At 37.3% G+C, this 144,179-nt stretch overlaps 2 protein-coding genes and 1 long non-coding RNA gene across 3 annotated transcripts; all 3 read right to left on the reverse strand.

Annotated features, from left to right (window-relative positions):
* Positions 1–13,082: 13,082 nt before the first annotated feature.
* Positions 13,083–20,801, reverse strand: LOC123393881. The gene is made up of 4 exons (XR_006608689.1): positions 19,840–20,801; positions 19,544–19,722; positions 14,561–14,648; positions 13,083–13,202 (listed from the first exon to the last, which is right to left on the reverse strand). It is a non-coding gene; the product is annotated as an uncharacterized LOC123393881 (long non-coding RNA).
* Positions 20,802–26,884: 6,083 nt separating this feature from the next.
* Positions 26,885–69,289, reverse strand: WDR36 (WD repeat domain 36). Its single transcript, XM_004761314.3, has 23 exons — positions 68,977–69,289; positions 67,016–67,043; positions 64,965–65,065; positions 63,382–63,499; positions 61,012–61,144; positions 59,505–59,559; positions 57,996–58,128; positions 57,505–57,680; positions 56,963–57,083; positions 56,406–56,471; positions 53,499–53,585; positions 52,209–52,354; positions 46,532–46,646; positions 45,888–46,053; positions 45,550–45,658; positions 43,329–43,408; positions 36,430–36,537; positions 34,688–34,785; positions 34,173–34,318; positions 30,890–31,009; positions 30,626–30,707; positions 29,027–29,214; positions 26,885–27,868 (listed from the first exon to the last, which is right to left on the reverse strand). Exons 1-23 carry the CDS (start codon positions 69,136–69,138, stop codon positions 27,719–27,721), a joined length of 2,688 nt encoding a protein of 895 aa, XP_004761371.1. The 5' UTR covers positions 69,139–69,289; the 3' UTR covers positions 26,885–27,718.
* Positions 69,290–78,285: 8,996 nt separating this feature from the next.
* On the reverse strand, positions 78,286–82,969 carry LOC101677509 (thymic stromal lymphopoietin). Its single transcript, XM_045087102.1, is given in 6 exon segments — positions 78,286–79,064; positions 80,937–81,071; positions 81,714–81,758; positions 82,646–82,791; positions 82,794–82,878; positions 82,931–82,969. Coding segments are annotated over 6 exon segments (567 nt in total). The 3' UTR covers positions 78,286–78,947.
* Positions 82,970–144,179: the final 61,210 nt, after the last annotated feature.

Here is a 144,179-nt window from a genome sequence, read left to right on the forward strand (position 1 = left end):
ATTCAATGTCCACCAAAATCCATTACCTTTTCTTCTAATAGGTACAGAATTTTAGCTTGGCACAGAGCTTCCCAGACATAGAAAATCTCCTAGCTTTTCTTGAAGTTAGTTGTGACAACATTCAAACAATGTGAACAGATGTAATGTATGCCACTTTCAGCTCTGAGACTTATGATGTCCAGATCTGTTTCCTCCGTATTTCGTTTTCTCTTCCCTTTGCAACAGATGGAACCTGTGGCAACCCCACCTCAACCACGTATATGATGACAAGGCTTTGAGGGATCAGGAAGGAGACAAACCATAAGAGACTCTTAATCTCATGAAACAAACTAAGGGTTGCTGGGGGTGAGGAGGGTAGGGATACGGTGGTTGGGTTATGGACATTGGGGAGGGTATGTACTAAGGTGAGTGCTGTGAAATGTGTAAGCCTGATGATTCACAGACCTGTATGCATGGGGCAAATAATACATTGTATGTTAATAAAAAAAATAAAAAATAAAATAAAGTAAAAAGAAACAACCTAGGAACCTGGGTCATTGACAAGCAGAGGTGCCCACCAACCAGGAATGCAGAACTCGTACTAATATATGAGAGACAAATAAAGGTACATCTTTGTAAACACCAGAATGATTACTGTCTTCTCTTTTAGCTTCTTAGCCTTATGCTAACTAATACACACATACACATGTGTATATGCACACACACTCACAAGCTCACCAGTTCTTCTAATGAAATCGGTATCTATCCAAGTACCAATGTTAAAAATCTTTGGGTTGGCCTAGACTCCTCCTCCTCTCTTACTCCTCAAATGCAATAGATCACTAAGTCCTATTTTCTATTCTTCATTTGTCTATCTCTTTCTCTAAACCCAAAGCTGCTACCTCAGTCTGGGTTCTCATGTTTTCTCTCCTGATGTGAGTTCATTGTTATATTAGTCTGCTCAGGCTACTCCAACAAAGTACCACATAATGAGTGGCTTAAACAACAGAATTTGATTTTCTCACAGCTCTGGGGGCTAGAAGTCCCACTTGATTCTTCCCCTTGATTCTTGGCCCAAAACTCTGAAACTAGGGACCATACAAGTTCCAGTAGAAACCATGACTTTTAAATCAGAACAACTCCATTTCCTTCAAGACAGTTTTCCAAATACTGAAGCCAATCCCCAGGGAAAATGTTGATGGAGAGATAATTACAGAATCCGAAAGCATCAGGCTTCCTGTCCTGATTATAACAAAGAGATCTGTGGGCTTGCCCTGAGACAGCCACTCCTAGAAATTGTATTGTAATTGGGATACATGGCAAGAGGAAAATAAAATTCAGATCAATTCCCCTGGGTTCTCTGCCCTTATACTTTAAATTTTTCACATGTCCAGACTTTAGTACACTATTCTAAGATACACTGTCTCCTTGCTTTTGGTATACAAGTTTAAAGACTCTGACCTAGCACACAGAAACAAGAGAAAATCCTCTTATTTTTCTTCTGGTTGGGTGGGATCATCTACGTAAACAGTATGTAGCCTCTGATCCTGCAGCTTTATCACTATTGATCATGGCTGAATTTTTACCATGGAGATCATGTCAGTTACCAAATTATAATTATGGAAAATAACAATACTGATCCAACAGTCTCATTAAATTGTCAATCTCTGATCTTTTTTATTTATAAAAATAGCAATTTCATAGGCTTTCATTTATAGAAAACTGAAGTCTCTAACAAATTGAGCAACTTTCCCACAGTCACCCTACTTAGTTGGACAGTGGCAGGGCTGATAAGTTCAGAATACAGTGTTCCAAGTCATTTAAGTTCAGGAGCTATTGATTCCTTACCTATAGAATGTGAATAATAAATCTGGATTTATAAACAGGCTGTGTGTGAAGCATCTAGCTTACAGTAGGTTCTACATACATGTGAATTACATTTACAAAATCAAAGTTCTATGTTTTCTATTTTTCCAACAATGTAATGGCCAATTTTTAATCAAGTATTTTCAGAGTAAAGGATAAGAAGCTTCAAAAGTTCTGACTTCTCCTTTCTCCTCCTTTCCAAAATGAACAGAAACACACAAGCACGCACACACACATCCCTTCCCCTGAAAAACTTATGAAGCAACTCAACGTCACTTTTCTAGCACAGATACAATTATTCATGTAGAGTCTGTGTGTAGGTTGGGTGGGCTGCTACAGATGTATTCTTTGGCATTCCAGGAGGAAATCTCCAAAATATACCTTTAAGCACCCTTCACTCTACAACTTCTACCAACTTTTTAGGCCCCCGTTTGGTTACTTTGGGAGAAGCAAAGCACTGTATATTGAGATCTCTTGTTAAAACTTCCCTACCTAGAGGGGTGTTGCATTTGTCCCTGTGTTTAGTTTAGCTCATTGCATCAACAGGCTATCGTCTCACTCAGAAAGTTAACCCAATTCTACTGGAGTCTTGAAGAGAAAATGAGAGATCTATATAGACACAATGACCTTAAACAGTGCCTCAAATGCGGGCTTTCTGGTCAGGAATCTTCAAGTGTTAGATGGTGTTGCCACCTAATGGCAAAGTTTGATATTGCAGCTCAGTCCTTGGATCAGGAGGGGACTCTACCACAGAGAAGTAATGCAGAGTAAGAATGCCTCCTCTCAGAAGATAATCACGATTTACTTGTGGGAAGACATTTTGTTTTTTTGGCTCCAAGCACATATATTCATCCACCCTTCAGGCAGTCTTGGTTCTTTTAAGCAGAGATTAGTACTAGGAACTAAAAATCCAATGCTAGGCCTAAATCTGAAAGTTGGTGGTAGATCAAACTATACACAAAAATGTTTATAAGGTTATTTACAGAAAAAACAATACAGTATTTCTGTGGATTAAATCAATACATCAAAAGCTACATATACAGAATATGTTATATAATAGGAGCCCCTCCTGAATTTTTTTAAATGGATTATGTTTTGGGTGTTATTATCAGCCTGTCTGGAGGGGCACCATAACAAACATGGAGAGTTGCCTTCTCCACATCCATTTGCCACTTCTTCCTCACTAACAGAATTCCAATTTTGTTTCATTCAAAATTATCCCAAGCCACAAAACTCAATGTGTATTACTACTCCACCCCTCAGTTAGGGGTCTCTTACAATTCCCAGCAATGGGATATAAGTAAAACTCTTGCTTTATAATAAACATACAACCCTTTTTCATCCATCTGCCAGTGAGGTAAGCAGATGTGAAGTATGCATCTTGTGACCATTGGAACAGAAGTCACAAGCTAAGGTAGGGAAACAGATGGAGGCTAAGGCAGTGGTGACATCATGGATCTATGATACCAGTCCTTAAATCCTTTCCTCTAGAATTTTATAGGAAAATAAAAGGGGGGTGACCCCTAACTATGGACCAAATCCACATGTTGTTGAAGCCCTAATTCCCAGTGGGACAGTATTTGGGAATGGGGCTTTTAAGAGATAATTAAGACTAAATGAGGTAATAAGGGTGGGGCCCTAACCAGATAGGATTAGCGACTTTAGGGGAGAAAGAGAGATCTTTCTCTGTGCATCAAATCAAATGTTTAATTGAACTTACAAAGAGAGAGAAAGATATCTCCCTAGCCTCTATGTGAAGACATAGCGAGAAGGCAGCCATCAACAAGCCAGGAAGAGAACTCTTCAGGGAAACCTCATCAACCAGCACCTTAATCTCAGACTTTCCAGCCTCTAGAACTATGAGAAAAAAAAATTTCTGTTGTTTAAGTCACTCAGTCTATGGTAATTTTGCTATGACAGTCTGAGCCTACTAATACAAACACCGATCTGATTAGGCCATTTTATTACGTTTTCTGTTACTTTCATATGCATTCTTCACTGATGCAAAGTGCAGGACCTAGAGGTGGAATCTTGCACACAGAAGAAACAAAAAATGTGAGTTTTCCAAGTAAAGAAAGTAGAGAGAAAGATAACTAGGTCCCTCCTATTTCAATCTGGAAATGTGATGATCTTTCTTATGTGGTGATTAAACATTTGATCTCATGCACAGACTTTGAGTTTACTGCAGCTCCAGTATCAGAGGAGGTGATAGGAAAATGCAAAATGTGTGTGTTATTTATAGATGATTTTTGCAAAGTCCTACCTGAAAAAGATTAATTCAGACAAGAACTGTTTAGTAGGGGCCAGCTAAGAGAGCAGGTCTCTGCCTGCAGCCTGCAGTCTTAAGTTGTCTGAGAAGCCTATGATGTGAGTCTTCCAGTTGTGAGAGGAACAAGTACTACTTTTCTACCAGAGTTGAAGCAGCCGTCTTACCAGCGGCTGGTACTGGATTCTCAGTTTTGTTTATGTTCTCTGCTAGACAAAGGAAGTAAACCTGCTCCTTTAAAAAGGGACAAAAGGCATTTCTTTGCCTCCAAATTTATTTCACATTGCTAATGGCAATTAAGTTAAAAGGAGAGGAAAACTCCCTCTGCTACTCCCCCTGCTTGTGCTATTTCACTGTGTCTCTCTCTGTGTCAAATAAATAAATAAGAGAAAGAAAGAAAGAGAAAGAGAGAGAAAGAAAGAAAGAAAAGAGAAGAGGAGAGTAAGGAAGGAAAGGGAAGAATGGAGAAAGGAAGGGAAGATACATAGAAAACAAAGATCTGTCACTAGGAACCGATATTTCAGGCCTTAGCATTATAACTCATAAAATCTTTGGCAGTGGGTGTTCACAAACAGAATTAACTGGAAGAGACTGAAAGTCCTAATAAGTTTTAGAGGGAACTGTATTTCTAAAGAAACATCACATACTGCATGGCTAATTAACTTGGGAAGGGGCTGGGAAGGTATTCAATTTACAGGAGGAAGGGTGTACAGGAATGTTACAAAGCCAAGGGGGTAGCATATGGTAGAAACTTCTAGCTTTCTACCCAGTGACCTTTTTTTCTTTACTAATAGCATCCATTTTGTTCAAACCAGCATCATGTCCCAGAGTTGGACAATGCCGTGACTGATCAATTTCTCCTTTCACATGAAATTCCAGAAGGTTTAGAACCAAGTCTGTGGCTCATCTTGGACAAAGAAGACTCTGTGGTATGCAGTATTTCTAGTTTCATGCTGTATCTCCACCTGAGACTTTTATGTTTCCTTTTCGCCTATTTGCCTAAGTTCTATTTTGCTGCACTTATGTATCCCATTAAACAACCTTAAGAAATCTCTAAAATAAACCACGTAGAAGCAGCAGCAAGGAGGTCAAAAGAGAAGAAGAAGAGAGGAAAATGAGAGAGTGGCAGGGAGAGAGGGGAAAAAAGAGAAGGAAAGAAGGGAAGAAGGAAGGAAGGAAGAAAGAGGGTGCAGAGAGGAGAAGGGATGGAGGCAGGGAAAAGGGACATAGAACCTACAGTTAGGTGATGGGGAGCCTTGCAAATGCAAAACTATGAAGGGGATTATAAATGCCATTACCATCAGTGACTCACTATAAGCATTAGTAATGTGGCTTATTGGAAAAGAATGATAAAAGGAGAAACTATAAAGGGATACAAACATAAAACTCATTGCCTGAGGTATATGAAAACAGTTCCAACATTTTGAAATATCCTTACTCTCAATTCCTGATGTCACACAGGGAATTACCTTGATGCAGTGGTTGCCTGTAAGTAGACTACCAGGCAAGCTGTACTAGGGACAAATGCCTGCGGCCACAGTGTAACTTACCAACTGCCAATACGAGGAAAACTCACATACACCTGGCATCTTTCACTTTGACAATGTTCCTTTCTACAGTCTTACATAGGAAAAGGGAAATGTCAAGCTTTGAATTTAGCTTGATGCACTCCAGTAAAATAAGTATATAAAACAATTTTAACCCAAGCCAAGCACACAGGCTATATATTAATATCTATATATATATCTTAAGTTGGCTTCTAGACATATTCCATTATCCAGTCATTCTCCTATTTTCCAAAGGGCATCATTGAATCTCTTTAGGTATTTTCTTGTAAATCCATACCAATTTTATACACACTATAATAGTCCAACTTTTGCAACTGAGTATTCTATGAAAGGTACAAAAAGATATCAGACAAAATATCATATTATTGAACTATTATAATTTAATAAATTGCAAAGAATTAGGACTTTCTTCACATTTTGAATCATAACACAATTTCTGATTATATTCCTGATATCAATTCCTGATACTATAAAAAGAAACAATCAAAGAGCCAAACTATTTCATCTTTAAATAGATACCAGGCTATTACTGCTCCCTCAGAATCTTTTTCCTAAAAATAATTGTGATTCTCTGAGTTACTAGGAATAGGCAGTTGACAGAACAAGTTCCATTACAAAATGGTATAAAATGGTTTTATGTCCCAGTTCCACATATCTTTAGTCAAAATAACTAGATACATTTTTAGAGGAATAGCTCCATGGCCTCTGGCCATGGCTAAGAGGTAGACAAAAGCTCTGTTCTATGTTTATGGCAGAGAAACACAGTGTAGTTTCAAAAAGAAACAGGAACTTTCTGGTCAATTTTTGTTAGAAGATCTAATTATTAATGATTGACAATAAAGCCATAATTTATATTAGATACTTCTTAGTATTCACATGGACCATAACCGCAGAGCCTAACACCTACATAAACACATGCTATGGTCCAGTCAGTAAATAACTCCATAAAACAGGTCAATCAATTTAACAATCTGAAGGCACATTTTGCAACATACTTATCTAAAAGGTAAAGATTTCTGTCCAAAATCAATCACGATACACACGCTGTCTTTGTTGATTCAGGCTGCTATAAGAGAATACCATAGACTGGGTGGCTTAAACAACAGACATTTATTTCTCATAGTTCGCAAGTGGAGGAAGTTCAAGACCTAGGCAGCAGTAGATCTGGTATTTGGTGAAGGACCTCTTTGTATTTTGCAAATGGCTGTTATCTTTCATCCTCACCTGGCAGAGAGCAGAGAAAGGGGAAGCAAGCTTTCATGTCTTTCTAATAAGGACATTGATGTCATCATAAGGGATCCACTTATCCCAATTATCTCCCAAAGACTCCACTTCCTAATACCATCACACTGGGGGCTGTGATTTTAACATATGAATTCAGGGGGACACAAACATTCAGTCCATAACAGATGCTGCCGAATATGGGTTAGTTTAAGTAGTGTTTGTGGTAGTTAAGTTGCCCACTTAGTGACAGCTGCCTTCAATTGGCCACATTCCAGGCCAGGGTGTTTTCTTCAACTTTTTATTGAAAGAATCCTGTCTTTTAGGATTTGTGGTATCCTGATAAGGAATAACAGTTAAGTATCTGCAAACCAATCAATGTGATAAAATACATTAGTAAAAGAAAGAACAAGAACCATGTGATACTCTCAATAGATGCAGAAAAAGTACAACATACTTTCTTGACAAAGAAACAACAGGCTTTCTTGATCAAAACTCTTCACAGTGTAGCTATAGAGGGTACATACCTCAACAGCGTACAAGCCATCTATGAAAAACTCACAGTGAATATCATTCTCAATGGGGAAAGCTCAGGAACACAGGAGGGCTGTCCACTATCACCATTGCTATTCAACATGGTACTAGAAGTCCCAGCCTCAGCAATCAGAGAACAAAAAGAAATTAAAGGCATCCAAACCAGCAAAGAATATGCAGATGATATGATACTTTATGTGGAAAACCCAAAGACTCCACTCCAAAACTGCTAGAACTCATACAGGAATTCAGTAAAGTGTCAGGATATAAAATCGATGCACAAAAATCAGTTGCATCTCTATACACCAAAAACAAGACAAAAGAAAGAGAAATTAAGGAGTTGATCCCATTTACAATTGCACCCAAAACCATAAAATACCTAGGAATAAACCTAACCAAAGAGGCAAAGAATCTGTACTCAGAAAAGTATAGAATATTCATGAAAAACATTGAGGAAAACACAAAGAAATGAAAAAACATTCCACGCTTGTGGATTAGAAGAACAAATATTGCGAAAATGTCTAGAGCATTTAGCATTACTAAATGTTTAAATTCAGACATTAGAAAATGTGTAGAGCAATCTACACATTTAATGCAAGCCCTATCAAAATACCACCAACTTTTCTCAAAGAAATGGAACAAATAATCCTAAAATTTAATGGAAGCAGAAAAGACCCTGAATAGGCAGAGGATTGTTGAAAAAGAAAACCAAAGTTGGTGGCATCACAATTCCAGACTTCTTAGCTCTACTACAAAGCTGTTATCATCAAAACAGTATGGTACTGGCACTAAAAACAGATACATAGATCAATGAAACAGAACAGAGAATCCATCCAAATCCTTGAGGAGAACACAGGCAGCAACCTCTTCAACCACAGCCACAGGAACTTCTTCCTAGAAACATAACCAAAGGCAAGGGAAGTAAGGGCAAAAATGAATTACTGGGATTTCATCAAGATCAATGTTAGGTCACTGTATCCACAGCTCAGCATATCTGATTATCCTACCCTTGGGTGTACATGGAGTGACCTTCCAGTCTGAAGAAAAGACAAGTTAGGTTTTTGCCATACTAAATGTAATGACTGCTATCTATATGTTTATTATCTTAAGTGTATACCAAGCAATAACATGAAATAATTTTATACTGTGCCCTCACAAGTGGCCTCAATAAATTTATATAATGTCAAAAAAAGTACATTTTATTCAACCCTAACCTCTATCAAAACTCAGAGGCAGTACTCAAACATGTGTTAAATGAACAAATGGCTGAACCCAAGAATTAAGTACAGGAAGCAATTTCAGCATATTAGGGTAAGGAAGTTGAAGTTTTTGTACAATAAAGTAGAGAATTTAATCAGAGAGCCTAGCATGTCTCTGTACTAAGGCAGCTAATGGAGCAGTTTCTTAAAAGAATAGTGTAAAAATAACATCTGGAGTATACTGATTTGGTCCCTTCTTTTGCCTCTGAATTTCATCTAAATTATCCCAAATCGATCAGAATGAGTATCATTTAAGATCCTTCAGTAAGGACGCCTGGGTGGCTCAATCATTAAGTGGCTGCCTTTGGCTCAGGTCATGATCCCAGGGTCCTGGGATCGAGTCCAGCATTGGGCTCCCTGCTCAGCATGGAGTCTATTTCTCCCTCTCCCTCTGCCTGCCACTCTGCCTACTTGTGTTCTCTATCTCTCTGTCAAACAAATAAATAAATCTTAAAAGAGAGAGAGAGATGCCACATGTTCTCTTGAAAAAGAATTCCATGTCCCTTAAAGCTTACAGTTGACTTTTCCGGGAGGCTGTTTGAAATCCTCTTTGGTCCAAAACGAACCCAATCCTATTTTTTGTTCAGAAAAGAAATGAATCTTTGTTAAGGAGGTTGTTAAACATCCTCTTTGCAAAATATATGCTCTCCATTCACAATTTTACATGAAGTCCACTTCAGTTAAAGAATCTGAACCTTTTTAAAAAGATTTTGCTTATTTAAGAGAGAGACAGAGAAAGAGAGAGAACAAGCAAGTAGAGGGGCAGAGGGAGAAGTAAACTCCCCACTGGGAAGGGAGCCCAATGTGGGGTGAGATCCTAGACCCCTGAGATCATGACTTGAGCCAAAGGCAGACAATTAACTAACTGGGCTACTCAGAAGCCCCAAGAATCTGAATCTCTTTAAAAAGGAAATTTAAGGGGCACCTGGGTGGCTCAGTTGTTAACCGCCTGCCTTTGGCTCAGGTCATGATCTCAAGATTCTTAGAATCAAGCCCCACATCAGGCTCCCTGCTCGGCAAGAGGCCTGCTTCTCCCTCTCCCATTTCCCCTGCCTGTGTTCCTTTTCTCATTGCATCTCTCTGTCTAAATAAATAACATCTAAAAAAATAAAAAGGAAATTTAAACAATCCAAAACTAGAAACAACCAAAATGTCTATAAACAGAGAAATAAATTGTAGTAGATTCATATAAAGGAATGCTAAATAGCAATGAAAAATTGTGTGATATACACAAAAACATGGATGAATCTCAAGACATTATGTTGAGTGAAAGACATATACTTCCCAAACAGGTCTAGAGGGCAATTGGATGTGAACTTTTCACAGCTATTCCTATCAAGGTACTAGATCAGTGAGAAGATTCTCCAGTTGATAAGAAAAAATTAATAGGTCACCTTATATTTATTTGTACAGGTACAGATCAATCCCCAAGGCAGAGAAAAGGAGCTTTCCAGTAACTAATTAATCCCAGCCAGGATACCCCAGAATTTATGGGATGTACAAAAATACTCCTGTTCAATATTAATGAGACTGTGCCAGTTTCTTTAAGAAAAATAGGCTTTGGAGACAAAAAGACTATCTACCATCAACTAAAGAGTATGCTTCGCCAAACTTCCTCAAATGACTTCACTTCTTGAAGGTAAAAGGAAAATTAAGTAAGACGATTTATTTGGGATAGTCAAGGGATGTCAACAGGTAAAAATCCTGAGATGAGATTCTCTCTCAGATATCTGCATGCCCAACACATATGCAGAAAAATGACTTTGATTTCGTTTTGAAGAAAACACTTTCTCAGACACATAACTGAGTCTTCAGTAAGCTATTCCACCATTCTATCAGGCTATTTACTTCTGTGGTATCCTAATTACCATAGAAAATGACAAAATCTTTATAAGCATTAGGAAAGAAAGCCAATCATTTGGATGATTCTTAATTACTTAGAATTTCTTTCCTTTCCCTTTAACTTTAGAACTTTATGACTCTTGATTGAATGGCAGCATTGATAGGTGGCCCTTTTGAAGTATGGAAGGGGAGAAGCATAGGGTTGGAGTGGAGAGAGGTGGGGTTGCTTACCTAGTGTGTCCTTGGTGCTACAGCAAGGGCAGAGAAATGTATTAGGTGACTGTCAGAAGAGAAAATGGGACATGTTAGCAGACTTGAGACACTGTTAAAATGATAGATTCCTAGTCTGAATTATCTACCAGCTCCTGTATTAGCTTTTTACATGTAAGAGCTTGAGGTCTCTGAATGTGATGACCCTCCACTCTGATATCAAAGCCATGCACATTATGTATGCATCTGGATGAATTAAATAGCTAAAGAAATGTTCATGGGCTATTGCATCTACACCAAGGCAGAAACTCCCCTGGGGCTTAATCTATTTTGGCTAATGAGTATGCTGGGCATTTTATCTAGAAGACATACATGAATTTTGATTAGTTTCACAACTCAAGAGCAATGATTCTCAGAATGGATAAAGATGGAAGTATCTGTGTCATTAATCAAGGACTCATGAGTATCACTAAAAAGCATCCATGGCAGGAAGCTTTCACTAACCAAATGGACAAGAAGACACCTTCTGTGGATGTCAGTCAGCCTCTCTCCTCAGTCACACTGGTGCTTCTTTAAGTGCCCCTGTGCAAAAGGGTCACGGTAGCAGGGATAGAGGCAATACATAGGCTTAAAAAAATACCCAGGCTGATCTACTGTTACTGCTGAGTGCTTTGCTTGCACACAGCAAAGACTACTGCTGAGCTTCCATATGCCAGGTAGACAACCTGATTGATGACAGATTGATTGTCAAATCAAATCAAGGAAAGCCACATTGGAAAATTTCAAGTAAGCAGTGTTAAGTGCCTAAAGATTACCATGTATTCAGGAAAGGAATGGGCTGAGTGTGGTTGTATTGTGGAATGCAAAGGAATACGCCCAGTATTGTGTTGTATTCTGGACTTGCATGGCAGAATGGGGCAGTACTCAATCCACTGGCAACCAAGAGACTGGAATGTGGACAAGACAGAGCCACTGGACCTCTTTTATCACAGGGGGGACAGCATTTTGTTTTCTGAAGGATAGACTCATATTCTGGATATGCATTTGTGTTCCTTGCCTTTAATACTTCTGTCAGCATTACCACGTGTAAACTTACGGAGTGCCTTATTCACCACCATGGTATTCACCATTCATCATTCATGGTATTCACCACAATATCACTGTGAATCAAGAAACTCATGTTATGACAAAGTATATTAATGGGCTTATGCTTATGGAATTCACTGGTCGTACATGACCCTGAAACTACAAAACAAAAAACAAACAAAAAACAAAAACACCCCCCCCCAAAAAAAACCCTATAGAAAAAAAAAGGACCCTGAAACAGACTTGATAGTCTGGTGGAACAGCTTACTGAAGTCTCAATTATGATGCTAGTTAAGAAACAACATGCTGAAAGGATGAGTATTATCTTATGGAAGGTAGTATATGTTTTGATTAAACAGCCAATAAATGGTGCTGTTTCTCCCATAACCAGAATGTCTTAATCTGAAAATTAAGTGGTAGAAGGGGGTGTGGCTAATCTATCACATTAAATAATTCTTTCTCAGAGTTCCTGCTTCCCTTCTCTAGTTTGAACTATTCTTTTTTGCAAGTCTTGGTTCCTAAAGGAGAAATAATACCTTCACCAGAGAACAAATCAAGTTTCCATGGACTTGGAAGTTGAGACTCTACTTATCTTTTAGGTTCCTTGTGCCACTGAACAAATAGACAAAAGGAGAGGAAGAAGATGCTCTAATATCTGGGTCATTTCTCCTGATTACCACAGGGAAACTGTGTGCTACTTCCCTGGGGGTGGGAAGACTGGGATTCTCTTCAGTGTCTTGTCAGACTTCACTGGTAAGAGGCTGCAAGAGAGAGACTGCAAAGCTAGTGCGGGAAGACAACATTACTTTACTTGTTTGTTTCCTGTTCTAGACAGCAGCCCTCCAGCTGCACTTCTTTAATCTAGACCAGTGATTCATTCCATAAGCAATGGTTGGTTCTTGTTTGCATATATTCCAGACTAGGACCTCATAGCATTCACTCAGAGGCACCAGCACTAATTGGCCAATGCTGCCAACGACTGATATGAGATTTAATTCTACCTCAGTGTGGCAATGCTCCAAGTTCCTGAGGCACATGTACCAGCCAGGTAGCACCACTGTGCTCAGAGCTCTGAATTCCAGATCCATGGGGGCTATGGCAGGATGGGATGCTAGACAGGATGCTTGCTTCTCTTCCTTGTGGGATAACCACTGTGCTTTCATAAGCTCTGGGCTTATATTCATTTAAATCCATGATGTCAAAGTTGAGGGAGGCCCATCTATGGCAGAAGAAAATGAGGTGAACAGGATGCTTGCTTCTCTTCCTTGCTTCTTGGGATAACATGTTTTTTCCCTTTTACTTTCATAATTTCTTCTGGGCTTATATTCATTTAAATAAATATTGATGTCAAAGTTGAGTACGGAGGCCCATCTAAAGAAAAGAAGAAAATGAGGTGAAGGAGAAGGCATTGCTTCTGGAGTGAGCCTAACACCAGGATCCTTGCAGCTTTGCAATGAGGGGTCTGATTTGATTTGGTGATTCACTTTCCTCTCTTTTTCATTCAATTCAACTGGCTGAAGCAGATACCTACTGAGGAGGTATTCAAGCCATCATACACATCAATACTATAAATGAGTAACAGCCCAGCTTTGTCTGTCCCCAAGTGACATGGCAGGGACATGCTTCTCACATGCAAGACAACAGGAGATAAGACATGTGCAAGGAACCAACTGTGAAGTGTTTTTTAATGTCTGTCACACAGTGGCAAACAGAAAGTGCTGATATATGTGCATGCACTCAGGTATAGTGACAGGTCCACTTAAAGCTGGCGACAACCTGCCTAGGAGCACTCCAGATCTCAACACATACCTGGAGACCATTTACTGAATTACCAGTGGGTCCTGGCACACATCAACTGAAAAGCTGTGCATTATTTTACATGAAAACAAACACGTATATTATGAAGTGTAAAAAAGAAGTTTCCAAAAAAGTTGCCAAATTATTTCAAACCTATGACCCCCAGACACAGACTGATTCTTAACCATGAGGTTACTTCAGCAGAACACCATCTAAGAATGGGGGTCAAACAAACCCCCTCAGACATACAGCACAGGGAGGTGCCCAAGAGACATGCAATCCCACATGGGTGATAAAAAAGGGCTTTGTTGTGGATATGGCATTTTCCAAGAGCTCCGGTGAACACTGCATTTTTAAAACCAACACTTCAAAGCTGAAAAGATTCCAAAGCTTCCATCAGTACTGCTGTCAGGTGAGGCTTAATCTAGAAGCAATGTTTTCTCCTTTATACTTGGATATTGACAGAGAGGGCATCAAGAACATGGGAATAGGAAAGCCACATTGGAAAATTTCAAGTAAGCAGTGTTAAGTGCCTAAAGATTACCATGTATTCAGGAAAGGAATGGGCTGAGTGTGGTTGTATTGTGGAATGCAAAGGAATACGCCCAGTATTGTGTTGTATTCTGGACTTGCATGGCAGAATGGGGCAGTACTCAATCCACTGGCAACCAAGAGACTGGAATGTGGACAAGACAGAGCCAGGGATTACAGATACACTCAGACCCGAGAGGTGAGGGTATGCAGCCAGAGCAGTGAGAGGAGAACCTCTCAAATTCCTGTCTTTTTCTCCATAGTCTTCCTGTTTTCCTGATATCCGTTCACTTCATCACTTTAGATACACCTTATAAATGGTCAAAGAGATTATAGTTAAGGAGATAAGGTATGAAATAGTTTAAAGCCACTCATTCCACTAATTCCTGTATAGTACAAACCTTTGGCTTGAGAAAAGTCGGGAGTACAGACATCTTACAGGATTCTTACTGGTGATTCAGTTTTCCACAGCCAATAACTTTCTGGTCACTGAAAAGGTGCCAAACAATACGGGTTTTTAAGGAGTTTGGTGATTATTATTTTTGAAGAAGGGAGAAGGAAGAGATATATTTTTAAGTTGCTATAAGTTTAATGAGAAAAAACAAAGTACTCTACATTCTCTGTTATTTACATTTGATTTCTTCATGATTCACTTAAAAATGCAACATTATGGGGCACCTGGGTGGCTCAGTGGGTTAAAGCCTCTGCCTTTGGTTCAGGTCATGGTTCCAGGGTCCTGGGATCGAGCCCCACATCGGGCTCTCTGTTCGGCAGGGAGCCTGCTTCCCTTCTTTGTTCTCTGCCTGCCTCTCTGCTTACTTGTGATCTCTGTCTGCCAAATAAATAAATAAGTAAATAAATAAAGTCTTAAAAAAAAAAGCAACATTAATTATTCCCAGAAAGTGAGGTAACATATCTTCTCTCCTTCAAATATGGCATTTCCTTTTCTGTCACTTCTTAATGTAAAGTAAAATTTATACATATGCCTTTAGTTTTAAAAGTAACTGTTCTTTTTTCTGAATGTAGATATTTTCATGTAGATGATAACTTGAGATAGTTTTTAATTCAATATAAAACCCTTGAAAATATTCTAGCCTTCCCTAACACATTTCTTCTAATATTAGGGCTTACTGCTGTGCTTTCCATCTGTTGATTGAAACATTCTTTGAATCCTTAACTTCACAGGGTGTTGCTACTGACAGATAAAGTATTGAAAAGGACTCATCAGCACTTTGCCCACACATCCTAGACTACATCTGAGTGACTTTATTTCCTCATTCTGAATTAGCAGGGTGCTCCAGGAATCAACAGAGGGCACTCTGCCCAGCCATGGTTGTGGCAATGCTATCATGGGTATTAAGGCAGGTGTCCAAACTCATCAAGATATATAGATAGAGAGAGAGAGAGAGAGAGAGAGAGATACAGATATTACATGTATGCAATTATACCTTAATAAAGCTTTTAAAAGCTCCAATTATCCAATTAACTACTATGCTCATAATGACTTAGTCAGTTGAATGAGGACCTGAGGGGAACACGGTAGGCGAGAGCAATGAGACCATGTGGTACCAGCCCTTAAAATGGAGAAAGCCTGCAATTTAAGAGGCTATTAAAAAAGCAAGTTTATAGGGGAAGCTGGGTGGCTCAGTTAGTTAAGCATCTGACTTTTGATCTCAGCTCAGGTCTTCATCTCAGAGTAATGACTTCTAGCCTAGCATTGGGCTCCATGCTAGGCATGAAGCCTACTTTAAAAAAAAGAAGGCAAATTTATGTAGGACAGCAGGGTCACATTCATAGATTTTTGCCACAAATGTCATCTATGGCTTTAAACCTATTTTCCAGATTCTTTTCTAAGAGCCAATTCAAAAAGTGTTGTGTTCATCACTCAGAGCTACTCAGAGATAGTGAACCAGGCTCATAAGGCAGAAAAAAATTGGACTATTTGGACAATTTTAATTCCTTAACATAGTTGGGCACCTGGGTGTCTTAAGCCTCTGCCTTCAGCTCAGGTCATGATTCCAGGATCCTGGATCCAGGCTCTCTGCTCAGCAGGGAGCCTGCTTCCCCTTCTTTCTCTGCCTAATTGTGATCTCTCTCTCTTTGTCAAATAAATAAAATTTTCAAAAAAATAATCAATAGTTTAAGAAGAGGGTTTTTTTGGTATTATGAACCAAAAGACAATGTCCGCTGCTAGTGTAACAGCAATGCCTGCCATTTCTTTCCTTCTAACAGCATCCCAGTTTCATGTTTAGATAGTATCCATTGCTTTCTTTCCACAGCCTTAGGGGCTAAACCATGTCCGGTCTAAGTTAATCTTTCCTCTTTATCAGTGACTAGCCAACTGGTAGCAATGTGAGCCAGGTCCTTGGCTGGTAGTTGGAAGTTTTTCCAATTAAAAGAACAAAGCTTCATATGAAATAATAATTTTGCCTCTCTCCAGCTTTTCCTGTTTGGGAAGTTTTGATGAGGTCTGATGTCTACAGTTGTTGGTAGCCATCTTGAGACCACAAACTAAGACATGAGGAACTTTCTTTCATTTCATAATTTTTATAAAATTTCATAAAAATGAAATAAAGAAAGCAGGGAATAAACACTACATCCTTTATAGTATTACTGAATAATTCTTGATGTATAAAAAAGATAAGGCCCCCCCCCATTTGTTAAAATCATGGTTAACTGTGATTTTCTGTTACTTAATCCTGAAATTGTTTTTAACTGATAAATTGTTTCTCCTTTCAGGGAAGAGGGTAAGTGTGCTTTTATGCGTATGGAGGTAAATATTGTATTATTATTGCTACTGTTATTTTTGCTGGGAATTTAACATGTGGAATAAGGGTATGTGTTGAGCAGCCAAGCAGAAAACTATGGGAAGACCAACTATTGACACCAAATACCTTGTATACACTCTTTCTATGCTTGGAGGATTTTCCACTTAAAATCCCTGCAACCTTAACATAGAACTGAGAAACTTTCTCTCTCAGCTTCCTTTGTGACTTGGGTATGGGTGTGAGCCTTAGATTGTTCCCAACTGGATGTGCCCTCGTGACAATATGAATTTTAAGTCTTTGCTATGGAGGAGGTGCTGTATGTAATCTGTTCCAGTGAGGTGATAGCCAAGAACCCCCGCCTTCAGAGGCACCAGGGACACCCAGCATCCAGGGCCAGTGTTGGCCACACAAGTGCTTTGGGATGATGGACATTATTCTCAGCCACAAAAGCCATAAAAAATTTGGAAAGATTCCTAATGTTCTTTAATAAATTTATCTTCTGGGCGCCTGGGTGGCTCAGTGGGTTAGGCTGCTGCCTTCGGCTCAGGTCATGATCTCAGGGTCCTGGAATCGAGTCCCGCATCGGGCTCTCTGCTCAGCAGGGAGCCTACTTCCTTCTCTCTCTCTTTTTCTGCCTGCCTCTCCATCTACTTGTGATCTCTCTGTCAAATAAATAAATAGAATCTTTAAAAAAATAAATTAATTAATCTTCTGCTGAAAATAGGTGAAACTGATTCTAAACACCCACAGTGATACATTTCATTATATTACCAATTTAAATGTTCTTGATTTATCATTTCATTGTCTTAGCCCAAAGTTAGCCATCTACCTAGCACTAAATGAACTCAACAGATCACTGATCCCAACTAACCTGCAGTTGAATAGGATCCCAAAACCTGAGAGTTGCTCTGGCCCCACTGGCCTTCTGAGAGGATCTGAGAGTAGTAATAACTCATATTCCATATTTGGAACATCAGGTTTTGAGGCATTCTCAGAGATGGGCATTGGGTATTGCATACATTATACTACATAGTAGCACCTTTTGGTGAAGTTATGTGTTTTGTTTACCAATCAATTAGGGCAGTAATTCTCAATATTTTTGGTGTCAGCACTCCTTCACTCTTAAAAATTACTGAGGACTTCACCAAGTTTTGGTTATACACATTATGTCTACTGATATTTTCTGTATTTGAAATACTGAGATCAAAAAGAGTCAAATAATTTTAGTATTATTATGAAATGTTTTTTCATAATACTTTGCTATTCCTCTGAAAGGATTTCGGGAACCCTCAGGGAACACTGGCCCACTCTATGAAAACCACAGAATTGGATATTTATTGAGCACCTGTTGTTTGCCCAACATTGAAATGGACTTTGTAGCAGATTTGGAAGTTCATCGGAGGGCACAAGCAAAGGCAGAGCCACAAGAATGTAACTGCTATATTGGCAAAAGAGGAGGAAACCAGCCACTTGGAAGATGAAGAAAAAAACAGGTATTTTCCTGTATGACTTAAATTTATCCTAAGTGCCTCCAGACAGTGCTATTTGTCTCGGGGTTTTGCTACATAAGAACTATTTAAAAAACAAAACAAAACAAAAAAAAGAACTTTTGTTTCCAAAAAAAAAAAAAAAAAGAATAATTTTTCTTACAAATTAGTATTTTTTTAAGGCTGAAATTGGTTTCAGGCATACAAGGTGTGGTATATTTGTTAAGTGATTGTCATTTCCCAGCAGGAAGGGGAATGGGTAATTTCCTTCTTTGAGCTCTGGTAAAGGGTAAAGAGATAAGCTAATTGGGAATATGTCTCTCTTTGACATTTAGTTCATCTGGAATCAAGTAGATTATTTCTGTTTATTGCTGAAGGAAAGTGAAACTCTCCACCCCGGTATTCCTCATGCTTTCTGGGAAACCCCAAACCATTCAGGTGAGGATTTCTTCTGCCAAGTGCTGCCCTTCCCACGACTTCCTGGAGGAGCTCCAGGCTAAGCCGAGCACGAGATGAGTCAGTGCCATTTCCACGGGTCTCCTACTCCAGCTCACGTCAGCCATGTGAGAAGAGAAGATAGGACCTGGAGACTATCTGCTCCCCTCAAAAAGCCAATGCAAGGGACCCACATCCCAGTAAGTGTGATCAGGTCAAGTGGTACCTGGAGGTTTGTGGAAAGGTCAAACTTTGTTCAGGCAGCAAATACAACTGTAGCTTCCAGGGGTCACTTTCCAGAAGGAAGTGAAATTCTTGCCAGATACATAGGATATATGTACGTAACAGTATGTACGCATGGATGGATGGAAGGATGGTAAGATATTTGTAAATTTTATTTGAAAAATTAAATGAAGAGAATAAATAGAGTAAAAAAAGAAACTACCAAGAGTACTGAAATCTATGTATAACAAAACTCAGAATCAACAGTTGTTAACATTTTATCCTGTTTTGTCTAATTATAAATAAAACACAGGATAGAACGCAGAAAAAGTTCAAGGGCCAAGCTTCCACACATCCCCAAAGGTAATAACTAGCATGCATTTAGTCACCCCTGATTTTCCACTGCCTTTTTCATTTCCCCTTGGTCTCTGAATTTTGTCTCTCTCTGCACCACCACCCGCCTACCACTCACCTTTCTTTCAAGATCCATGGCAGTTGTCCTCTTCTCCATGCAGCCTCCCCTAACTCCAGAAAGGCAGATGCTGTGCAGCCTTTCCTCCTCCATGGCTCATCTCCGGGAGTTGGGGGTCAAGAACCTCGTCTCATTTGCAATGGTATCTCCAACATCTCGCTGAACTCCACACAGAATTACTGGATGAAACAGTGAGGAGAGGGAGTGAGATGTTTGAGAGAGAAACACATACATCTACTTCCTCACTCCTTATAGTCCTGGCTTGTGCAGTGCCCAGTGCCCTTTACCTTACCTACCTCATCTCCTTGTTCTTGTAGCAATAGACATGAGCAACTCATTCTGTCCCCTGCCTCCACATTCCCATCGGGTCAGACTGTGTCCAGTTTGCCAAGAGAGAACACTGGCATTCAGCCCATTGGGGAACTGCTCTTGGATCCATGACCGGTGGTTAACAAGCAGGGCAAGACTGAGTCCTACTCTTCGTTTCCTTGATTCTGGCCAACTAGTACCAAACAATTTCCTCCACAATAAAGAGGCAATGTCTTCCAAGAAAAAAGGTGGGTTTTTTCCCTCCCTAATTATTTTATCTCTTCATATCCATTGTTTTGCGAAGTTACAAAAACTTTAAAACGAGAACGGCATCAAAAAGAATGCTGGCGTCCTGTCATAGGGTACTTCCTCCCCGCCATGCAAGCATACAGGGACGTGCCGAAGCACCTGAGAGCTTCGGTCCGCATGCGCCCTCGTTGTGCACATGCGCAAGCGCACGCATGCACGCACGCGCACACACGGAAGCACACACACGCACGCTCCTCACTTTGAAACAGGAACTCCTGGCAACCCGTTTTGCAGGTTGATGGCGTAGAAACAGTTTCTCTTTCATCTTTGCTCTAAAAGAGAGCAGAGGCAAAAGGACTTGCAAAATAATGTAAACAAATGAGCTAAAATTAAGGACCAGGGTCCTTGTGTGTTTTGTTTTAAGCATTTCAAGAGCATAAGATAGCACCTGAGCTAGAGTATGTGCTAAGTATCTGATGAGACAGAAGGAATAAATTAATGAAGGCAGGAGTGCAACATTGTTCTGGATAGGGAAGCCGTCACCTTTTGGTAAAATATACTTTTTTTTTAACAAGTACTGAAATTATTTTATTGATTTTTAAAATAAAGTTTTTTGCATAATAAAAATGCTACTGCTAGTAATCACTTCTCCCTTTGTAATGTACATTGGCTAACTTTTTTTTTTAAGTTATTTTCAGCATAACAGTATTCATTGTTTTTGTACCACACGCAGTGCTCCATGTAATCCGTGCTCCCTCTATAATACCCACCACCTGATACCCCGACCTCTCCCCTCCCCCCTTCAAAACCCTCAGATTGGGGTTTTAAGGAAATTCAGGCTGGGCAACCACTCGCCTGCCACTCATTCGCCCAGTGGGCTTGCACAATATTTACGCTGGAGAGCAGGGTGTGACCAGGAGTGAGGAAACTTGGGCCAAAATTCTAAGACAAGATGTCAGATTTGTAAAGTTCAGATGGAGACAAAGAGCCAAAATAAATGAGTTGTAAATACTGGAATTGAGTCAGAGATAATGGAAAAAACTTAAATGGTAGCAAAACAAAACAAAAAACAACTAACCAAACAAAACAACCCTAATTTGAAATACCCATTTCTGGCCCTAAGGCAAATAAATGATATTCCTAAAAATTATTTGTCTAGTATTTATGCTACTTATTTTTTCCCCAGTGAACATTATATCGTTGTTATCTACATATCTTGCTGCCAAATAAATCCTTTTTAAAAATGGAGATGAAAACTAAGTATTGAGCATTGAGTGTATCACTTCACAGGCATTTAGTAGAATTCAGTTGGATAATTGGAACTGGGAAATTCAGCATACAGTACAGACACTGAAAAAATCCCACAGAATTCTTTACATAACATTAAATTATCATCCATAAGCCTTCATACTACTGGACTTGGAGAAGGGGTGGAAGGTACAAAATTACCAAATAACAAGTCTCTATCTCTTCCACATTATTTTAGGCTTTTCTGAATAGTGAAATTTTAAGTTCAAATTTTGTTTCCTCTCAGTACTTCAGCCCAAGGTGACATGTGGGTAGAGGGAAAGCCATCTATGTTGCCAGATCCTCCCCTCCACTTCCCTCCTCCCACCATCCTTACCCTACTTAGCCTGTGCCCTCAATCTCAGCCAGCCTTCCAAGTGTGCCCTCAGCTAGGATGGTGCTGCTATACTCTGCTCGGGGTCACAGCTCACTCTGCCACAGTGACTCTATAGCCAGCCAGTTGGCACCCTACTCTCAACTCTGTGCCTTATTTCCCCTCAGAAAGCAGATGGAAACTTCCAGACTGTACAGAACTCACCCAGTCATGGAAACCTGTATGAGCTTTCACAGACCTCTCCCCTAGCCTAACTATGTCACTATACAGTCACCCCTGGACTATGGTTCAAAGTTTAAATGGGCTCATGTATCAGGATTTATATAATCACTTCCTAATTAGTTTAAGGGGAAAACATGTAAATTCAGAGCTGATTTACCTCAAGTTTTGATCACTTAAATTCCTAGCACAAATAAAATTCTAGCACAGTAAGTATCTGATGAATCAGGGGGATGAGTAGAGATCTTGACTATACAGTTAGACAATAATGACAACAAAACAGAGCTCTAGAGACTGGCAGTTCTTAAGAAATCCGTGGATCTGGGAGTAGGTAAAGCCAGTATTATCCCTGGACTTTGTAGAGTCCTATGTATGAGTTGGATCTCTGTCACTTGCAACCAAACAATGAATAAAAAGGCATAACCCTGTGGAGAGGGTGGTTGCGCTATGGACATTGGGCAGGGTATGTGATATGGTGAGTGCTGTGAGTGTGTAAGCCTGACAATTCACAGACCTGTACCCCTGGGGCAAATAATACATTATATGTTAATAAAAAAAGCATAACCCTTATATAGCTTACACTAATAAATTTCAAAATCAAGATTAAAGTCATGATTTGTAAGGAAAATATAATTTACCAATACTGGCTTGAGGAGAGACGAATTAGTTTAGTAACCACAGAAGAAAACTAAATAGGAAAAATCTCAATAAAGACTTTTTTTCCCCTTTGGTTAAGCAAGTATTTGTTTTTTTTTTTTTTAAGATTTTATTTATTTGTGTGTGTGTGTGAGAGAGAGAGCACAAGTAGGGGAAGCAGCAGGCAGAGGAAAAAGCAGGCTCTTCGCTAAGCAAGGCGCCCAATGCAGCACTTGATCCCAGGACCCCAGGATCATGACCTGAGCTGAAGACAAATGCTTAACTGACTGAGCCACCCAGCCATCCCTGATTAAACAAGTTTTAAAAATATATCAAGGATAGGGGCACCTGCCTGGCTCAGTCAGTAGAGCATGTGACTTGATCTCAGGGTCATAAGTTTGAGACCGATGGGTGTAAAGATTAAAAAAAAAAACCAACCAAACAAAAAAAATACCCAAAAAACAAAACACAAGGATCAATAACTCTATGAAACAGAAAAAAAATGCATCAGTTTCATCTTACTTATAAACAGTTCTATCCCAAGAATAAAAATAACTTAATGTGGGGCGCCTGGGTGGCTCAGTGGGTTAAAGCCTCTGCCTTTGGCTCAGGTCATGATCCCAGAGTCCTGGGATCGAGCCCCACATCGGGCTCTCTGCTCAGCAGGGAGCCTGCTTCCTCCTCTCTCTCGGCCTGCTTCTCTGCCTACTTGTGATCTCTGTCTGTCAAATAAATAAATAAACAAAATCTTTAAAAAAAAATAAAAAAATAACTTAATGTTAGAAATCTTTGAACAAAATTCAAATTATACCCATTAAAGCACATCCTGATCCTCCAATATATGCTGAAAAATCACTTGATAAAATTTTATACTTACTAATTTTTTAAGTAGAAAATTAATAAAATAGAATTTAACAAAGGATATCTACCAGAAATTCAGAGCATATATTATCCTTAACGGTGGAACATTAAAAGCATTTTCACTAAAATGTGTAACAAAGCAAATATTTGTTACACATCGCTAGTATTCAACCTTCTGGGCCAGACCATAGCTAAACCAATCCTAAAAACAATCAAATAAAACATGAATATTGTATAGGAAATAAAAGACTCACCAACTGCCAAAGATGGACTTCTTTTGGATTTTTTAGGTAAGGATATGTCAACAAACTTTTAAGAGTTCGACTGCATTAACAGATTAGCATATAAAAATCAAATTGCTTTTACTGTGACAGCAATGACCAATTATAAAATACATTAGAAAAAAGGTATATTTTACTATAGCAACAAAAACTAAATGTCCAGAAATAAATTGCAAAAAATGTATGATGATATAAAGATATCTTATGAAACCAAGCCTACAAAAGCTTTAGCGTAATGAAGACCTAGCTTGTTCTTAAAGAGAAATACCATTGTAAATTTCTCCAAATCCTGTGAATTTAGCACAACCAAAAACATAACTTCAAGATATGTTCACCAACAGTCAAGAAATTTTTGGGAAAAACATTAGGATGGTGTTACCTCTACCAAACCTGATCCAAACACCACAAAACTAGAATCAAATGAATATTATTTATTAGGGATATCAAATACCTCAATTAAAGAATTTAGCACATAATAAAACAGCATTTCAAAACAGTGAGAAGAGTAGACTTCAATAAATGGCTTCCGAACTTCTAAATAAAAGTAGCTCTAGACCTTACTCTTCACAAAAATCAATTCTTTTTATTCTTTAAAGATTTTATTTATTTGACAGAGATCACAAGCAGGCAGAGAGAGAGGAGGAAGCAGGCTGCCTGCTGAGCTGAGAGCCCGATGTGGCTGGGATCGTGACCTGAGCCGAAGCCAGAGTATTTCACCTACTGAGCCAGCCAGTAGCCCCACAAAAATCAATTCTTGATGAAGATCTCGCTGGACGCATACATAATAAATGTCTTAGAATACTTCATATTTTGGAATAAGTCATAAAAATTTATCAATTTGAATATATAGAAATATAAAACATTTATTAAGAAGAGATACCATGTATGTCAAATACAAGTGACTGAGTAAACACTGGTAACAGATATAAAAGACTAATACCTGTACTATATGAAAAACTAACAAAAATTAATAAAGACAAATCATTCAACAGAAAAATGAGCCATACTGGGAAAAAGCAATTCAAAAATATAAAAAAAAGATCTAAAATAAACATATGAAAAGATGCCAATTATTACTAGTGCCAGAGTTTTTAATTAAAACAAAAAAATATTTTATTCATTAAAAAATTTTAAAAATCTAGTATCAAATGTCCTTAATGATATGGGGAACCGGTATTCATTCATTGCTGAGAAACTGTAAGTTGGTAATAGCCATTTTGGAAGCCAACTGAAGTATCTTTTTAAAACTGCCTAACTCTGGTCCAGAATTCAAAACCTAAGTTTGTACTACAGAGAAATCCTTTTATGCAGATAGTCACACAGGATGATGTTCTTTAGCATTATTTGTAATTAGGGAGTGGGGAAGGAAACTCTCTTAAGTGTCCATTTTAGGATAAATAGATTATGGAATGATTTTTTTTTTTTTTTTACAAAAGTACAGAGATTAGGTGTGATTATACTGAAATAAGCCAAATAGAAAAGTTGTGGAATGATATGCATATATGTAAAAATTAAAACTATACATTTTATTTTCTATGTTTATATACGCCATGTATATACATGCATAGACAAAGGTCTAGGTGAAAGTTAACAATTGGTACTTATAGGGAGGATATTAGCATTGAAGGTGACTGCCAAAAATATTTATTTCTGATGTAGTCAAATTACAAATAATAAATTTGTAATTTCAAATGTAAAGAAAAAGCAGTATGCAGAAAATGATACATTTTGGGGTGCCTGGCTGGCTCAGATGGTTAAGCGTCTGCCTTCAGTTCAGGTCATGATCCCAGGGACCTGGGATCAAGCCCCACACTGGGCATCCCACTCAGTGGGAGGCCTGCCTCTCCCTCTCCCACTCTCCTGGCTTATGTTCCCTCTCTCGCTGTGTCTCTCTCTGTCTAAGAAATAAATAAAATCTTTAAAAAAAAAAAAAAAAAGAAAGATAATGATACATTTTAAGAAAAAATATACACTCAAAATTATTCTTTGTATTTCTTTCTTTCTTCCTTCTTTCCTTGATGTAAACATAAAGGAGAGGTTCTGGAAGACTACCTGCCAAAATGATGCTACTACTATACAAAGATACCTCCAACAGAAACAATACATTCAAGTCCTATATTCTCATTTAAAAGAGGTAAATTCAGTTCAAGATTTGTAAAAGCAATACAATGATCAGTTTAGAGTTCTTATTATTTTGTTTAGTTATTTATTAACATTCACATGGTACATGAGTATATACTAAAATTTTGCCATATCTTTAGAATTTAGTATTTGGGGCAGAGAGGAATATAATTTTTAAAGTTAGACTTAAGGCATTAACATTTCAGTCAATAGTTAAGGTTATACACTTTCTTTAAAAAAAGATTATTTATTTGAGAAAGAATGTGAGAGAGAAAGAATGTAAGAGAGAGAGAGCATGAGACGTGGGAGGGCCAGAGGGAGAAGCAGACTCCCCACTGAGCAGGGAGCCCAATGTGGGACTCCGACACGGGTCTCCGGGATCATGACCCAAGCTGAAGACAGTTGCCCAACCAACTAAGCCACCCAGGCACCTTAAAGTTATCAATGATCAACTCCTTGTAAGGACTGTTTTTTCTGGAGATTATGCAGTAAAAGCTTAATTCTAATGAAAATGATATTGGCATCCATATACAATCAGTTACATTTTATGAATAACATTACTTTTGAACGTATAAACTAAAAATTGTTTTTAGAGGTCTGTTCTTAGAATTACTTTTTATAATGTAGATTAAACTTTAAAAATATTACCACATCCATTATCAATTTGGCTTCCAATTATTATATAAATTGCCTGTAGCAGTATGGTTTCTCTCACCTCTACAAGAACAGAGCAAAGAGAACACCAAAGCAGTCATATTGCATTGTATCTTAAAGACCTAACACGTAAGTAGCAATTGTCCCTTGCTTTTTTCTGCTCCTATTTAGGAAACTGTTTGCATTTGTGATAGCATAATCCCACCACAAAGTCCTCTCTCTATCAACCTCTCATATTGAGGGGGCTTCAGTTAACAGGTACAAAGACTGGAAGTTTATTCACTCATTTGTGACCTTAGCTATATCCTTGAAAGCCTTTTTTTAGTAGCAAGGAAAGGGGACATACACAGGAGGCAAAGCAGCTTCCATGATGACCTCCCAACACTTTTCCAGGTAGAGGAATTGTTTATTTTTAATTCATATTTGCTCAAGTCTCAAATCATGAAAACACTAAGAGAAACCGCCAGAGCTTTCTGGTTCCACAATGGTTAGGAGAGAAAAGTATACAGGCAGTAGTTTCTTCCAAATAAAAAGGCATCAGTAAGGAAGATACACTCTGAAGGGTATCTTCAATGGAATTTAGAATTTCCCTCCCCTATCCTAGGCCATTCAGCTGTCTCCTACAGCAATTCACCTTCCTTATAAAATAGCAAGTTCCTTTAGAAAGGCTCCAGTGGAGAGAACACCAGGGTGGTGTTATAAACCTTATCTGTCACTGAGATCCCAAAATGACCTTAGCTAATTCCTCTTCCGCATTATAAGAGGGGTGCACTAAAGTCTGAGTCAATGCTCAATGACCATGTTTTCATCAGAGGCCACCAAGGAAGGAAACATACCTTTTTATTTCATATCATGAAGGCCCTCTTATAACTGTATCACATATCAGTTTTGTCTTCAATTCAGCAATATTTTACAAGAAACACCTAACATCTCTTACATTACAGGTATTCAAAAAATAGGAGCTGATGACAACATTTCAGTCATATACAAGTAACTGATGTGAAGTGACTCAGAAAATAAGTCATTTGAGTAGATTCTATAAATCTTTAAAACAAAAGGCAAGTATAATTTTATTTCAAGAAAATATTTAGGATTTAAAGTGAAGAATGACTACTAGTTAGTAGTGCTGGCATTTATTTTCTTTTCACAGTGAAACTTGGAAAACAAGGTATGAGTTAAACTGAACCCATTTAATATAAAAGTCTTAGTCACTTAAATTTATCTTTATAACAAAGCACTTTTTATGTAATTCAAAATACACATGCTTTGATTGAAGAGTGACTGTAAATGGATCCAGTTTTCTTCCACCTGTGATGACAACTTCGTCATTTCTTCTAGAAGTACTGGCTCTGAAGGAAGCATTTTAAGGTGTAACTGAAATAAAAAAATATTATAATATTTAAGAAAGTTAAAATTTTGTTTTTTCTAGATTCAACCTTCTTACCAAGGAACATCATAAGATACTACAATGAATATTACTTCCTTAGATGCTGGCTTATTACTAGTTCTCTTTTCCCTCTCCTCTATCAAACTTTATTGTGAGTTCCTTTATGGTACTGTCTGTCTCTCCCTTAGTAGAACTGAAAGTTATCATCACTCTCCTCCACCTAATGAATCCCTTGATACAAGTCTAGAAACAAGGTCCCAGTTCTAACACTAACTCCCTATTTCTGTGCTTCTGTAGGTTTCTCCTTTCACTGGAACCTATTAGTAATGAATGATTGATGGCTCTCTACTTTAACATCTAAGGATTAAAATAAATTTATACACAGGAACTGCAGTTCATTTGGGAAAGGATATAGAAAAAATATGTAGCATTTCTATTTTTTTCATCCTATATGCTACCATCTAAATATCTACTTCTAAAATAAATTTAAATAAGATAAGTGAAAACTCATTTTATATATTCATGGGATAGAGGAAGTATTTTTTAATACTAAAAGTCAACATCATCTACTTCCTTCAATATAATATACCACTGAAATGAACATGAGTTCTCCCATTATATTAGTCATAAAAACAACTGTTCTCGACAAATCACCTGAAACCCCTTCAGCCAGGATAGAAGTATTTTGATTCCACCAGCAGAAAAAAACAAAAACAAAAAATAAACATGAAATCTAATTTTCTCTTCATGATCATAGAAAAACTGCCAAAATACAATGACTTAAAAAAGTTAATAGTTCAGTATACCGAATCAAATGGGTAACACAGAAAAGTCAGGGGGATGAGTCAAATTGTGCTAAGTAAAAGAAAAAACTACAAAGCTGTGCTATTTAGCTATCCAATACAATAACCACTAGGTGAAGATGGCCATTTACATTGAAATTAATTAAATTTCTATAAAATAAGAAATCTAGTTTCTAAGTCACATTAGCCACATTTTTCAGTGCTCAGGAGTCAAATGTATGAAGTGGCTGCCACACTGGACAAAGTGGATAGAGAACCCTGCCATCGCTGCAGAAAATTCTATCAGAGAACATTACCCTAAGGGAAGGCAAGCTGAGAAGTACCATGTTTCATTAGACTTACCTTTAGAAACAGTGCAAGATATGCCTGGGCTAACTCAAAATCACGCTTCCTGTCCAACATCATCCCGATCATTTTTAAGAAGCTCTGCATAACTTCTACAGATCCACCACAATCAGGAGACAGGCTTCGCAGCTCTGTTTCAATTCCTGATGGGCCTAATTCTTTCAGAAGGTTAAGAGCAGCTTCATCTGCATTTTTAAGAAGAATCCAGTTATTACCTACAATCACTTCACTTAGGAAACTATAGTTTCATTTCATACCCAAGCAACATACATTTAAATTACACAGGACATTCTTTCTATGGCTTTATTTTTTCCTTAAGAAGTAAAATGAACTCCAAATTAAGTAACAATCAGTACAAATGATTAGAGCAATACAATAAGAAGGACTTAAAGCACTAAAATTTTTGCATTTAAGTTTTCTTTTCCTGCTGCTCAAGCTGTTAAAGAAAATCTAATTAATGCCTAGTAACAGACACTTCAAGATGGTCTTACATCAATCAGATGGTCACACAACAATCAGAACAAATACAAATATGAGAAGGCTGTAAGTACATACCAAATTATTAGAGTAGTTGCATGGAGAATAGGATGAGGTGGGGGAATTTATTTTTCTTTCCTTTTATTGTTATAAAATTTTTTAAAGTACCAGATGATTATTAAGAAATACTAACAATACAGAAATATCTAAGAGGGGGAACAATTCCACCTTATTCTTACATACCCCAAATTTACTCCTTTTCTCTAGAAATAAGCATTTCTGATTTATATGCATCATAAGAATACACATTCTATACACTTACAACTATTCTGTAATAGGTATTTGATATTATAATGGCAATGATTATGCTTTTAGCTTTTAGAAAAGAAGTAACACCAACGATAAAACTCTAACAAATTTTATTTTCTGTCCTTCAGTCTACACTAAATAATAGTGCTTTTCTTCTTTGCCTCTCCAGAAATATAACAAGTTACTTCTTTACGATCTTGCTATTCTTTAGTCATCTACAATGGCCCATCAGCACCATTATTTGACTTTTGCCAAGGTGGACTCGAGTGATGCTGGTATGAAAACAAAAGCATTTGGATCCCAAAAATAAGAGGAGAAATCAAACAAGAGAGTGACTGTGATTCTGATAATTGCTTATAGTTCTTATTATTTATCATTATTAGCTACAGGTTGTAGCTTTCAAAATTTAAATGTATTAACAATAAATACATTTTAAAACTGCCTTACTGGGATAACTTGGGAATATCTAAAAATCACCTAAGACAAGTCTCTGCTGTATTATAAACTGTATTTGTAAGTAAAAACAAAGAAAGAGATGGGGGTGGGGAAATAACTAATTTTCCATATAGAAAGTGTGAAATGTTCTCAAAAGGTAATTATAATATTGATACTCATCCAAGTTTAGTGTTACTCGTTTAACATAACAGTACAAAAGCTAAAATTATTTCACATTAAAATCAAAATTTCAATCCTTTAAAGATTTTACTATTTTCTTTGAGCTACTGAAAAATCTGCTAATATATCATTCAATTTCTCTTCATATAAAGTATATTGATGATATTTGGTAAAAGATTTTATAACTTAACTTACATTTATTATTTACTAGTCCTTCTTCAAGTTTCAAGCAGAAATCTGATTTTTGAGCCAAAATTCCAAGATTTACCACTTTCGACTTAAACAAAAACAAATATACATTATTGCAAGAATACAAGTGTAACAAAAAAAATTATAGCTTATAATTAAAAGCTGTCATTAATTTACTGTGTATCTTAATACTAGGTCTTGATAAAGAATTACAAATGCAGAACACAAAACACACCCTATATACTTAGAATCCTCCAATTTGGTTTTTACCTGATGGGGATCATTATTTTGTTCAGGTGCAGCATATCTGGGTACAAGGCCAGGAACCGTTGGAATAAAAAATGGTGCTGATTTGGGTACTCTGGGTGGTTCCTTTGGTTTATTCTTTTTCTGATTAAGAGAAAATGAGAAAGCGAAAAAGACTAATAAGTCCTTGCCAACAGTTTCTAATACTTAATTCCAAGTCAATTTTAAAACAAAGTGCAAAAAGTAAAAAGAAGGAATGAAACTTTCTCAAATTTGAATGCCAAAATAAAATGTCAACTGATGAATATCACAGATATCTTTAAACTAGGGTTCTCAAGGCAGACCTCTAGTACCCTTGCTGATAAGGCAGAAGAAAAATGACAAGGTTCAGGAGAAGCTCTCAGAACTCTCATTTTCCTCAAACATGATTTACATGAATATTTACGTAAAGAAGTAACAAGCAATTTTGAACTTCTACAATCTTTTTCACAAAATGGACTAGAAAACAAAACTTACGTAAATGCTCAACAGTTTCTTACATTTTTTTTTTCTCCAAAAGAAATTTGGAGCTAGAGGTAGACTTTGCCATTAGAAATAATTCAGTGAAATCTTCTTATGAAGAATAGCCCTGATTCTTCTAGTTCGTTGGAATTTCTATTGATTTTTCCTTCGTACTTTTTGTTTTTAAAAAGCAAAAGAACACTACTGCTCATTTATAAAATTACAAATTTTATAATTTATAATATATATTATATAATAAAATTATAAAAATCATAAAATTATAAAAATGTTAAGTGTTAGTAAAATTTTAAGTTTAGTAAAATTCTATCAGGAAAACCTCCACTGGAATTCCCACTGACAGAATTTAGTTTTGGTGACCATATGCTACACGTCACTCACCACCTCAGGAGTATCTGATGAAAGAGCCTTTCTATGGTAAACTGCCTTTATTAGGAGACTCACAATTTTACCTTACACTATTCCTCTTCCATTCTTTGGAGCTATCATACAAGATTCGTTTTTTGAAAGAAAACCAAGGATACTCATGGCTTTGTGAAGCCACAGCATAAAAGAAAGTTACTACATGAAAGCAGGACAAGGTACTGCCAACTGCAGGGTAAGCATGGCCCTTCTTGGGGGTGGTGGAGACTGCAGAATGAGTCACAGTTACACTTCTAACTCACTGTTCTTGAGTTAGAAGGGACAGAGTCACTGAGTTGTAGATATAAACAGAAGGCTTTTATAAACATTCGGTGCACGTGCCCCTTCGGATCACTACATTTGTATCTTTAGGGTAAATACTCAGTACTGCGATTGCTGGGTTGTAGGGTAGCTCTATTTTCAACTTTTTGAGGAACGTTCATACTGTTTTCTGTCTACAATAGCCAAACTATGGAAAGAACTCAGATCCATCAACAGATGAACGAATGTCCATCAACAAATGAATGGATAATAAAGATGTGCAATATACAGATAGATGGACAGATAGATATACACACATACGCACAATGGAATATTATGCAACCATCAAAAGAAATGAAATCTTGCCATTTGCAATGATGTGGATGGAATTAGAGGGTATTATACTGAGTGAAATAAGTCAATCAGAGAAAGACAATTATCATAAGATCTCTCTGATATGAGGAATTTGAGAGGCAGGGCGGGGTGTTGTGAGGGGTAGGGAAGGAAAAAGTGAAACAAGATGAGAGCAGGAGGGAGACAAACCATTAAGAGACTCATAATCTCAGGAAAGAAACTGAGGGCTGCCAGGGGGAGAAGGGGTAGGGAGAGGGTGGCTAGGTTATGGACACTGGGGAGATATGTGCTATGGTGAATGCTGTGAATTGTGTAAGCCCGATGATTCACAGACCTATATCCCTGAGGCAAATAACACATTATATGTTAATAATAAAAATAATAAAAGAACAGAAGGCCTTTGCAGGTCCACAGGGCTCTGGAAATGGTCTAATCTCACAAGGAAAACCAAAAGGAGAAAAGTTACCCACAGGACAAATACAGAAATTCTAACTTCTACCATTCAGTAAGAAATAAAAATATTGGAGATGTTAACGTATTTCTTCCATAAAGATCATTCACTCAGGTTTCTAAATAAGTTTTTATGCAGAACAAAACTGTATCTAAGCAAGGAACAGAGTGGTCCAAAACCTAATCTCAATTAATTGGGCATTATTTTGATTGCTCCATTACACACTGATCTACTTGGACTTTTCAATGCATTGCTTTTAAAGCTATCGCATAAAGTATTGCCTTTATAGCTGACACACTGGACAACATGATGGAGAGATTATACAACTATGCTCCTACACAACATATTTTAAAGCTAACATCCAATCTCTCAAAAAGTGAGCAAGTAAAAAGAAGCATATTTAACTTCTGAGAGGAAAATTAACACGTGAAAACTTTTTCCTTAATCGAGACATACATACCTTTTCTGGTGCTAAGTAATCAGCTACAAAACAAATCTTGTCATAGTTATCTATGTCAATTCTTTACATTTATGCCCAGCCTAGCATGTGATTTAACACATACATAACCTCTAGTGAATATGAATATGTATCTATCCAATCAAGTTTCATAAAACAATACTTCCCGTTACTATCAGAGGATAAGCTTAAAAGTTTTCTATTCTAGTTTATTCTTTTCAATTACTTTTGCTACTCACAAATGGGGATCATAAAATATACTTTGAAAAACACTAATTATGCCATAATTATCCTTTTTTTCATGTAAAACTATAAATACCTCAAAGACAAAGGAGCTAGGTTTTTTCCCACTGCTGTTGCCCTTGGGACATAATCTAGTGATAAGTTCATATTAAGTTATATGCCTGGACTCAACATAGCAAGCTATAAAAATTTTCTTGGCGTTGACAGAGTAAGGTATGGAATGGTAAAGGGTAACTAAAGTTTAATTAAAGACCAGAGAAAAGTCTTCTGGTCCCCAAACACCTAGCAATAGAAATATCACACATCATGGCAGCAACTTTTTTTCCTCATTTTTGTAAGTACAAAAAAGTTTATTAGGTTAGATTTAAAACATCTAATTTTTAATGATTCTGCAGTTGCAGGCTATACTTTTGCTCAGTGCCCTCAAAGTCAATTACTATAGAGAAAGAATCCTATAATCACACTGGACCACACAGTCTTCAACTAAATGATATTTTCTACTACCTTAGGCTTTAACTGTTGCTTCTGAAACCCTCCAAGTAGAGGAAGCTATCTCTACTAAAGAAAATGTTTCTCAAATGTGTCTTTAGGGACCAGTATTAAGTGTACTACAGCATTACCTTAATAACATCAAGATTAAGAAGGTTCTTCCACCGTGATTCAGGGAGGAGTGATAGAGTCACTAACTGCTCATTCAGCTGTTCTGGGGAATCATACTCTATCATTTCATCACTTGGTTCTATGGTTTCTTCCAATAATTCCACATCTTAAAACAAAAAATTTTCAGGTAAAAGAAATTAATGCAGAACGAGATTTTTATCATATAAAAAGGAACTTACTTTCTTCCAAATCCATTAGTATTTCATAACATGTCCACTGAGCAGAGCCTTATAAACTCTATTGACTTTATTTCCTCATTTTCTCATATTATCTACAACTCCCATCACCAGACCCACTGGTATACTATTTAATTTCTTATCAATACCACATCAATTATATTTTTGCATTAATTAATGAAGTCATTCAAAATATTTCCTAATACTTAGAAAAATACTTTAATTGAATGCATTAAACTCTACCTTCCCTCAAGTTAGGTTTATGATATTACACTTCATAACTACTGTTTTGTGATTACCTTGAGTTTGACAAGTACCAGGAAGCATCACTACTGAAGGAACATAATCTGTGGGAAGCGGCCGTAGTGAAACAACTGAATACAGGGAAATATTGGACCTGAGAAATAAACATACAAACAATATTTTTAAACTTATAAAAACAGATTTTTTCAAAGAAACTTCAATTACTGGTAATAATCACTACTATCTTATACTTGGCTTCAGATTCCAATCACAAAAGTTAAAAAAAATCTAAAAGTCAATATTAATTTGAAAATGCCTTGATTCATGTCATAGATGTCATCATAAGAAAGTTGTGCATAAATATTATTTATTAATGGAGTCTTTATTTTTAATGTAATACAAAAAATATTTGAGAGATCAGTAGTGGATAATACTTTTATAAGATAACATAACCTCCATATATTTATATCATTTTGACAAATGGCAATCTCCATTTAGAGAAATCATAACTGAGGGAAAGATGGAGTCAGACAGTTAAGTCAGAGAGAATATGCTGATTAGATTCTTTGGGTTGCTGAAGTTATGGACTTTCCCTTCTCTAGAATGGTCTTCTAAAGTAGTTATGTTTCTGCTACTTGACCCTGTAGCATGGCCTTGGATGACTCAAGATGTAGATACTGCTCCCAAAGAGGGGTAATCAGATTCTCTTTCACATACATTATAATCTGGAATGTAAAATAATAATTGGGAATGTCAGGTTCTGAGTTACATTTATATATATATTAATATATTATACTCCTGCTGACATCCCACAGATACTCTTCTCTTGTCTTGATTGTTCAAGCTTCTTAAATGCCAGGAAATACTCTACTTTGCATATTAAGGTGGCCAGAGTCCAATTTCTAAATATATGTCATATATTTATTTTCATATCCTAAAAATCTAATTATAAAATTTTTAATTATAAAATTTTTAAGGATTAATTTCCTTCTCTTCTTTAATAAGAAGAGCTAAAGGAATTAAACATGAGAACTCAGAAAATAGGTAAAATTTTTCTAGATCAAGACGATGGACATTTATTTTGAACTCTTACATGTTTATCATCACCACCATTATTATCTTTCCATGGTTATGTAGAATTATATAACTAGAATGAATCCTAGATAGGATTTTGATCATACTTATGGCTTATTCTGAAGATAAGGTAAGCTGAGTTGAAATGTTGGCCAAAGTTATAAAGTGGTCCTCGAGCTGTGACAGGAAGGCCAGTGTCTAAATGGGGACTCCCCTTCCCTAGTATTTCAAAATTCACTTAACCTTTCTGCAAATAAAAGCTGAATATGATAGGGGCACTTGGGTGGCTTAGTTGGTTAACGGGTCAGCTCTCGATTTTGACTCAAGTCATAATCTTGGGGTCCCAGAATAAAGCTCTGCATCTAGCTCTGCACTTACTGGGGAGTTGGCTTGAGAATTCTCTCTCTATCCCTCCCCCAACTTGCATTTTCTCTCTCTCTCTCTCTCTCTCTAAAATAAATAAACCTTAAAAAAAAAAAAAGACAAATGCGATTGATAAAAATCAGTCATGTGGTTTAGAATTTCACACTTGAGCAGATATCTAAATTACCAAGCAGATGTTGAATCAGTCACAAATTTATGGTGAATTAACTCTAACTATGTGAAATTTCTATTTTATAAGTTAAAAAAAGAAAAGCTAAATGGCAATGTTAGCAACTATGATTTTCTGACAATATCCTCCTCCTCCTCCTTACCCACAATAGAAATGTAAGAAATAACTTACCAAAGATAAATTCCAAGGTGATCCACGTGGGAAGTGGCCAGAAAGTCACCAGTAGGAGACATAGTAATGTTGAGAGGAGCGGAGTCCAACAAAAAGCTGTCTATAAGGCTATAAAATGAATTACAAAGTTATGAAGTATTTAAGCTCTACCAAAAAAGGACATAACTCACAAAATATATCTTTGCTAAAAGAACAAGGGATGAGAGTCAAAGAAAATACTCATTTTTGATTTTCACTAACCAATAACAGAAAGCTATCACTAATAGAGCTTTGTCAAGTAAATTAGTATGTAAAAATAATCTCTCTTAATAAGAAAGACGGAGAACATTAAATATACCAATTAACTGAAGATAGAGTTTTAGCAATAGGGAAAATACTAGAGGAAATGCTCTATTTTTCTGGGACACCATTTTGGCTGACTGACTTGGGGACAAATTCTGAAGATGTAACATATTTAAAATAAATCTGATTACCAGTACTATCCTGTATTTTTGTTATTCCAGTGAAATTTTAAAAAGGCTTAGGCAAGAAAGGGAAGGAATAAAATAAAATGGCTGTAAAAAAGAGAAAGAAAATAATGGAAAAAACTTTTGAGCACTTCTACCTATTTTCCAAATAGGTAACCTACTATATGCGAAACATGAAAATTCAGTCTGTAGAGCATAACTATAAAACAGCTTATGGAAACCAGTCTCACAACTTTGAAACGCTTGGAGGAGTTAAAAAGTTGGGCAGGAATGAGGAGGAGTGATCACACCCAGGTAGGAGACACAAAAGAGGATTCTCAAGAGAATGAAATGATTGAGATAAGCCTTACAAATGAACAGGATCTCAGAGGATGTTGCTAGTAGAGAAAGTACTTCCTGGCTGAGGGAACTGTGAAGGTAAAATAAGAGGAAGTATAAGCAAGAAGTGATTTGGTACATAATAGGTACATAAGCATAAGGCTGCAAATAGCACCTTAAATACCAAACACTTGAGTTTGTTTTTATCTTTTAATCAGTGGAAAAGTCACTAAAGGCTTTTGAGCAGATAGTGGTGCAATTTTCACTTTCACAAGAAAATCTGCCATCAGAATGTTGAATATATGTGAACGGGAAGTATAGTGAGATTATGGTAGCAGTCATCTAACCTAGCAATAAAGATCTGAACTAGAATGGTAGTGGCAGGAAATGAAACAAGGTAGATTTAAATAGCAAAAAGAAAGATCTAACCTGGGGCACCTGGACGGTTCAGTGGGTTAAAGCCTCTGCCTTCGGCTCGGGTCGTGATCCCAGGATTCTGGGATCGAGCCCCATGTCAGGCTCTCTGCTCGGTGGGGAGCCTGCTTCCCTCTCTCTCTCTGCCTGCCTCTCTGCCTACTTGTGATCTCTGTCTCTCAAATAAATAAATACAAATCTTTAAAAAAAACAAAAAAAGAAAGGTCTAACCCACTGGAATCTTGCAGAGGAGGCTTCTTACACAGGCTGAATGTGAGTACTTTGTATACTTTAAGATAAGCATATGGGTTTTAGTAACAGCAAACTACATTATTCACTGAAGCCAATACATTATCCATGGGAAAGCACAGCAAAACAACTGAAGTTTAAAATCCACATTAAGGAGCACCTGCGTGACTCAGTTGGTTAAGCACCTCTTGATTTTGGCTCAGGTCATGATCTCAGGGTCATGAGATGGAGTTGCATGTCAGGTTCCATGCTGGGTGTGGAGCCTGCTTAAGATTCTCTCTCTCCCTCTCCTTCTGCCCCTCCCCCTGTTCTCTTTCTCTCAATCTCTCCTTCCCCCTCAAAAAAATTCCACATTAAATAAAATAAATTATTTCAAGAAAAAAAATGTAACAGCAGTTAACACTTTTTAGTTCTTCATGATAGGAAGTACCCTAAGCACTTGAGTCTACTTAATTTAATCTTCACAACCCTCTGAGGCAGATATTGTCCTTACTACAAGATAAAAAAAAAATGAGGTCCAGACTGCCTTCGGCTCAGGTCATGATCCCGGAGTTCCGGGATCGAGTCCCACATCAGGCTCCCAGCTCCATGGGGAGTCTGCTTCGCTCTCTGACCTTCTCCTCGCTCATGCTCTCTCTCACTGTCTCTCTCTCAAATAAATAAATAAAATCTTTAAAAAAAAAAAAAATGAGGTCCAGAAGATTTAAAAACCCGTTCAAGGTGGAAAGCAACCAAGCCACAAGCAGTCTGAACTCTTAATCACTGTAAATTCAGCAAAACTGAAAGTAAAGATACAATAAACAACTCAATAGTATATACAGACCCAGAGGATGCTTACATTGGTGATTCATGGAACACAACTCTAAGCAGCTCAAATGTAAATGAAGACTGTTCTGTGGCAACATTGACTTGTTCATGATAAAATCTCTTTCTCAATTTGTTCAGAGTGATTTAAAATGTAACCTTTAAATAATGAATGCAAAATAAGAAAACAAGACTAATATAAGGAGCACTGAAGATCCCCAGTGACGTGTGCTTGGGACAATGACTACTGTTTAATTCTTAGTTTGGGGAAAAAGATGAGTAATAACCTGTCTGATTTCTGTTCAAACCTACTTTGGAGGTTCAGAGGAATGGCTTCCCTAAGGGATTAAGGTGATGTGGGAAGAAAGGAAATATTTGCTAAACACTTATATGCAGAGACAGTTAAATTATGTTAATTCACTTAATCCCAATAACCCAGAGCAGAAACATCATCTTAGTGTATATAGATGAAAACGGAACCTAAATACAACAATTTCAGATTTCACCATTTGTGTCTTGTTTGATATTCATTAAAAGTTATGTGAGGGCTGAAATATCCTAATACATTTAGAATCTGTTAAAAAGAGAATCTAATGCTTAAACAAATTTATTTTACTTGATACTGTAATTATTTTGTCAAATTCTTTGTAAAACTTAATTTCCACAGTTGTTGTGTGTCGGTGGATTATGTAAAAGCATCAAACAGAGAAAGGTGGTTTCCACACATACAGTGTATTTTACACTGCCACATTAATTCATAAATTGTTTATGGCTTAATAAAGGCTTAATCCCAGACCTAACTACCATCTAGCCTTCTGCTTATCCCACAAAATGAAAAGTCCTGGCTAAATTGTATTTTTTTGAGAGAACATTAATAAAATTCCCATTCTAATGGATCTGATTTTCAAGCACAGAGATCTGCATATACAGGTAATATTAAGTAATTTCTTTTCTTTTTAAAGATTTATTTTTTTATTAACATATAATGTATTATTTGCCCCAGGGGTACAGATCTGTGAATCATCAGTCTTACACACTTCATGGCACCCACCATAGCACATACCCTCCCCAATGTCCATAACCCAGCCACCCTCTCCCAGAAACTCTCAGTTTCCTTCATGAGATTAAGAATCTCTTATGGTTTGTCCCCCTCCTGATCCCATCTTGTTTCATTTTTTCCCTCCCTGCCCCCATGACTCCCCGCCCTATCTCTCAAATTCCTCATATCTGAGAGAACATATGATAGTTGTGATTAAAGATTTATTTTTAGAGAGAGAGAGCAAGACAGCACACACCTATAAGTGTAGGGTGGGAGAGAAACAAGGTGAAAGAGTCTTAAGCAGACTCTGCACTGAGCACAGAACCCACTTCGGAGCTCAATCTCACGATGCTGAGATCATGACCTGAGCCAAAACCAAGAGTCAGATGCTGAACTGACTGCCTCACCACATACCCCTAAGTAATTTCCGACTATATTTTAAACAAACGTAGACAGTGTCTAGATAGTTCAATCTTCAAAATGAGAGAATTACTTTACAAAGGTATCTTTAATGAATAGAATGAGAGATGGTTTTGCCTCAGTGAGAAAGTCCAAAACAATGTTCTATTCCAACTATTTTCATGTAATGGTCCACAGAAAGCAGAGGTCAGAGGGCAAGGAATAACAAAATGCAAAATTTTATTAAAGTATTTACTTTTATAATTTTCTTATCCCAAAGGGGTTCAATCCGAACTTCTAATATATTAAAGACAACCAGAAATAAGAGGTGGTAATGGTAGGGGATGGCAGATAATTTCAGAGATAAAAATTTCAATTCTGCTTCTCAGAGAATCTTACAAACACAAGAATATTTTTAGCATTTCAAACACTTTCAGGAAACTGTTCAGAATCTATGCAATTTGTTTTAGATAGGTACTACAACAGATGGATATACCCATATGTTGCCACACTCAAAGGTTTGCTCAAAGATAGTCTGACTTTTCAGACCATATAATAAGTAAATTCACTCTTTAAATATTTAACATGTTATAAAAATGATGAAACTGCTTACTGAAGAAAGAACTAGGAATATCCAAAGACTACCCTGGTAACTGTGTTTTTTGAAAAGAGGGGGAATCTGGGGCGCCTAGGTGGCTCAGTTGTTAAGCGTCTGCCTTTGGCTCAGGTCATGATCCCAGGGTCCTGGGATCAAGCCCCACATCAGGCTCCCTGCTCCACTTCTCCCTCTCCCACTCCCTCTGCTGTGTTCCTTCTCTAGCTGTGTTTTTCTCTGTTGAATAAATAAATAAATTTAGAAAAAAAGGGGAATCAAAAAACCCAACAGTTCCCTATGGCCATATGACAAAATACTGATCTTCACTTCCTTATTAACTTCTACATCAACAAAATCAATTCACCCTTAGAACATGACACAACCAAGAAAAGCTGATTACTGCAACTATTGGGACATCTGTTTCTTTCTCCTATGCTTATCAGAGCAAAATTTCACTTAAAAATTATGCCACCTTGGGTAAATGGTATCTCTGAGTCTCCATTTCCTCATTTGTAAAATGGGACTAATAACAGTACTAATACCTACAGCTATTAGGATATTAGGGAAGACAAAAATAAAAGCATATAAAGTACCTGGCACTCCTGCCAAGTGTTAGCTTAGTTGCAATGAGGCAGCATCAGTTGTGATACTGCTTTCCAAGCTCATAGCTGAACCAAATAAGCACCTATGTTTTTCTTTTTTAAAATATATTTTGGATCAATCAATTGGTGTATAAATTATTAATTTTCTTTTAACAATCCCTATGTGACCCATTTCTTGCTTGTGTGTCTCCCAATGTCCCTCTGTATTCACTTAAATATTGTCTCAGTGCTCATCTAAAAATAAAATATCAGAGAATGGAAAACCTGTCAGATTTAAATCTACTCAGTTTTGGGCGCCTGGGTGGCTCAGTGGGTTAAGCCGCTGCCTTCGGCTCAGGTCATGATCTCAGGGTCCTGGGATCGAGTCCCACATCGGGCTCTCTGCTCAGCAGGGAGCCTGCTTCCTCCTCTCTCTCTGCCTGCCTCTCTGCCTACTTGTGATCTCTGTCTGTCAAATAAATAAATATAATCTTTAAAAAAAATAAAAATAAAAAAATAAATAAATCTACTCAGTTTTTTACTGAAGTAAGAAATTCAGCAAAAAGGCCAAGGTTGAATCAAATACTGGTGGCTTTGAATGCTACTTGCAGATCCTAATTCTTCCATTCCAAAGATAAACTTTTACCACTTTAAAACAATATTTTGCCAATTTAGTACGAGTGAACAATAACCCATCTCTTCCACCTACTGTGAACTGAAACTAAAAAGGTAAGTAAAAAAGGCATTATGCCAACTCTGTTACTTGTACAACTTTCCTACTTTAAAGAAATTCAATTATAATATTCATTTTTACAAGACAGTGAAAGTTCAAGGAACAACAGACTACCATAATTCCTCAGGTAGCCTTCAAAAAAAAAGGTTTTTTAAAAAATTTAGGAAATACCAACTTTATGTGAACTAATTAAAGCCAGAAGACACAACCAACTAATTAGATTTTGTTTTACTATATTTTAAGTGAAAAAAGAGACACACGTGTTGACAAGGGTCCCTAGTTATTAGAGCTGGACCCATTAGACACTGTTGCTGTGCATATTCCAAATCTTGTATGTATACTGGATAGACAGCTGTGCCTCATTCCTGTATGAAACTTAAAGGGAAATGAGTACATCAGGGTTTTTCCTTTCTAAAGGTCAAATTGCTTTCAGGAATGAACTTATCAATTCCTGAGAAAAGAGGAAGTACAATTGGACAGAGCTTTATTTAGGAGTATTTCAGAGGCTTAAAAAGTACCATCTTCCTTCTCACTTTCCCCACCTTTCTTTATGGTATGTTCCTGTCAAAATGAACACGTCACTGTTCCATCACTACTTTCACACTCACCTAGGAAATTCTGTTAATTGATATGATTTTAAACTGTGTCTATTCCTATAAAATTTTCAACAATAAAGTTAGCTCCCTTGCTCGCTCTCTGTAGGTCTCCACTGTTCAAATTATTTATCAGAAGTAGGAAATTTTTCTCTTTAAATGCTGTTTTTGTAACAAGTTTGACTATGAAACAGATTTCTGAACATTGCTGGGTTTTACCCAAATCTTTAAGAAACACTTTTTCATTACTTTAAGGTATCTAAACCATCTTCTTTCGAGAATTATATTAGAGACAGAAAATAAACAATATACACAAATTAAAGTTAGGGTTTTCAGCCTTTTAAACTAAATTCAATATAAACAATGACAAAAACACACTCAACAGAGTTTGCAGTTCTAAAGTCAATCTCTATTTTGGAGTATCAAAAAGGTCAAATGAGCTTTCTTAAAGTTTATGCAACTTACTTCTATATCTCAATTTTGCAGGAGAGATTGCATTTTCCTTACTACTATCTTTTATAGCACTACTTCCTGCTGTTTAAAAGATCAAAAATCCTCCAAGAACAAAATATAGTAAGGTCAGAAAAATCCCCAAATACATTCTCATTCAAAAGGGACACAACCATTAACTATAGGTAAAAGTTACAAGTAAAGACAATGACTGAGAAATCTTCTGACAGAGGTTAGGGATTTAAAAATAAACTCACCACCCAGATGGAAGGTCCCAAGTTCTAACAGAACAATCCATTGAAGCACTTATTAACCAACGACCATCAGGACTGAAAGTCTTCAAATTAAAAAGAAAAAAAAATACATATATAATGTGTAAATGCTTAATGTCTGTGTATTTAACAGCTTAAAGAATGTAAGAAATGAAAGTAAGATGCAGGCTTCATGAAAAATAGTTTTCATGAGTAAAATTTAGACCACCTTATTTTATAAAAAAGAAGGTACTATTTCTTATATATCACTGTCTGGATATAGGTAAGAGTTAAAGTTTTATACGAATTACAAATAGCTTTAAAAGTTAACAGTATCATCCAATTTTCCAGAGGAAAAGATTACTCCATAATCTTTCATACTTAGGAGACAGTTAACAAACTGACTACAAAACATTTTTAGCATAAAAATGCTATTCTGAGGACATTTAATTAGAAATATTTTGTTAGCCTAATTTCATTTATAAAGTTCTATGAAACAGAAGTTCCACTAAAGAGTCTATATATTAGACTGACTTTCTAAGAATCCAAAATGATTTTGAAGAATATAAATTCTCTTTAAATATTAAAGTCACTAAAGAATAACTTCTACTTTTACTTGTAGCTTCAGTTAAAAAACTTTTAAAATGATGTCTAATTTCTAAAATATAATTTAAAAACTACAGTAATCAGAATTTCAAAATAAATTTAAATAATAAACTACTTATGCTACCTTAAAGTAGCTATATTTGTTCTCTTGATATAAATATAAATAATATTTATGATATGATATAATAATATGACAATATAAAAATATGAAAAACAGCTCTCATTTTCCTGTAGCACATATGGGGCTTAGATCAGCTCGTATGTGAAAGAAGACCCCAAAACAAAAAACTTTAATTTTTATAATGGTAGATTATTTATCTAGGATTCTAAACACACCACAGGGATTATAACCATCCATATTAACAGCTGATAATGGGATGAGCAGACTCCAATCTGTTCACTTGGTTGCAATGATATAGTGGAAACTCAATCTTAAGGTACCATGAACCCAATTTACAGAATAGTGCACATTAACAAAGGAGGGAGAAAAATGACTCTCAAAGGCAAAGTTACGTCATAAATCCTCATAGATTTAATTGAACAGGAGTAGCTTATTACTAAATTGGAGATAATCCAGACACACAAGGTCAAAGTAACGTCTGCAAAGCAAAGAAACACAAAGACCAAGCTGACACTGACTGCTTTCAAAAATGCATTCAAAGATTTCATAAAAATTACTCCACTCCTGCCCTCATTTCTATAGATGCTATCACAACAAATTCTGTCAATGGGTAGTTCTGCCAATCTCCTATCTGCAGAACAACACAATTTCCTGACATTTTCCCCCTATTTTAAGGAAACAGGTAACCATTACAAATTCTGACTTCTGGTGTGAGAACGAATAAATAAACGTAGCTGTTGGAATTGCCAGTGAATAGTTCAGATATTGTTTTAGTTTTTTCCTGTTTTCAAGTAAATTAAGGGGTCTGTAATTGATGAAAAAGAGCAATATATATTTAATATAGTCCTCAGTATACACTTTTCAAATTATCATATCCCATTATATCATATCACATATCCACTATAAGAACATAATACCAAATTACACATCATATCACATATCCTATTATGAGAATGTAATAGTAAGCTCAAATACATTTTTACTGATTAAACTATTTCAGAGCTAAGAAATACAAACTAATTTTCTCACTTGGTAAATTATGTACTCATATTAAGATTTTTACTAAAATCATCAAGAAATAACACTGAACTAGAATAAACCAGATACCATATACTTCAGGTTCCTACTATTTGTTACACATGCAGAAAATCAGAAATGAGTTCTCTCGGCCTAGTTTAATATTAAGTTAAAAATGATATACTTAGGTTTCAATAGGCCATTCATTCTCCAAAGTATACTTTAGCCTTATTTAGAGTTTAAGAGAAAAAGATGAACTCTAGGATTTATACTTTCCCCATCCTCCCTGATGGGATTAACTCCTTGAGAAATATCTTCTAAATTTTCTTTAAAAATCTATTCTTTGGAAATTAGTTTCCAAATTATTTATCTTGAGTATCTCAAATGATAAATTTAATGCTACTAAAAGATAATAGTTATTTTTACCCTAAAAAGAAACAGAATTTAACCAATTTCTATTTAAACATCAAAAGTTCATTTTACCAGGTCATTTATTTGGCCTTGGTGTCCAGAAAACTCTCTGACAATCTTCCTAGTTTCAATGTCCAGAACACTAATGGAAAAGTCATCCAAAGCAAGTCCCAGAATGCCACTAGTAAGATAAATACACAAGTTTTAATAAAAAACCAACAAACCTTTAACTAAAATCTCAGTCATTTTTATTTTGCTAATAATCTAGTATACCCATGAGGAACAAGCAGAATTCTGTCCTTTTACATTAAATGTCTAATTTTCTCACTTGGTTAATTAGGTACTCATATTAAGACTTTTACTAAAATCATCAAGAAGAAAATCCATAATCATTAAAGGAAAAACTTTACCTGTCTCTATGTAGCAGCATCATATTTGGAGATGAATCAAGGCTCATAGAATGGATTAAAATTTTGTTTTTAAAGTTCCAGAACTTGAGTAATCCTTCACTACCAGTTGTAATCGTCAACTGGTTTAATCCATCCACTGCAACACCTCTGACAGATCCTTTATGAGCTTTAAAGCACATGTTAAAAGAAAAAAGAAATAAGAATTGGCATTGCCTCCCTGAACACTACACAAAGTAATTCCATCATTTAAATATCTAAGTTCCCTTAAAATCTTTAAATTAAGCTGGATTCCAGGGAAAAGGGAGATTATTATATTGCTCTAGCTAAAACAAACCCATCAGGATGATGCTACAAAGATGAAGATTTTCTGTTTAATGCAAGGGGAAAAAAACAAAAATTTTAATTTGTATAATATTCACTTTCCCCTATTCTATCAATGATTTCATTCTCTTTAAGTATTTCAACATGGTGTTTATAGTAGGTGTAATGGCAGTAACTGCCAGATAGGGTTGGCAATAACCCACCTACAACTTTAGCAAATGGCCTGGCACTCAAGAATTTAATAAATGCCTGAGACAGTTATTATCCTTGTATCTTTCTACATTATTATTTTTTAAATAAGAAAAAGGAAATAAATTCAATACCTTGATCCTCACCAAAACTTCCTCGATGTATACCAGACTGCATGTTATATACATCTACAGCTCCTGATGAGAGACCAATTACAGCAAAGTTTCCACAAGAAGTTATATCTACTGCCTTAGAAAGAAAAAAAATTTAAACAAACAATACAGAAAATAAAATTTTTACTGTACTTCTTCCTTTACAAATATCTTTTTACCTATTAATTATCTCTTTAAAAAAAGAAGCATGCTAAATGAATTGCCTCATTAATTTTCTTAAACACAATGTAATTACACTTGGACACATAGGAAATATCTGCTTGATTCTATTCCCATTCTTGAAGAAGTATAAAGAAATATTATCCAAGAAAATAAAACATAACCAAAGTTAACTCAATTGAAATGTACGAACTTAGGAGAACTATATATTTTTTTTATAAGATTTTATTTATTTGAGAGAGATTTATTGAGAGAGATCACAAGCAGGCAGAGAGGCAGGCAGAGAGAGAGGAGGAAGCAGGCTCCCTGCTAAGCAGAGAGCCTGATGCGGGGCTCGATCCCAAGACACCGAGTTCATGACCTGATCTGAAGGCAGCGGCTTCACCCGCTGAGCCACCCAGGCGCCCCACAAGAACTAGATTTCTGTTGGCCTTCCATTTTTAATTTATTCATAACAGTGCTAAAGTCAAAGTATTCTACTGCTTAATTTCTTTATGTTACCTTACTTAAATAACTGCATATACAGCGGATATAAAACTGAAAACATATCATTAGTTAGCTTGTCCAAAGAAAAAGCCCAAAATGTCTTGATTATACCTACTAGGAAGGGACTACATAAGATATTCCATAGAAAACATTTAGTTTGTAAGTAGTTTCTGTAAAATAACTCATATTTTAATATTAAAATGTCACAGGGGTGCCTGGGTGGCTCGTTGGTTGGGCAACTGCCTTCAGCTCGGGTCATGATCCCAGGGTCCTGGGATCAAGCCCCGAATTGGGCTCCCTGCTCAGCAGGAAGCCTGCTTCTCCCTTTCCCACTCCCCAGCTTGTGTTCCCTCGCTCGCTGTGTCGCTCTCTGTCAAATAAATAAATAAAATCTTTAAAAATAATATTAAAATGTCAGTATTTTATTAACAAAGTATCTTTTTTTCCTGTGTTAAAAAGTACTGGAAGGGCACCTGGGTGGGTCAGTGGGTTAAAGCCTCTGCCTTCGGCTCAGGTCATGATCTAAAATCTTAAATGAAAAAAAAAAAGTGAGACTGGATATGTACTAGATAGCCAGAGAAATCCCTGAGTGCCACTGTGTGTCAATCAGATATCATTGATAAAATGATAATTGAAAAGATAACTGAAAAACTTGGTGAATTTATGCCTAAAGAGAGAGATGACTTTTAATACCTATAAGAAAATATTTAATAGAGGCTATTAACTGTGCAAAGAAGCATGTAGCTGATAACCAAGTCAAGAAAAATTTATATAGCATTCTCAGAAGTATGTTCCATTACATATATATTTCTCTAGGTAATTATAGTGCATTCCTTAAAAAACATTTTAGGTAGGAAATTATGAACTCTTTTTTTTAAAAAAGATTTTATTTATTTGAGAGAGAGAGAGAAAGTATAAGAGAGAGAGAGTATGAGAGGAGAGAGGTCAGCAGGAGAAGCAGATTCCCTGCCAAGCAGGGAGCCTGACGCAGGACTCAATCCCGGGACTCCGGGATCATAACCTGAGCCGAACGCAGTCATTCAACCAACTGAGCCACCCAGGTGCCCCAAAATATGGACCAATCTTAAAAAATATCCTATTTTCCTAAGTAGAACACATATACAATCTTACCTATTTTGAATAACCATAAATAAATATTTATGCTATGTTATATAGTTATGCTCTCAGAAACTAATAGAAATACTTGGCTATATCCTTCAAGTAATAAACGCCCCTAGAATTTGCATTTATTTTAATATTATTTACTACTGTTAATGGGCCTGTTTCTGGCTCCTCTTCTAATTTAGTTATGATCTATTATCAAACAAAGCAATTATAAAAAATGAATAAGCTGAGAGAATTACCTTGGGTAACAAACTACTTTAAGTACAGACCTCTGATAAATACTTTTGTTTGTTACTTATTGGTTACTGGTTTTGTTCCAAGTAGCTTTGTGTTTGCCAAACAAATGACTCAGCACCAGTTAAGTATCATTGTATATACATATACTAGATGTCACATGAGTGATCACTGTAAGCTATGAGTTGTTAACATAGGTCCTAGAATGAGTGGTTGTAGGTTCAAATTCCAGCTCTTTCATTTACTAGCTTTGCTGACCTTAGGCATGTTCATCATTATTACACTAAGCCTCAATTTTATTGTCTATAAAAAAAGGCTAATGACAGACAATATCATAGGATTATTGCAAAGATAATATAAAATAATACATATTAGGCACAGAGCCTAGGAGAAAGTAAGCACACAAAAAAATGTTAGCTGTAATTATCATTACCACTACTAGTACACAGCTACTCAAAACTGTGTAGGTAAACTTAAGAAGCTTAAGATAAAATATCTACAATTCTGAAAATAGTATAAGTACTTAAAACTGGACTTTGTACTGTGGAGAATAGAGCATACACACTTACAAAAAACTATGTCCAAATAGGATCAAATGTGGAATTACATTTTTAATAAGTGAGCAATAGAGGTGCTCTACTAAATCTAATTAACTAAATAACCATTAAATCTAATTAAGTTCAGCAAGATTTCAATGTACTAGGAATGAACAAAACAAAATTAAGGAATGAACTCCATTTATATTAGCATTAAGAAGAGTAAGATACCAGGAAAAACTTAACCAAAGAAGTATGAGACTTGTACACTGACAACTACAAAATATTGCTGACAGAAATTAAAGCTCTAAATTAATGGAAAAACATCACATGGTAATGCTCCTCAAATTGATCTACGGAATCAACAAAACCTGTATCAAAATCCTAGCTGCTTTCATTGCAGAAATTGACAAACAGATCCTAAAATTCACCTGGAAACGCAAGAGACCATTTCCTTGCATTTCAAGACTGTTTTGGCAACCAAAACAATCTTGAAAAAAGAAGAACAAACTTGGAGGATTCAATCTTTGATTTCAAAATTTAATACAAAGACACCTTAGTCAAGACAGTATGGTACTGATTAACAACAGACATATAAAACATTAGACGAGAATGGAGAAATCCAGAAATAAACCCTTACATCCTTGTCAAATTTATTTTTGGTGAACATGAGAAGATTATGCAATCGGGCAAAGAATACAGCCTTTTGAATATGATGCTCTGACGACTAGATATCCAAATGCAAAAGAATAAATCCGGACCCCTACATTACACCATACATAAAAATTAACCCAGAAAGGATCACCAATTTAAATTAAGAGCTAAATTTATGAAACTCTTAGATCAAATCACAGGGGTAAATCTTCATGGCCCTCAGTAAGGCAGCGATTTCTCAAAAACCACAGTCAATTAAGAAAAAAAAGACAGGCTGGACTAAATCAAAATTAAAAACTCTTCCAATGAAAACGTTATCAGTAATAAAATGAAATGGCAGCCCACAGAATGGGGGGAAAAACATTGCAAATCACATATCTGATAAGGGACATGCATCCAGAATACATCAAGAGCCTTTACAATTCAATATAAAAAGAAAAATAACCCCTTAAATGGGCAGAGTCTTGAACAGATATTTCTCCAAAGAAGACGTATCATGAGCACATGAAAGATCCTCAACCATTGTTAAATCACGAGGGAAACACAAATTTAAATCACAATGAGATACTATTTCATACCAACTAGGATGGCAATAATCAAAAAGGCAGACAATCACAAGTGTTGGCTAGGACAGACAGAAATTAGAAACCTTATACACTGCTAGTGGAAATGTAAAAAGATATAGTCACTTTGGAAAACAGGTTAGCAGTTCCTCACAAATGTTAAACACAGAGCTGCATTATGACTTAACAATTCTAGTCCTAGGTTTAAATGCAGAGAAACAAAAACATGTGTTCACATAAAAACTTACGCAATGTTCGCATTGTTTATAACAGCCAAGAAAAACAACAAAAACCCATCAAATGATCAATGGCTAAATAAAATGTGGTTTATACACAAAATGGAATATTATTAAGCAATAAAAGCAGCAAAGTATTAAACATGCTACAACATGAATAAACTGTGAAAACATTATGCTAAGTGAAGGAGAAGCCAATCAGAAAGACCATATATTATATGATTCCATTTAAATTAAATGCCCAGAATAGAAAAATCTATAGAAATAAAAAGCACATTGCAGTCACCTAAGTTAAGGAGATGGGAGAGGGGGATGTGACAGAATGGAGTTTCTTTCTTTCTTTTTTTTTTTTAAGATTTTATTTATTTATTTGACAGACAGAGATCACAAGTAGGCTGAGAGGGAGGCAGAGAGAGAGGAGGAAGCAGGCGACCTGCCGAGCAGAGAGCCCTACGCGGGCTCCATTCCAGGACCCTGGGATCATGACCTGAACCCAAAACAGAGGCTTTAACCCACTAGCCACCCAGGTGCCCCCAGAATGGAGTTTCTTTCTAAGGTGATAAGAATGTTCTAAAATTGGACTGACTGAATTTTAGTAATGACTGCACAATCCTATGAATATACTAAAAATCACTGAAGTGTACACTTTAAATGAGAGAATTTCATAGTATGTGAATTATATCAGTAAAACTGTTTTTAAAAAAGCAGGAGTTATACTCTGGTTTCTCTTCAGATCGCATAAATCTTTCGCATTTTACTAAAAAAGCAGGAGCAACAATTCTGCAAACCAAATTTGACACTGCTACTTTACATCTTAAATCTGAACCCAACAAAGTAGACTTACATGTAAACTAAAGCAAACAAAAACAAAATTTCTTAACATAAGTAAAGTTTTAAGTAAACACTAGCATTTAAAAGCTGCATTTAAGAAAGACTTAGAATTGAAGTCAGAATTTATAAGGCACTTCTCAAGAGACAAACGTAAGAAAAAAAATAAAATATTTAAATAACTTGTTTATTAAAGAGTTAACTAAAGAGTTAACTAAATCTTATCCCTGTAACGAAAGAAATCAAGAAAGAAAGAAAGAAAGAAAGAAAGTTGGGGTGCCTGGGTGGCTCAGTGGGTTAAAGCCTCTGCCTTCAGCTCAGGTCATGATCCCAGAGTCCTGGGATAGAGCCCCACATCTGGCTCTCTGCTCAGCAGGGAGCCTGCTTACCCTCCCCCCGCCTGCCTCTCTGCCTACTTGTGATCTCTGTCTGTCAAATAAATAAATAAAATCTTTAAGAAAAAAAAAAAAAAGAAACCTTAAGATTCACATTCCCTGAATATAGTACTATACATTCAACATAATTAAGGTAAGAAAGTTCATTGATAAATGCGGAATTCATCTTCAAAGGGTATTCTGAGTAATCCTATATCAATTAGAAAACTAAAATAATATACTATATCTGATTAAGAAAAGCTTAACTTAAACCTAAAATAAATCTCTACCATTGTAAAACTTAACATTATTAGGGAATAATTTCAAAATGTTAAATATTTTCTTTCAACCAGTATTATCATTAATAAACCTGAGTATAATAAGATTACCACAGACAGTTTTATAGGAGAAAATGCTCTTATAAAAAACTCACGCTCACTTACAGTTGCAGTTATGTCATCTTTCTTCAGCTCTTTTGGCTTGAGAAAGTAAGCACCTATTGTAGATCTCTGATAATTCCAGGTTGAACAAGATAATTTACCTTGATGGCAAGCAATGATACTATCCCAGTCACTTTCACGAGCTTCCTCTAAAACATAATAAAAATAATAAATCAAATTACATTTTATTCCCTCATCATTCGCCTTTTATTTATTAAGTATATAATATTCATATTTTTATTAACCTCTAGACACATGATGGTTTACAGGTAATTCTGGATAGCACTGAGCTTCTAATCTAACAAGGGATTCTGATTAGAAGAAACTATATCACTTCTCGGCCTTTCGGCTAAGATCAAGTATAAAAGAAACTATAATAAAGAATATAGTGTCTAATAAAAGCACTCAGGAAGTTTACTAAGAGATTTGAGGACAGAAATAACTGGCTCCCAGAAAGAAGCAGTAAAACAAATAGCAATTAATGGGGGAGCAGGAAACAGGGACACAAACAGGTTCAAGAGTAACATGAACAAAATGAAACATAGCAAGTATTTCCCTGAGAAGGATGGGAAGCAGGCAAGGCAACTGGGGCCACATATCACAAAGAATCATGAAAGCCACGTTATGGAGAGGAGACTGCATCCTATAAATAATAAGGGCCTCTGAAAGGTTTTTAAGCAGGTGAGTGACATGATTCAGATGTTTTAGGAAGATCACTCAGCTCTAAGCAAAAAATAGGAGGTGGTCAAAAGTAAATTTACAGAAAAAAGAAACCATTATCTGGTTGATACAATAACTTCGAAATGGAAATGGTGCCTTATTTCTATGATAACTTTCACTGAACAATCCCATCACCTATCTACATTTTTCTTAGAATCACTTCTTTGAATCAACACCACTCAAATGATGTAGCATAATAAGACCTCAATGTATTCTGATTTTGATTAAATTAGAGCTGGATGTTCTCCATTCTTACCTTTTTAACATTAGTGACTCTCATTATACCAGGCATATAACAGATTAAGAAGTGTTACAAAATGAAATACCAAACACTATTTATTAATAAGTCTTACAGAGAAGAACAAAACTTGAAATTAAAAGGTAACGATTTCAAATTATAGGTGACCCTTTTTTAGTCTTCACATTAGCTGTGCATACACTTGGCATTACTTCCAAATGTTTATTAATATTTGCAAAAACATTTCTTAAAATGAAGAAAATTTAAAAACAGATAGTAGGAAAAATAAAAAATAAAGTAGAACTTCTCTCAAAACAGGGTATTAAGTTACTTACCAGCTGCAAATTTTGTGATGGGTGGAAGTCTTACTGATATGGCATTCTGAAGTCCTTTACGTTTGACTCTTTTTTTATTTATTAATCCTAGGGTTGAGGGAGAGGAGAATATAGCTAAGACCTTCTTAATGAAATAAGTATGTAACAGAAAAGCTATTCCTTGTCACATAAATAGGAGTTCAAGATACTCCTATTTAAGTCAGAAGCCATATAAAGATGTTATTACCACTATTATTTAATCATTTATGAAATTCAATCTATATAATTACATAAAAACATAAGTAATTGAAAAGTGAAAGTAAAAATAATAATTTTTTACAGATGACAGTCATACACTCATGTTAATCAAGAAAAACAATCAAATAATTATTTGAAGTAATAATCATTTCATTGGACCACATATAGAAACAATTAAAAAAAAAAAAACAATGACTGGCACAAAAACAGACACATAGACCAGTGGAATAGAGCACAGAGTCCAGATATGGACCCTCAATTCTGTTGTCAAATAATCTTCAACAAAGCAGGAGAAAATATACAGTGGAAAAAAGACAGTCTCTTTAATAAATGGTGATGGGAAATTGGACAGCTATGTGTAGAAGAATGAAACTCAGCGATTCTCTTTCACCATATACAAAAATAAACTCGAAATGAATAAAAGACGTCAATGTGAGGCAGGAATCTATCAAAATCCTAAAGTAGAGCATAGGCAGTAACCTCTTCAACATTGGCCACAGCAACTTCTTTCAAGACATTTCTCCAAAGGTAAAAGAAACAAAAGCAAATATGAACTTTTGGGACTTCATCAAGATCAAAAGCTTCTGCACAGCAAAGGAAACAGTCAACAAAACAAAGAGGCAACCCACGGAATGGGAGAAGATACTCGCAAATGACACTATAGACAAAGGGCTGCTATCAGAGATCTATAAAGAACTCCTCAAACTCAACACCAAAGAACAGATACTCATATCAAAAAATGGGCAGAAGACATGAACAGACACTTCTCCAAAGAAGACATACAAATGGCTAATAGACACATGAAAAAATGTTCATCATCATAAGCCACCAGGGAGATTCAAATCAAAACCATATTGAGATACCACCTTACATCAGTCTGAATGGCCAAAATCAACAACACAGCAAACAATAAGTGCTAGAGAGGATGTGGAGAAAGGGGAACCCTCTTAGACCGTTGGTGGGAATGCAAATTGGTGCAGCCACTTTGGAAAACAGTGTGGAGAGTCCTTAAGAAATTAAAAATAGAGCTACCCTATAACCCTCCAATTGCACTACTGGGTATCTACCCCAAAGATACAGATGTAGTGAAAAGAAGGGCCATCTGTACCACAATGTTCACAGCAGCAACGGCCACAGTCGCTGAACTGTGAAAGAATCAAGATGCCCTTCAATGGATGAATGGATAAGGAAGATGTGGTCCATATACACTATGGAGTATTATGCCTCCATCAGAAAGGATAAATACCCAACTTTCCTATCAATATGGCCAGGACTGGAAAAGATTATGTTGAATGAAAGAAGTCAAGCAGAGAGAGTCAATTATCATATGGTTTCACTTACTTGTGAAGCATAAGGAATAACACAGAAGACATTTGGGAAATGGAGAGGAGAAGTGAGCTGGGGGAAATCGGAGGGGGAGACAAACCATGAGAGACTGTGGACTCTGAGAAACAAACTGAGGATTTTGGAGGGGGTGGGGTGAGCTTGGTGGTGGGTATTATGGAGGGCACATATTGCATGGAGCATTGGGTGTGGTGCATAAACAATGAAATTTGGAACACTGAAAAAAAATTAAATAATAAAAAAAACAAAAAACAAAAAACCACAATTGAGTTCCTATGGTGCAGTAATATCTAATATCATTGTAATTATGTTGTAATTACAATGTTATGTATTCTTATATGCTAATTATTAAATATTAAAAATTACAGGGTAGAAATACAATGAACAAAGATCACACCCATAATACTAGCAAAAAAATAAATTATTAGCAAATTATATTAAAATACATAAAATGCCACTGAATAATCTCAAATATGTAGGAACAGTAGGAGGAAAACTAAAAAAAACTTCACTGAAATACAACTTAATGAGGATATATCATATCCCTAGATGTGAAGATTATCTTACAAATATCAATCTCTTCTGTGAATTTCAGTTATCACTTTGGATGCTGATTAAACAATGATCCAAAAAGGCATGCCCGGGTGGCTCAGTCAGTTAAGTGTCCCCTTTTGGCTGGCATCATGATCCTAGGGTCCTGGGATCAAGCCCCACTTCAGGCCTCCTATTCAGTGGGGAGCCTGCTTCTCCTTCTCCCTCATATTCTCTATAGGTCTCCCTTTCAAATAAATAAATTAAAAAAAAAAAATCCTAAAACTCATCTGAAGTATATATATATGCATAACAACTAGGACAGCAGCTTAAAAAGACTAATTATAAATAAAACTGAAAAACATTTTTGTTTAATATATAAAATCTCTCAAATGCTGGACATGATGGGAAGGGACAGAGAATAATACAAGCCCTTTTTCCAAAAAGATGGGACACTGGTTACTTTGCTACTTCCTCTAAGGTCCCTTCCATGTTTAAAATCCTGCACTCTACATATGGATCCAGTGAGATCATCAGTGTCTTCTGGGTGCCAGCAGTATGTTTTTACCACCCAAGATGTCTAATTATTTTCAATAACTTTATAGCAACACCTCAATCACTTCCATAGCAACACTGATCTTAAGAATCTTACTATACTCTTCTGTACAATGGTTTTTTAATTTCAGTTATGAAAAAAGGAAATTTATCAACAAAACTTCCTCTGGTTGTCTTACAGTATCTTGAAATATTTCTTTTGTGACCAGTAGCTTTATTTTCACCTTGCAAATGACCTACCGTGTCCTAAACTCTTGTTAAATTTTTCATGTATTGTGGAAAATGATTGAAGAGTTCCATCTTGACCTGTTGATATAGACAGAAAATACTTAGTTAAACTTCATCACAATAATGGATCATTTGAATGACAGATCTTATAAAATTAGATTCTTAAAACCTTAAAATTGTAATTTGGAATACTTTAAAAGGAGAGCTGGATTGCAACTACCATATTCACCTGTGCATAGAATGTCAATTAGTAAGAACAAAGAACAAAATAAAGTATGAATAATTTTCAGCATATTATTAGACTAGTCAAGGGCTGCAGTTTCAGAATCTGACCATCTCTGAGAATCAATAAATAAAATAACACTCCAAATGCAGATAATATCATCTACAATGTTTACCTGAAATATTCAAAAAGAATCTCATTTCCCCAGATTTCCAAATCACTCTAAGGGGTATCTGAATTCAAAATTTGTAAATACCAAACCTAATAAAAATTAGGTTAATAAATATTAAGCACCCTGCTTTCAATACTTGCTTGAATAAACTAAAAGCACAAAACGGAAACTCACTTGCACTAAGAATTTGCTGTCCGTTTTGTCCATAATATCTGATTTTGGTAAGAGGAGCACTATGTCCCATTCTGAATCTCAAAAGCCGACCTTCACCTGTGGGACCATCAAATATCCATATCTGCAAAGAAATAAAAAGATAAGGTTCTTTTGCAATGTGTTAGGTAATCTGAAAGCAGTGAGACCATCTTCTACATATATCAATTGGCACCAGGTGGTGCTTGCCAGCTGCTGACCCTGGAGAGGGGCCTGGGGAAAGAGAAACTATTAACTTTCTCCCTTCACTGCAATCATGTAACCTGCTGTGCTCTTTGCTTCATCTATACCATTACCTTATCCCATTTTCCTCTCATCTTCTAGGTTCCAGAATCAGACATTAAAACATGATTAGGGGCATCTGGATGACTCAGCGGGTTAGGCCTCCACCTTCGGCTCAGGTCATGACCCCAGGGTCCTGAGATCAAGTCCCGCATCAGGCTCTCTGCTTGTAATAACCCCAATGATAGAAGCCAGGAAAATGGTAACAATGATAATCATAATACCCTCAGAGCATTATCAGCACCATTTGTGACAAGAAGTGGCTCTCTATGGAGAAATGTCAGCCCGGCAATTGCTGTAGAATGTGCATTTCTCATTTGATTGATTAATTTTTTGTCTTCTAGATCCCAGAGTCCAATATGGCCACACGGGCTTCCAGCTGCCATTATTGGATGACCATCTGTTATCAAAAATAAAATATATTAAGAAAAACATGCACCAAAAATCTTAAAAAGACACAAAACATGCACCATAAAACTACCAAACTTAACAATTCTTCTCTCTACCCTTCTAACCCATAAAGATAAAGTTAGAAAAAGACTATCCTCCAATAATCTATTCATAATCCACTGGCTATTTGTAATGCAGTATTTCAGTCATTTCTATTAAATACATTAAATTGTAAGCAAAGATCCATTTGGAAAGTTTCTATGGACTTCAAAGTAATGCATTTTAAATTTTCTTAATACTTATTGATAAGTAAGTTAAAAGTTACCTGTGCGAAATGAAATCGAAGTAATAGGTCCCCAGTCTTGATGAAATTTCATTAATGTTTCATCAAATTTAATGTTGTGAATGATAACCTGACCTGACATAAGACCAACAGCAACAACATCCACAGCTGGTGCCTGAAAATTAAATTATTCAGCTTTTTATTCTTAATCAAAATAACTTTAATAATCCTGATGTTATGCATCATTACTTATGTGTTATCAAAAAAATGGAATATCTTCCTGAGGATAGCAAAAAAACAGTATTACCATTCCAGCATGCTTTGTTATTTCATGTATAAGTATTTAGGAATGATGTTTTCAAGTTACTTCCCTGCTTCACATGTGGTAGCCACCATCAACCTCCTCACTCTAAAACACAGCTGACACGGTAAGAAAATGGCCATGAAAGAGAAGGAATCTGATATATGAAATCACTACAGATCACGGACAGGACAGAAACAGAAAATAGAGACAACTCGTAGAAAACAATATATAAAGGCTTGCCATATGCATGGCAACACAAAAGGTCAAGTATAAAGAAAATGATGAATTACGTATCTATCCAAGGAAAACAGGAAGAGCCTATAAAACAGGCTAAAAGGCAAAAAAGTTTTACAATTAGTCTGTTTCAGCTCTAATAATCTAGAAATATACTCTTCATTTTATACAGCAGTCTTAGATATAGGCTCCACAATAAGTTTCTTTATTTTAGCAAAGAAGATCAGTCTCCCATACCATTACAGAATGGAATCAGGCTAACCATTTGATTAAATTTTCATCAAGCGACTATTATGTATAAGACCCTAGGGAAACTAAAACAAGTATGATTCCTTGTCCTCAGGGGATCTAATGTCAGATACCTTTGCGGTCTTATGGGTAGGCAAAAGCATAGCAAAGTTGATGGTAGTGAGAGAGAATGAAAGAATAAATATAAACTGGGCACGTATAAGCAATAAATATTTAAAAGGACAAGGATACACTGGAAGTTCATGTGTCCAATATATGCAAAAGATTCTCTGCAAACATATATTCATTCATTCATACATGTTCTGCAAACTCATAAAAACAAAAGCAGATATTTATGGAAGAATCTAGCTGATGAAATATCAGGATTTGGGTCCCAATTGTTCCAAGCTACAACTCTCAAAATTCCGACAAATTTCTCTGTATGACCTACAAATCTCCTTTACTGAACAACTAACTCATCTTCATCATTTCCACTCTGTACAAGGCACTGGACTACATGCTTGCAAATGATTGGTAAACATAATCCCATATAAGCTCGGAGCATAATTTCAGGCAAAAAGATTTCTACAAATGTTCATAGGGAAAGGCATTATTTATTTTTCATTATATTTCCAAAGCACTCTTTTGTAGGGTAATATTTATAAAAATAAATTAGTCCTATATATTATTGTCGTCCTCAAGCCTAAAAATATGGTTGACCCCTGAAATTGAAAGATTACACTACTAACTTCATTTCTTCTTTGACTTAAGAGAAAAATACTAACCTGTTGAAGAGCTGTTACTCCAATTTTCCATCCCTGAAATGTATATAGTAGTTTACTACAAGAAGAAAAATAGTTGAAAGGTTTTACTTTAGGAAAACAAAATCAACTACATATTAAAAAGTGAAATAGTAACAGAAGACATTTAAGTTGTTACTTTGCCCCACACTATTTTAAGTACATATATTAACTTATTTAATACTCAAAATAATCCCATGAGGTAGATATTATCACCATTTTTCAGATATAGGAACCAAGAAACTTAATTATGTGGAACAATTAAGCTAAGGTTATATGGCTAATAATTCAGAGCCCAGACAGACCAATTCCAGATCCCATGCCTGATGCTGCTAGTAATTACTATACTATGCCAACTCTTTAACAGAAAAGAAAAACACATGACTAAAAACCATTTTATATTATAAACTGTAATAAAAAAACCATCACAGAATGCAGGCAGATCTCTAAAAAATATTACAGAAGGGAATGTTACTATGATACTAATGTCAAAAACGATTAAATCAAAAGTGATGCTGCTCTAAATTTTGAAATCAAGCCACAAATGGTAAGTCCTTGAGGAAACAGATTCTGAAATTTTTATAATGATACTCAATAAAATATTAAATCACATAGTAAATTCATTAAGTGGGCACAGATTAATTTACTCAATGATTATCCAAGGGATACTAATGTACAATAGTGTAAACATCACATGAAGAGCCTCAATAGATAAGCTTAGGGGCAGAGAAAATACCTCTTAGTCATTATCCCTAAGATAAGCAGAGTGAATAGTCAATGATATCTGTTAAATTGAATGAAAATGCTGATTTAAAACTGAGAACTAGGATGAAACTTTAATAATCTTATTTTCCAAAAAAAAAAAAAAATAATAATCTTATTTTCCTTTTCAAATTTACAAGGGCTTTAAAAGGACAATTTGGATGTTCAAATATTTTTGTCTCTTTAATGCCATATAAAGATGACTGAGCTGCCACTTTCTTCTCCAGATAAATGTTCAACTAACATTTGTCTTGCCTTTCAGCTATATTAGTAAGATTATAGATGTCCATCAAGTTTGTGGTTGCTAATAAAAGTACTTCTACCCTGAAAATGATTCCTAAACACTAGCACTAAATTAACACTGATTTACTTTGCCTTCTCCTACCTTTTCAGTTTATTGAAAACTAGATGCTGTCCATCATAATTACTTTCTTATGTTACTTTGCTATAGTCTTCTCTATAGCTATATGGATTCTTTACAATAGATTACGGTGATGGCCATAAATATCCATCAAATGGGTATTTATAAAGCTGCCTACCATATCCCAAGACCACGTGCCAGGCTCTTTTGCATGTCATGCCATGAGGAACAACCCCAAAGACAGATATTGAAAGCCCTCCAAATAAACATATAAAGGCAGGGAGAACTGCAAGACTTAGTATGCATTAGGAACAGTAGGTAAGGATAAGATGGGAACCACCTATGTTATATTCTAAATGAAGTGCTTACTTGGATTTTACATTCCACAACTGTAGGCTTCCTTGTTCACTGCCGAGAAGTATTTTATTCAAGTAGGTACTTGGATGCAAAATTGCAGAAATTTTAAACACCGATTTATCAAAAGTCAACTGCAGGTATTCTTCTGCAAAAGTCAAAGTTATAAATAATATGTAATTATTTTTTATATACCCATATTATTTAGCCCTTAAAGTAAGTCTACCAAATTAAAAATTTATGTCCTAATATAAACCAAAGATTTATATACTAACCTATGCCCATTTCTTGAAAAATTAAACAAATGTGATGAGGGGCAACTTGTAAATATAATTTAAACTGCCAGAAATTTTCTAAGAGTTCTAATATCAATACTATTAAAAATTTCACTCATTGCTAGATTACAGGAATAAAAAATTAATTATTAAAGAAAAGTGACTCTAGGAATCAGCCTTACTATTTTTATAATTTGACCAAGAGGCAAAATGAATATTCCAAGTGAAGTGCTTGTACTGAGCTCTAGAATGAATGACTGACCACTCAAAGATGTAAAAAAGAGGCAAATCTTGGTAAAACTAAAATAGGGCTTCTCACACATTTCCACAGAACCTCTAACAGAGGAAAGAAAAAGAACTACAGCCCTGCAGAGTAGAGAATAGGAAACCCAGCCATTTTTTGAAATCTTACCTTTATCTAAAATTCTTATGTGCAAATTTTGTTTTCTACTTCATAGTTCATGCATAATGAAAATAATTTTTCTTTTTCTTTTTTTTTATTTAAGATTTTATTTATTTGTCAGAGAAAGAAAGCACGCACAAACGGGAAGCAGCAGGCAGAGGGAGAAGCAGGCTCCCTGCTGAGGAAGGGGCCCAAAGTGGGACTCAATCCGGGGTCCCTGGAATCATGACTTGAGGCAAAGGCAGATGCTTAACCCACTGAGCCACACAGGCATCCTGTAAACAATTTTTCACTAAATTTTCTCCAAAATTTGAATATCAAACAAGGTAAATTTCACTTAATTTTTAGTCTCACATACTATGTGGCACACTGCTACACATTCCTAGAGATATACTGTATATTCTGTATATCTAGAGATATACTGTACCCAGTTTAAAAAGGTGAAAATCATATAAACCTTAAATCCTACTTTAAAAGAGCTTTGTCTCTATTTGCAACCAGTAATTTTACTTATTAAACAACATAAACAGCTCCCTAAAGACAGGTTCAATGTGTTGTTGTAACAACAATAAAAAGCTGGCACCAGCAACAACAGAAAGCCTGCTGGACTATAAAAATCAGATTCCCTGGGCGCCTGGGTGGCTCAGTGGGTTAAGCCACTGCCTTCGGCTCAGGTCATGATCTCAGGGTCCTGGGATCTAGTCCCGCATCGGGCTCTCTGCTCTGCGGGGAGCCTGCTTCCCTCTCTCTCTCTCTGCCTGCCTCTCTGTCTACTTGTGATCTCTCTCTGTCAAATAAATAAATAAAATCTTTAAAAAAAAAAAAAATCAGATTCCCTAACTTTATTAAAGTCTTTTAACACCCATCTGCATAATGACTATTTCAGGAATTCTGCTCCCTTTACTTGGGCAAAGACAGAACAAAGGTCTAATTTGAAGAAGAACATAGATTAACTTCCAGGAGGGCAATTTTTACTAAAAACAAACATAACTCATAGAACAATGAGTTAATCAAGAGAAAATGTAGGCTAAAAAATGTAAACAGATTAAAGATAAACCACATAAGAGCTTGAATTCATGGGAGATCCATAGTCTTTTATTGAGGGGGCATATTCTGGGTATAAATTCCCAACCTTTGAAGATTAAGACAGTCCTAGAGACACAGCTCAGTACCACTGTATAAGAGTATCACAGTTAAAGGACACTGACTTACATTCTTAGAAACAGGATGGATACTTTCCTTCAGATTACAGGTTCTTAGTTGACTACTCTAATTTCCTTTACTGAAGGTTGAAAATACAAACCAAGAACATATACCAAAATTCACTCCATAAAGAAAATTTAGCTTATCACTGAACTTGGAGAACTGCAATGTAAAATATTATTAGCAGAGAGAAACACATTTAACAGATTGTAAATAGCTCAGCTAGCTGACTAAAATTGCTTATCCATATTTTACTTAAAACCTTTTTCCTCATACATATTAAAGGGTCTAAAATTTTTTCTGATTACATGTGAAACCTGACCTAGAAGTTGTGTTTTTATACATTTTTAATTATTAAATTATATTAGTAAATTTAATAGTAAATTAAATTATATTAATTTATTATAAATAATAAATTATTTATTAAATAATTAAATTATTTAATTATATTAGCTACACATATCTACCCCCCCAAAATAATGCAATAAATTGGTTGATTCTTACCTTCCGAATATATGTGCCAAATAATAAGAATGCTGTCAGTATCAACAGAAATAATGTGATCCCCAAAGGGTTGCAAAAGATGGATTTCTGCCTTATGACCCTTAAAGGTGTGTACTACCTACAATGTCAAAGTGCAAAAGAATTTTATATTATTATTCATTTACCATGTATTATTCATATTAACTAAAATCATGCTAATCATAAAGATGCTGATGTTGAGAAAAGAAGTACAACTTTTGATTAACCAAGGTTAAAATAACAAACAGCAAAGAATCAGGCATTTCCACCTGCTCTGCCAACCAGTCCAATAATAAGGAAGCATGGACTAGAAACCCAGAAAATGAGACCTCTGAGACTCAGCCTTACAATGGACCTTAGGGAGGATACATACACACAACTGGGTCCCTCACCCAGTCCAACCAGCACAACTCTATGCATCCTAAAAAAAGTGGTTATGTTCTAGAAGGCTGCCCTCTACAGACGCCATCACCAGCTGGTTTCCAGATGAGATGGGGGAGATAGAGCATTTGCTCCTCATAGCTTTTAGTTTTGATAGAGACCATTATCCTTATAATAGCTACATCCCTCAAAAACTACAGACCTCCCCATGGTTTCAGTTCTCACCAAGCTCCAGAAACACTATTTCTTCTCTTTACCCTCTTGACCCTAGATTCCTACAGTTAAGTTTCTGATGCCTTGCCACCCTTACTTTCTCCCTATATATATATGTATCTTCCAGGAAAACTACAAACTGAAGTATTTTGAAAAAACACACAAACAACAACAACAACAAAAACCCAATAAGGATATTTTCCTGGATTCTCTAAAAATCCAAACAAGTACCCTTAAAGAACTTCACAGGTAAAGTGCCTTCTTCTGCCATAGACAGTGATGGTGCAGGACTCTGCGAACAATTGTCAGTCCAAGTCAGGCCTTTACAAGCACAGTGATTCAATAACCTGGCTATCTAGGCAGGCCCACTGCCACTTTCCCATTCATTCTGGACCATGAGAGCTAAGTCATCTCCCAAATCAGCTGTTCTACAACAAACTTAGAAAGGAACTAATAGATTAGGACAAAGAAATACCTTTCCTTAGCAGTGTAGAAGAGAATCTAGTTTTCTCTTAGAAAACTAGAAAACAAGCACTTGCTTCTTAAGAAAAGAAGTCATGGACTGAGTTGTTCACAGTGAAAAAGTCAATTCACATAAAGCAGTGGTATAAATAGGAATCTCCCAGGAAAGAATTTTCAAAGGCATTTAAAAAAAATCCTTCCCCAACCCAATATACAAAGTAGATGGGGGCCAACTGAACAAGAAAATTTTGAAGAAGTTGCCCAAATATTTCTGATATTCATCCATGACAAAGAAACTGAACTAAAGTACCAGTTTTAACTAATTTTGAGAATTCAGAGAAATCAATTTCTCCTCCTTCAGAAAACTACATAAAGGTTTACGATTAAAAAAACACCATGTCCAGAGTGTCCCAGCTGAAGAATGGCAACGATAAAGTTCCCTCCACTTTCATGACAATCAATCAACTATTGACCACAAAGACAAATTAACATAGTTCAGTGATACAAACCTCTTTATTACGGGCAAATGCAGAGAAAACATTCCCATAGGCAGCAAAGACTAGCCTCCCATCAGCTGCCATACAGCAGATATCCTGTGGAAGAGAGTTACCTAGGTAAAAGGAAATAGAAAATAAGTATGAAATTTTAAGATCTTGGCACAAATAGAAACCTCAATATACATGGAACATTTTTCACGGCTAGAATTTAAAAATATGTAGATATGTGTGTATATATATAAATAAAAACTGAGAATCAGTATAAATTTGACATCAACGTTACTTTATACATCTAATACTATCAGACTAAAACTATGAAATCACCTTTACCTTCCCTAAGAGAACTAACATCTGGTATTTACAGACATAAAAACATAATCCTGTAGAAATGAAGAGCTTTTTTTTTTTTTTCTAAGATTTTATTTGTTTATTTGACAGAGAGAGATCACAAGTAGGCAGAGACAGACAGAGAGAGGGGGGTAAGCAGTCTCCCTGCTGAGCAGACAGCCTGAGGCAGGGCTCAATTCCAGGACCCTGAGATCATAACCTGAGCCAAAGGCAGAGGTTTAACCCACTGAACTACCCAGGCACCCCAAAATAAGAGCTTTTTGAAATTATCTGGATAAAATCCTCAATATAAAAAACTGGCAGATAGTTACCTACTCCTCATGTAAATAGCTCAATGAATATCAAGCTCACTAACAACTCTAGCAAAATTTTTAAAGTTAATAGAACCAAGGACCCTATTTAACTCTACCCTTTGAAAAAACCTCAGGGAAAAAACCCATCTGATAATCTACATTCTCACCCTTAAAATGAAAAATACGGTATCTATTCAGTCTACAAGGTAAATATGCCCATCATCTCTACCAATTTCTCATATGATATGATTCCTTCACTCTTCTCTATCATGGTCACACTGGCATTTTCTTTTTATTCCCTGTTTTGGGGGGGCAGGAGAGTTAGAAGACAGAGACCTGTTTTAAGTATTTTTCATGCTACATATTCCACTTTAAGATTTCACTGCCCAAATATTATTTTTATAGGTTTATCATTCACTTTGAATTTGACTTACATTATAGTGCCTTCTTTTGCATTCTATAATCTCCTAAATAATTTTTTTTTAATTTTATTTATTTGACAGACAGAGATTACAAGTAAGCAGAGAGGCAGGCAGAGAGGCAGGAAAGGAAGTTGGATCCCAGGACCCTAGGATCAAGACCTGAGCCAAAGGCAGAGGCTTTAATCCACTGAGCCACTCAGGTGCCCCCTAAAATTTTTTTTTAATGAGACTAATAAAGTCCTCTGTTTCTGTTACAATGACCATATTTGATGGTAAAACTAGGCTCTCTCAATCCTGGCAAGTCCTTTATTCTGTTAAACAGTTACCATTAGAAAAAAATATCAAAATGGACGAAAAGGTAAAACTCTTCCTTACAGTAGAAAGAATGATGGAATAAAAAAAATCACTATTTGGTAGTCATCATGCTAATAATTGGTTCAGGCAAGAATCATTACTAAATGATAAAAACAGTGGGTAAAACTCTGAAAAGTAATAGTACATTGACAGAGTCTCAGTGGATCTTACCACAAGATACTTATTAATTATAACAGGTAAAACTTCAAAATGGAGCCTCCTGATAAATGTCACCTTAATAAAATGATCAAAGTTCACTGCCAGGACTAACCAACGGCATGCACCTGCTAATACGATTCACTGAGAATTCTGCATTATTCTTTGTTTTTCTCCCCATAGGGGATATAACCTGAATCTAATCACGAGGAAACATTAGAAAAAATCCAACTGAAGGACATTCTAAAAAAGAACTAGACTAAACTCTTCAAAAGCGTCAATGCTGAGAAACACAAATTTAAAAAGACTCAAGACACAACAATAAAATGCAGCATACGATCCTATCCTGGACTTTTTTTTTTTTTACGATTTAAGTTTATCAGAACTACACACTGGATTTCTTATATACTCTGTAAGTCTTAATGTTAAAATTTTTAAGATTTTTAAAAGATACTAAAATGCATAAATTCAGCATAAAGTTTACACTTACTTACTGCAACCAGACTAAGTTTCTGAACCTGTTTAAAAAAAAAAAATAGATTGTAATTGCTTTTGTTAATGAACATTTAACACCTAAAAATTAGAATATAATCTCACACATAAGTTTGCTATATTATCTTTCCTTAAAAAGACACTTACTGATCCTCATTTTTCATTATTAGGAAAGCTTATATTTTCAACCATTTCATCAGGAGTAGTGATGGAAGGGGTAGACAAATGTTTTCTGTAAAGAGTCATACAGTAAATATTTTCAGGCTTTGTAGGCTATGTAGTCTTTGCTGAACTGCTAAGAAAACATGGAAACATATAATAAACACATATATTAACAAATGTGTATGACTCTATTCCAATAAATTTTATTTATGGATACAGAAACTTGATTTTCATGTAATTTTCATATGCCATGGCATATTATCATTCTTTTGATTTTTTCCCCCAATGATTTAAAAATGTCAAAGCCACCCAACTCTGAAGCACAGAGCCGAGAGGGGTATAAGTGGAAATTCAAATTGTAGAGATGCAAGAATCCTAAGACTGAAAAGGCCCTTGGAGATCAAATTAAATATCCTATTTCTTAAGTTGAAGTAGACACAGGTTTCCATTCCATGCCAAAATTCAATTATATTGAATCCTACTATTGTGCAAAATTTCCTTGGAGGTTGTTTTATTAGAATAAACACAAATATATCTGTAAAAATGCTTTGAGTAACTGATGCTTTGAGTACTAATAAAAATGCTTTGAGTAAACAAAAACAAATGGTGGGCAGGATTGGCTTGCAGGGTGTAGTTAGTTGACCCAGCGGTATAACCGTGACAAGGTTACCCTACTTACCCACTGCCTCAAATTCATCTACAAAGTAAGAATTAAAATTGGTACCTGCTTTATGGGATTATTATGAGTATTCAATGTGCAAAATTTGTATATAATAGAATGGAGCCAGTCATAATTAATGCTCAGTAAGTGTTAGCGACCATCACCACCACCATGTCCACCTCGGGCATGATCTTCACTTTCCTCTTCCACTAACTCAACCAGCTACAACTACCTATCCTTGCTAATAACCCATTTGCTTTCCACAATCCTTCAAAGAATACAACTTTACGGTTCGGTTTCCTGAAAAAGCAATCAATCATTATTATTATTCTCAACATCGAGAAAAGGTCCTTGCTTTCACAGAGCATACCTTGATTTGGAGATAAAGGAGAAACGTAAACAGCAACCAAAGACCATGACAATGATGAGAAATTAAAGGAGAAAACCCATCAACTAACAGGCAGGAACACCTGGGCAAAGAACTTAAACTTCAGAAACTGTTTTCTAGTTTACGGAAGGGTGCTCCGAAAAAAACCATACCTATCTCGTAGGGAAAGGAATTGCTGCAAGGTTGAGATGGAAGAGGCACGGTGCCAAACCCTCAATGTTGGTAGAAACAGATGCTCTGGGGAAGTTTTAAGGAAACTAGTTTGCTACCAAATGGGGACCGTCTCCCAAATCACAATTAATCTCACCCCTCTAGTTCTTCCAATGCATTTTAATCTAATTTTCTAATCCAGGCTGGGTCAGAAATCGCACAATGAAACCTACACGCCTTTCTTGTTAAGAATTCAGGGGGCTAGGACTTGTCTTAACCACATTTACATCTTCAAGAGAACTTCAACAGATATTTAGTGAACAGGCTGCCACAGAACTGAAATAAACGCTTTCTGGTCTTTGCCCCTAGCGAGCGGCCTCCGAAAGTCGCCCCACGCGGACTGCAAGGGCAAAAGGAAGCAGCAGCACGTGGATGTGAAGCGGCGGGGAAACCGGACAGGTAGGGGTTAAGGAAGAGACGGGGAGAAAAGGGAAGCCCTGGGATGGGCCTGGGGAGGAAGGCGGGATTGCTCCCAGGAAAGGGCTGGGGGCTCGGAAGGGGGATTCCTGGGAAGCGGGCGAAGGAAGAAGTCACTCACGTCGTAGGTGTGGAAGCTCTTGCCCACGCAGGTCGTCACGTAGAATCGGCGCTTCAGCGCACTGAACCGCACCACGTGTGGAATGTCAGTGCTAAAAAGCCCCAAAGCCCGGAACCCGGCGAACAGCGCACTGCTGGTGCGACCTTCGGAGGCCCGCTCCATCGTTACTAAGGACCGGGTTCCTCTACACTCCAGTCCCGATGGAAAAGCGCTGACCAGGACCTTCACGGCTTCTCGTGGCCCGGTACTTTGCCGGCGCTACATACTTACAAGCGCGCTTCCGGTACCCGCTGCCGAGGGCGTTAGCGGAGACTGCTCTAGTGCAATTGAAAAAGAACTCCCTCCGGAGCTCTCAGGGAAGGCGCGACTTGGGTTCCGCGGACCGCAGTCTCCAAGTGCTCTTGTTAAAGTCCCCAGCGCTGCTGAGGCTGGAATAAACTGGAATCAGTTTTCAGCGGGACCTTGCGGGAGGGGAGGGACACGGGAAGCCCTATACCCAGAACGGTGAGGGAGGCTAAATGTAGTCTTTTTTTTTTTTTTTTTTTTTTTTTTTTTTTTTTTTTTACAGATGGAGATCAGAAGTAGGCAGAGAAGCAGGCAGGCAGAGAGGACAGAGCAGGCTCCTTGCTGAGCAGAGAGCCGGATGCGGGGCTGCATCCCAGGACCCTGAGATCATAACCTGGGCCGAAGGCAGAGGTTTAACCCACTGAGCCTCCCGGGAGTCCCTAAATCTAGTCTTAACACAGATGGAGTCAAGTTAAACGCGTGATTATAAATGGAGAAAATTTGAACACTGGGTATTTGATATTACAAATTATTGTTAATTTTTATAGGTCATAGTAGTATTGTGATTTGCTTTTAAAGATTCTTAATCTTTTATATATCTGTAAAAGTGAAGTGTAGCGCTCTATCTGGAGAATTGCTTTTTAAAATAATTGGGGATGTGAGCGCCTGGGTGTCCCAGTAGCTAAAGCCCAGGGCTCTTGGTTTTGGCACAAGTCGTGATCTCAGGGCACTGGGATCCAGCCACTGCCTTAAAGGGCGTTTCGCGGGCGTGGGGGGGTGGGAGGTCTGCTTAACCCTTTCCCTTGGTCCCTCACCCTGCTCTGCATGGTCTCTCTCTCTCTCTCATCAAATACATAAATAAATCTTTTTAATAAAGAAATAAATAAATAATTGGGGATGAGGCGCAGCGTTTAGATGAAACAGGATTGCTAATTGTTTAATCTGGGGGAATGCGTATTTGAGAGTTCATAATATTATCCTTATGCTTCTGTATAAAATTGAAATATTCCATAATACGAAGGTTTTTTCTTTGTTTTTTACTGAGTTTGCTTAGAGTGAAAAATTGTAATTTTAATGTTTTTTTTTTTTACTTTGAGTCCTGCAAATGCGTACAAGTGATTTTAATTACTAGATAGACATTTATAAGTTGTGTGTAATGCAGATGTTGCTTTTATAATCCAGAACTAAGACTTATGCATAAATTAACAGTTTGGTAGGAAAATTGAAGTTTCTTCAATTAGGACTTTACAGTTCACAAAGCCTTTGACACCCATGATTTTACAATTTTAATAACTTAATAATATATTAAATTTTAATTTAATATAAACTAACTATAATTTAATCAATTATAATTATTATTTAATCCTCAAATCAAGGCTGTGAGGTGTTGAGGGCAAAAATTATTATTACTGTTTTACAAATAAGGAAACTGTTTCATTCCGGGTTAAGTGGTTTGTACAAAGTTCTGAGATTACTTAGTGCCCAAATCCAGACTAGCACAAAGGCTAAAAAAGTATGAGAAGGGGAGCTGAAGCTGGAGGAGAGGAGAAATATGCATCCAGCAAACACACTTTCAAGACCAAACCTTGGGCCATAAAACGCGTCTGGATTCACATTAGATAAGGAACCTGAAATTACCTGAGATTACCTGTTACCTAACTTGTTGAGGGTCCACTTAATTAATGGCAGTGCAGCAATTTGAATTTGGGCCTGTCTGATACTCAGATACTCAGTTTTAAAAATTAGAACCATCATGGAAAATCCAGCAGTGTATTAGCAGTAGATGTACATGCTAGCTATTGTGCTGTGATCTTTTAAAGGGGGGATGGTTAGGGCTGATTGTGAGTTTTCCAGTTTAACAGTTGGCCCAAGTTCCATTCTTTCCACCAGGTGGAAACTGAGTTTTCCTCCCTAAGTTGCTTGCTATTCAGCTGCCAGCAAAGTGTGTGAATGTGTGATGGGAGATAAAGAACAAGCTCTTAGTCTTTTTGCCTCTAAGGATACGAGTCACAAGTTAGAATAAAAGAAAATGTGGATATAGTAGATCATTGACAAATGATCATTTTCAATTTAATTCAACACACTAGGGATTCACAATATTCAGGTTAATTAAATATACAGCTGTGCCATGTTGTCATTTCTAACTTTTTTAAAAGGGTTAAATATGACTGTTTCTGAGTAGTTCACATGATAAAGACCTTTTTTGTTGGTGACTTCACGTATTGTGATCACCAGCCTCCAGGATGGCCCTCAGTAATTCTTACCTCCTGTAGTCAATTCCCTCTCACACTAAATAGGGCTAATTTGTGTAACCCGGCTAGGTCGGAAAAGACTTCGAAGGTTTTGATTTGCTCCTTTCTGGTCACTTGCTCTGCAGGCAGTCAACAGCCACTTTGGGAGGATACTCAAGGAGTCCTAAGTTCAAATATTTCATAGGAAAACCAGATTATTCTTGTAAGAATTTACAATATGATGTTTTATCAAATCAGATTATTAATGACAAAGAATGATTTCTCCTCCTCTATGACTGCTGGGGTGAGAGAGCTCCTTCATCTTTGTCTAAGCTTTCTTTGATAATATAAAAAACATACTGTATTATTTTATTTTAAGGCTAGATTCTGAGGTTTCATTAGCATTAGCAACACAGAGAGGACCTATAGAGCTCAATGTAACTTGCAGAAATAGAGTAAGAGTTGAATACGATTTCTGTTTTTCTAGTAAAAAATGTTATATATATTTTAAAGATTTTATTTTATATATGTATTTATTTATTTGAGAGAGAGAAGGGAGCATGAGTTGGGGGGAGGGACAGAGGGAGAGAGAGAATTTTAAGCAGACTCTGCCCTGAGCTTGGAGCCTGACGCAATGCTTGCTCTCACAACCCTGAGATCATGACTTGAGCCAAAATCAAAAGCTGGATACCTAACTGACCGAGCTGGCCATGCATCCCTAAAAGAATGTTAAAATGAGTACTACTTATGGAAAACTGAAAACTGCTTTTGCAGTAGGTGTTCTTTTCCTACCCACCGGTTAAGAACAGTATATTACTTTATTTTGCCAATGTGGTGTTGAGTTCTGACTCATAGTACCAGCAAGCATCATTACCTACTAAAGCAAAATTATTCATAACTCCAAATTTCACTTGAAATGTTAGTTTTCATTCCCTGGCACTAATAATCAATTTAATGTAGGTGTGCTTAATATAGATATGTGTTGCACCAGCATAACAGTGTGGCTCAAGTGTTTGCTAATGGTGTTGATATGGTAGTGATTCTTTTTTTTTTTAATATTTTATTTATTTATTTGACAGACAGATCACAATTAGGCAGAGAGGCAGGCAGAGAGGGAGGAGGAAGCAGGCTCCCTGCCAAGCAGAGAGCCCGATGCAGAGCTCAATCCCAGGACCCTGGGATCATGACCTGAGCTGAAGGCAGAGTCTTTAACCCACTGAGCCACCCCAGGTACCCCAATATGGTAGTGATTCTTTACAAGGGAAGCCAGGGAGAACTCTATGAACTGACTTTGCCTTGTTCTATAAGCTCTAGAGATCTTTTTATTTTTTTAAGATTTATTTATTTATTTGATAGATAGAGATCACAAGTAGACAGAGAGGCAGGCAGAGAGAGAGGGTTAAGTAGGCTCCCCGCTGAGCAGAGAGCCCCCAGGACTCTGAGATCATGACCTGAGCCAAAGGCAGAGGCTTAACCCACTGAGCCATCCAGGCACCCCTATAGAGGAGATCTTTAGAAACATAGATGTAGCTATAAGAAGATGGACATCTGAATCACAAGAGAAAGGCTGTGTAATGCAATAGAATACTGAACTAGGTGTTGTCCTTTTCTACCATTTGACCCACATCACTTAACTTCTCAAGGCCCGAGTTTCCTCTTTAACTGGTGCTCGTGGTTTGGCTTCCTACAAAGACAGCAATGAGTATTCTTGGAGCAGTTTTTCATTATTGTGATAACAAATAACCTGAGTGGACTTGATCAGGCATAGAGCAGGGAGGTCGGTATGTTTGATTGCCCTGGGTGAAAGCTGCAGTGGGACATTCAAACTCAGAAAAGAGGAGCCCTTATAGACTCTGGTGAGTACAACTATGACTTGAGTAACTTGGATGGGGACAGGTGCCCCCTGGGTAAATAAAGATAAAATTTAAATGTTATCAGGAGACCTGAATTGAAATAGTACTCTCTGAGGTCTGCTGTCAAAAACAGAGTGAGGGCTCTAATGAGGAATTAATCATAACAGGAAGAGGAATCTAGGCATATGATTAGAACTTAGAAGTACCTTGCAATGCTGGAGATGGCTGATAGTGTAGCTCCATGTCTCTGGAACCTGATGCCCTCCAAAGATGTAGGTTTGGGGAATAGACTCTGAGCATGTAAAAATAAACTAAAACAGTGGCGATCTAAGAACCAAGGACCAAAGTTCAACCTACAAAATAATCGCTTATCCTTATTGTTCTGTTTCTATATGGTTTTTATTTATTAAAAAAAATCTTGACATCCTAATAAGATTTGGATCAAGTGACATTTAAAAAGTAAAAATGCACATGACCATATTTGTACCTGACAATGGTGACAAGGTCTTAACCAATTATATCTAATGAACAGTGGCCTAAGTAGATAATCTCTTAAGTTTCTCCAAGTTCTAAAATGTTACATTTTATTTTAAAGATGAGAATAACATGTCACCTAACTTGAACATCTGACTAGTACATTCTTGATCAAGAAAATCTTGATTTATAGTATTTGGCACAGAAGAGTCTTGAACACTTGGGGTTTGGGGTAATTAAAGAGCAGATGCTTACAGAATGATAGCTTGTTATCTGGTTCTTGACATATTGTACTTACTTGAACTTTTATTTTTACCCCAGATTTCTCAATAGTAGTGCACATTTCTGGCCATGTTTGGGGTGTGCCTTGACAGTGATTAAGATGCTAATTACTTGCAAGTATTTATTCAAATTCAAAAGGAAAGAGAGCTCCTTACTATATTATTAGCTTATCTAATACATTTATTTTATTTTATTTTAATATTTTAGTGGGTAAGTTCGATGAAAATGGAGATTTTTTTTTCTTTTCCTTTTGTTCATTGATACATAACAAGCGCCCAGAACAGTGCCTGGAACAAAAGAGGTACTTAAAAAACATTTGCTTCACACACAAAAAAACCCTGTATATAAAATGCTAAAAGTGTGAAATGTTTCTTCTTTTCTATATCAGTCATATTCCCTCCCAGAGTAATGAGCTGTGTGTATTGTCACAGGATTCCCAATGTTTATGCTACCTCCCTACAGCAAGATTTATATCGCTGCCTCTTGCCCGGGCTTTGCATGTTTCTGCCAAGTCATTTGCTCTTCTTCTCTGCCACAAGAGGAAGACATATCGCAGCTAGGGCTGCTTTGTTATCCTGGATCCTGGAATGAGAAGGTATGTGGACAAACCTGGAGCTGATTTGCCATTGCCAGTTGTAACATGATGGACAACTCTTGATATCACAAGCCAATGGAAGCTAATGGTTATTATCTCACCAAAACCTGGTGAGAACCTATATGAATTCTGGATAAATGTGAAAGTTAGCATATAAAAATGATTTAAAGAAAAAGTGTAGGGTGCCTGGGTGGCTCAATGGGTTAAGCCTCTGCCTTCAGCTCAGGTCATGATCTCAGGGACTCAGGATTGAGTCCTGCATTGGGCTCTCTGTTGAGCAGAGAGCCTGCTTCCCTCTCTCTCTGCCTGTCTCTCTGCCTACTTGTGATCTCTCTCTCTATCAAATAAATAAATAAAATCTTTTTTAAAAAAAATTGTAGGATGTTTTTCTTTATAGAAGTATTAAGACTGTGTTACAGGAAGTAAGGGAACAAGTTTCATAAATGATAAATATCCTTTGGTAGGATTTTAAGATTTTCAAGTTATTCATGTTCTCAGCTTATGTGCCAAGGGATGACATAAAATAAAGGTTTAGTAGATGTTTAATGTTTGAATGCTTTCTTTTGCATTTTGTGGGGGAGGGAGTAAGTAGAGGAGGGTTGTTAAAAAAATAACCTGTTGGGGTACCAGGGTGGCTCAGTGGGTTGAGCCAAAGGGGGTGGCTCAGTGGGTTAAGCCTCTACCTTCGGCTCAGGTCATGATCTCACAGTCCTGAGATCCAGCCCTGCATCAGGATCTCTGCTCAGTGGGGAGCCCCCTTCCTCCTCCCCCCACCCCCACTGCCACCACCCCCGCCCCCCCCACAACCACCCGCCACCTGCCCTCCACCTGTCCGCCTCTCTGCCTACTTGTGATTTCTGTCTGTCTAATAAGTAAATAAAATCTTTTTTTTTTTTAAAGGAAGGCTGTAGAGAAGAGTGGCAGACTACAACAACATTGATTCATTTTAGAATATGCTAATTCTTTGCCTTTTAGATACCTATAGAAATAATGTTGGGGAGAAAGCAGGTGGCAGACACCAGATAGCTTATCCAACTGCTGCTGCTGATTTCATTTTTGACTCATGCTAGCCTTTAAGGAACAGTTTCTTCTTGGGAAACAGATATTTAACTTTTAATTTCAATTTAATGCATTTGTTCATTTACTCAGCGTATTTACTGAGAATCCACTGTGTGTTAGGCATTGTACCAGGGCAAAATATGAGCCATACTCATAAGATTTCACTACTTCAAATTCCACATCCAAGTGATCTATTTACCCCAAATTATTCCACAAATTTTCATATGTAAGATATCTGCTCCAAACACAGTCTAAATTCATCCTCAACACAATCTGAAATCCCTTACCATCTCTTTTTCCATAAGAAGCATAAATAGTGAAGGGGAAAATAGAAGAGGAGGGTCATAAAAATAGGGCATCCGGGAGCACACTCTAGAAAAGTAGCAGCTCAGCTATAATCTCCCAAGTCAAGAAGAGACTTGTTTAGAGGAAGCAATATGAAATATGCTAAAGAGTGGCATTTTTTTTATATGCCAACTTCTCCAGTACTGCCCCTTCCATCCCAGGTCCCAACTTAGGCTTTGTTCCCCGTGATATTAAGACCTGGCTTCATCTTGCTTACTACCCTCACACCCAACCGCACTTCCAATTATTCCTTCAATTAAAGCCTCTCTTTTTGGCATTCAGATAAATTGCCTCTTTCAGCAATAGGTAACAATACACACAAACTCAAAACCAAACCTTTACTCATCCCACTCACACAGTGGGAAATTAGGATGGACTTCAAGTTTGGTCGGTCCACCCATTCATTTGTGCACTGAAAACCTCAGGTCCTTTCTATCTTATTTCTCTGCCATTCCCGGCTTCATCTGAAAGATGATCATAAGGTAACTTCCAACTGCAATTGCTGCTGCGTGCTTTTTTGTTTCCATCTCACGAGATGAGGATATAGATGATACCAATAGCCTAATCAACAAAGGAACTTCAGTAGATATATACGCTTAAACCAGATCTTGCAACTTTCTTTCCACAGACCATGGAACATTTATAGAATGGACTATATACGAATTCACCCTGAAAACCTCAGTGCATTTCAAAAAGTAGACATATATAATCCACATTTTCTTTACACTTGGCAAAGTTCTTACTTGATTAATATGGTGCATCTTCTTGCACATTACTTTTATTGACAGCAAGTATTTGTATTAAAACACCTATGGGGTATACAGAAAAATAAAATACATAAATTATACAAAATTTTAAAGATAAAACAGGAAACTCAAACTGCATTCAGTCAGATGACTTTGAGCTGCCTCTTCTGTCTTCAGTTCTTCATTCCTCTCTGCTTACAGGGAAATTGGAAAACACCTTGAGAAAAAAAATGTGAAAATATTTCTTTTCACAGTTTAGTATAATCTCATCAGCTCACCGCTAGTAAAATGGAGCTAATAGGCTTAAACTGTCATCACTTTTCCCACCTTTTGCATAGGAAATGAATGAATACTAGCCTATGCTAGACCCAAAGGAGTTTCTCTTATGATGACATTTAGGGTCCTGAGGTTTTTAAAGAAGACTTTGTTTGTTGGAAAGAGGACAAAGAAAATTCCCTCAGGGTAAAGGAAACTGCCTATTCAGCAACACTCTGAGTTTCTCGGGTAAAATCTGTGTTTTACTTTTGTATTCCTGGTACTTGGCTGAAGGCGTGGCACACACTAGGTGCTCCATAAATGTTTTTTAGATACATAATGTAAGCTTCCTCTTACCTGTTGGCAGGTAAGATGGATTTAGGAACCTTGAACCTCTCTTCTTCTGTGAGCACCAGCCCTCAGAGCAGTGGTCAGGGGAAATTTTCCACTCAAGGTAAAAAACAACATACTGCTATCTTTTCCATTTTGGCCTGGGCTCTATGGCTAGGGTGGCGCCTCCCACAGGAAGATGAGTGAGAGGTTAACCTGCTACTCTAGTTGGCAGCAGGCATTCCAGAATAGGAGAATGGATTTGGCATTGTTTACTTTAGACTCTATTGTCTCCTCCAGATGTGGGGGAAGTTAAATAGGGTAAGGAAGGGAGGACTAGAGGCACAACTTAGGAGAAAGATAATTGGAATGCATTTTGAAACCACCTTTCCCCAAATGTTCTCTCCATAGGCAGGGATAAGGCACAAAGCAGGAGGGTTGTAGCCAGTAGACTTCAAGGATGAGGGGAGATAATGGACTGAAGAAAAGTAGATCTTAAAAGTTTTCATCACAAAAAAATTAGTTTCATGACAGATACTAATCAGGGTGTGACAATCACTTTGCAATATATACGAATACTGAATCACTATGTTGAATACCTGAAACTAATATAATGTTACATGTTAATTATACTTCAGTAAAAAACATTGTAAATTAATAGAAATTAAGACTAGACCTCAAAAAAGACCTGAAAAAAGTGATACCCCTCAGAAAGTTGTGTGTGAAACTGTCTACTAACTATACCAAAAAGACCATTCATAAGAAGATAATTTGAGAATTTTTTATTAAGAAATATATAGTGTCAATTACAAAGCAATATGTATATTTTTAAAAGTGCTTACAAATAAATAAAAAATATATTCCATAAATGTTAAAATATATATATTTTAGCTTTAGCAAAGACACTTCTTCAGAAACTACTTGCATATATATATATATATATATATATGTATATATATAAAACTTGTCAGATAATTTTTAAAACTTGATTTACAATACTTCTACAAATTTTGCTTGGAAATTCTTTCAAATTGCTTCATTAGATGTACAACTTTTTGTGCACCTCTTTTTGCTTTTATTTTCTTCTTTTGTATGTTTTTGGTATGAGAACATAAGAATTATCAGTACATGTAGAAGAAATTCTTGCCTTTTAAACAGATGTTTCCAAGCTGTTGAGTTCAAGCTTCTCTTGCCTTAACTTTCTCCTTTCCCTTTCTACGTTGTGTTTAGATACTTCCCTGGAAGTAAGGCTTATGTAGGTGCAGCCAAAAATCACCTCACACAGCCAGTGGCTCAGGCATCTCTGCTACATCCCTCTCCATTTGAGGGACAGTATTTCCCCTGCCCACATCAAACAACAGCTTACAAAAATAAGTTAAGAAACCCTACCATAATTAAAAAATAACTATCAGTGGTCTTCTAAATGTCACAGTTAGAGTTAACATTACATCTACCTAATAATGATGATTTATTTTGTTGCTATGAAATACAGCCTTAAGGAAGGTGTATTTTGTTTTTAAGAAATGCGACTGAAACGACGCCACAGTCCCATTAAGTATGCAACTTGTTCCCGGCATTTATACGTTGTGACTTCTCTTTTCTTTCTTTTCTTCTTTGCCTGGGTATTATATGTCTGTGGAATAAGAGAATCAATGGTCAGGACTGTCACTATCTTTAACAACCATCGAATGGCAGGGTTTTCTTTACGCAAATCCATGTCTCAAGTGTGTTGCCAAAACACCTACTAACTGGCTTCTCCTGTGGGCTTTCTCCAGAGGAATGCCCTCCCATCTCTCCACCCGCCTACTCTTGGTTCAAGGCCAAGCACCACCTCCGTTACAAGGCCTCTGCTCAGACTTTTCTTTTGGAAACTCTTCTGGTGCTTCGGAGGGTTGTTTCATTTAACTTGGCTCACACTTACGTGCTGTTTTTATTATTGCATCATGCGTATTCCCTGTAGTGTTGAGCACAATGTCTTTTACGTAGGAAATGTTGAATATTTATTGAATGACTAAATAAATAATTCGGTTGATGGTTTCATGATCTCTCTGACAAGGCCATAAGTACCTCAAGAACACAGTGTACGCCTCTTTATGGATATAATCCAGTAGACCTATTATTTGGATCCAAAGTTCTCCTCCTTTCTGTCCCTCCCACCACCTACTACCTACATGTGCACAGACTAAAGAGGAGTTTAACTTTAAAAAAAAAAAAAAGATTGTGATAATCTTCCTGTGTGTTCCTTCACCTGAATTACTCTTGGGTAGTGGCAGACTGGGCCTTCTAGACACACAGTATTGAGATCAAGCAAATTTATCAGGTTACTAAGCAAAAATCTTATAATCTAAAATCTGTTGAATCATAAATATTATTAGACTTAGGCTCTCCTTTTAGGCTTGGGAGGGGGCTGAAATAAATTAGTCAGACTTTCCCTTTTTCACAAGCTGTCCAGAACTTGATCTAGATTGTCTTCTATGTTCTTCATATGGATAAATATAGTTATGGCCATCTGTAGATGTGCCAGTCTGTTTGATAGAAAGTATAGAGCCAAACAGGTTTTTCACATGGCTGTCTGGTATTGAGTGTTTAACTCATGCCCAGTCTGGATGGACCATATGGCTTAATCTTCAAACTCTAAAGTAGTGACAAGGCAGCTACACACTTAGCGTGCAGACTGAGAAAGGTCACCAGTTAATAGGCAGGCAGTAGTCACACATACTCGCACTTGTCTCTCTTTTCTCTTTTTTAAATTTGTCATCAAGGAGAAAAATGCCCTATTTTACTTGCCTGCTGAAATAAGTATTTACTGAAGATTTGTCCTGTGCCAGGCATTACTCTAAGTACTTCAACATCTATTGACTGATTTATTTCTCATAAACACTCTATATGGAATTTGCTAATAAGACCCTCATTTTGCAGATGAAACTCACACTGAGCCTAGAAGTTAAGTTAGAAGTTTTGGGGCTAGGATTCAAAATCAGGCAAGAGCTTCTCCAGATTTCCTGCCCCTAACTCTGTACTACTGTTTCTATTTAAAGTTACACATCCATCCAAATGCATATAACTGCATATACAAAAATCCATTATGTAAGGAGACAGCCATACAAACAATTAAGCAAACGTGGGTAGAAATTAAAGGTATAATTTAACATTTTAAGAGAGAAGCACACATTATTAAGTGATAATCTCCTTAGGAGACCATGCATCCGGATTGTGATTTTGAAGGTCTAGGTTGGGTCCTTGGGTGGATAATCACCCTCTCATGCACGGGCAGGCAGGACGGAATACTGCCTAAAGTTAGAACTACAATTCTTCCCAACCAGAACCTTAGAAGTAGATGGGTTTGGGGTCCCCGCGTGAACGTGGGGCTAAATCTACAGCTTTTACCCGGCTCTTTTGCTCTTGGAAATGATAGGTCCCGAATAAAAATCCTAACGACTTCTGCAACCAAGGCCCACTTTAACTAAGGTTAATTCTAAAGCGAAAGTCCAATGTATTGGCTTACTTGCATTCCGGAGTAGCCTGGGCACTGGAGAGTGAGCGTAGCATTAGTTCCTATCGCAAAGATTTCCTTGGCGAGAGACGTGCAGCCGTGGGTGGGATAGAAGGTAATGCGCTCGATTTTAGTAAGGCAATCCGGCTGCTCACGGGCAGCAAGGTTTACGAGTAAAGACAAAAACACCAGGAAAAACAAACAAACAAACAAACAGAAAAAAAAAAAAAAACCCACAGTCGGTAAGAAATGAATGGAAGATGCGGCGGGGGAGATGCAGGATGGGGAGCGGGAGCCACAACAAACTCGTTTCGAGCGGGAGGAAGAGGTCTCGGTGGAAGAGAGGGAGAAAGAACCCATGGAGGGAGGAGGAAGAGGGCGTTTTGAGGTTCTCGCTCCGCCTGGGTCTCCCGGCCCAGGCGACTGCCAAGAGGCGGCGCCCAGAACCGAGGCTGTGCACCTCGGGAGGGGCTCTGACGTGATTGCCTGGTCCGGGTTCCCGATTTGCCTTTCCTCCCAGGGGCGCGGGGTGGGGAGGTGGGGTTGGGGGGACTCTCCCGGAATCCCGCTCGCTCCGGGGAGAGACTTCCTTGCCCTAAATTGGAACAGAAATAGTATCCCAAGCTGGGCACCCGCCCAGGGGTTTCCGGCAGCCCCGCCTCCCTACGTGGTCTGCGACGCCTGGGAGCCTTGCCACCGCCTGCGGTTCTACGCACAGCGAGGACACCCTCTCCGGAGAATGCCTGGTGTCTCTCTGGAGAAAGTCAGCAGTACTGACCACTCACTCACCGGGTCTTCACAGTAGATGGGATTGTTAAATTCGGTGCTTTTGATCTGGAAGAAAGAAAAAAAAAAATGACAAGAAGGGTAAAGAGTTAGTTCAAAGGGGAAATCATAAGCCCCCCCCCCCCCCCCCCCCCCCCCCCGTCCCCGCTGCCTGCTCCCAGGTGTTAAGGATGCTCTGAAAGCAGTTACCACTTAGGCACTTGTTTCCTATGCACCTGTCCTTGTCATTGACAAGGTAGTGAAACCCTCTGAGTTCAGATAGTGCCTGCTACTGTTTGAAACTAGATATCAAAGAATCCTGGTCCTAAAGAGAGATCCTCCCACCACAATCAAACTGGGCACACTTGCATATAGGACTACACAAGTGAGCAACAATACCATCTTTTTGAATGCCCTCATCTGCCTTGTAGCCATTCATGCATTTCACACATGCATGCTCTAGCCAGAAATTAGAATAATCAGGAAAATGATTACTACTATATATTAAAACTGTGAAGAGCACCTTATCCCATAATGGCATTCTAAGGCTTCTAGCACATTAGAAAGAACCGAAATGCACCTTTCCCAGGACTATTATCTCTAGTTAGGCCTTAGTTCACAAGAATTTCTTTTTTACTCTCCTTTCTCTCTCAAGCTCTTTCCCACTGTCTTTCTATTGCACTGATGGAGCAGGACTTTGACAGAGAATAGACACCTTGATAGATATGTGTGCTCCTTATCAGTATCTGCACACTTAATGTGTGCCAATTTTTAGGTAGTTGTTTGAGAAGCCAATATATTTAAATATCACTTATAAAAATTTTTGACAAAATGCTGGGCCATGATTTTTTCCAAATTATTTTTCTTTCCTTAAAAATTAAAGTAGCTTGTATATGGGTATGACTATTCTTTGATGAAAACACATTTGTTTTTTAAAAAAATGTTTCTTCACTTACCCCATTCATATATTTCTCCAGGGCTTGATAAATGACTTCCTGATATTTCTTTCTAATCTTTTCAAAGTCACAGTCAGTGAAATTGTAGGATAGCACCAGCCCTACTAGTTGCAAGATGAAGATCTTCCTGAAAAAAACTGAAAGACCAATAATAAAGCATCAGGCAATGTACTTGGAAACCCATTTCCACCCTGGTGTCTCACTAAACTCTTTCCATCCACAGTAAATCGGCTCTATATCTGCAAGGCCTGCCTTAGAGTTATGTGCCCAGACACCACTCTTTGCCTCTCGTTCCCAGTGCACATGAAGCCCATATTCACCCATGCTGTTGCCTGAAGTTGGAGTCTCCCTGATGCTCCAGAGCTTTCTGGCTCCACATATATAACACCTAAACGCCTACGGGCTCTTTTCTTCTAGGCCAATGATTTTCCTTGATGTCATTCTCTTCCTTTATAGAATTCTGAATTGATTACATGAAAGAAAAACTAGAACTAGCCAAATCTATGGAGTTTTCACATTGGTAAAATCATCAGGAATTTCCCTCACCTTCTTCCTTTTATGTTTGCCCTAAACCCTTGATGTGTACCTGGAAGTGCTTTAAGAAACAGATACCTGTATCTTTCTCCTAAGGAGCCATTTCCATGGCTAAGCCCCCTTCTGATGGGAAAATAAATACCCCCAAAGGGCAACCACTCTAAGGACTAAGTACTGATGCTTACACATGCCGTACACCCTGAGCATTTCTTTTGGCCACTTTCAACTAGTTCTTTCCCTCTGTGGCAACTGAGAAAACACACGTGCTTACTTAATGGGATGCTTTGGAAAGTGGATACAGCCTCAGGCTTGGGCTGCACATCCGAGCGAAGGCATTAAAATGCAACAGTGAGTGACCAGAACCTCAGGCATGGGGGTGATAACGAAGCTGAAATGAATGGAACAAGATCTGATGGGGTTCGCCCTCAAAGCACTCACTTTTCAAAGCACTTCAGGAAAGAAGCGCCTACTCTTGGCTGATTGGGGGACCTCAGGGGCTGCGGTCTTCTCTAGCATGTTTTATAGGTGTCAAGAAACTGAAAACCACAAAGCCTAACGCCAATCCTTTTTCTCAGCTCTAAAGGCCGGCGTAAGGGCGAGGGCGCCACACAAGAAGCGGAGCCGCGTTGCGCCGCGTGGTGCGCCACGGTGCGCGCCCTGGGAGGCTGCTGTCCAGCGCGCGGCGCTTCCGGAGGCGCGCAGGACTCGTGCGCCCGTGCGTCCCAGGCGCTTAGCCCCACGCTGCGCAGTCTCCACTACTTCGGTTGCCACGGGCCTGAGCGCCCGCGCGGGTTGTAGGGACAGGAGGAACAACGAGGTGGCCTGCGCGGATTTGTGGCTTGCAAACCCTTGTTCATCCAGAAAAGGGTGTTGAAGCGCAGCGAAGTGAGTCAGGGAGAGAGTCAGTGATGATGTCTAAGCTGCCTTCTGGGCTGTGGCAACCGCGACAGGAGTTGAATGGACGGAAGGCCGACACTGACTGGGCTTCTGGGGGATGAACCCCGCTCCGCCCGAGCTTGGCCCGCGCCGCTCGGGGCTCTCCAGACAACCAGCTCCCCTCTTCCTCCCCTCACCCCCACCCCTTGCGTGTCAGAGCCTGCAGAGTCCTCGTCCTTGGGAAGTTCCTAGGAATCATCACCGAAGCCGCTGAAGCAGAGCGCCCCACGTGAGTCCTAGCAAAGGTCACAGGCCACGCGGTGCCTGGGAACAACTGCAGGGGGTGGCGAGGGAGGCGGGAAAAGCGCAGACTCAGGCGGTGGGGGTGGGGTTGGGACTTGGGCCAGAAGTGAACTTTTTTTTCATAAAAGGTTCCAACAGCTGGACCAGTACAGCTGGACCCAGTTGTCTTGTTAAAGCCTGGGGATTAAAAACTGTGGCGCTAACCCGAGTCACAGGAAGGCGCTGATTCACCGATGACTTCCAAATGGGCTTTTCTGGAATCCTTAAAGTTTAGGGTTTTTTTTGTTTTTGTTTTTTGTCATGGCAGCATACTTTGGGAAAGAAATCTCGCTGTCCCTCTCCCCATCATCAACTTTTCAGGGTGTTGTAGGATGCTGCCAAAGCTTGATTCATCTGCTGTGACATCAGAGGTGTTTCTTGTCAGCAAGCGGGAGCTCCAGACAGATTTCTTCACTGGGTTCGGATATGCCTATGGGAGTAGGGACAGAAGACTGCAGCCCTCTGAGAGGTTCAGCTTGCGTTTTCTAGGGTGTGACGAAGTTCCCTCCCTTCTTTTGCTTCTTCTTTTACAACTTTGCGTCTGTGTGGGTCTTGGTAGAGATTATGCAGACAGGGTGCCTCCTCCTCTCGCATCCTGGAAGTCATCTCTACCTGTTAAACATACTGCTAAACACTTATCCCCAGGGCCCCTAATTTCCTTATTTGTAACCATGTGACCTCTGAGATCACTTTGATCATATCATTTTTCGGCTTGATAGACTCCCAGTTGCCTTGACATATACAATCACTTGGCTCCCAGCTGTCTTTCCAGCCTTATCTCCTTCATTCTCTTAGGTTTCTGCTAAATAGTATCTGACTTTAATATGCTCTAAATGTGCCCTAAGCTTTCTTCTTCCCAGCCTCACACCCTCAGGTGTTGATATTCTCCCGTCATTCAGTACTCCTTTCGCTAGAAAAGTGTTGTCCTACTGGATGTGGTGTCATTCCCCTTTAAGACATACTTATTTTGGGCTTTTCTTTTATAATCTCCATTCATGGTGTAATATTTCAATAATATTTTTCAACTTTATCTTTTTATTAGACTATGAGATCTTTAGAAGCAAGAAATGTTTCATGATAATTGATTTGTTCAACATCAATTTACTTTTTCCAAAAACATTTGAAGTGACTTGCAGTACTGGTAATTGTTACCAGTATCTGGTACCATATTGGTACCAGAAGGTAAGAAACAGTCAAGATAAAGCCAAAGAAAGAAACCAAGGAATTAAAGGAAGTGTGAATCAGGTATAAAAACCCATAGAAAAACATTATTAAGAACTAGAGAATTAAAGGTGAAGAAGAGTAGGAGATACAGGCATACAGTTATGGATGAATAAATAATGAGAATAAAAGGTACAATACAGGGGATATAGTCAATGGTATTGAATTAGCATTGTATGGTGATAGATGGTAGGTACGTTTGTGGTGAGCATAGCATAAGGAATAGACTTGTCAAATCACTATGTTATATACCTGAAACTAATGTAATATTGTGAGTCAGCTATACTTTAATTTTTAAAAAAAAATAAAATAATAAAAATAAAAACAAAAATAATAAAAATAAAAATATATAAAAATAATAAAAACAAAAATAATAAAAATAAAAAAATAAAACTGGGGGATTAGGACAAGCTCAGAAGTGGTTCTGATTTTCCAAGCAACCACTGCAAAGGAGAGAATGGGGAGGGTTCTACCAGCTTGCTAGGGAAGCCGATTTTTCTTATGCCTGTGGTTGTCATAATAACCACCATTGGACAGTCTTATGTACTGCATGTAGTAATAGTCAATAAATCCTCAATAAATTAAAAGATGTTAACCTTTGAAGATCGTTGTTAAGAAGCAAATTATTTCATATGAAAGGATTTCTCTAGAGAGAGCTTTTCTTTTTCTTTTCTTTAAAATCCTGGTAGCTTTTTGCTGCCCTCCTACTAGAATCCACCTATGGCTTGCCTGGGGGCTACCACTCCTATAAGGGAATCTCTGAAAATTCCTGGTGGACTGAATAGATTTCCATTTTTTTTCTCTTTCCATTTGTTCAAATCAAATGCTGAAGGTGTGAACAGCATCTATATGTGTAGTTATGGAAATACTAGGTTAGGTTAAGAACGGTGTCTTTCTGATAGTAGGAAACAGAAGCGATATCATTTGTAGCACTCTGGTTACTCAGAAAGCTTAGGCAATACTCTCATGCATGAACTGGGCCAGAAAATGACCTACAACACGGCTCTTTTCTCTTACCTTCACTAGAAAGATCTTTCATTCCTTTCTTTTCTTTTCTTTTTTTTTTTTTTTAGTATTTTTGTTATTGTTTTTAATAATGGTTTTCTTTCTTTTTCATTCTCTTACTCATTCTTTCCCTACCTCCTTTAAAATTTACTTTCCTTCTCTTCTTTTAACTATCCTGAATATTTAAGGTAGCCTAGTCCTCATGCAAATTTCAGTCTGTTTGAAGATATAGATCCAAGTTGTAAGTGAAAAAGAGGTGCTATTTTTTCATTAAAATTTTCTACTTTTTTAAAGAATACTTAAAAAATGGGAAGGATGTCACATGGGTTACTGATGAAAGGGGAGATATCTTCTACTATAGAGTAAGAAAAGTGGATGACACCAACATTTGCTTGTTAATATTTTAGGAAGTATGAAAATGCACTTTTTCCAGTAGCTAGGCCTGGAAGAAAAGTGATTACAATAGATTTTTCAGGATGCTGGTCATATAATCACTCCACCTCTTGGTTCTCACTTATGCAGAAAGGATGGGCCACACTTTGCAGAAGCAAACTTTATTTCTTTCCTTATATTCTCCCTTCATTGGTCATAGTCAGGTGTACTGTTTGTGTAACGTGAAGTGGTCAGTGTATGGTTTGTGATGACTGTGGTACATGTCCATTTTGCCCATTAATTTTGTATTCGCTTTTGTACTCAAGTGGCCTTGTTGCTGGTTTGAACCACTGATTGTATTTTTACCAAACTCCATACTTCCTCTAAGATCCTTTGGGGACATTTCTAGACCAGAAAGTGGAGTGAGGGAGTTTCTTAATGACAAATGCAAAAATAAATAAATAAATAAATAAATAAATAAATAAATATATTTTATTTTATTTTATTCCATGGTTGAAGATACCTACATAATCAGCCTATGGCTGAGAAATGTTCTCACATATTTTTAAATTAGGGAGTAAAAGAGCCCAAATAGATGAAAACCTAAGGCCTGCACTCCTTCATGTGTAAAGAAACAGTTTTACCCTCAGCCATTTGGAGGTAAAATATCTTGCTTACTTTATTCTTCTACAATCTAATAGGCAATGAACAGGAAGAAGATCATTCAGAAAATAGTAACAGCTGAGCTTTCTTAGAATGTGTCAAAAGAGTTGGAAAGGAGGTCAGAGGTGAAGGATAGCTTCAATTTTAATACCTTTGCAAAGATATTTACTATACTGAGTACCTGCAGATATACTCTCCACCCTTCCCTAACCTGCTTTATACTCAAGGGAAGCTGGCCCATAAGAATGGCATCAATAGGCTCCCTTGACCTCCAGCCTCAGGTTGGATTCAGCCAATGGGAGATTTTGGCAAGCAATCAGGGAGCAGGAGAACAGTGAATTTGGGATTTTAATTCACCCACTCCCTCCAGGCTGGCTTCTCTCTCTTTTTTTTTTTAAAGATTTTATTTATTTATTTGACAGAGATCACAAGTAGGCAGAGAGGCAGGCAGAGAGAGAGAGAGGAGGAAGCAGGCTCCCTGCGGATCAGAGAGCCCGATGTGGGGCTTGATCCCAGGGTCTTGGGATCTGAGCTGAAGGCAGAGGCTTTAACCCACTGAGCCACCCAGGCGCCCCCAGGTTGGCTTCTCTTAAACTGAATGTTTTCTTCTCCTGAGGGCCCTGGCTCCTACTGGTGGATCTTTTCATATTGCTTCCTTTCAGGTTTTGGTAAAATTCCCTTTCTTTGTGTTTTTAGGTCTAAGGGTGATAATGGCCCCTTCTTCTTGTTAGCCTAAGGGTACAGCTCTATTCTGAGTGTTGCAGTTTGGCTGGGCCAGACCTAGTCTATACCCATTGTCCTGGCGTAATTTATTAATAAGGCTTCTTTTTACCCTTAAAGGTGACACAATTTAAACAGTAAATTATGTGATTATTGTTGATTTTCCTACTTATACCCTTATTAAATAGTTTTGTTAAATTCTTCTACAGTTGCCAAGTTTGAATGTGCCATTGGTTTCCTTTAGACTCCCTGACTGATAGAGTTACCTACAGGGGTCACCAGCGTGTTATCACTTGAAGTAATCAGCTTCATCGCCTTTTGTGTCTGCCTTGTGGCATCATACTAGTTCTATAACTTTTACACAGGAAATATGGTTCTTGTATAATTAAATTTAATTTTTAGAAATAAGTTTCCCTACTCTTACTTTAAGTGTGAAAGGTGAGTTATTAGAAATTCTGTAATTTTCCTTTTTTTTTTTTTTTTTCAAATGACATCTCTTCCTAGTAAACGTTGTCAGCTGAGATTTGTAAGTAAGCTGTACACACACTTACTTGACTCTGTTGTGTAACTTATTTCGTAGCTGAGCCCTCATTGTTTACATATGATACGCTTTCAAGAAAAGTGATGTTATGTGAGTCAGGTGGTAGCCACTAGCTTATTTCTCATGTGGTATGTCTGAGGGCCTCCAAGTATTTCCCCTATCATGAATCCCACTGTTATCAATAACGTAACTGGTTTGAACAATCACCCTAAGTATTTCCTCTCCTAATTGTAGTAAGTCTTTAATAACCGTTTTATGGTACTGCCTCATTAAGGTTTACTTTCTTCCCGTAGAGCCAGTCAGAATTTCTGAGAAAGGGCTGCTTGAGAATTCCAGATTCAGGGTGGGGGTGAAGAGGGGAAGATATAGAAAGAAGGAGAAGACTGTGGAAGGTTGAGGAGGATAAGTGGACAGCAAAGAAATATGGGGTCCAAGAGCTTGATCTGGGGTTTGTCCCTAAGTGGGGCTACCACCTAGAACAGATATTGGGAACTTAGAGCAGGGGGTCAGCAAACTACAGCCTGTAGGCTGAATCGTGTTCACTTGCCAGTTTTTGTGACTCAAACTTATTGGGATACAGACATGCCCTTTTTTTTTCACAGCCTTGTCTCTGGCTCCTTTTCTGCGGCAAAGACAGAGTTGCATAATTGAGACAGAAACCAACTGGGCTGCAAAGCTTAAAGTATTTGTTATCTGGCCTTTTATACAAAAAGTTTACAGACTTCATTTCAAAAATGCATTTGAAAAGAAGTGATGGAATTTAAAAACAGAGATCTACAGTAAGTATTCCATACTCTTTTATTATACAAAGCCGGGAATGAATCTTAGTAACTCTATATTTCAGAGAATATAGGCTTCTCTCACCTGTTTGAAAGAAGAGATTTATAGAATTACAGTGTTAGTGTTATTCCTGTTAGAAGAGTGTGCCAATGTATAACTTCACTGTAATTTAATTAAATGAAGAATACTTGCTTTCCCTCTAAACCCCCAAACTTCTCTGATACAATGAGCTGAATTACTTTACCCATGTATACTTGAATTTTTACAAAACCAGAGCCTTTCTATTGGTGACTTAATTTTTTGAGGGATTTTTTTTAGAGGACAATAGTTTTTGAATAATTTTGATAATTTCGGACCTGTGAATTTGAATTTAGATATGGTGCTTATATCCACATTCTGTTTAGGACCTAGAACATGGTCTCATTACATCTTCTTGTAATTCAGTTCTGGTTAATGTTTATAAAGCAACCATTGATTAGTTGCACAGAAGTAAATTCAAAGATTCAGATAATGTCTTGTGATATTTTATTTTGTAAATAAATTATTTTTTAAAAACATGAGAGTTAATTAAAATTATTACCACACTATTATTTAATTATTAATAATTAAAATTTAAATGTAGTGGGTTAATGAGTAGTCAACTAGTAACAGGAATCAGGAGATGAGGGCACATGGTCTTGTCTTTGCTTACACATTCTTGTTTCTCTCTCTCTTTCTCTTCTTAAAGATTTTGTTTATTCATTAGAGAAAGAGAGGGAGTGGGGAAGGGTGGAGGTAAGGGGAAGGGAAGGGAGGGGACTGAGGGAAAGGGAGAAGCAGACTCCCCACTGAGCAGGGAGCCCCCAGTACCCTGAGATCAAGACCTGAGCAGAGACAGATGCTTAACCATCTGAGCCACCCAGGCACCCCCTCTGTTTTCTCTTTATTCTTCACAGGGGTGATGTAAAGGGAAGTTAATGTATCAAAAGCCCTTTGGGGAGAGGCCCAACTGTGCATTTTATAAGTTAAAATGTAAAACACTGAGCTTGCGAGTCTCCTTTCATCTTTAGATAAACTGCCCACCACTAGGTGTCTCAGTATCACATGCACCTGAGAAACCGTGTTCCAGAGCAATTACGTAAGGAACAGCCACGGGCATTTTTATCTCCTTTTCCAAAAGGCTTGGAGTAACAATCTCGTGAGTCATTATTTTTCAGTTGCAGAGTGAGGCTAAGTGAGTTTTCCTCTGCTTGGGCTGCTGTAACAGAATATTATAAACCAGATGACTTAAACTGTTGTTAACGTTTATTTCTCACAATTCTAAAAGCTGGGGAGTCACTGACTAAGATGCTGGCTGCTTCGGTTTTTGGTTAGAGCTTTCTTCCTGGCGTTCACACAAGTCTCTTCTCCTGTGGTGGAGAGAGAGATCATCCCTTTCATGTCTCTACCTAGGATGCTTATTAGGACCCTAATTAGGATTAGGCCACTAATGCCATCCTGAGAGCTCCACACTCAGGACCTGCTTATCTCTCACATGCTCCATCTCCAGTTATCTTCACATTGTGGATTAAGGCTTCAACTTTTGAATTTATGGGGACACTACCATTCATTACATAACATACATACATAACATACAAGTTGCAGAAAAAAAATTCCTGCAGTGAAAATGATATGTATATATACAATAATATGTATGTAATTACATTATTATTTTAAAATTTTCCTTGTTTCCTTTTTCTTTTTTTCTGCTTTCTTTTGAATTAATCTAAGTTTTTTACTCAATTTTATTGCCTTATTTGCTTATTGGCCTTTATTCTTTCGTGTGTGTGGCTTTAGAATTTATAACACATATCTTTAGATTATCACAGTGTAGCTTCAAGTAATATGCCATTTCATGTGTGGTGTTGGCATGTTATTAAAGTATATTTCTATTCCCTCCCTCTTGACTTTTACCCAATTGCTCATATTTTTAATTCTACATATTCTTTTAAAATTTCACATTAATCATATGTTTTTAAAATTATTATTTTTTAAATCACAAGGTTTTCTTTTTTTTTTTTTAAGATTTTATTGATTTACTTGACAGAGACAGTGAGAGAGGGAACACAAGCAGGGAGAACGGGAGAGGAGGGAAAAAAAGCAGGCTTCCTGCAGAGCAGGGAGCCCAATGTGGGGCTCAATCCCAGGCCCCCAGGATTATGACCTGAGCCGAAGGCAGATGCTTAATGACTGAGCCACCCAGGTGCCCCTAAACATATGTTTAAAAAGCAATTATCTTTCAAAGAGTTATTTTTTTTAAAGATTTTATTTATTTATTTGTCAGAGAGGGAGAGAGCACAAGCCAGCAGAGTGGCAGACAGAGGCAGAGGGAGAAGCAGTCTCCCTGCTTAGCAAGGAACTGAATGTGGGATTTGATCCAATCATGACCTGAGCTGAAGGTAGCCACTTAACTGACTGAGCCACCTAGGCATCCCTCTTTAAAAGAGTTTTTAAAATAAGAAAAACTTACCTTATATATTCACCCATGTAGTTATTATTTCCTATGTCCTTCGTTATGTTGTATATTCATAGTTCCCTCTTTAGTAAAGGACTTTCTTTAAAGTTTTCCCTTTCATTATTTTGAAGATTTCCTCTAATTTCTAATAGTTTGCATTATCTTTAAAAGTAAATCTGCTGTCAAGATCAAAAGCTTTTGCACAGCAAAGGAAACAGTTAACAAAATCAAAAGACAACTGACAGAATGGGAGAAGATATTTGCAAACAACATATCAGATAAAGGACTAGTGTCCAGAATCTATAAAGAACTTAGCAAACTCAACACCCAAAGAACAAATAATCCAATCAAGAAATGGGCAGAGGACATGAACAGACATTTCTGCAAAGAAGACATCCAGATGGCCAACAGACACCTGAAAAAGTGCTCCATATCACTCGGCATCAGGGAAATACAAATCAAAACCACAATGCAATATCACCTCACACCAGTCAGAATGGCTAAAATCAACAAGTCAGGAAATGACAGATGCTGGCGAGGATGCGGAGAAAGGGGAACCCTCCTACACTGTTGGTGGGAATGCAAGCTGGTGCAGCCACTCTGGAAAACAGCATGGAGGTTCCTCAAAATGTTGAAAATAGAACTGCCCTATGACCCAGCAATTGCACTATTGGGTATTTACCCTGAAGATACAAACGTAGTGATCCAAAGGGGCACGTGCACCCGAATGTTTATAGCAGCAATGTCCACAATAGCCAAAACTATGGAAAGAACCTAGATGTCCATCAACAGATGAATGGATCAAGAAGATGTGGTATATATACACAATGGAATACTATGCAGCCATCAAAAGAAATGAAATCTTGCCATTTGCGACAACATGGATGGAACTAGAGCGTATCATGCTTAGCGAAATAAGTCAAGCAGAGAAAGACAACTATCATATGATCTCCTTGATATGAGGAAGTGGTGATGCAACATGGGGGCTTAAGTGGGTAGGAGAAGAATCAATGAAACAAGATGGGATTGGGAGGGAGACAAACCATAAGTGACTCTTAATCTCACAAAACAAACTGAGGGTTGCTGGGGGGAGGGGGTTGGGAGAAGGGGGTGGGATTATGGACATTGGGGAGGGTATGTGCTTTGGTGAGTGCTGTGAAGTGTGTAAACCTGGTGATTCACAGACTTGTACCCCTGGGGATAAAAATATATGTTTATAAAAATAAAAAATTAAAAAAAATATTACTATGTACATTACAGAATGAGAAAAAGAACAAACTAAGTGCAAAGTTAGCAGGAGAAAGGACATCACAAACATCAAAGTGGAAATAAGTAGTTATTAAAAAAAATAGATAAGATCAATAAAACTTAGGGTTGGTTTATTGAAAATATAAACAAAATAGATCTTTAGTCAGACTGGCCAAGAAAAAAAGAAGACCCAAATAAATAAAATTCTAAACGAGACAGTGGACATTACAATTGACTTCATACAAATACAAAGGATCATAAGAAACTACCACGAACAATTAGACACTGACAAATTTGACCACTTAAAAGAAATAGATGAATTCCGAGAAATATACAACCTACCAAGACTGAGTCATGAGGAAATAGAAATCTGAACAGACCAATTACTAGTAAGGAGATTGAATCAGTAATTAACAACCTTCTAACAAAGATCAGATGGCTTCACTGGTGAATTCAACCAAACTTTTAAAGAATAAATAATACCAGTCTTTCTCCAAGTCTTCCAAACAATAGAAAAGAAGGGACTACTTTCCAAGCTCATTTTATAAGGCTAGCATTACCCCGATACCAACACCAAAGAGACAACCAAAAGGAAAACTACAGGCCAGTATCCCTGATGAACATGGATGTAAAAATCTTCAATAAAATATTAACAAACTGAGTTCATCAGTTACATTAAAAGGATTGTGAACCATAATCAAGTGGAATTTATTCCAGGGATGCAAGTTTGGTTCATCATCTCAAATCAATCAATGTAATTTTGATAATGTCTTCATTAACAAAATGAAGAGTGAAAATCATATGATCATCTCAATAGATCCAGAAAGAGCATTCAACAAAATTTAATATCCTTTCATTATAAAAACTCTCAAAAAATGGGCATAGAGCGAAAGTAACTCAACATAATAAAGGCCGTATATGAGAAGTCCACAGCTAATGTATTCAGTGTTGAAAATTGAAAGTTTTTCCTCTGAGGTCAGGAGAATGAGGCACGGATGACCACTCTCACCACATATATTCAAATTAGTACTGGAGTTCCTATCCAGCTCAGTTAGGCAAGAGAAAGAAAAAAAAGGCATCCAAATTAGAAAGGCAGAAGTAAAATTGTCCTATTTACAGATGACATGATGTTATATATAAAATCCAAAAGACTCTATCAAAAAAAAAAAACCAAACAAACCGTTAGAACTAATAAATTTAGCAAAGTTGCAGGATATAAAATTAATGTGCAAAAAATTAATATGTAAAAATCATGTACAGTTCTGTACACTTGTTGGAGTTCCCTCGGAGGGGTGGAGGCAACCGGACCAGCGGGAGGCCCCTTCCCGGGGCTGAGCGGGATGGCGAGTGTCGCGAACCCGGACGGACCAACGGACGACACCAGGCTCGGGGATCTGTCGAAGCAGGATCTCACTTTATTGAGCGGGGTTGCAGCTTATATTGGGTAGGGGATGGGAAATGAGGTCAGCGGGGAGAGAGCCTATGGGGTTTGGTTACGTAGTCAGTAAACTGGGTAGGGTGTGTGTGGGGGCGAGAGGAGGAAATATCAGAGATATGCGGAACCGAAACCGCCACGTTGGCGCCAATACTGCCATGGTGGCGCCTTTTCTAGCCGGAAGAGAAGGCAGGCCAGCGCCATCTTTGCTGTGCCCAACATACACTAACAATGAAAGAGAAATTAAGAAAGCATATCTGATTTATAATAGCATCAAAAAATAAAATTTTTGTCATTGGTGGTAAGCTATTTGATTATAATGTGCCAAACTATAGTTTTCGTCATGTTTCCTGTGTTTAGGATTTGTTGGATTTGCATCTGTGATAGTTTTTTTTCATCAAATTTGGAAATTGGCCATTATTTCTTCAAATATTTTTTCTCACTCCCACTCTTTGCTAACACCAATTACATATACATTGGGCCACTTGAAGTTGTCCTGAGGCTCACTGATTCCTTAAAACATTTTTTCCAATATTTTATTTGTGTTTCATTTTGAATTATCTCTGTTGTTATATCGTCAAGTAATTTTTTAAAAAATTTTTTTATTAATTTTTTATTTTTTATAAACATATATTTTTATCCCCAGGGGTACAGGTCTGTGAATCACCAGGTTTACACACTTCACAGCACTCACCAAAGCACATACCCTCCCCAATGTCCATAATCCCACCCCCTTCTCCCAAACCCCCTCCCCCCAGCAACCCTCAGTTTGTATTGTGAGATTAAGAGTCACTTATGGTTTGTCTCCCTCCCAATCCCATCTTGTTTCATTGATTCTTCTCCTACCCACTTAAGCCCCCATGTTGCATCACCACTTCCTCATATCAGGGAGATCATATGATAGTTGTCTTTCTCTGCTTGACTTATTTCGCTAAGCATGATACGTCAAGCAATTTTTTTTCTCCTGCTGAGTTCAATATGTTGTTAATGTCATCCACTGTATTTTTAATTTCAGATTTGTATTTGCATTTTTGGAAATTTTATTTGGGATTTCTAAAATATCTTTCATGCTTGTATTTGACAAGTTCAGTCTTTTCTCTATCTTATTAAACATATGGAATATGTTATATTAACTAGTGTTCTCTCTACTAATTCTTTTATTCATCATTTCTGGATTTGTTTCTATTTATTGATTTCTTCCCCCCAGCAACCCTCAGTTTGTTTTGTGAGATTAAGAGTCACTTATGGTTTGTCTCCCTCCCAATACCATCTTGTTTCATTTATTCTTCTCCTACCCACTTAAGCCCCCATGTTGCATCACCACTTCCTCATATCAGGGAGATCATATGATAGTTGTCTTTCTCTGCTTGACTTATTTCGCTAAGCATGATACGCTCTAGTTCCATCCATGTTGTCGCAAATGGCAAGATTTCATTTCTTTTGATGGCTGCATAGTATTCCATTGTGTATATATACCACTACTCATTATGAGTAACACTTTTTTTCTTTCTTGCGCTCCTAGTAACTTTTGATTGGATGATTGATAGTGTAGATTTATAGATTTTACCTTGTTAGGGGTTAAATATTTTTGTTCTTTATTCTGGGACATAGCTAATAGGATAGTTAAATTATTTTGATTCCTGCATTTAAGCTTTGCTAGGTGGAATCAGAGTCTGTGGGTAATGTTTTTCCAGAACAATGGTTATAACTTTCTGAGTAGTCTACCTGATGACATATGAATTATGAACTTTTCACTTTGGTCACTTATTATTTCTGGCCTTGTTCTCCCTGCCCCTTCTACATGATTCTTTTCCTGGCATCTGGTATTATCTTTATGTGACAGTGCCAGTCAGGATTCAGCTAAAGGCTCCTAGAGGATCCACACAGGACCATATAAAGAGAACATGCTTTGGAGTTACACAGCCTCACATTCTAATTCCAGTTGTGCCTGTTACTAGCTGTGTTATTTAGGACAATCCAAATTTCCTTAGCCTCAAGGAAATCTCATTTTCTCACTTGCAAAATGGAAATAATGATAATTTGTGTGAAAAAAAATGGGATTAATCACAGTAATAATGACTGTGAAGAATGGCTGCAAAAATAAATGTGGCTTGGACCTAGTGCAGTTCCTGGCATAGGGCAGTGTAAAATGCCACTGTGAAAGTAAATGGAAGTAGTAAATAACACTTATAGAATGTAATTAAAAAGAGATACACAGTTCAACATTTACAAAGAAAATTAATCAGAAATGGAAAATCTATAGTTGATTATATAGATTATAAACTTCCAATTCAGCTTCCTGCTAAAGATGTGCCAAAGAGATAGAAAAAAAATCACTTTTTACTTCAAAAATTCATTGAGTTTTAATGCAACTTCTCATTTTACCTTGAGTAAATGTAATTTTTTTCCAAAAAATTCAAATTTATTTTTTATTTTCAGAATAACAGTATTCATTATTTTTGCACCACACTCAGTGTTCCATGCAATCCATGCCCTCTATAATATCCACCACCTGGTACCACCCCCGACCTCCCACCCCCCGCCCCTTCAAAACCCTCAGATTGTTTTTCAGAGTCCATAGTCTCTCATGGTTCACCTCCCCTTCCAATTTTCCCCCAACTCCCTTCTCCTCTCTAACTCCCCATGTCCTCCATGCTATTTGTTATGCTCCACAAATAAGTGAAACCATATGATAATTGACTCTCTCTGCTTGACTTATTTCACTCAGCTTAATCTCTTCCAGTCCCATCCATGTTGCTACAAAAGTTGGGTATTCGTCATACTCCATAGTGTATATGGACCACATCTTCCTTATGCATTCATCTGTTGAAGGGCATCTTGGTTCTTTCCACAGTTTGGTGACCGTGGCCCACATTGGGGTACAGATGGCCCTTCTTTTCACTACATCTGTATCTTTGGGGTAAATACCCAGTAGTGCAATTGCAATTGCAATTCCTTGCAAGGAAGGTTAAATTACTGCTGGCCATAAATTGTCAATGGCAGAACTAAAACTAGAACTCAGGTATCTTTCTGCATCTCCAGGCAGCCTGACTAAATGAAGTGGAAACACTTTTTTGCTTAAAACTGACTGAATAGGGGCACCTGGGTGGCTCAGTCCGTTAAACCTCTGCATTCGGCTTAGATCATGATTCAGTGGGTCTGGGATCAAGCCCTACTTCAGGCTCCCTCCCTCTCTCTCTGCCCTTCCCCTGCATATAAGGATATATGAATGAGAGAATAAAATACTAAAAGGGTGGCAAAGACCCCTGAAAAATGTGCATTAACCAAATCAAAAGAGAACCCAAATTGTGGGGAGAAGAAAGGGGGTAAAAAGAACTTCAAAAGAATAAGTAAAAAAAAACCACATATATATACATATACATATATATGTGTGTGTGTGTGTATATATATATATATATATATATATATATATATATATATTACACTGGTGAAGAGAATAGAGCCACACACTTGATTTTGAGTGTATTTTGGTCTCTTAGAAGAAACTAACTCCCAAAATTTTAAAGAAAGAAAAAAATATATATGTATTCATAAATAACAAGGGTAAACACGATGATGGGATGGAATATCCATCTTTACAAGATGAAAATTTTTAAAAAATTCTAAAAAAAGAGTTGATAAGTTGGTTGGGAAAAGAAGGAAAAAGTGGTGAGAATTTTCTCAGGCTGGAGACTAGAACAAAGTGCTAGATTTAGGGTATATTTTGATCTATTAGAAGAAGTATCCCAAAATTTTTTAGGAAAAAAAGCCCTATATGTATACAAAAAATAAAGTTATATACAATGAAGGATAAAATATGAGTATAATAATTAAGGTTCAAAAAGATTTTTTAAAAAAATTTATTTGTCAGAGAGAGAGGGGGAGAACACAAGCAGGCAGAGCAGCAGGCAGAGGCAGAGAGCTAAGCAGGCCCCCCGTTGAGCAATGAGCCCGAGGCGGGACTCGATCCCAGGATCCCGGGATCATGACCCGAGCCAAAGGCAGCGGCTTAACCAACTAAGCCACCCAGGCATCCCCAAAAGATTTTTTTAATAAGAAAGGTATTGTTAAGATAAACTAGTTAAAAAACATTAAAAGAGGAAAGAGTAAAAGTTTAAAAAATTAGAATAAGAAAAAAAATTTTAAAAGTTTAATTAACTGTGCAAGACTAAAGAATCATGGGGTTCTCCATAAATTCCATGCTTTGCTTTCCCCTCCTCTGGAATTCCGCTTTTCTCCTTGATCAGTAAGCTTGGTCTTGGCTGGATGTTCTTGCTGATCTTCTGGGGGAGGGGCCTCTTCCATTGATCCTCAAGTGTTTGCCTGAGGTGGAATTGCTCCGCCCTTGGCAGGGACTGGGCTAAGTAATCTGCTAGGCTTTGCTCTCTGGAGCTTTTGTTCCCTGAATGCTTTCCGTAGAACTCTGGAGGATGGGAATGAAAGTGGCGGCCTCCTAATCTCTGGCTGAGAGGAGCCGAGAGCTTGGGCTGCACTCTTCAGTGTGCTTTGGAGAAAAGTGCTCAATCACTCCTGTTTCCCTGGTCTCTGGCTGCACTCTGAGCTCACCTGGCCTGTGACCGAGCGTTTCTGTCTCTGGCACACCGTCCCATTTAGAATCTCCAAATCCAGCAGATTCCTGCCTCCAGAGAAGGAAGGTGAGTCTCCCCAGATCTGCCACTTGTGGGGGTACCTGCTTGAAGAGCAGTGGTCTGACTGTGCTATGGATCACGGTTTTAAGGTAGCCTTGAGCAGAGAGCTCACTCCTCAGCTCTATCTCTGGAGCCGGCTTCCCCACTCTAATACTTGCGGGCTCTGCTACACTCACACACACCCTGATCCTTCTGTGACCCTGTGGGACCTGAGACCATGCTGTCCTCGAGAGGGCTCCACCCCTGCTTAACCTCTGGAACGATGTCCCTCAGTGGAGCAGACTTCTAAAAGTTCTGATTTTTGTGTTTCATTGCTCCACCACTTGCATGGAGCCAGCCCTGTCCCCTGCGGTTTATTTTCCCGTGGCTTTGGATTCACTTCTCCGCATGTCCTACCTTCCAGAAAGTGATCAATTTGCTGTTTCTGGCATTGCTGCTCTTCTTCTCTTCCATCTCCTGTTGGATTTGTAGGTTTTTCAGAATGGGTTTGATAACTACCTAACTGCACTCCTGTGACATGATGTCATCTCAGCCTGCTACTCCTCCGCCATCTTGACTCCTCCCATTAAATATTAAGTACCTTCTAAGTTTTGCATTTTACTGAGTACTACTGACATTAAGGTATCTTTAAGAAGTTTGTGCATGGGACAGCAATATGTAATGCATGGGACAGCAATATATAATGAAGCACTGGAGAGACTAGTATGAATAAATAGGATATAAGGAGAAATGAAGATCAGTACGGATTGTAATTATTTATTAAAAGACACTTTTATGGCACATGGGTGGCTTAGTTGGTTTATTGTCAGACTCTTGGTTTCAGGTGGGGTCATGATCTCGAGGTCATGAGATTGAGCCCCATGTTGGGCTCATGCTTAGTGCAGAGTCCTTTTGGGATTCTTACCTCTCCCTTCTCCACTGCCTCTCCCCATTCTCCCTCCTTCCCTCTCTCTCTCAAATCAATCAAACAACCAATCTATCAATAAAGTCTTTAAAAGAAAAGATACTTTTGATAATGGTGGAATAGTAAGATTGGAGGATTAGTTTTACTGGATGCAAAGTTGTTATACTGGACTCTGACATAAATTTACAGAAAACTTAGAAGATATAGATGCTAAAAGATACTTGTCTTTCAGGTGATTTTGAAATTCTCACTATGATTCATTAATGTATCATTTTATTATGTTTATGACTGAGTAGAGACTTCTAGCTGTCCTCTGAAACCCATTCTTTTTTTCTTGGCATTAATAAAATTATGACTGAGAAGTGATTGCCCAGCTAGAGACTATTTCCTAGCTCTCCCTGCAGCTAGGCATGTTTTACTTTTTATAAGAGAAAGAAAGAAATTCTTTACTCTTTAAATGACTGACTTCTGTTCCTGTAGCAGTTCTGCCCAAATTAATATACTGGTATTCTATCAAAACAAATTCAGAATAAATGACCTAGCTCTAAGATGGATAAGACTGTCATATTTTTTAAAACTTTTTTTAAATTTATTTTTTATTTTCTGCATAACAGTATTCATTATTTTTGCACCACACCCAGTGCTCCATGCAATCCGTGCCCTCTGTAATACCCACCACCTGGTACCCCAATCTCCCACCCTCTGCCCCTTCAAAATCCTCAGATTGCTTTTCAGAGTCCATGATCTCTCATGGTTCACCTCCCTTCCAATTTCCCCCAACTCCCTTCTCCTCTCTATCTCCCCGTGTCCTCCATCCTATTTGTTATGCTCCACAAATAAGTGAAACCATATGATAATTGACTCTCTCTGCTTGACTTATTTCACTCAGCATAATCTCTTCCAGTCCTGTCCATGTTGCTGCAAAAGTTGGGTATTCGTCCTTTCTGAGGGAGGCATAATATTCCATAGTGTATATGGACCACATCTTCCTTATCCATTCGTCCATTGAAGGGCATCTTGGTTCTTCCCACAGTTTGGCGACCGTGGCCATTGCTGCTATAAACATTGAGGTACAGATGGCCCTTCTTTTCACTACATCTGTATCTTTGGGGTAAATACCCATTAGTGCAATTGCAGGGTCATAGGGATATATTTTGATATAATTTTGTAGAATATGTTCTATTTGGAGAATTGTTAACTCTAATTTTACCTGTATCTTTAAAGTCTTGTGGACTTGAATCATGGATGATACTATCGGTGACTCTGTCAATTCCAGATATCCATGAGAGCCAGGTATAATTTTCCTCCTCAGCTTTAGTGATTTCTTATCAATTTTTCTTTCTATTATTTTTCTATGAGCCACAATGTCCATTACAAAATACTTAAGAAGGGGTAGTAGCTCTGACTAATGTCTGAAACTGTGCTTGTACTGAAAAACTGAGACTATCTCTTACATTTTCAACATTGGTTCAAGTCCAGGCTATATTGTTTTGTTTTTGGAATCACTGCAGACAATAATAAATAAGTATATTTTAAAACCTGTATCAGTCCTGAGGTCCTGAGGCAGTCCCGTCTAAGAACCACTTCTGAGCCCAGTTTCTGCAGGAGGTTTATGCCAAAGCCTATAACTGGTTATTCTGCTGTTACTACAGAGAATGATTAGTAAAAGTAGAGAAAAAAGTAAAAGTGAGCTCAAGAAATTCTGTCACTTCATAGTACCTGATGAAAGATCTGCTGGGAAAGGAAATTGGCAGTGGTAGCCAAGAAGAGATGAGAAATTTTAGGGTGATTTAATGGACATCTCCCATTCCTGAATTACTTAGGTATATATTTTAAGAGATTTTATTTTCCCATTTAAAATGAAGGAATTTAATAGATTGTCTCTAAGATATCTTCCAGCTTTCAGATTCTACATCTCTAGTTTTTTTCTGCACCAGGGTTCAAATGGACCAAAAGCCATACAGCTAATACCTAATGGATTGGAATTCAGCCAGTCAGCCTCCAGAGTTAGTGATTTTAAGCACAGTATTATATTGATAGGGGAAAAAAAAAAAAGGAAAGGAGAAATCCAAAAAGACTCCAGATGATAAAGGAGAAAGAACAAAAATATTTTTTCCCATCCTCATGCTTTAAAATTTATGTGTGCACACTAAAGTAATTCATAATAGAATTTATTGTTAATAGCATAGAATAGAATTCTGTGGTTCCTTGGAACTGTGTTATGATCACATATATACTATCCATTTTAATATTCATAACTTATTTAGGAAGTGATGCTGTTAGATTGAATCATATAAAATTATATGCATTTGGCCATTTCTGACATATAAAAAATGACAATATCATAAGGTTCCACCTATTACTGTTAACTACTAAGAATACAGAAGCTTAGCATGGTTAAATTCCTTATCCAAGATTGTGAATGATGGCACTTTTATGTAGATGTGAATAATGACTCTGGTGACTTGAAATAAAGCTTGTCAGACTCCAGTCTCATGCTTTTAATCAAAATGCTATTCTGCTTCTGCATAGGTTGTTCCATAGAACTTTTCATAATGTAGCTTAGCTATATATCCCACTCCTTATGGCCACATACACATTTGCACATATTCAGAATTGCATTGCTTGCTTTGACTTCTTCTGAGCATTAAGGTCTCTCCAGGCCTTTCTACTTGAAGTGTGTTCTCTGAATCAGCAGTATGGGCACTACCCAATGCAAATGTGGATTCTCAGTCCCTGCCTACCCCCACAAGGCTACTGAATTAGAAACTGCATTTTTAACAGAATCTCTTTTAATGTACATAAGCACTGGTGGGGAATTCCAAAAGGGTGTCTAGAAGTACAAAACACTGGTAGCTTTCACATAGTAAAGAAAGGCAGTATAACATCCCTCAAAGACAGTATAACACCCTTAAATGAAAAAAAAAAAAAAAAGGCGGGGTGGGGGGGAAGAAATATATCCTGTCAAATATAGGTAATTCTCATGCATCCAGAGAGGTGGGGCTAAGAAGTAGAGTTTTGCAACATGTTAGGGAAGTTCAGATACTGGCATCCTTACTGAAAGAGAGAAGTGAGGTAATAAGGTCATATCCATTGGACAACCTTATGAGGCTTCTTAATTTTTTTGGCCCTCACATTGACCTTCTATTTGTTCTATCCTCACCTTATGAAAACGAAGTTCCATTCCTGAAAATACTGTCAAATGTTTCATTTTCTCTATTTTTGTGAGGTTTAAAAAATAACGTGTAAATAAATAACAAATTTAAAACAAATAGGTAGGGCGCCTGAGTGGCTCAGTGGGTTAAGCCTCTGCCTTCGGCTCAGGTCATGATCTCAGGGTCCTGGGATCGAGTCCCGCATCGGGCTCTCTGCTCAGCAGGGAGCCTGCTTCCTCCTCTCTCTCTCTCTGCCTACTTGTGATTTCTCTCTGTCAAATAAATAAATAAAATCTTAAAAAAAAAACAAATAGGTAAATAAAAATCTTACTCTAATCCAAGGGGATTTACGCAGCTCTGATTCACATCCTATTAACTTCAGGGAAAGCCTTTACCCATGCTGATGGAGAACTCATCGGAAGAAGTTTTTTGAATTAGGTAGAACATGAATCAGGCCTCGGGAAATCCCAGAAGAGAATGGAGAGTTTTGAGAGGATCCAGCTAGTATTTCGGTCTGAGCTAGCAGGTACCAAGGATAACAAGATGGCCAAAGTGATGAGAAATATGCGGAGACAGTAGATCAGACCTCTGTAATGTGCTTATGTAATTAGACCCTCTCCCCACATCCCTTCCCCCATCTAACACAACTGTGAACTGCCACTTCACAGGTAATGGGAGAAAGAGAAGGTAATAAATGAATATCAGTTGATCCACTCTACTTCTAGCGGGATTAGGCAAATGAAGTTTATGAGTTAGAAAAGATTGTTTTTGCACATTAGTGAAAATTATTTTTGTTTCAAATGGCAATTACTAACACCTTTTAAAAAATTCCAGTGGCACAAAATGATATTCAGAGAAAGTTTCTTACCAGATTCTCAGTGTCTCTTTTAAGGGGCTATCAATATTACTTTTTTCCTCTTTCCTTGAGATTTTCTTCCCCAGAGAAATGCACTTCAAAAATTTTTATACAGTGATATCTTACTGTATACATTGTTTTCCTCTGTAATTTTTTTTTTTTTGGCTAAACAGTAGTAAATCCTGTAGATTGTTTCTCACCAGTGCATATAAAACTGCCTGATTGTTTTTATTAGCTTTGTAGTAGTCTGTTGGATGTTTGGATGTTATCATAATTTACTTAATCATTCCCCTATTGATGGATGTTTAGGTTGTTTTCAGTCTTCTGCTTTGACATGCTTGTGTGCATGAGAAATATGGTAGTAAAGGGTAGAGATGGTATGTATTCCAACCCCAGCTTGTCACTTATTAGTGGGGACATGGTAAGCAGTATGCAAGGGTGAACTATTTTTACTTGAGGTAATATATCTTCAGGAAAAATATATAGAAGAGGAGTTTCTATGTCAATGTGTATGTGCCTGTAGAATTGTTACATGTATTGTCAAGGTGCCCTTCACAGGTGTTTACAACTTAACTCAGAGGGTAATTGAATCTTTTTCTTCATATTCTTTCCAACATGATTATTTTTTTTTTTTTTTTTTTTTTTTTTTTTTTTTTAATTTTTTATTTTTGATAAACATATATTTTTATCCCCAGGGGTACAGGTCTGTGAATCAACAGGTTTACACACTTCACAGCACTCACCAAATCACATACCCTCCCCAATGTCCATAATCCCACCCCCTTCTCCCAAACCCCCTGCCCCCGGCAACCCTCAGTTTGTTTTGTGAGATTAAGAGTCACTTATGGTTTGTCTCCCTCCCAATCCCATCTTGTTTCATTTATTCTTCTTCTACCCACTTAAGCCTCCATGTTGTATCACCACTTCCTCATATCAGGGAGATCATATGATAGTTGTCTTTCTCTGCTTGACTTATTTCGCTAAGCATGATACGCTCTAGTTCCATCCATGTTGTCGCAAATGGCAAGATTTCATTTCTTTTGATGGCTGCATAGTATTCCATTGTGTATATATACCACATCTTCTTGATCCATTCATCTGTTGATGGACATCTAGGTTCTTTCCATAGTTTGGCTATTGTGGACATTGCTGCTATAAACATTCGGGTGCATGTGCCCCTTTGGATCACTACATTTGTATCTTTAGGGTAAATACCCAATAGTGCAATTGCTGGGTCATAGGGCAGTTCTATTTTCAAACATTTTGAGGAACCGCCATGCTGTTTTCCAGAGTGGCTGCACCAGCTTGCATTCCCACCAACAGTGTAGGAGGGTTCCCCTTTCTCCGCATCCTCGCCAGCATCTGTCATTTCCTGACTTGTTGATTTTAGCCATTCTGACTGGTGTGAGGTGATTATCGCATTGTGGTTTTGATTTGTATTTCCCTGATGCCGAGTGATATGGAGCACTTTTTCATGTGTCTGTTCGCCATCTGGATGTCTTCTTTGCAGAAATGTCTGTTCATGTCCTCTGCCCATTTCTTGATTGGATTATTTGTTCTTTGGGTGTTGAGTTTGCTAAGTTCTTTATAGATTCTGGACACTAGTCCTTTATCTGATATGTCGTTTGCAAATATCTTCTCCCATTCTGTCAGTTGTCTTTTGATTTTGTTAACTGTTTCCTTTGCTGTGCAAAAGCTTTTGATCTTGATGAAATCCCAGTAGTTCATTTTTTCCCTTGCTTCCCTTGCCTTTGGCGTTGTTTCCTAGGAAGATGTTGCTGCGGCAGAGGTCGAAGAGGTTGCTGCCCGTGTTCTCAAGGATTTTGATGGATTCCTTTCGTACATTGAGGTCCTTCATCCATTTTTGAGTCTATTTTTGTGTGTGGTGTAAGGAAATGGTCCAATTTCATTTTTCTGCATGTGGCTGTCCAATTTTCCCAGCACCATTTATTGAAAAGGCTGTCTTTTTTTTCCATTGGACATTCTTTCCTGCTTTGTCGAAGATTAGTTGACCATAGATTTGAGGGTCTATTTCTGGGCTCTCTATTCTGTTCCATTGATCTATGTGTCTGTTTTTTGTGCCAGTACCATGCTGTCTTGATGATGACAGCTTTGTAATAGAGCTTGAAGTCCGGAATTGTGATGCCACCAACGTTGGCTTTCTTTTTCAATATCCCTTTGGCTATTCGAGGTCTTTTCTGGTTCCATATAAATTTTAGAATTATTTGTTCCATTTCTTTGAAAAAGATGGATGGTACTTTGATAGGAATTGCATTAAATGTGTAGATTGCTTTAGGTAGCATAGACATTTTCACAATATTTATTCTTCCAATCCAGGAGCATGGAACGTTTTTCCATTTCTTCTTTGTGTCTTCCTCAATTTCTTTCATGAGTACTTTATAGTTTTCTGAGTATAGATTCTGTGTCTCTTTGGTTAGGTTTTATTCCTAGGTATCTTATGGTTTTGGATGCAATTGTAAATGGGATTGACTCCTTAATATCTCTTTCTTCTGTCTTGCTGTTGGTGTAGAGAAATGCAACTGATTTCTGTGCATTGATTTTATATCCTGACACTTTACTGAATTCCTGTATAAGTTCTAGCAGTTTTGGAGTGGGAGTCTTTTGGGTTTTCCACATATAGTATCATATCATCTGCGAAGAGTGATAATTTGACTTCTTCTTTGCCGATTTGGATGCCTTTAATTTCCTTTTGTTGTCTGATTGCTGAGGCTAGGATCTCTAGTACGATGTTGAATAGCAGTGGTGATAATGGACATCCCTGCCGTGTTCCTGACCTTAGCGGAAAAGCTTTCAGTTTTTCTCCATTGAGAATGATATTTGCGGTGGGTTTTTCATAGATGGCTTTGATGATATTGAGGTATGTGCCCTCTATCCCTACACTTTGAAGAGTTTTGATCAGGAAGGGATGTTGTACTTTGTCAAATGCTTTTTCAGCATCTATTGAGAGTATCATATGGTTCTTGTTCTTACTTTTATTGATGTGTTGTATCACATTGACTGATTTGCGGATGTTGAACCAACCTTGCAGCCCTGGAATAAATCCCACTTGGTCGTGGTGAATAATCTTTTTAATGTACTGTTGAATCCTATTGGCTAGTATTTTGTTGAGTATTTTCGCATCTGTGTTCATCAAGGATATCGGTCTATAGCTCTCTTTTTTGGTGGGATCCTTGTCTGGTTTTGGGATCAAGGTGATGCTGGCCTCATAAAATGAGTTTGGAAGTTTTCCTTCCATTTCTATTTTTGGAACAGTTTCAGGAGAATAGGAATTAGTTCTTCTTTAAATGTTTGGTAGAATTCCCCCGGGAAGCCGTCTGGCCCTGGGCTTTTGTTTGTTTGGAGATTTTTAATGACTGTTTCAATCTCCTTACTGGTTATGGGTCTGTTCAGGCTTTCTATTTCTTCCTGGTTCAGTTGTGGTAGTTTATATGTTTCTAGGAATGCATCCATTTCTTCCAGATTGTCAAATTTATTGCCGTAGAGTTGCTCATAGTATGTTCTTATAATAGTTTGTATTTCTTTGGTGTTAGTTGTGATCTCTCCTCTTTCATTCATGATTTTATTTATTTGGGTCCTTTCTCTTTTCTTTTTGATAAGTCGGGCCAGGGGTTTATCAATTTTATTAATTCTTTCAAAGAACCAGCTCCTAGTTTCGTTGATTTGTTCTATTGTTTTTTTGCTTTCTATTTCATTGATTTCTGCTCTGATCTTTATGATTTCTCTTCTCCTGCTGGGCTTAGGGTTTCTTTCTTGTTCTTTCTCCAGCTCCTTTAGGTGTAGGGTTAGGTTGTGTACCTGAGACCTTTCTTGTTTCTTGAGAAAGGCTTGTACCGCTATATATTTTCCTCTCAGGACTGCCTTTGTTGTGTCCCACAGATTTTGAACCGTTGTTGTTTTCATTATCATTTGTTTCCATGATTTTTTTCAATTCTTCTTTAATTTCCCGGTTGACCCATTCATTCTTTAGAAGGATACTGTTTAGTCTCCATGTATTGGGTTCTTTCCAAACTTCCTTTTGTGGTTGAGTTCCTAGCTTTAGAGCATTGTGGTCTGAAAATATGCAGGGAATGATCCCAATCTTTTGATACCGGTTGAGTCCTGATTTAGGACCGAGGATGTGATCTATTCTGGAGAATGTTCCATGTGCACTAGAGAAGAATGTGTATTCTGTTGCTTTGGGATGAAATATTCTGAATATATCTGTGATGTCCCATCTGGTCCAATGTGTCATTTAAGGCCTTTATATCCTTGCTGATCTTTTGCTTGGATGACCTGTCCATTTTAGTGAGGGGAGTGTTAAAGTCCCCTACTATCATTGTATTATTGTTGATGTGTTTCTTTGATTTTGTTATTAACTGGTTTATATAGTTGGCTGCTCCCACATTGGGGGCATAGATATTTAAAATTGTTTAAATCTTCTTGTTGGACAGACCCTTTGAGTATGATATAGTGTCCTTCCTCATCTCTTATTATAGTCTTTGGCTTAAAATCTAATTGATCTGATATAAGGATTGCCACTCCTGCTTTCTTCTGATGTCCATTAGCATGGTAAATTCTTTTCCACCCCCTCACTTTAAATCTGGAGGTGTCTTCGGGCTTAAAATGTGTTTCTTGGAGGCAACATATAGATGGGTTTTGTTTTTTTTATCCATTCTGATACCCTGTGTCTTTTGACAGGGGCATTTAGCCCATTCACATTCAGGGTAACTATTGAGAGATATGAATTTAGTGCCATTGTATTGCCTGTAAGGTGACTGTTACTGTATATGGTCTCTGTTCCTTTCTGATCTACCACTTGTAGGCTCTCTCTTTGCTTAGAGGACCCCTTTCAAGATTTCCTGTAGAGCTGGTTTGGTATTTGCAAATTCTTTCAGTTGTTGTTTGTCCTGGAAGCTTTTAATCTCTCCTTCTATTTTCAATGATAGCCTAGCTGGATATAGTATTCTTGGCTGCATGTTTTTCTCGTTTAGTGCTCTGAAAATATCATGCCAGCTCTTTTTCTGGCCTGCCAGGTCTCTGTGGATAAGTCAGCTGCCAATCTAATATTTTTACCATTGTATGTTACAGACTTCTTTTCCCGGGCTGCTTTCAGGATTTTCTCTTTGTCATTGAGACTTGTAAATTTTACTATTAGGTGACGGGGTGTGGGCCTATTCTTATTGATTTTGAGGGGCATTCTCTGAACCTCCTGAATTTTGATGCTCTTTCCCTTTGCCATATTGGGGAAATTCTCCCCAATAATTCTCTCCAGTATACCTTCTGCTCCCCTCTCACTTTCTTCTTCTTCTGGAATCCCAATTATTCTAATGTTGTTTCGTCTTATGGTGTCACTTATCTCTCGAATTCTCCCCTCGTGGTCCAGTAGCTGTTTGTCCCCTCTTTTGCTCAGCTTCTTTATTCTCTGTCATTTGGTCTTCTATATCACTAATTCTTTCTTCTGCCTCATTTATCCTAGCAGTGAGAGCCTCCATTTTTGATTGCACCTCATTAATAGCTTTTTTGATTTCACCTTGGTTAGATTTTAGTTCTTTTATTTCTCCAGAAAGGGCTTTTATATCTCTCGAGAGGGTTTCTCTAATATCTTCCATGCCTTTTTCGAGCCCGGCTAGAACCTTGAGAATTGTCATTCTGAACTCTAGATCTGACATATTACCGATGTCTGTATTGATTAGGTCCCTAGCCTTCGGTACTGCCTCTTTTTCTTTTTTTTGTGTTGAATTTTTACGTCTTGTCATTTTGTCCAGATAAGAGTAAATGAAGGGGCAAGTAAAATACTAAAAGGGTGGCAACAACCCCAGGAAAATATGCTTTAACCAAATTAGAAGAGATCCAAAATCGTGAGTGGGGAGAAAGGGGATAAAAAGAGGTTCAAAAGGAAGAGAGAAAAAAAAAAAAAAAAAAAAAAAAAAAAAAAGAAAAGAAAAGAAAAGAATTTTAAAAAAAGAAAACACCTAAGAAAAATGTAAAAAAAATATATATATATATATATATATATATATTAGATAAACTAGTAAAAAATCGTTAAAAAAGAAAAAGGTAACAGTTAAAAAAAAAAAAAAATTTACCCGAAGGCGAGAAAAAAAAAAAATGAAAAAGAAAAAATTAAATTAACTGCAAGACTAAAAAAAATCACAGGAAAAAAGCCATGAGTTCCGTGCTTGGCTTTCTCCTCCTCTGGAATTCTGCTGCTCTCCTTGGTATTGAAACCGCACTCCTTGGTAGGTGAACTTGGTCTCGGCTGGATTTCTTGTTGATCTTCTGGGGGAGGGGCCTGTTGTAGTGATTCTCAAGTGTCTTTGCCCCAGGCGGAATTACACCGCCCTTACCCGGGGCCGGGGTGAGTAATCCGCTCGGGTTTGCTTTCAGGAGCTTTTGTTCCCTGAGCGCTTTCCGTAGAGTTCCGGAGGACGGGAATACAAATGGCGGCCTCCTGGTCTCCGGCCCGGAGGAGCCGAGAGCCCAGGGCCCCACTCCTCAGTGCGCCCTCAGAGCACAGCGCCCAGTTACTCCCGTCTGCCTGACCTCCGGCCGCGCTCCGAGCTCACCGAGCCTGCGACCGGTTCAAGGTCACCCCGAGCTGCGAGCTTACTGTCGGCTCTGTCTCTGCAGCCGGCTTTCCCGTTCCAATACCCGCAAGCTCTGCGACACTCAGACACCCCCGATCCTTCTGTGACCCTGCGGGACCTGAGGCCACGCTGACCCCGCGTGGGCTTCGCCCCGGTTTAGCCTCTGGAGCGATGTCCCTCAGCGGAACAGACTTTTAAAAGTCCTGATTTTGTGCGCGGTTGCTCCGCCGCTTGCCGGGAGCCGGCCCCTCCCCCCGGGGTCTATCTTCCCGTCGCTTTGGATTCACTTCTCCGCCGGTCCTACCTTTCAGAAAGTGGCTGATTTTCTGTTTCCAGAATTGCTGTTCTTCTTCTCTTCGATCTGCCGATGGATTTTCAGGTGTTTGCAATCTTTAGATAAGCTATCTAGCTGATCTCCGGCTAGCTGAAGCAGTCTCAGCTTGCTACTTCTCCGCCATCTTGACTCCTCCCCCTCCAACATGATTATTTGAGCATGTTGGGAAACAAAGCTTTAAGTTTTTTTTTTTCTCCTTATTAACCAGTTAAAATGCTCACTACTAGTAAAATTAAGGGAATATTGAAGGAGAACCCAAAGTTGAAGAATAGTGTTAAAATAATCTTTTGTCTATTTTTTCCCTAGGGTACATTTTATCATTGAAAGTATTAAATGTAATTCAATTTTCATTAATTGTGAGGCCCCAGTAAAGCTTCAAAATTCCCGTCTTATGTGGCAAAAACTAACTTGTTCCTCTCCAGTATTTCTATTCTCACCTTACTTGGATGAGGCTAAACTATATTTCCCAGTTGTTTTGCATTTGATTGAGGCTGTATGACTAGTATGTGGCAGTATAAACTTGGTGAAAATTGTGTACCCATTGCCAAGCCTAGCCCCTAAAATACCCTGTTATTATCTTCTGCCTGCTCTTTCTTTGCTCATTGAACAGCCAACTGAAGTGGATTCTGGAAGATTCTCAAGGGCCCTAGGGAATGGTGGAGCTGGATAGAAGGAGATTCAGTTCCTGTATACTGTGTGGAGGAAGGAGAGCACCCTCCAGGGCCCCTACTATTAAGCATCAGTATGTGATATCAGTAAGAAAAAATTTGTTTTGTAAAGCCACTGAGATTTTGGGTGTTTTGTTACAATAGTTTAGCCTACTTCAGTTTAGCTTACTTTCAGTGTTTCAGTTTAGCCTACTTCAGTGTTTCTAAACATTATTTTTACCACTTCTCAAGGTAGACTTACTAGACTTTTTTTTCCCCCCTAATTGCCCCCTTCATGAAATTTTAATACCACAGGCATAATATTTTTTCTGTTTAGGAACTTCATCTATATCTATGCTTTTTAAATAAAGAGGGTAAGGTATTTTTGCTTCCCCACTTACCAAGAACCAGTTTTTTCTCCCCAGGGATGCTCTTGATCCCATTGGTAATGCATGGCCCATCCTGACTAATACATTTTGAAGAACACATTTAAATTTTTCTTGGGGTAGTTCAAGACAGTATTACTGGGAAATAAAGGAGGAGAAAGATTGATATTCAGGAGTTCTTTTCATGTTGAGTTTCTGTATAGCATTTGTAATCTTCATAAATGCCATAATTTGCATGATAGTAACTCAACAATTCTAACAGAACATGTGCCTTTACATTTTTTAAAAAAATATTTATTTATTTGAGAGAGAGAGAGAGCGAGCATGCATGAGCTGGGGGTGGGGGTTGGGACAGAGGGAAAGAAAGAGAATCTCAAGCAGATGCTGCACTGAGCAAAGGGCCTGTCTAGAGGCTCAATGCCGTGACACTGATAACACGACCTGAGCTGAAACCAAGAGTCAGATGCTTAACTGACAGTGCCACCCAGGTGCCCTTGAACACATATCTTTAAATTCATTGATTGCAACGCATTTATTCCTCTCTTTGTATATGGGTGAGAGGGTGGGAGGTGGAGAGGGAGTGGGGAATGGAAGAGTGGCTTAGTCTATTATGCATTACAGTCATTTTAATATAACCAGATTGAACAAGTATCATCACATACTCCACCGGGTGCCTCATGGGAGTGAGCTGAGGAGGGATGAGAAGGCTCCAGACCACTGAGTGAATAACACAAGGCTGCTTGGATAACTGGTTTATAGGATTTTGTATTTGAAAGGACACTATCATCTTTATTTTCTCAATAGATAAGTGTCTCAGAAACTTCCTAAGGGAGTAAGAAGGAATAGAGACAAACACAGGAGCTTTTTTTCTTTTTCTTTTTTTCTGTGTAGCAAGCACTCTGTGTGATGCACACAAGTCCACATTCTTGCTACCAGTTGTTATTCTCTGTTTTTCTTTTTTGATAGTAATTGTCCTAATGGGTACTGGTGTTATCTCATTATTTCTTTTTAAATTAAATTAATTTTTTATGTAATTATTTTTATTAACATATAATGTATTATTTGTCCCAGAGATACAGTCTAAATCGTCAGGCTTATTGCATTTCACAGCACTCACATTCCCCAATGTCCATAACCCAACCACCCTCTCCCTACCCTCTTCACCCCCCAGCAACTCTCTGTTTTGTGAGATTAAGAGTCTCTAATGAGATTCCTTCATGAGATTATTTCATCTCCCTCCCAACCTCATCTTGTTTCATTTTGTCCTTCCCTACCACCCAAGCCCACACCACCATCCTGCTGCTCAAATTCTTCATATCAGATGGATCATATAATTGTCTTTCTCTGATTGACTTATTTCACTCAGCATAGTTCCATTCATGTCATTGCAAATGACAAGATTTCATTTCTTTTAATGGCTGCATAGTATTCCATTGTAGATATATACCACCTCTTCTTTATCTATTCATCTGTTGATGGACATTTAGGTTCTTTCCATAGTTTGGCTATTGTGGACATTGCTGCTATAAACATTCGGGTGCACGTGCCCCTTTGGATCACTATATTTTGGGGGGTAAATACCCAGTAGTGCAATTGCTGGGTTGTAGCGTAGCTCTGTTTTCAACTTTTTGAGCAACCTCCATGCTGTTTTCCAGTGCGGCTGCACTAGCTTGCATTCCCACCAACAATGTAGGAGGGTTCCCATTTCTCTGCATCCTCGGCAACCTCTGTCATTTCCTGACTTGTTCATTTTAACCATTCTGACTGGTGTGAGGTGGTATCTCATTGTGGTTTTGATTTGTATTTCCCTGATGCCAAGTGATGTGGCACTTTTTCATGTGTCTGTTGGCCATCTGGATGTCTTCTTTGCAGAAATGTCTATTTATGTCTTCTGCCCGTTTTTTGATTGGATTATTTGTTCTTTTGGTGTTGAGTTTGCTATGTTCTTTATAGATTTTGGATACTAGCCCATTATCTGATATGTCATTTGTGAATATCTTCTCCCATTTGGTCAGTTGTCTTTTGGTTTTGTTGACTGTTTCCTTTGCTGTGCAAAAGCTTTTGATCTAGATGAAGCCCTAGTAGTTTATTTTTTACCTTCCCTTGCCTTTGGTGATGTTTCTGGAAGAAGTTGCTGTGGCTGAGGTTGAATAGGTTGCTGTCTGTGTTCTCCTCAAGCATTTTGATGGATTCCTGTCTCACGTTGAGGCCTTTCATCAATTTTGAGTCTGTTTTTGTGTGTAGTGTAAGGAACTGGTCCAGTTTCATTCTTCTGCAAGTGGCTGTCCAATTTTCCCAACACCATTTGTGGAAGAGACTGTCTTTTTTCCATTGGACATTATTTCCTGCTTTGTTGAAGATTATTATTGACTCTATGGTCAATAGAGTTGAGGTTCATTTCTGGGCTCTCTAGTCTGTTCCATTGATCTATGTGTCTGTTTTGGTGCCAGTATCATACTGTCTTGATGATTACAGCTTTGTAATAAAGCTTGAAGTCTGGAATTGTGATGCCACCAACTTTGGATTTCTTCCTCAACATTCCTCTTGATATTTGGGGCCTTTTCTGGTTCCATATAAATTTTAGGATTATTTGTTCCATGTCTTTAAAAAATTGTTATTTTGATAAGGATTGCATTAAATGTGTAGATTTCTTTAGGTAGCATAGACATTTTCACAATATTTGTTCTTCCAATCCATGAGAATGAAATGTTTTTCCATTTATTTGGGTCTTCCTCAGTTTCTTTCATGAGTACTTTATAGTTTTCTGAGTACAGATTCTTTGCCTCTTTGGTTAGATTTGTTCCTAGGTATTTTATGGTTTTGGGGGCAAGTGCAAATGGGATCAACTCCTTAATTTCTCTTTCTTCTGTCTTGTTGTTGGTTTGTAGAAATGCAGCTGATTTCTGTACATTGATTTTATACCCTGACATTTTACTGAATTTCTATATGAGTTCTAGCAGTTTTGTAATGGAGTTTTTTGGATTTTCCACATAATGTATCATATCATCTGCAAAGAGCGAGAGTTTGACTTCTTCTTTGCTGATTCAGATGCCTTTTATTTCTTTTTGTTGTCCCATTGCTGAGGCTAGGACTTCTAGTACCTGTTGAATAGCAGTGATGATAGTGGACATCCCTGCCATGTTCCTGATATTAGGGTACAAGCTCTCAGTTTTTCCCCATTGAGAATGATACTTGTTGTGGGTTTTTCATAGATGGCTTTGATGATATTGAGGTATCTACCCTTTATCCCTATACTATGAAGAGTTTTGATCAAAAAGGAATGCTTTACTTTTTCAAATGTTTTTCAGCATCTATTGAGTATCATATGGTTTTTGTTCTTTATTTTATTAATGTATTGTATCACATTGATTGATTTGTGGATGTTGAACCAAACTTGCAGCCCAGGAATAAATCCCACTTTTAGTCTACTGTTTTGCATCCTACTGGCTAGTATTTTGGTGAGAGAATTTTTGCATCCATGTTCATCAGGGATATTGGTCTGTAAATCTCGTTTTTGATGGGGTCTTTGTTTTGTGATCAAGGGATCAAGGTTTTGAGATCAAGGTAATGCTGTCCTCATAAAATGAGTTTGGAAGTTTTCCTTCCATTTCCATTTTTTGGGACAGTTTCAGGAGAATCAGTATTAATTCTTCTTTAAATGTTTGGTAGAATTCCCCTGGGAAGCTGTCTGGCCCTAGGCTCTTGTTTGTTGGGAAATTTTTAATGGCTCCTTCAATCTCCTTACTGGTTATGGGTCTGCTCAGGTTTTCTATTTCTTCCTGTTTCCATTTTGGTAGTTTATATGTCTCTAAGGATGCATCCATTTCTTCCAGATTGTCAAATTTGCTGGTGTATTTGCTCATAATATGTTCTTATGATTGTATTTCTTTGGTGTTGGTTGTGATCTCTCTCCTCTTTCATTCATTTTATTTATTTGGGTCCTTTATCTCTTTTTTTTTTTCATAAGTCTGGCCAGGGGTTTATCAATATTATTAATTCTTTCAAAGTGCCAGCTCCTGGTTTTATTGATTTGTTCTATTGTTTTTTTGTTTTCTCTTTCATTGATTTCTGCTCTGATCTTTACGATTTCTCTTCTCCTGCTGGGTTTAAGCTTTCTTTGCTGTTCTTTCTCAAGCTCCTTTAGGTGTAGTGTTAGTTTGTGTACTTGAAACCTTTCTTGTTTCTTGAGAAAGGCTTGTATCAGTTTTTATTTTCCTCTCAGGACCACCTTTGCCATGTTCCAAAGATTTTGAACAGTTGTGTTTTCATTATCATTTGTTTCCATGATTTTTTTCAATTCTTCTTTAATTTCTTGGTTGACCCATTCATTCTTCAGCAGGATGCTCATTAGCCTCCATGTATTTGAGTTCTTTCCAACTTTCTTCACACTGTTGAGTTCTAGTTTCCAAAGCATTGTGTTCTGAAAATATGCAGGGAATGATCCCAATCTTTTGGTACCAGTTGAGACCTGATTTGTGACCCAGGATGTGATCTATTCTGGAGAATGTTCAATGTGCACTATTGAAGAATGTGTATTTCTGTTGCTTTGGGATGGAATGTTTTGAATATGTCTCTGATGTCCATCTGGTCCAGTGTGTCATTTAAAACCCTTATTTCCTTGTTGATGTTTCTCTTGGATGATCTGTCCATTTCCGTGAGGGGGGTGTTAAAGTCCCCTACTAGTATTGTATTATTGTCAATGAGTTTCTTTGATTTTTTTATTCATTGGTTTATGTAGTTGGCTGCCCCCATGTTAGGGGCATAGATATTTAAAATTGTTAGATCTTCTTGTTGGACAGACCCTTTAAATATGATATAGTGTCCTTCCTCATCTCTTGCTGTAGTCTTCAGTTTAAAATCTAATTTATCTGATGCTAGGATTGCCACCCCAGCTTTCTTTTGATGTCCGTTAGCATGGTAAATTGCTTTCCATCCCCTCAGTCTCAATCTGGAGGTGTCTTTGGGTCTAAAATGAGTTTCTTGTAGACAGCATATCATTTTTTTTAAAAATCCATTCTGATATCCTATGTCTTTTGATTGGGGTATTTAACCCATTTACATTCAGGATAACTATTGAGAGATATGAATTTAGTCCCTTTGTATTGCCTGTAAGGCGGCTGTTCCTATATATTGTCTCTGTTCCTTTCTTGTCTTCTACTTTTTGTGTCTCTCTTTGCTTAGAGAATCCCTTTCAATATTTCCTGTAGAGCTGGTTTGGTGTTCACAAATTCTTTTAATTTTTGTTTGTCCTGGAAGCTTGTCATCTCTCCTATTTTCAAGGACAGCCTAGCTGGATATAGTATTCTTGGCTGCGTATTTTTCTCATTTAGTGCTCTCAATATATCATACCAGTTTTCTCTGGCCTGCCAGGTCTCTGGATAATTCTGCTGCCAATCTAATATTGTATGTTACAGACTTCTTGTCCTGAGCTGCTTTCAGGATTTTCTCTTTGTCACTAAGACCTGTAAGTTTTACTATTAGATGACTATTAGGTATTAGATGACTATTAGATAATAGTTTTACTGTTAGATGGTGCAGTGTAGACCAATTTTTATTGATTTTGAGGGGGGTTCTCTGTGCTCCTGGATTTTCATGCTTGTTCCCTTTGTCATATTAGGGAAAATCTCTAGTATAATTTGCTCCAATATACCTTCTGCCCCTCTCTCTCTTTCTTCTTCAGGGATCCCAATTATTCTAATATTGTTTTGTCTTATGGTATCACCTAATTCTTGAATTCTCCCTCTGTGGTCCAGTAGTTATTTGTATCTCTTTTGCTTAGTTTCTTTATATTTCTTCATTTGGTCTTCTATATCACAAATTCTCTCTTCTGCCTTATTTATCCTAGCAGTAAGAGCCTCCATCTTTGATTGCACCTCATTAATAGCTTTTTAAATTTCAAGTTGATTAGATTTTAGTTCTTTTATTTCTCCAGAATGGGATTTTATTTCTCTAGAAAGGGTTTCTCTGATATGTTCCATGTCTTTTTTTAGCCCAGCTATCTGCTTGATAATCATCATTCTGAACTCTAGTTCTGACATATTATCAATGTCCCTGTTGATTGGGTCCCTAGCCATCGGTACTATCTCTTGTTCTTTGTTTTGTGGTGAGTTTTTCTGCTTTGTCATTTTATCCAGATAAGAGTATATGAGAGAATAAGATACTAAAAGGGTGGCAAAGACCCCAGAAAAATGTATGGTAACCCAAACAGGAGAAAATATATATTTATATTATATATATAATATAAATATATATATATATAATATAATATATTATATTATATATATAAATATATATATATTTATATTATATTATATAATATAAATATATATTTCTTCATTTTTTATTTCTTTACTTTTATTTTTCCTCCTTTCTTTATATTTATTTTTATTTATATATTAGACTAGTGAATAGAACAGAGCCATCCACCCACTTGAATTTAGGTGTATTTTGCTCTCTTAGAAGAACCTACCTCTCAAAATTTTAAAGAAAGAAATACACACACACACACAAAGGAGGACAAACATGATGAAGGGATGGAATATGACTGTAAATATGGAAAACTAAAAAAAGAACCTAAAAAAGAATTGACAAGATAAATTTGTTTGAAAAAGAAAAAAAAATGAAAAGGAAAGAATGTGATCAGGCTGGAGACTATAATAAAGCCCTGTGCTAGATTTAGGGTATATTTTGATCTATTAGAAGAAAGTGTATCCTGAAATTTTAAAAAAAAAAAAAACCCATATGTATACAAAAAATAACGTTAAATACAATGAAGGGATGAAATATGACTATACCAATGAAAATTCAAAAAGATTTTTTAAAAAAGGAATTGTTAAGATAGTTAAAAAACATTAAAAGAGGAAGGAGGAAAAGAAAAAATAAAATAAGAAAAAAATTAAAGATATTTAACTTTGCAAGACTATAGGGTCTTGGGAAAAAATCCATGAATTCCATGCCTTGCTTTTTCCTAGCTCTTGAGTTCTGCAGTTCTCATTGATCGGTGAACTTGGTCTTGGCTAGATGTTCTTGCTGATTTTCTGGGGGAGGGGCCTGTTGCAGTGATTCTCAAATGTTCTTGCCCAGGTGGAATTGCACAGCCCTTGCCAGGGGCCAGGCTAAGTAATCTGGGTTTTGGTCTCAGGAGGTTTTGTTCTCTGAATGCTTTCTGTAGAGCTTTGGAGGACAAGAATGAAATTGGTGGCCTTCCAGTCTATCTCCAGCCTGGAGGAGCCAAGAGCTCAGGGTTCCATTCCTCAGTGTGCTCTGAGAGAAAAGCAGTCAATCCCTTCCATCTCCCTGGTCTCCAGCCACGTGCCATGCTCACCCAGCCTGTGACCAAGCATATCTATCTCTGGCACACAGCTGCATTTGGAGTTTCCAAACCCAGCAGATTCCTGTTGTGTGCTCCCATGCTGCTCCTCCTGGAGGAGGACAGAGGGGGTCTCTCACATCTGCCACTTGTGGGGTCCCTGCTTGAAGAGCAGTGGTCCAACTGTGCCTTGGATCATGGTTTAAGGTAACCCTGCGCTAAGAGCTCACTCCTTGTCTCCATCTCAAATAGGCTTCTCCTATTTGATTCCTGGGACCTCTGCCACACTCACCCACCCCCAGTCTTTCTGTGACCTTGCAGGTCCTAAGACCACACTGTCCCCATGTGGGCTTCACCCCAGCTTAGCCTCTGGAGCAACATCCCTCAGTGGAACTGACTTCTAAAAGTTCTGTTTTTGTGCTCTGATGTTTCACCACTTGCCAGCAGCCAGCCCCTCCCCTCTGTAGTCTATCTTTCCAGGGCTTTGGATTCACTTCTGTGCATGTCCTATCTTCCAAAAAGTGTTCTTAGAGTTGCTGCTCTTCTCTTCTATCTTCTGTTGACTTCATAGGTGTTTGGAATGGTTTGATAACTATCTAGCTGAACTCCTGGGACCTAATGCTGTTTCAGTCTCCTACTCTTCTGCCATCTTGCTTCCTCTCTCACATTGTGCTTTTGACTTGCATTTTCTTAATGATTTATGAGTTGGAACATCTTCTTATATACTTGTTGATTATTTGTATATTTTCCTTGGAGAAATGTGTATTCAAGTCCTTGACTCATTATTTTTTATGCTCCAAGATCTGGTTGTTTCATTTTTATTTTTTCAGCTTTATTGAAGTCATAAAAAGTTGCAAGATATTTAAAGTATACATCACATAGTTATTTGTCACATGTATACATTGTGAAAGGATTCCTAGAATCTAGTCAATTAACACATCCATCATCTCACATATTTGCCTTTTTTTGTTGTTTGTTTGGTGAGAACATTTAAGTTCTTTTCTCTTAGCAAATTTTAATAACACAATACACTGTTATCAACTGTAGTCACCATGTTTTACATTAGGTCCTCAGATCTTATTCATCTTACAGTCAAAAGTTTGTCCCCAACTCCTGGCATTTTGTTCATATTTTAATGAGGTTAATTTTTTTTTTTTTATTGTTGAGTTGTAGGAGTTCACTACATATTTTGGGTAACTACCTCTTACCAGATATGTGATTTGCAAATATTTTCACCAATTTTCCTTCAGTTGCCTTTTCACTCTGGTTGATTGTGACCTCTGATATACTGCTACTTCACTTTTAAATTCCAATTTGTCTAATTGTAAATGAGGTTTTCATGTATATATTGGCTATTTATATATATATTTTAGTGAACTGCCTATTTATATTTTTCTGTACTTTTTTGGTTGGAAATTTAGATTTTCTTTTTGAATTGAACTAGCCTTTTCTCCTGCTGATAGGTTGAAAATATCTTCATTTGCTATATATCTTTTCAATTTGTTAATTGAACTTAACCTATAAAGATTATTTTAAAACATTTTTATAGTCAAATTTAACAATCTTTTAATCCATGACTTAGAAAAGCTGGAAGACTTACTTAGCTTAGATCGTATGTATATGCCAAAAATATGTACGTACATATACACATTATGCTCTATCAGTTTTATAGTTTCAATCTGAAATTTTTTAAGGTTGGTATTTGCTTATTTTCCTAGTTTGCTTTCTAACTGACCTCATACTCTCTATTAAAAAATCCAGTTTATTCCCACAACTTGAAATGCTACCTCTATTATATATGAATCATATTTTTTTCTACATTTTCTTATGCATACCATTAAATAATTTTTTAAAATTATAGAATTTTCTGGATTCTAGCTAGCTAGCTATCTGCCTATGTATCTTATTTTTGTTTACTAAAATGCAGAGTATCTCTGAAAGGATACACAGTGAACTAGTAATGGAGGTGACTCTTGCAAGGGAAACAGGAAATAGGGTTACTAGAGGAAATGGAAGAGTTTTAACACCCACTGTATATTATGGTCTCATGTATATTTTGAATCTATTACTATTTGCAAGTATAAACCTATTCAAAAATAAATAAATACATTTAAATGGCATGGAAACATCAAATACCACCTCTCTTCTCCCCTCATCACCTCTGCCTCCTCACAAGTAATGTTCTCTTATCCTTTAGTGGCTGGCATTCTCCAGAATGTTCTGCTTCTCCTACTCCTTCGGGCCTGAGGCAATATTTAGTTCCCTAAGATGAAAACTACAGGACCACCTTTGGCCACCACATTCCTGACTCTTCATGTTAGGAGAATATGGAGTTTTCCCTGGGAAGTGGATGGAGCTCCAGTGAAGGGAGGACAGTAGAGATAATTGGCAGTTTCCACATATTCCCAGGATATCAAATTGTAGGACTGCAGGATTCTTTGGTGGGAGATCCAGGGAGAGTTTTTGAGTCTCATGATTATTACCCTTGTTATCACCAATGGCAGAACTCTGAACAGCATTTCACAAGTGAATTCTGTGGAATATTAGTTTCTTAAGATAACTCTTTAATTTTTTTTCCTTGTGGTCAGTGAAGTTTGCAAAATGAGTACTAGATCCCCACTTTGGGGAAAGATGATACACACTAACATTTTTTTTTAAGATTTTATTTATTTATTTGACAAACAGAGATCACAAGTAGGCAGATAGGTAGAGAGAGAGAGGGGAAGCAGGCTCCCCACCAAGCAGAGAGCCTGATGCAGGGCTTGATCCCAGGACCCTAGGATCATGACCCGAGCAGAGGCTTTAACCTACTGAGCCACCCAGGTGCCCCACACACTAACATTTTAAATGAATAAGTAATTTTGTAAAACAAACAAACAAACAAACTTCTTAATTTGTGTTTGAAATAGGTTTCCTAGCTTGTTTGACCGCAGAATCATTTTTACCCACACATGTAGGCTGTGACCTACCGACTGTGGCAGTGTAAAGTGGGAGCTGTATAAACTTTAACAATCAAAATAAAGAGACAGATGTTGGGACACCTGGGTGTCTCAGTCAGTTAAACATCTGCCTTCAGTTCAGGTCATGATTCTAGGGTCCTGGAATCGAGTCCCAGATAGGCTTCTTGCTTAGTTGGGAGCCTGCTTCTCCCTCTGCCTGCTGTTCCCCAAAGTGTGCTGTTCCCCCTAAGCTATCTAAATGTGCTTTCTCTCTGTCTCTCTGACAAATAAATAAATAAAATTAAAAAAAAAAAGAAAGGAAAGAGAAAAATGTTGAAGCAGTAGATAAGAAACATCCATCTGATTTTGTGTAAAGCTAAATTTTTAGAAGACTTTTTAAATTTTTATAGAGTAAATAGGGAAGAATTATAAATAATTCAACAAGTGAAAATATTTCTAATAAATGGGTGCTTTTGAAACTTGAAAACAATTATCTTCTGCACGCTGACCAGTCCTAATAATCCTGGGTTTACTCTTCACATGTTTGGCAAATCCTATTATGTTCAAAGCGGTCATGAGTTTAGATCCTTCCTGAATTAGTTCAAATCTGAAATAGACAAGTCTAAATCCTGATATCTACCTATGTGTGTAAGTTCTGGAATAGGGGTAATAAGGTCTTTTTTTCTAATAAGGTCTAAAGTGATGGCCAAATATGACAGAGCTAAAAGGTAGGCTGGGAGAGTTTGAAAACCAGGGAGGAGAAAAGAAGGAATGGAGATATGACTAGAAAATAGAAAATAAAAAGAGGGGAAAATACTTATCTGTGGCAGAGGTTACCACTGACTGTGCCTCAGGTGGCACAGTGGTACTCAGTGGCTCTTAGTGGCCTCAAGTGTAAGGGTCCTCTGTCCTGAGAACATAAGCTGTTAATGTTCTTACACCTAGTACTTTTAGATCTAGGTAGAAATAGTGTATTTATTCAATCTTGATGAGGCTCTGTATGTCTGCTTAGACATTAAGACCTGGTGAGAATGTTCACAATTCTTGTCTTATGTAAATGCAAAGGAATACTGTAAGATATGGTTCTCAATTCAGGCAATACACTGGAATCCCTCAGGGAACCTTAAAAACATACCAGTGCCCAAGCCCCACCTCCTCACCCCCTGAATCTCAAACATGGGGCTCTAGATGTGGGTACTTGTTTTTAAAGATTTTTTAAAAAAATTTCTTTTCAGTATACCAGAATTCATTGTTTATGTATCACACCCAGTGTTCCATGCAATACATGCCCTCCATAATACCCACACCAGGTTCACCCAACCTCCCACCCCCTGCCCCTTCAAAACCCTCAGATTGTTTTTCAGAGTCCATAGTCTCTCATGGTTCATCTCCCCCTCCAACTTCCCCCAATTCCCTTCTCCTCTCCATCTCCCCTTGTCCTCTGTGTTATTTCTTATGCTCCACAAATAAATGAAACAATATGATACTTGACTCTCTCTGCTTGACTTATTTCACTCAGCATAATCTCTTCCAGTCCCAGCCATGTTGATACAAAAGTGGGGTATTCATCCTTTCTGATGGGGGATTCATCCTTTCTGATGGAGGAGTACTTCATAGTGTATAAGGACCACATCTTCCTTATCCATTCATCCGTTGAAGGGCATCTTGGTTCTTTCCACAGTTTGGCAACCAAGGCCATTGCTCCTATGAACATTGGGGTACAGATGGCCCTTCTTTCCCCTACATCTGTATCTCTGGGGTAAATACCCAGTAGTGCAATTGCAGGGTCATAGGGTAGCTCTATTTTTAATTTCTTAAGGACTACCCACACTGTTTTTCAAAGTGGCTGCACCCACTTGCATTCCCACCAACAGTGCCCCTTTCTCCACATCCTCTCCAACACACATTATTTACTGTCTTGTTAATTTTGGCCATTCTAACTGGTGTAAGGTGGTATCTTAATGTGGTTTTGATTTGAATCTCCCTGATGGCTAGTGATGATGAACATTTTTTCATGTGTCTGTTAGCATTTGTATGTCTTCATTGGAGAAGTATCTGTTCATGTCTTCTGCCCATTTTTTAATATTAAAAATTTTTTATAAAGATTTTTAAAAGATTTTTAAAAATTTATTTTACAGACAGAGATCACAAGTAGGCATAAAAGTAGGCAGAGAGAGAGGTGGAAGCAGGTTTTCCACTGAGCAGGGAGCCCGATGCAGGGCTTGATCCCAGGACCCTAGGATCATGACCTGAGCTGAAGGCAGAGGCTTTAACCCACTGAGCCACCCAGGGACCCCTTCTACCTGTTTTTTTGACATGATTTGCTCTGTGTGTGTTGAGTTTGAGGCATTCTTTTTAGATCCTGGATATCAGCCTTTTGTCTGTACTGTCATTTGTGAATATCTTCTCCCATTCTGTGGGTTGCCTCTTTGTTTTGTTGACTGTTTCCTTTGCTGTGCATAAAGTTTTGATCTTGTTGAAGTACCAAAAGTTCATTTTCACTTTTGTTTCCTTTGCCTTTGGAGACATATCTTGAAAGAAGTTGCCGTGGCTGATATCAAAGAGCTTCTCTTCAATGATTCTGTTCTCTTCTATGACTCTGATGGATTCCTGCCTCACGTTGAGGTCCTATCTATTTGAGTTTATCTTTGTGTATGGTATAAGAGAATGGTTGAGTTTCATTCTTCTACATATAGCTGTCCAATTTTCCCAGCACTGTTTATTGAAGAGAGTGTCTTTTTTCCACTGTATATTTTTTCCTCTTTGTCAAAGGTTATTTGACCATAGAGTTGAGGGTCCATATCTGGGCTCTCTACTCTGTTCCACTGGTCTTTGTGTCTGTTTTTATGCCAGTACCATGGTGTCTTGGTGATCACAGCTTTGTAGTAAAGCTTGAAATCAGGCAACATGATGCCCCCAGTTTTGTTTTTCTTTTTCAACATATCCTTAGAAATTCGGGGTCTCTTCTGATACCATACAAATTTTAGGATTGCTTGCTCCAGCTCTTTGAAAAATGCTGGTGGAATTAAGATTGGAATGGCATTAAAGTATAGATTGCTCTAGGCAGTATAGACATTTTAACAATGTTTATTCTTCCAATCCATGAGCATGGAATGGTCTTCCATTTTTTGTGTCTTCTTCACTTTCTTTCATGAGTTTTCTGTAGTTCCTCGAGTACAGATCCTTTACCTCTTTGGTTAGGTTTATTCCCAGGTATCTTATGGTTCTTGGTGCTATAGTAAATGGAATTGATTCTCTAATTTCCCTTTCTGTATTTTCATTGTTAGTGTATAAGAAAGCAACTGATTTCTGTATACTGACTTTGTATCCTGCCACATTACTGAATTGCTGTATGAATGTAGTAGTTTGCTACTACTGATTGCTGAATGTAGTAGTTTGGAGGTGGAGTATTTTGGGTTTTCCATTTAAAGTATCATGTCATCTGTGAAGAGAGAGAGTTTGACTTCTTCATTGCCAATTTTAATACTCTAGCAAGATTCCCTGAAAAACCATGCGGCAGGCCCCTCCCCCAGAAAGTCAGTCAAAACAACAAAAACAACAACAAAAAACAAGAGGACAATCACCACTACTTCATAGATACAACTTTTATTTTTAATTCATTCCCACCAATCTGGTTCTTTTTATTTTTTTTATATAACTTTTAACCTATTTGCCATCACAATGAGATGTTCAGTACATCAAATTCAATAATAACCCTTAAACCTGAACTTTTTTGATACATGTACCTGTGTTTTTCTTTTGCTTTTCTATTTTATATTTTTTAAATTTTACTTTATTTTTTTAAAATATTCACATAGAAATAAGCTTCAAGATAATCCCCTTTCCCCAATAAATGCTACCCCTATATGTAAGCCAGTTTTAATCCTCCTTTATCTCAGGAAAGTTGAGTCCTTTAACAAAGATATCAATATACCCCCAGAAATAATCAAAATAAACTTCCTCACCCACACTGAAAATTTATAACCGCCCTCCCATCTTTTTCTTCTGTCAGCATTTATGTGTATTTGTTTTTGTTCTGGTAGTATATAAATCTTATACCTGGGGTTCATTTTGATGGGGTTCTTTTATTTATTTATTTCTCTCTTGTTATCTACTTTTGTTGGTCTTTTTGTTTGTCTGTTTTTGTTCGTATACTTTATAAATCTTACCTTTGGGTACATTTGGGCTGGGTCTTCTCTTTTATTTTATCTTTCTATCCCCCCTCTTTTTTACTTTTTTCTTTATTTTTGGTGGGGGACTCTTGATTGCTCAGAAGCATTCCAGATAGCACCTTGCCTGCACCATGGTTGATACATTCAGCTACACATCTGTTCAGCCATCTCTCACCAAAATGACTAGGAGGAGGAATGCCCAACAGAAGAAAAATTCAGAGACTGGGCCCTCTCCATCAGATATGGACATGGATATGGACATAAACAGTATGTCGGAAGGGGAATTCAGGTTAACAGTTATCCAGGCAATAGCTAGGTTGGAGAAGACCTTTGTGACAAAATGGAACTGATTAGGGCAGAAGTGAAAGCCACCAGGGATGATGTTAACGATGCTTTCAATGAGTTCCAATCTAATAGAAATTCTCTAAAAGCTAGGGTAACTGAGGCAGAAGATAGAATTAGTGATCTGGAGAACAAACTGATAGAGAAAAAGGATCAGGAGGAAGCCTGGAACAAACAGCTTAGAAGCCATGAAAACAGAATTAGGGAAATAAATGATGCCATGAAACATTCCAACATCAGAATTATTGGAATCTCTGAGGGGGAGGAGAAAGAAAGAAGACTAGAAGATATAGTTGAACAAATTCTCCATAAAATTTTCCCAATCTGGCGAATGGAACCAGCGTTTGTGTACCAGAGGCCGAAAGGTCTGCCCCCAAGATCATAGAATGTAGAAATACCTCAAGACACCTGATTGTGAAAACGATGAATCATAATTTTAGATAGGAGTTCTTGAAAGCAGCTAGGGGCAAGAGATTCCTTACGTACAGAGGAAAGCCCATCAGAATAACATCAGAACTCCACAGAAACCTGGCAAGCCAGAAAGGGCTGGCAAGATGTATTCAGGGCACTAAATGAGAAGAACATATAGCCAAGAATTCTTTATCCAGCAAGACTGACATTCAAAATGGATGGAAAGATAAAGAGCTTCCAAGACCGGCAAAGTTTAAAAGAGTATGTGACCATGAAGCTGGCACTGCAAGAAATATTCACGGGGGTTCTATAAAGATTTTATTTATTTTTATGAAAGGGAGAGAGAGCACAAGCTGGGAGGAGGGATAGAAACAGAGAGAGAAGCAGACTCCTCCCTGAGCAGGGAGCCAAATAGGGAGCTCAATCCCAGGACCATGGGATCATGACCTGAGCTAAAGGGAGATGCTTAGCTGACTGAGCAACCTAGATGTCCCTCGATGTGGGTATTTTAGAAGGCATTCTAGATGAATTTAATATACCTCCCATTTTGAGCTGCAGCTGTAATAATACAGGAGGTGCCTATTTACCAACAAGGTAAACACCCAGTTTACCAACAAGGGTGAAAAGAAAATATGCAAAGTTTTAGGTCAATGACGTTGAGGCTGCTTTTGGCTACTTGCAGTTAAACCTGTGGTTCTGGAAGATCTTGATTTATGGATCAAATGGTTTTAATATAAAAAAACTATTTGTTGAGTGGTTAGTACTGATTGCAAATTTGGCTCTACAGTTGGACTGGCTCTCATGAAATTAGTTAGGAATCCAAGGAGGCAGTATGATGTCCTGAGAGATATCTAAGGGATGTCTTGTATTCTAGACATACTCTTCCTTCTTCCATTGTGGAGTAGCTATCTATATTTTCCTTGGTAGTCATGATCAGTCACCCCAGTCAACACAATACCTCCCTTCCTTGCATTTTGACTTAGAAGCATGAGTACCCCAAAAAGGCCAGTTCAATGGACTCATTGTGACTCCTGGTGGAAGCATTCCTCCCTCTGTAATTAAGATCTCCAGGCCAGCAAAGCACAAGATTGTAGGACCAAGAAGAAAAGCATTTTCTAGTGGGTCTCTAGAAACAATAGTGAGGGATACCATTACATCCATTTCCATCCCTTGATTCCAGAACCCATTAATCCTGGATATGAGAGGAACAGCATCATTAATGGGTGCTATCCCTGATGAACATAGATGCAAAATCCTCAAGAAAATACTAGCAGCTGAATCCAACTATACATTAAACAAGTCATTAACCATGATCAAATGGGATGTATTCCTGGCTTGTAAGTGTGGTTCAATGCTTGCAAGTCAATCAACGTGATATACCACATTAATAAAAGAAAGAATAAAAGGTATATGACCATCTCAAAATATGCAGAAAAAGCATTTGACAAAGTACAAAATCCATTTATGCTAAAAAGCTCAACAAGGACACCTGTGTGGCTCAGTTGGTTAAGCATCTGCCTTCAGCTCAGACATGATACCAGGGTGCTAGGATCAAGTCCCACACTGGGCTCTTTGGTCAGTGGGGAACCTGCTTCTCCCTCGTCCAGTTCCATATGCTCTGCCTGCCATTTCCTCCGCTTATGGTCTCTTTTTCTGACAAATAAAAAAACAAAAATTTAAAAAGAAAACCCTCAACGAAGTAGGTTTAGAGGGAACATACCTCAACATAATAAAGGAAATATATGAAAAATTCACAACTAGTATTATCCTCAATGGAGAAAAACTGAGAGCTTTTCCTCTATGGTCAGGATCAAGACAGGGATGTCCACTCTCACTACTGTTATTTAACGTAGTACTTGAATTCCTCACCATAGCAGTCAGACAACAAAAAGAAAGTAAAGGTGAATCAGCATGAAAGAAGTAAAATTTTCAGTATTTGCATATGGTATGATACTATATATAGAAAACCCCCCAAGGAGACAAATCATGAGGGACTGTGGACTCACACAATCTGAGTTTTGGAGGGGAGCGGCATGGGAGGTTGGGTGAGCCTGGTGGTGGGTGTGTGTGTGTGTGTGTGTATATGCAATACGTAATAATATTACATATTGCATGGAGCACTAGGTGTGGTGCATAAACATTGAATTCTGGAACACTGAAAAGAAATAAAAAAAATAAATAAAAGTTAAAAAAAAAGACACCCCCCCCCCAAAATCTACCAAAAGCTGCCAGAACTGATATATGAATTCAGTAAAGTCACAGAATACAGAAGATTCCTAGGAATAAACCCAACCAAAGAGGTGAAGGATCTATATTCCAGAAGCTATAAAACACTGCTGAAAGAAATTAAAGATGACACAAACAAGTGGAAAGACATTCCATACTCATGGATTGGAAGATCAAATATTGTTACAATGTCTATGCTATCCAAGTAATCCATATATTTAATGCAATGCCTTTCAAAATACCACCAGAGCTAGAACAAACAATCCAGAAATTTGTATGGAACCACAGAATAACCCAATTGCCAAAGCAGTCTTTAAAAAGAAGAGCAAAGATGGAGGCATAATAATTTTGGAATTCAAGTTGTATTACAAAGCTTTAGTATTCGAGACAGTAAGGTACTGGCACAAAAATAGACGCATAGATCAAAGGAACAGAATAGAGAACTCAAAAATAAGCCCTCAACTATATGATCATTAATCTTTAACAAAGCCAGAAAGAATATCCAATTGGAAAAAGACAATCACCTCAACAAAAGGTGTTGGGAAAACTGCACAGCTACATGCAAATGAATGAAACTGGACCACTTATATCATATACAAATTCAATTCAAAATGCATTAAAGACCTAAATGTGAGGCCTGAAACCACATAAATCCTAGAAAAGAGCGTAGGTAGTGATTTTTTTGACACTGGAAGTAGAAATATTTTTCTAGTTATGTTTTTTGAGGCAAGGGAAATGAAAGCAAAAATAAACTATTGCATAGTTAATAGATAAAATAAAATAAAAAGCTTCTGCACAGTAAAGGAAACAATTATCAAAAAGACAATCTAGTGAATGGGAGCAGACATTTGCAAATGATACATCTGATAAGGGGTTAGTATCAAAAATATATAAAGAACTTATACATTTCAGCACCAGAGAGTCAAATAATCCAATTAAAAAAATTGGCAGAAGACATGAATAACCACTTCTTCAGAAAAGACATACAGATGGCCAATGGGCACATGAAATATGGTCAACATCACTGATTATTAGGGAAACGCAAATCAAAACCACAATGAGATATCATCTCACACTTGACAGAATGGCCAAACACAAAAACACAGGAAACAAGTGTTAGCAAGGATGTGGAGGAAAAGGAACCCTCTTTCACTGTTGACAGGAATGCAAACTGGTATAACCACTGTGGAAAAGTTATGAAGGTTCCTCAAAAAATTAAAAATAGAATTGTCATATAATCCAGTAATTCTACTACTGTGTAGTTGCCAAAAAAATATGAAAACATTATTTTGAAAAGATATATGCACCCCTATGTTTGCTACAGTATTATTTACAGTAGCCAAATTAGTGTCCATGAATAGATGAATGGATAAAAAAAGATGTGGTGTATAGATACTATGGAATATTACTTAGTCATAAAAAGAATGAGATCTTGTCATTTATAACAACATGGATAGATCTAGAGATATAATGCTAAGTGAAGTAAATCAGTTTTTCTCCATGGAGAATGATATTCGCTGTGGGTTTCTCATAGATGGCTTTGATAATATTGAGGTATGCACCCTCCATCACTACATGGTGAAGAATTTTGATCAAGAAGGTATGCTATACTTTGTGAAATGCTTTTTCAGACTCTATTGAGAATATCATGTGGTTCTTGTTCTTTCTTTTATTAATGTATTGTATCATATTGACTGATTTGTAGATGCTAAACCAACCTTGCAACCCAGGAAGAAATCCCACTTGGTTGTGGTGAATAATCCTTTTAATGTACAGTTAGATCCTATTGGCTAATATTTTGGTGAGAATTTTTGCATCCATGTTCATTAAGGATATTGGGATGTAATTCTCCTTTTTGATGGGGTCTTTTTCTAGTTTTGGATTCAAGGAAATGGTGGCCTCATCAAATGAGTTTGCAAGTTTTTTTTCCATTTCTATTTTTTGGAACAGTTTCAGGAGAGTAGGTGTTAATTCTTTAAATGTTTGGTAAAATTCTCCTGGGAAGACATCTGGCCCTGGGCTTTAGTTTGTTGGGAGATTTTTGATGACTGCTTTAATCTCCTTACTGGTTATGGGTCTGCTCAAGTTTTCTATTTCTTCCTGGTTCAGTTTTGGTAGTTTATATGTCTCTAGGAATGCGTTTATCAATCTTATTAATTCTTTCAAAGAACTACCTCCTAGTTTTGTTGATCTGTTCTAGTGTTTTTTTTTTTGTTTTGTTTTGTTTTGTTTTGTTTCTATTTCATTGATTTCTGCTCTGGTCTTTATTATTTCTCTTCTCCTGCTGGGTTTTGGTATTCTTTGCTATTCTTTCTACAGCTCCTTTAGGTATAGGGTTAGGTTGTGTAATTGAGACCTTTCTTGTTTCTTGAGAAAGGCTTGTATTGCTCTATATGTTTCTCTCAGGATCATCTTTGCTGGGTCCCAAAGATTTTGAACAGTTGTGTTTTCATTTTCATTTATTTCCATGAATTTTCTTAGTTCTTCTTTAATTTCCTGGTTGACCCATTTATTCTTTAGTAGGGTGCTTTTAGCCTCCATGTATTCGAGTTCTTTCCAACTTTCCTCTTGTGGTTGAGCTCTAGTTTCAAAGCATTGTGGTCTGAAAATATGCAGGGAATGATCCCAATCTTTTGATACCAGTTGCAACCTGATTTATGACCCAGGATGTGATCTATTCTGGAGAATGTTCCATGTGCACTAGAGAAGAATGTGTATTTATGTTGCTTTGGGATGGAATGTTCTGAATATAACACTAGATGATGTTCATCTGGTCCAATGTGTCATTTAAAGCCTTTATTTCCTTATTGAACTTTTGCTTAGGTGATCTGTCCATTTCAGTGTGGGGAGTTAAAGTCCCCTACTGTTATTTTATTACTGTCGATGTGTTTCTTTGATTTTGTTGTTAATTGATTTACATAGTTGGCTGCTCCCATGTTGGGGCATAGATATTTAAAATTGTTAGATCATCTTGTTGTGCAAACCCTTTAAGTATAATACAGCATCCTTCCTCATCTTTTATTATAGTCTTTGGTTTAAAATCTAATTGTCTGATATCAGGATTGCCACTCAGCTTTCTTTTGATGTTCATTAGCATGGTAAATTGTTTTCCACACCTTCATTTTAAATCTAGAGGTGTCTTTGGGTCTAAAATGAATCTCTTGCAGACAGCATATTGATGGGTCTTTTTTTAAAAATCCATTCTGATACCCTGTGTCTTTTGATTGAGGCATTTAGCTCATTTACATTCAGGGTAACTATTGAAAGATATGAATTTAGTGCCATTGTATTGCATGTGAGGTGATTGTTACTGTATGTTGTCTCTGTCCCTTTCTTGTCTACTACTTTTAAGGCCTCTCTTTGCTTAGAGGACCCCTTTCAATATTTCCTGTAGGGCTGGTTTGGTGTTTTTAAGTTCTTTTGGTTTTTGTTTGCCCTGGAAACTTTTTATTTCTCCTTCTATTTCCAATGATAGTCTAGCTGGATATAGTATTCTTGGATGCATATTTTTCTCCTTTAGTGATCTGAATACAGCATGCCAGTCCTTTTTGGCCTGCCATGTCTCTGTGGATAAGTCTGCTGTCAATCTAATATTTCTACCATTGTAGGTTACAGAGCTCTTGTCCTGAGCTTCTTTCAGTATTTTCTCTTTGTCTCCAAGACTTGTAAGTTTTAGTATTAGATGATGGGGTGTTGACCTATTTTTATTGATTTTGAGGGGGGTTCTCTGTGCCTTCTGGATTATGATGCCTGTTTCCTTCCCCAAATTAGGGAAGTTCTCTGCTCTAATTAGCTCCAATATACCTTCTGCCCCTCTTTCTCTTTCTTCTCCTTTTAGGACCCCAATTATTCTAATAATTTTTCATCTTATGGTGTCACTTATCTCTAGAATTTTCCCCTTGTGATCTAGTAGTTGTTTATCTCTCTTTTTCTGAGCTTCCTTATTCTCCATAATTTAGTCTTCTATATCACTAATTATCTCCTCTGCCTCATTTATCCTAGCAGTAAGAGACTCCATTTTTTATTGGACCTCATTTTATTTCAATTTGTTTAGACTTCTTTTATAACTCCAGGAAGCGATTTTGTTTCTCCTGAAAAGGATTCTCTAGTATCATATATGCCTTTTTTGAATTGCAGCTGGTATCTTCATAATTGTCATTCTGAACTCTAGTTCTGACATCTTACTAATGTCTGTATTGATTAGGTCCCCAGCAGTCAGTACAGCCTCTTGTTCCTTTTTTGAGGGGTGAGTTTTTTCACGTTTTCATTTTGTCCAGAGGAGAATAGATGAATGAGAGAACAAAATGCTAAAAGGATAACAATGACCCAAGAAAAATATGCACTAATCAAATCAAAAGAGACCTAAAACTGGGGAAGAGCAAAGGCAAAAAAGAGGAAAAATATATGATTAGGCTGGTGAATAGAACAGAGCCACACACTTGATTTTGGATGTATTTTGGTCTGTTAGAAGAAACTTACTCCTAAAATTTTAAAGAAAGAAAAAAATTTATATGTATATAAAATAAGGGTAAACATGATGAAGGGATATAATATGACTGTAAAGATGAAAATTTAAAAAGATCTTAAGAAAGAACTTGATAAGATAAGAGGTTGGTTGAAAAAAAGGAAAAAATGGGAGAGAATGTGATCAGGCTGGAGACTAAAACAAAGCAGTATGCTAGTTTTAGGGTATATTTTGGTCTATTAGAAGAAACTGTAAACAAAATTTTAAGGAAAGATAACTTGTATGTGAACAAAAAATAAGGTTAAATGTAGTGGGGATAGAATGTGACTATCATAATTGAAAATTAAAAAATATTTCTAAATGGTATTGATAAGAAAAATATTTAAAATAGGTTAAAATAGGAAGAGGGCAAATTTTTTAAAAAGTAGAAAAAGAAAAATATAATGAAAATTTTAAAAGTTTAACTTTGAAATATTAAAGAATCATGGGGGAAAAGCCATGAATTCTATGTGTTGCTTTCCCCTCACTCTGGAGTTCTGCAGCCCTCATCGATTGGTGAACTGGTCTTGGCTGGGTGATCTTGCTAATCTTCTGAGAGAGAGGTACCTTTTGCCATGATTCTCAAATGTCTTTGTCCTAGGTGGAATTGCACCGCCCTTGCTTGGGCCAGGCTAAGTAATCTGCTCGGTTTTGCATTGTAGCTTTTCCATATAGCTGAGTGCTTTCCATACAGCTGAGTGCTTTCCATACAGCTTTGGAGGATGGCTATGAAAATGGCGGCCTCCCAATCTTTGGCCCTGTAGGAGACAAGAGCTCAGGGCCCCACTCCTCACTGCACCCTCAGAGAAAAGCAGACAATTACTCTGGTCTCCCTGTTCTCTGGACACTCTCCATGCTCATCCAGCCTGTGACTGAGCATTTCTATCTCTGGCACACATCCCCATTTGGAGTCTCCAAACCTAGCAGATTCCTGCAGCATGCTCCCATGCCACTCCTGTCGCACTCCTGTTGGTAGAGTAAGGGGGGGACCCCCAGTTTTCTGTGACCCTGCACGTCCTGAGACCACACTGTCCCCATGAGGGCTCCACCCCAGCTCAGCCTCTGGAGTGACGTCTCTCAGTGGAGCAGACATCTAACGGTTCTGATTTTGTGCTCCACTGCTCTCTCACTTGTAGGGAGCTAGCCTCTCCCCCATGTCTATCTTCCCATATATCACTTCGGATTCAATGCTTCGCATGTCCTACCTTCTAGAAAGTGGTCGCTTTTCTCTTCCTAGAATTGCTGCTTTTCTTCTCTTCTCTCTCATGTTGAATTTGTAGCTGTTCAGAATGGTTTGATAACTATCTAGCTAAATTGCAGGGTCCAGATGAAATTTAGGTCTCCTGTTCCACCATCTTTCTCTCCCTCCTCTTCCATGTTTGTAAGAGATAGAGGAAGGGGGGATGTGTGATGTGGAAATGTGCGTTGTGATGGCAGGAATTTGACAGATTTCCTCTTTAAAAACTTATATCGTCTCTATAAAGTGGAAATTAAGCTGATTTTCCAAGCAAGAAGGATGATGGCTGGGTGTTTGGGGAGAGTTGTGAATGCTCAAAATGGCAGTCTGTTTGATAGTGGTTCAGAGCTTTCCCACCCCACCCCCAATAGATACACATATGCATATATATATCACATCTTTTCACATCTTTTTATCCACTCATCCATTGAGGAACACTTCCCTATCTTGGCTATTGTAAACGATGCTGCAATAAACACAGGGGTTGCATTTACCTTCAAATTAGTGCTTTTGTGTTCTTTGGATAAATATCCAGTAGTGGACATCATGGATCGTAGGCTAATTCTAGTTTTAACTTTTTGAGGAACCTCTGTGCTATTTTCCACTGTGGCTGCTCCAGTTTGCTTTCCCAACCGTACAAGAGGGTTCTTTTTTCTCCATATCCTCACCAACACATGTTATTTATTGTATTTTTTTATTCTAGCCATTCTGACAGGTGTGAGATGATACAGAATTGTTCAATCAGTATGTTGTATACCTGAAACTACTATAACATTGTATGTTGATTCTACTTCAGCAAGAAAAAAGAATACTGGCTCAGTTTTAGACGCATTAAAGTTTGGATCCTGTCTCCCAGAAAAAGGAGTCTCTGGGTGTTAATATTTATTTGTTTTAACTGTGATTGTGGATCTCCTTTTTCCTCTTCCCCTTTCTGTCTTATCCTTCTTCTTCCCCAGTTCCAGTTTAAAAATATCTCCAGAAGAACTGTATTAAGATTTTTCTGTATGAATCAAGGATGGCTTGTGAGTGGAGAATTAAGTCTGCTCAGCCTTGCCCTTCATGTCCACCCTGGTCAGTCCACAGTACATATTGTGCGCAATGGTGCCATCTCTCATTCAAAGGAGAATTTCTCAGATGAAGAGATGATCCTATTCTGGGGAGGCAAAAACAATAAAAATCCAGCTCATTGTAATAAATTGCTGGTGAGGAAATTCAGAGGTAAAACTAAATAGAGAAACAATTTCTGGCCAGTGTGGAGGGTCTGACTAAAGTCAAAGAACATGAATTTCTAGTTTTATAGAAATCTATAGTATTATTCAATATTATTTTCAACAGTAATGCTCAACAACTCTGATGTAGATGGGCTTTTGTATTGGTCTAGATTTTTTTTTTCCAGAGAGATGTGACAGAAAAATAAAAAAGGCCAATACAGCCAATAATATTGGCAAGACAGAGGATGAAGAGATGGTATATATGAGAAGAGGTGAGGAGGAAGGACTTGGAGAAAACAGAATCAAAAACTTTGTTAGGAAGGTATACATGATAGAGCTGACATGGCTTGAGATCATGCTCAAAGAATTGGAAGACTTAATGTTTCCAGAGTGAATAATTAAGTAAGATAATAACTTTTTGTATCTGGCTATGAAGTAGTTTTCAAATGTATAATAGATACATTGGAAAATGAGAGGTTAAAAAACAATTACCATGCTTTGGACAGGTCATTCATGTAGACATGGCTCTCTGCCAGGTTACTGGAAAGTCTGGGGTCAGAGGAGGACATTAAATCAATGCTAAATGCATCAGTGAATGAGAGATCATGTACCTCTTTGTACTTGCTAAATTACTATAGTGATGATTAGGAACTGTTTTATCCCCAGTGTCTTCTGGCTGGTAATGTACTTTCTTGCCACATATTTATCTTCACATCACAACACTTTGGATATGAAATCTATTATAAAAGAATTTTATCAGAGGGAAGAATGGGTTAATGAACCATGAAGTATTTTTAACATAATGCTTATTGTGTAAGTAGTATTAGACATTGTGAGAATACATTCTCCAACCGTAAGGAGTTTGTAACTTATTGGGGATATTAAGTTTAGATACACAAAACAGTAAGAGAATAGCAGACTAGTTAGAGTATAAGTTGAAAATAGAGTAAATGTGTACACAGGTGCATGGAGAAAGGACAGGTTACTTTTATTAGGCTCATATGAATTTTGAAGAAAAGCAATGGTGTAGACTATTGTAAGAACTCCTCTATTTGTATTGTTTGAAAACATATTTATACAATTTTTTCATCTAAGGTAAAAACATGTTGTCCAAAAACAGAATACCCTTTTTTTCTTTATTCTCTGCTGAAGTGTCATTCATTGTTTATAATGATTTAAGTTTTCTGACTCGGGAGAATTCCTAAAATGATTATTTTCCTCCTTTACTTTCTCCAAAGTATATACCCTCTAGTTTGGGAATTTCAAAAAGTTATTACTCATTTTTAAAAATAACTTACAGAAAAAAGTTGATTTTAATGGAATGGTTTTCCTTTGGTTTCTTTCCAGAATTTTCACAATTTTCATTGATGCAAGTACAGATGAAGGAATTTATTTTTTCCACAATCTGATTGGAAAGCCAAAGTCTCTCTCTTTAGCATGAAGAAAATCAAAAGTTCAAAAGAGTTAGTAGAATTTAAACTATGTTATTTATTGAAATCATGCCCTTTGGCTATTTGGGAGTGTCAGTGGTGCACCTTAGCCAAAATGCCTTTTCAGGCAATCACTATATTGCTATTCACGTTGCATTACTAGGAGACATGGCCTGCCTCTTGCCTTGGCATACTCAGCAGTGCCACAATCAATCATACCTTTTGCCAATTAGAAAATTCCTTTCAATTCAGAAAAATAAGAAAGGGATCTTTCTTATTGCAGTAAGGCCAGAGTAGTAAAAAAGGGTATTTGTCATCACATTTACCTCATGTGCAGCAAGTCCTGTAGGAAAGGGGGGGAAAGTTAAGAAGATTTGCAAATTAATCATTTCCTTAAAGTTTCCAGTAAAGAAAGCTGAAGAAAAAATGATACTCTTATTATTCCTTTTATAGCCCTGTTTCATTAACATGCCCAAAATTCTTGGCCTGAAATTGAGGGTGGATGAAAGATTAGAGAAGGAATTATAAGAAGAAATTGCTGTCTTAAGTGAAATAATAGTTAAAAAAAATTAAGTGAACTGAGAAGAGATAATAATAGCTCTGCCAATAGTTTTGCCTTTGGATATAAATATTGTTTCTATATATGGCTCTCAGGAAAATCCCTGCAATTGAGAATTGTTTTCCAATGTTCTTTCCCTATTTTCACCTTATCATTGACTGGAAAACATTAAATAGCATGCTTGATCGACAACATCTGTGAATTTTGGCACTTCCATAGAAAAGCAAACTGTTAAGTAAAGTACTGCTTCGAAATGAAATATGATGGTGTGGGAAAGATGGGACAGCAGAGGAAATCCCTTTCTCCCTCAAGCTGGAGAAGTGGTGAGGTGAACAGGTACATGCCTCTCAGATGCCATCTCCTATAATCACAAGAAAAGAGAGCAAAGGTTAGACTCAGAGAAACTTGAAGACTAAGGATTTCTTCTCAGCTCCCCATAGCCAGAAATACCCAACTAACAGCCATTATCTCTTGCTTGTTCTTTCTTGGGTGCACCTGGATTAGAGATTTAGGTGAGTGGAGATGAGTGCACTTCTGCTAGTTAAGGATGGATTTTGTTGCTTTCCAGCAGCAGGTGTTCACAGAGAGCTGAAGGTACTGGTACAGCTACTCCTCCCAGGAGCAGAATGAGAGGTGGTGAGGAAGAGGGTTACAGGAGTACCAACAACCGGTGTCTTTTCCTGTTTCTGTGGTTCAGAGTCCAGAACTGAGTTTGTATCAGGAAGGTGATAGCTGTCTCTTGGCCAAAGGCCTAGTTTCAGAGCTCTGATACAGGGATAGATGATCAGTGTTGTGAGTCTACTTTCAGTAAGTTGCTGTGTTAACCAAGCACACAATTTCCATGCCAAACAGTGCCCAATGATGAGCTGCAGTCATTGATGAAGGCTGGACTTAGCTGAAATATATAGTCTTCCCTCGTTATCTTGGACCCCCACCAAACTGATAATATTAAGCGATTTCTTCAGATTACTGAACGGAGGGCCAACTAAGGAAAAGGGTACAAAGGAAGATTACGAGTGGCAGCTCTTAACGTTTAGAATTCGACGGTCTCCCTGCAATCTAGCCTAAATGTGCAAACCCCACACATCAAAACAAAGTTAACTGAGGTTAACAGGAGTCATCCTTTTTGGAAAGCAAATTAGCAATTACCTGTTACTCCTCAGTTAAAAGTCCTCAATGAGGATGGTGACAAAGGATTTTCCTGCGTACTTTCAGAGTTATCACAAATGGGTGGCCGGTAACAATATCAATAGAGTTCCATAAAAATTATAGTATCTGGAAGTTTTTCTTTGGGTCTGGAGATATCTTTACTGGTCCCAATTTTCAGTATGATGAGTTGTGAGGCAATGTTGCTATATCATGGTCTTGGGACCACACGATCTGGGATGGAATACTGGCTCAGCTACTTACTAGCAGTATGAACTTGGGCAAATTACTTAACCTCTCTATTCCTTGTTACTTGATTCATAATGTAAGAATAATAATAATAGTCCTATGGGGGTATAAATGACATATAAAATTAAAAAAATTTTTAAATATAAAAATATAAATGACATGTAAAAATTAATTATACAGATAAGTGATATACATATAAAATATATGTACAGCTCTCTGAATATTACCTACCACATAGTAAATACCAATAATTACTAGCTATCATACTTTTCCTTTGATACTTTAGTAAGATTTTAGATGGCTGTATCAAAGGAAGGTAGTATAATGACCTTTTAAATCTTTGCAGTACACTGTTAAAAGATCTTACCCTCAAATAATTCTCTTCACCAGGCTTCCAGAAATCTCATATATAGATTTCCTCCTTAAAGTCCCTGCCTGTGGAGACATGAACTTTATAAATACAAACTGCTGTCCTTCACATATTTCCATCTTTAAACTACTATTCCGCTCACTCTTCTGTAGGTAGAATAGGAAGTCTTTTTACCTAGAGACTTCAAACTCTAGCTTTATACTTCAAACATATTTTCATCTTGGCACCATATTGTATGTTTCTTTCTCCTACTGGACTATATAAATCATTAGGGTGCCTCTATTCTTTTCCCAGTGTTTAGCACAGAGCTCAGGATGTAGTAGGTGAAAAACAAGTTTAATTCTTTATTTTTTAAAAAAATAAGTAAGTTTTAATCTTTTTTTGACCCTGAATGGGGTCATCTTCTGGAACAAACCCCAAGGAAATGGCATACATCCTTGACACTGGGAAAATCGCTGTGTGTGATATTTGCTGGAAATGTGCATAAAAGTTTATATATAATGCTTTTTCCCTTCTCCACCAGAAATGTTGGTGGTCCTTAGGAAATTAAATTTGGAAGAAATAAGAACAGGGGATCCATTAATTAAATAAGAATAGCTGCTGTTTCTCTCCCTTTTAAATCCTCATAATTAAATTATTAAATTTTTATACTTTTAACTTTTGTTTCTTTTGTTACTACTTTTCTTTATTTATCTTGAAGTATATTGAGGATATGTTACCATTTAAAGTTTTCTCTGTACCTTGAAGCTCTATTCTTTGTGGGGACTGAATACATATTTGTTATGATCTTTAACTGAGAAGAGCTGGCTTATTTTTAAGGGGTTAAAGAAGCTCCACAAGAAAAATTAAGAAGTAGAACTCTGAACCCACCTTTTAGAGACTTGCTAATAAGCAAGTTAGTGGTTAGTGAAAATTTTACCTCCTTCATGTATAAAACATCTTTTTCTGAGAACGAATATCTCCCCAGTGCTCCACAAAAATGATTATTTGTGTATTGCTTACAAATTTTACAGTGGTGTATGTTTGCTAAAATTACTGAAAGACTGCAGAACAACCAAAATAAATGAATTTGCCATTTGACTCATCTATCCCGCACAAAAAACCCCTGCTAATACTTTGATGCATAACCTTGAGATAATACTTGGCTTACTAATTAATTACTTTCACATATATATATATATATATATATATGCATGTTCATATATATATAAGTATGTACATATTTATATGCATAGTGATTAACATATATATAGGTTTTGTGACATTTTTCTCATAATATATAAAGACTTTTTAAAACATCGGTGAGCATATATCGTATAGATGTTTTAAAGCATGTTTTTAAATTTGTTGATATTCCCATCCTGTCTTACCCAAAGCTGGAGCTTAATTGTTCTCCCTCTTGAATATGGCTGCCTTAGTGACTTAATTGCAAGGAATGTAACATGGCAGAATGATACTATGGTTATTTTGAAAATAGATGATAAAAGGTCACTACAGGTTCTACTTGGCTCTTTCCCTTTCAGAAAATACACCTACCTTGGGAGCCCTAACATATATATAAGAAGTCTGGCTAACCTGAAAAATTCAAGCTATAGAGACCATGTGGAATAACAGAGAAAGGGGCAGAGATTGAGATAGATAGATGAGAGAGGGAGGGAGGGAAGAAGGGAAACAGAGAGAGCAAGAGAGGGAGAGAGACAAAGAGAGAAGGAGAAAGAGAGCAGAGCAGTGTGAGTCACCAGATACTTCATATTACAGTCCCTAGCCTTAGAGCTAACCCAGCTAACTTAGAGTACAGCAGATACAAATAGTCCTTTCCAAACCCTGCATTAATTGAAGATTTATGAGGAAAATAAATGTTATTGTTCTCTTGAGCCATAAAGTTTGGGGATGTTTTGTTACATATCAGAAGATAACTGGAGCACATCTACTCTCTTAATAATTATATGGTGTTTTAATATTATAATTACACTTAATCAGTTTTCTATTGTTGGACATTAAGGGTTTTTTTCAGTTTTTCATTGTTATAAAATAATTGAACAGTTTTGAACATACATGTCTGAGCACTTGTCCAATAATTATTTTAAGCTGAATTCTTAGGAATTCTAGGTAGTACACAGAAGTGTCATATGGTTGGTGGTTTTATTGTATTTCAAATTGTATGTGGTCATGCTTTATGATCCTTGCCAATCTAAGGCAGAATATAGTAATAAATCATATATGAAACTGCAATGAGTTAATTATTTAATCTGGCAAAGAAAATGATATAATGATATTTTAATCATATAATGGTGATAGCATCCATCGCTATCATATTTCTAACTTCAGAGCATTCTTTTCTCTCAGTTTGAGGACAGAGTACATTTTAGAATATCCTATTTTTCAAAGTATAGATAGTTATAATTTTTCAAAGTATAGATAGTTATAATTTTCTGACCTCTCTACACAGCCTTTGTCCCCTCATAGTCACTTAATTGAGAACCATCTCTTCAGTGAGACTCCAACAATGTTTGCCTGAAGCAAAATGGAAGGAGTTTAGCATTGCCTATATGGAATATGAAGAAAATAATAATTACATTTTCTTTATAAGAAAATAAAATATAAGAATTGGGGAAGATATTAATCATCGAATTTGAATAAAACTTCCAACTTGCAAATAAATACTTTCTGAATTTTTTATGAGAAAGTTTATCTTACTCCCATGGACAGAACTTTTTTGTAAATATGTATATGGATTTATGCTTGAAAATGGTTATACACAATTCCCTGATGAAGGCTGGGCAATATTCTCTTTAAATTCTTGTAAATTATCATTAACAAGAAACTTTATTCATACAGGTAGGTATTTAAATTCTAAAACACATTTTATATCCATTAAGGTTTTTTTTTTTAAGATTTTGTTTATTTATTTGACAGACAGAGATCACAAGTGGGCAGAGAGGCAGACAGAGAGAGAGAGGAGGAAGCAGGCTCCCTGCTGAACAGAGAGCCTGACTTCAGGCTCGATACCAGGATCCTGGGATCACGACCCAAGCCAAAGGCAAAGGCTTTAACCCACTGAGCCACCCAGGCGCCCCACATGCATTAAATTTTTAACTATTTCAGTAGTTGAAATTATATTTAAAGCTAAAATTTATTTTTTATTTCATTGACAAATGTAATAACATTCCTTAGGATAATTGTGAGTGGAGTTTGAAACCAATCCAACTTTAAAAAAATGATTTTATTTATTTATTTGACAGAAGGAGAGAGCACAAGCAGGGGGAGAGGCAGAGGCAGAGGCAGAGGGAGAGGCAGGGTCCCGCACAGAACAAGGAGCCTGATGTGGGACTCCATCCCAGGACTCTGGGATCATGACCCAAGCCAAAGGCAGACAGACGCCCATCTGATTGAGCCACCCAGGTGCCCCCAAACCAATCTTACCTTTTAACATTAAGTGTTTCAAAATAATGGTGAGGCTTTTCTTTGGAGGACATCTATTATAAGAAGAGCCCCTCATCATTAGTTGGAAGCCCCCTGAAGGGAACACACTGGGTCACAGACTCAGAGATTCACCTCCCCAGGATACCTTTGTCTTGCCTTTATGAACCTATTCCTGTTGCCCTGAGGAGACATCTGACTGCTGAGGTTAATGTCCAGGTGGTAGTATCTCCTTGGCATTGTTCAGCAGGTTGTAGTAGAACAGCAAGTACCTGGCTAGC

Source organism: Mustela putorius, unplaced genomic scaffold, assembly GCF_011764305.1.
Source record: "Mustela putorius furo isolate JIRA1106 unplaced genomic scaffold, ASM1176430v1.1 tig00001059_pilon_pilon_pilon, whole genome shotgun sequence".
Classification (NCBI taxonomy): Eukaryota; Metazoa; Chordata; class Mammalia; order Carnivora; family Mustelidae; genus Mustela; species Mustela putorius.

What these genes read in the sequence shown, in the direction of transcription:
- WDR36 (XM_004761314.3), bottom strand. Translation starts at nt 69,138, where the DNA reads ATGGAGCGGGCCTCCGAAGGTCGCACCAGCAGTGCGCTGTTCGCCGGG. An exon ending in GAGTAACAGCTCTTCAACAG is followed by an intron (nt 58,129 to 59,504) that starts GTTAGTATTTTT and finishes TTTAATTTTCAG; the next exon opens with GCACCAGCTGTGGATGTTGT. An exon ending in TTCGATTTCATTTCGCACAG is followed by an intron (nt 57,681 to 57,995) that starts GTAACTTTTAAC and finishes TTTTGATAACAG; the next exon opens with ATGGTCATCCAATAATGGCA.